The sequence below is a fragment of the Phoca vitulina genome, unplaced genomic scaffold, assembly GCF_004348235.1.
Source record: "Phoca vitulina isolate PV1807 unplaced genomic scaffold, GSC_HSeal_1.0 scaffold13, whole genome shotgun sequence".
Classification (NCBI taxonomy): domain Eukaryota; kingdom Metazoa; phylum Chordata; class Mammalia; order Carnivora; family Phocidae; genus Phoca; species Phoca vitulina.
In genome coordinates, this window is record NW_022589716.1 from 29,423,846 (window position 1) to 29,568,024 (window position 144,179).

The window sequence follows — 144,179 nt, forward strand, 5'->3', positions numbered from 1 at the left end:
AGTAACTCAAGCTGTGCCATTTGATCAGAGCACATTCAGCCTCAGCTATCAGATATGTGAATTTTAGCCAGCTCATCATTTCCTCTGATTAGTGCCAGAGAGAAATTGTTATGTCTATTAAGCCCCGGGCAAACTGGCTGTGACGCTGTTAGAATGGGGCTCGACAATATGTGGACTCAGGCTGCCATTATCCCATGTCTCACCCATGGCAGACATCACTAATCGATTATGGCACTCTTTCCCACTAAGTCCACGAGGCCTCAGAAGCTTGTCAAAGTGAGGCGCCATGTAGTCAGTCCATCGGTGTTGGAATTGTCATCATGTGAAAATCTACTGGGGCTACCTCCGGGTGACACAAATGTGTCCTGTGTTTTTGACAGCTTTCCATCATCAACAAATATTCCTCCTATTTGTACCCTCATGTAATTCCCTCCCCTTGAGTGTGGGCCAAACCTAGCAATTCACTCTAGTGAACAGAATATGGCAAAAGTGATGATGGGATGTCTCATGGGAGACCAGGTGACAAAAGACTGTGACTTTCATCTTGCTGGCAGTCTGCTCTTTCCCTCTCACTCTGAGGAAACCAGATGCCATATTGTGAGTAGCTTCATGGAGGGGCCCAAATGACAAGGAACCAAAGGAGGCCTCTAGTCAATAGCTCACAATAGGGGAACTAAGACCCTCAGTCCAAAAGACAGTAAGTGACTGAATTTTGCAAAAAAACATGTGAGTAATCTTGAAGTAGACGTCTCCCTGGCAGAGCTTTGACATGACTGGAGCCTTGGTAGACACTTTCAATGCTGTCAGAGGACCCAGATTTCTCACTTACGGCAATTATGAGATAATAAATGCGGTTGCTTTCAGGCTGCTCAGTACTGGGTTGATTTGTTACACAGCAAGAGATAGCTAATGCAGCAAGATTTTAGCAGACGCCATGAAAGGAAGGAGGTAGGGATCAAGGGGACTTGTTTGAATAAGGAAACTAAGACTCTGAAAGGAAATTCAAATTTTTCTGGGATGGAAAATACTTAAAAACACATCATACTTCTGTGTTGAGCTACTTGGCTTCGGGATGATTCTGTCATTCTTATCAAACATTTCCTGCATGTTTAGCCCAAGTATGTTCCCCCATGGGAACTTGGAGATATACAGAAGCAAGCCTATTCTCCATCCTTAGATATTTCAGGGTTAGGACAGAGGTGCTAGAAGATAAGGATGTGAGGTGAAATCAGTGTAGTGGACACGGACTGTTTTCATCTGCTCAGCAACCATCCTTGTTCCTTTAGTTTCAAGAGACTAACTTTTCCTGAGGAAACCACCCCAACCTCTCCTAGGCCATTTGATCTGGGTGGACCTGACCCCATCTAACGTGAGATCTGACAGTGAGGTTGCTAACTTGGTAGAATAGAAGCTTAGGGATGTTGATGACCATCTTTACCCCTACTTAGGGAATATCAGTCTGAATCACACCAAACAGAGAAAAGCAAAGGTGATAGAAGGAATGAAGTGCACCCCTGACAAAATCCTTCCAGTACCTTTCTCCAACTGCTCTTGTACTGAGACTTTCAATTCTACTAACCAATAAATCCCCACCCCCTTTTTGCTTCCTTAACCTTATGCCTGTTTGAATTGGGTTTCTGTAACTTGCAACTGAAATAATTCATAATAATGCAATATGAAAGATGTAAAAACATAGACATTTTAAAGAGCTAATCCTGGGGATGCCTGGATGGCTCAGTCAGTTAAGCATCTGCTTTCAGCTCAGGTCATGAAACCAGGGTCCTGGGATCAAGTCCCATATCGGGCTCCTTGCTCAGTGGGGAGCCTACTTCTCCCTCTGCCTTACACTCCTCCTGCTTGTTCTCTCTCTCTGACAAATAAATAAAATATTTTAAAAAAATAAAAATAAAGAGCTAATCCTGTAAAGGTGGCTTTGAGATGGGCCTGAACCAGCAGGAGGACAGGGTCATAAGTAGGTTTCTAGGTTGCTAAGTCCTTTGGAGACAACTCAGATATTAAAAAACAACAACAACAAAAACAACACATGACTCCTAATATGAGTTCTATGAATGACTTGTGGTCCACCTAGACTCACAGAGAAAATGAGCCAGGATTATTAATAATGTTCATTCATTCAGCAAATATTTATTAAGTATTGACTATATGCCAGGAACTATTGGGGCACTGGGGACACAGTGACAAAACAAAGTGCCTGTGCTTGTGGAGTATGTGTATGTGAGAGTCGAGTCAGTTTGGGAAAGTAGATGATAAATAAATCTATCAGTGTATGATGAGGCTGGTGGTGACAAGTACCAGGAGAGACCAAGCAAATAAGGGCTAGATAGGGATGATGGGGGCTAAGGAGTGTGGGTGACACTGTAGATACAGTGACCAAAAGGACTTATGGTAGCATGAGCAAGTGAGCAGACCCATGAATGAAATGTGGGATGATCCGTGCAGATATCTGGAGGAAGGTATTGTAGGCATAGGGAAGGGTAAATACAAAGATCCTGGGTTGGGATAGAATATTTGGTATGCTTGGGGACAGCTCAAGGGCCAGTGCATCAGGGAGATGTGGGAAAGGAAGAGGGGGAAATAAGATGAGGTTGGGAGAGGCCCGGTCACATAGGATCTGCAGGCCATCATGAGGATGTCAGCTTTTACACTGAAAGCAAGAGGCAACCAGAGGAGCACCACGCTCTGAATTACTAGGTTCTCTCTGGCTGCTCTATTGATAAAGGACTGTCAGGTGACAGAGGTGGAAACAGAAGACCAATATAGAAACTATTGCAACAATCTTGGCAAGAACTGATGGTGATTAATAGTGGGGTTGGAGTCTAAATATATTTTGAAGGTAGAACCCATAAGATTTGCTGCACATAAGAAGAACTGTGTCGTGTAGGAAGAATAAAGGGAAGGGTAGAGATGCTTTAAGTAAGACAGAGAAGACTGGAAGAGAAGAGTTTGGCTTGATCTACTCAGTATATGGTACCTGTTGGACGCTTGAATGATGGATCAGGTGGTGGGAGGATATGTTAGTCCAGAGTGCAAGGGGAGGTCTGGGGTGGAGATATGTACTTGGGAGACACAGTGGACGGAGGTATTTAAAAGTGAGACTGGATGAAACCACCTAGGGAGTAAATACAGACAGAGGACTGGAGAGGTTCAATGGGCTTCTAAGATACTCCATCATTTAGAGGTTGGGAAGAAGAGGAAGTTGCTAGAAAAAAAAAAGTGAGACAGAAAGTTTAAGCCATGGGGCTGTGTAACCAGCTACAAAACAAAAGCACTAATCTTTCTGCTTCTGTTTTACCTAATATCACTTCCCTTTCACTTAGTACAGTCTTTCTCATTAAATAGTAGGAAAGTCAGTAAGCACATAGAATCACTATAGCAGTTTTCTTACTCAGAGATAAATTTTAATCAAGGCAGAGGAGACTGGAAGAAGATACAGAGTTTCTATTGCAATGAATTGTGAATGCAGCTTGAAGGGCAGGTGCTGAGGAAACTGAAGCAAGTTTCAAGGAATCATATGAGGAGTCAAAACCACGAAGGCAAGCAAACCTGAAATCAGGAGGCCCCCAGAGATGGGTCAGGGAAACAATGGGCAAGAAGTATATTAGATAAGCATCTTGCCGTTCCAAGACCCTGAAATAGAAGGTGGAAAGTCCAAATCCAGGTACCCATCAAATACCTAGAACATGAGCAGAGATGCCAGTTGAACAGATGTGATGATCAAGTAACATCAAATAATTCATTAAATTGCTTCTGGTATTTATGGGGTCTCATCTTGCCTTATTCAGGTGACTTTCTTATCTTTCATTTGGAGAGAGAAACCAATTACTAAAGCAGAACAAGTCTGAGGGTTTGTAGGTGGGGGTACTTGGAAGTCCTTGGGTAGAGGGAAAACTGACGGGAGAGAAAAGTATCCCTTGACACTGACATCTGGTCAACCAAGCAGGGCACTGCTGTTGTCATTCACAGCTCTCTGCTACATACAGGATTCACTGATACCTGGACCCCTGAAAGCGCCTCTAAGGCAGCACCTTTTCTGTACCTTCCTCAGTGCTTAGCAGGGTGTTGCTGTGCAAAGATCATGGGCTTCCAATTTTTATTGGCTCAGACACCTTTTATTCTGCATTTTGGGGCCTCCTTTTCCTCCATGAAACTGGCAAACTTAAAAGATTGGCTTCATCACTCATTCATCTAGAATGCCAATTTCCTCACCTACGAACAATGTAAATAACACCACCACCAACACAACAGCTAACATGGCAAAGTGCCTTCCATGCGACAGGCGCTGGGCTAACGCCTCATTTTATACTCATTGTCTCCCTGTTTTACAGATGGAGAAATTGAGACTTAGCAGACTCCAGTGATATGCCTAGGTTCCCACAGCTAGTGAGTCAGAAAGCTTCAGTTCAACCTAGAGCTTAGGCTGGCATCCTGACTGTCCGAGGCACATGGGGTGGGGCATAGGTAAGGGCTGGGTGAAGTGGGGCTTGAAGGAGAGACTGCTTGGCCATGGGGACTGAAGGAGGTATTGAGCAAACTGATGGCAGTGCTCATTTGGACACATCTCATGAATGTGTACCAAGGTCTTCCATCTTGGGGTAAAACATGCGCCCAGTAAAAGAAATGTCCTGATGACTTAGGTGGGTCGGGGGAATTAGGATATGGTGTTCTTTCTGGTCTCAGGGTCTGTGATCAACAGCCTTAGTCCCCTAGAGAAGGAAGGTGGTAAACACCCTTTACTGAGCATATATTAAGCTAAGTGGCCACTGAGCAAGGTACTTTCCATGTGTGATTTTTAGTATCTTCCTAGAGTAATGCAGTAGTGTAGGTATTAGTCCCCCTATGTTACAGATGAAGAAACTTAGACTCAGCTGAGAGAACAGGCTTGTCCAGTGTGGAAAGGGATGACGCCAGTTTGTTCCAGACTGTGCCTGATTCCAAAGCTCGTGCTCTTTCTCATATTCCTCGGGAAAAGGTATTCTTTTTCCTGTCTCTAAAACCAGTCCAAAACCAGATGTGTGTTTTCTTGCCACTTTATCTCTTCTGTAATAGTTTCCCTTTTCCTCCCCAATCCTCCCAAACAGTTCTGGGGAACGTACGTGCAGGCCAGTAGTTCTTTCTTTCCCTCTCTTCTCTGAGTCTTTTAAGCACATTTGAAACTTCTCCTTATTCCCTTCCCCCAAAGTGAAAGTTGCTGTCTTTTGGTTAACTCAGAACTGCAGGGGTAAATTCTTGGAAAAGTCATGTGCTTTTTATTATTATGTTGTTTATTCATGTACTTGAAACACATTTATATTGTTAGGCTATTCATGGAATAAAACATTCGGATGAAAAAACAAACCAGCAAATTTGGAAGTCATCTTGAGGAAACAAAGAGAAGTCTCCCAGAGAGGGGCACATTTAACTCTTCTTGTCTCATTTCCTAATTCAGGAACCCCGTTGACCACTGCTACGGGATGAAAGGACTCCCCATTTCTCCCTGCGAACGTCATCATGGAGGAGACTTTGAGTTTCTTGTCAGCATTACAAAGGAAAGTAGGAGCTCAAAACTTACTGGAATTACATGCAAAGCAAACAATATCAGTACCTATAGGACCTCCAACTTTCCATCTCAAAGTCCTCGTTGGGAGTGTATGTTTCTATGGAAGGTGGGAGTGGGGAACTGGTGTCTTTTAAGTACCATGATCAAGCACACTACAGCCTTGCTACTCAAAGTGTGGTTCTGGGACTGGTAGCATTGGCATATTCAGGAACTTGTTAGAAATGCATAATCTCAGATCCCACCACAATCCTACTTAATCTGCATTTTCATAAGATTCCTGGGAAAAATTTCATGCATATTAAAGTTTGAGAAACACTGCTCTGCTAGGCATCTATTGAGACACTGCTCACCTTTAAGGACCAGGAATTCATGTCAGTGTTACTTAAATGAGAAAACAAAAACTCAGGGTGGGTATCTAACTTGGCCAAATCCTTGCTAGTTAGTGTCAGGGCCATCTTTGAACCCTGTTTTGTCTGACTTCAAAGCTTGTCTATTTTCTGCTCTCTCGTATTACCTTCATTTTGTCCTAAAGCTTAGGTTGCAGTGTGCTGCTTTCATTTCAATGAGAAGAAACATGAGACCTGAATTTCCACAAGGGGAGACTCAGTGAAGCAAGAATAGGAGGCCCCAATAACGGGGGACCAGGGGAACCAACAGGCAAGTCAAATGAAGATAGGCTCTCACAGGTGAGGGTGACAAGGGTGTGACCTTGAAGATATGGACTGCTCTCTGTGGGTACTCAGGCCAGAGTAGTGTGCCCTGGAAATATGTCTGTGCTTGCTGGAACCTCACAGCCTTGCCTGACCTTTTCCTTCCTCCCCTGCCTTTGAATAAGTACTAGAAAAGTTACATTTTCCCCCCTTCTCTCTAAATTAAAGAATATAAACAGTTACCTTGAGGGCTTAATTCAGCCCACAGATGGGCATTATTTGGACTATATGATGTTGGCCCAAGTAATGTTTTACAATTCTTCTAAAAATTGAACTACCTGCCAACACATTTAAAACCTTTTCATTAAAGTATAACATACACAGAAAAGTACATATGTAAGTGCCCAGCTCTATGAATTTTCATAAAGACCATACCTATGTCATTAGCACCAAGATCAACAAACAGAACATTACCAGCATCCCCAAGTTCTACTTATACTTTTTACATAAGGGAACCCAATATCCTGACTTCTAATTACATTGAATAGAAGTTCACTGGGGAGGGTATGTGCTATGGTGAGCGCTGCGAATTGTGTAAGACTGTTGAATCACAGACCTGTACCTCTGAAACAAATAATACATTATATGTTAAAAAAAAAAAAAGAAGAAGAAGAAGAAGATAGCAGGAAGGGAAGAATGAAGGGGGGGAAATCGGAGGGGGAGATGAACCATGAGAGACTATGGACTCTGAGAAACAAACAGGGTTCTAGAGGGGAGGGGGTGGGGGGATGGGTTAGCCTGGTGATGGGTATTAAAGAGGGTACGTATTGCATGGAGCACTGGGTGTTATATGCAAACAATGAATCATGGAACACTACATCAAAAACTAATGATGTAATGTATGGTGATTAACATAACATAATAATAATTAAAAAAAAGTTCACTCGCCAACATTCAAAAATTAGAAGATTTAACATAAAAATCTGAGACTTCTGGCTTCTCTAGAAAAACTGAAGCATCCAGCAACATTGGGTTTCTGTTTTCACAGGTCAACCAACAGTCAGCTGGAGATGGAGAGGGACTGCTCTCTTTAATAATGCATGCCCTCTTCAGTTTTCCACAGTCCCCATCACTCCCTACTATTTAACACTTAGAGCTAGTGGCAATGGTCTTTAATCAATACACTTGCAGTCAAAAGTAGAATTAAGAATGAAAACAGAATTATGTAAAATCATTTCTTATATTCTCTTGCTTTCCTCATTTATATTATATGCTGGATTTGAATTTGAGATCCCTGCTCTAAGCCTGAGGATTCCCCATATAATTGTCAACCTCAGAGGACAGCTCAAATGTTTCTTAAGAATGGAAGTTACGACAATCCTTTTTGTTTAAAGACTTTATTTATTTATTTGAGAGAGAGTGAGAGAGAGAGAAAGCACAAGATGGGGGAGGGTCAGAGGGAAAAGCAGACTCCCCACTGAGCAGGGAGCCTGATGCGGGGCTCAATCCTGGGACTCTGGGATCATGACCTGAGCCAAAGGCAGATACTTAACCAACTGAGCCCCACCCAAGTGCCCTGAAATTGTAAGAATCCTTTGTTATCCTCCCAATTTGGCTTTCAAGGTGCTAAGTAAGTGGTTAAATATTCTTGTTAAATTTAGTGCAAAGGGAAGAAGATTCAGTTTAACAGATTTTTTTTTTTTTTCTTTTCCTCTTTTTGGCATAGCTAGGTATTGTTGTAGGGGGCTGGGGCATGGTACAACCAAAGGGGAAGGAAGCTGAGCACATAGCCTGGGCTAGGTTTGCAGGAATGGCCACAGCCAGACCTGAGTTCTGAGGGCTGCTCTCCTGCTCTGCTGAAACAGTCATCTCCTCCTGTGTAATTTCCCCCCAATTTGTAAGTTAGAGAAAAAAATGTTCTCACAGAATAGGTGTTGCTCTGGACAAGGCCAAGAGAAGGGAAAGTGAACAAGGAACTGGGGAGGAGCCTTCCATATAAGGAAAGAATATAAACACCAATAACAACTGTATCATTTCCAAGTTGGAACGGTGGGCTGTGAGGACACAGAGCCAATGCCAGGGTGACCATGCAACCCCTTTCTCAAGGCCTTACCTCTGTCCTCTGTGGAGGAGAGTCCATTCCCAACTTAAGACAACCACTCTGACTCCAATGGAGGAGAGTGCTATATTCCCTGCCAGATAACACAGGTATGAAATGAACCCATGAGGTGATAATAGGTTGAAAAATAAGTTTAAGTAGAATTTTGATGAATGATTCTAGGCTAATAAGGGGAAGTTACAGGCCAAAGTTGTCAGCCTTGAAGTTGTCACTGAGGAGAGACTTTCCCTCCCTTGAAGTCCCCAGGAACTGAGAGCTTAAATTTGAAGCTGGATACCTTCATCAAATGGTAATGGAAAAACCAGATATCCATATGCAAAATAAGGAAATTGGACCCTTATCTAACATGATAGACAAAAATCAACTCATAAAGGATTAAAGATTTAAACATAAGACTTGAAACTGTAAAACTACTAGAAGAAAACATAGGGGAAAAACTTCATGGCATTGACCTTGGCAATGGTTTTTCAGATATGACACCAAAAGCAAAGGCAACAAAAGAAAAAACAGACAACTGGGAATAGATCAAACTGAAAAGCTTGATGGAAACAAGTATTTTTTACAAAGTGAAAAAGCAACCTATAGAATGGAGAAAATATTTGCAAACAATATATCTAATAAGGGGTGAATGTCCAAAATATATATACTTAACTCATTACCAAAAAACAAATAAGCTGATTAAAAAATGGGCAAAAGAATTAAACAGACATTTCTACAAAGAAGACATACAGATGGCTGACAAACAAAAGGAAAGGTGCTTAATATCACTAATTATTAGGGAATGCAAAGCAAAGCCACAATGAGATATCACCTTGTACCTGCTGGGAAGGCTATTATTAAAAAAAGAAAAAAAAATATATAGGTATATATATATATATACACACACACACACACATATCATATATACATATATAATAAGTGAGCATACGGAGAAATTGGAACTTTAGTACACTGTTGGTAGGAATGTAAAATCCTGTAGCCAGTATGGAAAACAGTATGGAGGTTCCTCAAACTATTGAAAATAGAACTACCATACAATCCAGTAATCCCACTTCTGGATATTGACCCCAAAGAATTGAAATTGACATCTTGAAGAGATATTTGCACTCCCAAATTCACTGCAGCATAATCCACAATAGCCAAGATATGGAAACAACCTAAATGTCCACTGGTAGATAAATGGATAAAGAAAATGTGATACACACACACACACACACACACACACACACACACACAAACATTGGGATATTATTTAGTCTTCAAAAAGGATCTTCTTCCATATGCAGCAGCATGGCTGAACTTTGAGGACATTATGCTAAGTGAAATAAGCAAATCAGGAAAATACTGCATGATGCCAGTTTTTAAAAAGATTTTATTTATTTGAGAGAGAGAGAGAAAGAGAGCAGAAGTGGTGGGGAGGAGCAGGAGAGGGAGAAGCAGACACCGCCCGACCCCCACCCCCGAGCAGGGAGCCCGATGTAGGGCTCGATGCAGGGCTCTATCCTAGGACCCCAAGACCATGACCAGAGCAGAAGACAGATGCCTAACCGACTGAGCCACCCAGGTGCCCCTGCATGATGCCATTTATATGAGAAATACAAAGTAGTTGAGTGTAGAGAGTAGAATGGTGATTTCCAAGGGCCAGGGGGAGGGGAAATGGAGAGTTGCTATGCAACTGTTTTAAAGTTTCAATTATGTAAGATGATTAAGTTCTAGAGACCTGCACCATGCCAATTAACAATACTGTATTGTACACTTTAAGACCTGTGAAGAAGGTAGATCTCATGTTAAGTGATCTTGGCACAATTAAAAAAAAATGGGGGCTGGATACGTCATTTGTTCTTAAGGAAACTGAAAATAAATTCCTTGATGAGAGGAGAGCAACTATCCCTTTAGGCTCTGCAATATGCTAATCAGTCTGTGCGTGACATCATCATGACAGAAACCACAGCTCACATAATTTCAAAATAGACACTATGAGATCAACATTACGAGATTTCAGATGTTATGGATGAAGAAATTGAGAAAAGTCACGAGTCCAAGTTGCTCAACTAGTGTTCTATAGCATGGTGGCTAATGCTAAAACCCTCTGCTTTTAAAAACCATGCCTATTGCCTCCTCACCATGAAAACAAGGTTTTAGAGGTGATCCCTGGTGCCAGCTCCCCTCCCCCAACTTCCTAATTGGGCTGATAAACAGACAGAGATTGAATGTCAAGTGGGTGAGCATGTATCTGCTTTGGGTTCTCCTTTGTCAAATGCCATCACATGAAAAGTATGAGGTGTTGTCACAGGAATGATTGGCCACCCAGAGGAAGAAGAAAACCTCTTGTTTCTAAGAGTCCGGGATAGGCTCTTCTGGATTCTCTTGGAAACTATTTAGCAGGAAGTGTCTTTGGCACATTTTCTTATTCCAGAAAGATTGCTGCTAAAATTATCTGCGTTAGGAATGTGACAGAGCTCTGGCCCCCGAGAATTTGGTATGGAAATAAACAGCAGAGCTGATTATCTCTATTCAAACTTAAATAAAACCGTATGAAGAGCTCAGCCAATCCTTCCCCCACCAGCCCCACCTCATCTCTGTGAGTTTTGGAACTTCCATTACAACGGGGCTTTTTCTTTTCCTCTTCTGTCTCCTCCTCCCCCAGATCATGGCCCTTCCCTCCCAGCTGTGGGCTGCAAATCAGCATAAACCCCCAAGTCTTTCCCAAATGTCTAGAGGCTAGAGAAACCCCAAACCTATTTCCACCAAACCTCCTCCTTCTGAAATTCTAAAAGTATGTACAAATTCAGAAATGTCATCAGGATGATTAGGATTCATCTCTGCTTTTCTCGTTCAAGTTCTATGTTGCAAGAGCCATCTGATGTCAAGTAGAATTTTTTAGTCTTCTCTTCCCCCCTCCCACCCCAAGTCTTTTATCTTAAAACCAGGAAGTCACATTTTGCCAGCCGACTATGAACTGTAACCACAAAAAGTTGGAGATTGGTTCAAAGCTCAGGACTCCTGAGAGGCCTGAATATGTTTTAACCTTGGCAGTAGGCATTCCAACGTCACTTGGGGGGAATGCACGTCCATGGGCGCTGATGGGGGCAGCGGTGTTACTGGTGACATGGTTGGCGGGTTGTTCTCACAGTCTGAGGAATATGTGAGCAAAGCAGCCTCGTTCTGGGAGGTGCTGTACAGGACTGGAAGCGGAGTTAGTTTCATTTTCCACTCGGATGCAGCTGTAGAAAGAATCAGTCAGGAACCTCTCCTTTCTTTGCTGCCTCTCCCTGAGCTCAGATGTAGAAACAAGGGCGGTAGTTCTTTCTCTTACACGGGGGGAGAGAAACCCAAGCCATACGAAGTGTTCACTGTAAACGCTCGAAACTGAGTGGGGAAGGCTCCCTTCTTAGTGTCATCTCCTCCTATCTCACTTTCTTTGCCCCCTCAGTCTTTATCTTTCCACAACACAGAATAGCTTGAATTCCCGGGGCATACTTGTGGCTTTTTTGTCTTCCTTAGAGCCTTTGTACATGATCTGCCTTTTCGTGGACCTTTCCTCCTCCCCTCAAGTCTTCCTGAAAGCACCTTGATACTCCTCCAACTACTCCTGCGGCATCATCTTTTGTGTAAAGACTTACATGAAAAAGATATCTATCTTGATCTCCATCCCTCTCTCTCTCCATCTTCTTTGACCCCATTGGAAAGAGGTCTTCGCTCCCCAGTTTCACCTCCCTGTTTTGTATATTGATCTCTGATAGTGCTGTTCAAAATGATTATCAACTTCTTTGAATTTTCTTAGCCTTCCAGACTGCTGTTGTCCAAAAGAACTTTCTACAGCGATGGAAATGTTCTACACCTGCCTTATCCAGTATGGTAACTACTAGTCACATATGGCTGAATTTTTTATTTTACTTATTAAATGTAAATAGCTGCACATGGTTAGTGGATACTGTATTGGACAGCACACTGTAGACGGTGATCTTCTTGATGATAAAAACAATGTATTACTTAGTCCCTGTGCCTGGCACACAGTAAGAGCTCAGTCACCATTTGCTAAATTCAATTATTGTGTATACTTATGACAATAATCCTGCCAGGCAGATATTACTAACTCTAGTAATTTCATCTTTATACACAGAAACAAAACAAAACAACAGCAAAATGTGGTTCAGTGAGGTTAAGCAATGTAGCCAGGATCGGAACCACAATGTGTTTAAAATCAACCCCCCATTCTTTCTGATTCCACTGGCAGGGCTTTGGTACTTGGTGAATAAATTTGTAAGTGGTTGTATATACAAGATAGGAGGAGGCAACATTTTATAGGACAGTTAATTGTCTCCATACAATTAGACATGCAAAGACTTGCTTCTAGAAAAGGCCATAAAGAAAGAAAGAAAGAAAAAGAAAGAAAGAAAGAAAGAAAGAAAGAAAGAAAGAAAGAAAGAAAGAAAGAAAGAAAAAGAAAGAAAGAAAGAAAGAAAGAAAGAAAAAAAAACGAGTTGGTGCACTGCTAATGCATCTTTAGTACAGTGCACACATTTAAAGAAAAGATTGGCTAAATAGATCTCTTTTAAAAGAGGAGTGCATCCTAAAAGAAAGGTTACAACAGCCAACAAATTGGGCAGCTGGTGTGCAGTTTGTGATCGTTAACTTTCGAATGTTGATAGCCTCTGAGTTTGGCAGATGAACATCAAAATGGTGGAGGTAATGCTGCCATCTACTGGTGATCATGAGCAGTTAGCTGGTATTTCAAAATGTGAACAAATATCCCAGATGCTGTGGGTCATCACAGTTACCTATTTTTTTAAATTTATTACTTAGCCTTATACATGAAAAACAGCTTCAAAAATTATTCTAAACTTGAAGAAAAAATTACTGTCCTTCAAATTTTTTTTGTGTTTGTTTGCAAATAACTATAGCCCCCTGGACTTTCTCAGCTCCTCATTTAGCTGAATTGCCTGCTGATACAATCTAATAGTTTGAGTTGGCTTTTCTCTGATTCACGTTTTCTCTCCTGAAGAATGATTGTATCAGGCTGCATTCTGATGGGACTACACATCATCACGGACCATAGTCAGGTCTTACAGAATTTTTTCCTCCCTGCATCAAATCTGTTTTTAGTTCAGTGTTGAAGGCTACACCTGAAGATACACAGTTAGGACAAACTTCGGGATTTGGTGATAGCACTGAGTCAGGTACTCCCAACCTAAAAAAATCTTGAAGAAAATTCAAGGTATAACCAACTGGGAGAGATTAACCAATACTCTTTGCCAGAAACCAGAACTCATGCTGCCATTTTGATCTGCCATAAATGCCCAAAAGAAAATATGGAACATGGGATTTTGATATTCTGTGAGTTGGATTCTCTGCAGAGGGATCTAGACTCTATCTGATGATTTTATATTAAGAATTACACTGTCCCTACATGTTTAGGCAGTTGGAGGGGAAGTGATATGAGCCTGGAGAAATAGATGAAAAAGGGAAAGGAAGCATTTATATTGTCTTTGTTTCACAGATTATACACACACATATGAGTTTAAATGGGCTTGTAGTGACTGATGGTAAGAAGACCATCATCTGATCTCTGCCCTCCAGGACCTAGCTGTTTCACTGGGTCATTGTTCAGACTTTGAGCACCTAATCAGTCTTTGTTCTAAGCAGTAACTTGGATGTACCCTACCAGAGATGAATTGCATTGACACAGATTCATGAATTCATTGACTTATTCATTCAACAAATGTTGAACACGTACTATATGATACGTTAATAGGGACACAAAACAGAATAAGAAATGGTCCCTATCTTCAAAGGATCCATTGCTTTATCTTACATATCTTGCATATATTGTATGCTACATACTATGTTAAACATTTTATAACTATTACATTAGTTATTCATTTGTTCAGCAATGTCTACTCGGGGTCTACTCTGTGTTGGGCATTGTGCTGAGTGCAAAGATGAAATGATATACAAGGTGGATATGGTTCCTGGCCTCACAGATATTTTGGGGAAGTCAGAAAAGTAAACAAAGAAACACAGTGTGTTTAACTTCTGCAATTCATTTCGGCCTCTAAGCATTTGACTTGCTTTCTATATGGAGAAATGCCTTATCGGTCTGGAAGGAGTAAAGATCCCCTCTAACTATAAAAGCTAAAAATGCTGGGTATTTTTTTTCCCAGCACCACTTGCGGATATGTTACAGGCGTGCGACCCAAGTTTTGCCAATCAGATAACACCTTGCTAGATTTTGAGTAGGTTCTGCCTCAAGGAAGAGCCACGGCACATTATTTCTCTGATGGTGGCGGTGATGGGGTTAACATTGTCCGCATCAAAATCTCTCAGAAACATTGTTTTAGCTACTTTTATTTATTTCATTTTTTGCTGCTTTCTTTATGCCAAATTCACCAGCCTTTCCAGTGATGCCAGAGCCTCTTATTAGTCTTTTAATAATTCCTTTTGGTTTTGGTCAGTGTAAATCACCACCTGTTGTGTGGACCCAGGTACTCCGGCCAAACCCGCTGGGATGTGGAAAGGACAGGCGTTGTCAATGGGATCATCCATGCATAGCAATCACCACCCTCCTAAAGCAAATGACAACACTTGTATCTTAAAGACAAGTAGGAATTATCTGGGGTAAAGGTGTTGGAGGAAGGGCCCCCAAAAATGGTAACAGGCAGAGGAAACAGCACATTTGAAAGCCCAAGGCAATTCTCTGAGGTAGGAATTCTTAGGTCTATTTTTTACATTTGAGGAAAGTGAGGCTAGCGAGCAGCAAATCTGGAGCTGATTGTACGGTTCAACCATTATGCCTCTCTTCCAACTGAAGGCTGGAAGTATATTTATTCCAGTGCTTTCCAGTACTATCTTTTTAAGACTTTCTTTAAATGATTCATTTATTTATTTGAGACAGTGGATGGGGGGTGGGGGGCAGAGGGAGAGAGGGAATCCCCAGCAGACTCCCCACTGAGCGCAGAGCTGGAGGCGGGGCTCGATCTCACAACCCTGACATCATGACCTGGGCTGAAATCAAGAGTCAGTCACTTAAGCAACTGAGCCACCTAGGTGCCCCTAGAACTTTTATTTTGAAGTGTCTGTATACAGAAAAGTGTCCAACCCATAAATGTACATCTTAGTAAGTTATCACAGGGCATTCATTTAACTCCCACTCATCAAGGACTTAGAACACTGGATAGCCCAGAAGATTCCCCTCCAGCTCTTTCCAATCAATATTCTTCCTTCCTCCCCAGAGGTAACTGCCACCCTGACTTCTAACACCACAGTGCTCATACCTGGTTTTCAACTTTGTATAAATGGAATAATCTTATACACATTCTTTTGTCTGGGCTCCTTAACTCAGTAGTAGGATCCTAAGATTCATGTATGTCATTTGTAGCCTGTTCATTTGCATTGCTGGATAGTTTCAATTGCATAGATTTATTTATCTTTTAGAGTTAATGGGCATTTGATTATTTTCAGGTCATGTTATGTCAATTACAAATCATATTGCTAAAGACATTCTCATTCATGTTTCTTCTTGTGTGAATAAATTTGTTGAAAATATACCGAAGAGTCAAATTGCAGGTCATAGAGTCTGTTATATATTGAACATTAGTGAATAATGCCAACAGTTTTCCAAAACTGTTAAGGCAATTTAAGTTTGCACCTGCAGTTTATGAAAGTTCCAGTTCCTCCATGTTCTGCAATGCGTGGTATGGTTAGTCTTTTTAACTTTAGCCATTCTGGTGGGTGTAGTGCTATCCCACTGTGATTTTAATTTGCATTTCTCTGAAGACTAATGAGGTTGAGTAACTTTTCATGTTTATTGGCCAGATCCCCAGTGCTATTTATCAGATGGCCACTTCCTGGCATATATTTTAGGGTAAAGAGCCTTAAGGATGAATGCATATGATTTCCAAAGATAGTGCAGTCTTTTTTTCCAATTCCCCAAGGTCATGGTTTTCATTATTTCTCTTAAGATAGACACCTTCTAGATTTGTGGGGCTCTGTTCTTTCTCAGGAAGTGACTCCCTTGGAGCTAACTTTCTATATGTAGAGTTGGTTCTATAAATGTAGAAAATCAAGGACCAACTGAGGGAAAAGCCACTGAGGCCCTTGCCTGGGTCACTAATGGTCTCTCAGATGTTGTTTGGCAAACACTGGCCTCGACAATATTTGTATTTTCCCACACGTTCACTGGGTAAAAGTCTCAATGGACATGTTACTGTGAATTTATGATGCTCTTTGAGGGGTTTGGGTTAGTTCTGTAATAAAAATTCTGGCATATGGAGACATACGTCTGGTTCCCACACATTTAAGGCTAGAGAGAACACAGCTACATTTTCTTAAGGTCAGCTTACTGATGTCTCCAAAGATAAAAGGCACCTTCTGATTGAAGGCTTGCTCTGAAAGTATTTTTGGCAAAGGATTTCTAAGTTCCATTCTCCTGGGATGATCAAATTGAGTTCTGTTTTGTCTGTTGTTTTGACAAACTTACTTTGGCAGGGAAAAGGGTTTATTGCAGGCCTCTCTGCTTTGATTTCAAGATTTTATAATTAGAGGCAACAAGACGACAATTGTAATCAATGAAAACCGTTCACTCAGAAGACAGAGTTGGGTCCAAATATACAACAGAAACCAATAACAGAAATTACAGCTTTGCTCTTGGGTTTTGCCAAAGGTTCCTTCCATTTAGAGGTTTTTAGTCAGGTTAAGTCCATAACCTCTACTATTTTTAGCTTAAAATCATAATCTACTGATAAGATTCTAGCCCATTGTACCAATGTCGTGATGTCCCCAGTCTTGCAAATATATGGACATTAACCATCCACAACCCTTTGAACAAAGCCCTTTTCCATTAGTCAGGATTTTGTTTGCAAGCAACAGGCCCTGACTATAGTTACCTTAATAAAGGGGGGAACTTATCTAAGGAATACCAGAGGCTGACAGACTTAGCAGGAAGCTGGGGCCTAGACTTGGAACATGGACCAGGGTCTAGAAAGCTGCAGAGAGCTGAGTATCAAAGATCACAGCAATGGTCATACAAAAGGAAGGTCAGCTCATCGTGATGCTGGGCCCACTGAAGTCTCTCTCCTGGAAAGTGCATCACAAGTAGAGACACATGAAAGATGGGTCTTGGAGTTGATTCATCTCATTGCAGCACCTGTATGAATAAACACTCTTTGATTTCTACTGTCCAAAAGCTAGAACTGTCCTAATTCCTATCTTTCCCCGTGCATCGTTGTTCATCTCTTTCACAGATATGGTGCATTACCCAGTATTCTTCCAATCAATGATGTCAATGGCTGTTGGCCAGAGTTTTCTCCTACTTGGCAACCAAAAACTCTAACAGAGACACTGATGATGGAAGATGTGGCCCAGGCTTGCATTTTGCTATAAGAAGGATGAGGGAAGGGATAGCCTTCTACTTTTAGTAAAGGCAGAAGTCTCATGCTGTCTAAAGAGACGTCCTGCAATTGGCCTCCTTTATAACTCCATCGTGTGAATCACTCCTTGTTTCACACAGGAAGGCCCTGCAGACCCAAGCGCTTTGGGATGGGGGGCCCTCAAAAGATATCTGTTGAATTAGGCAATGCATGAAATCACTGGTTTTGAAACTGGCATCTCAGCAATCCTAGGGATTCCCTGGAATTATTCAAATGGCCAGTGGGACATCATGACAAAGGGGTTTCCTCTGCCATCACTTTTATTCAGAGTCCTTCTGCTATTATCATTTTATATATAGGGATTCTGTTTAAGATTTGTTCTTTAATAAGTCCTCTGCATTTCAAAAGCACTGCACTGAATTGTCCTTGTCCCTTAACACTTCATTTTAATTCATGTATTAGTTTACTGAGAGAAGAGAAAGTTGTATTTACTGGGTTCCTACTGAACTGCAGGCACTGGACCATTTTTCTAACCTGTGTGATTCTGTGTCATTCCTTACAATCACGAAGGTCAGCTCCCCTGTTGGCCGATCATTCATTCATCACATTGATTAAGAGTCTCTTCTCTTATAGGTTTGCCATTTTATTAGCTTCTCATGGGGCCTGAGTTAGACTGGGTTGATCCTCGTTAGTCTTTGTTTTTAAAAGAATTTCCTTAAATTTTGCTCTTATATACATTTTTTCCTTCCAGATGCTTTTCTCTGTTATCCTTTCCTTCCCCCCAGCTTTTTGAGGTGAACACAGCTCATTGGCCTTTCATTTTTATTTTCTTTATGTTTTCAGGTGATACATTTTCCTCCAAGTAGAGCCTTTATTATAGATATGATATTTTTGGTCTTTTATTTCTAAATAATTTTCTTTTGCTCTCTTCTTTTACTAAGTGCTAACAGAAGAATGTTTTACAATTTCTAAATGTATGTATTTGGGGATGTGATGGTCCTGGGTTTTTGTTTTTTTTTTTAATCCTGTTTTCTTAAGTTCTAATTTTATTGTACTCGTCAGAGAACACAGTCTGTATGATCTATATTTGATCCTTTGATATCTGTATGACTTAGATTCTGTAATATTTGTGGTCTCATATGCATTGAATTTTTAAAAATCTATGTTGCACATACTTTCGAAGAGAAACAAAAGTAATATTGTCGGGTGGAGTGCTAAATAGGCATTACATCAAACTTGTTAATTATGCTCATAGCATTTATATCCTTATTAATTTTCAGCTCTTGATAGAGTGCTTTCTCCCTGATTGTGGACTGGATAATTTTTCTTTTTAGTTCTATTAATTTTTGACTTACATTCTGAAATTCTGTTAGGCATGTATAGGCTAAGAATAGTTCCATCTTCCTTTTTGCCATTACATAACATCCTTGTTTACTTATTCTTTTATTCTTGTCTATATAATGGGATATTCATATTTTCTACAAGAGCTGCTTTTGATTAATGTTGGTTTTCTATGTATTTGTATATTGCTTTAGTTTCAAATATTCTGTTTTACATGTACCTCTTGTAAGCTATGAATTTTATTTTTATCTACATCTAAGAACTTGTGCAAGGCAACTGGCAGATTGTACTCCTCTTTTTAAATGTGACTACTAATATATTTGGATTTATTGTTACAGCCTTTGAGCTTTCTCTCTGCCATGATTTTTTTTTTCTTTCCTAGCTTCTATCATACTGGTTGAGAGTATATAGGTTTATAGCAGGGATGGGATTTCTACTTTATGTTGCTGAAACTAGAGGTCCCCTAACTTGAGTGAGTGCCAGGCCAGATGGCAGGGGCAGGCATAAGTTCTTCTCTAGTGGCTCTCGTACTTCTCCACACAACCCTTTCAATCTGCCACGGAAGGATTATTTTGTTCAGTTGTTTCTTCATTCATTCATTCAACTAATATTGACCGAGGGCCTGCTAGGTACTAGGTTTTGTACTAAGTGCTAGATGGCATGTTGAATAAAATACATGTGGTTTCTACAGTCTAGTAGGGGAGCCACTCCATATATGTACACGGACATAAGTACACATTTTATTATGAGCTATAAAGGAAATCACTTGTGTGCAGTGAGAGAAGACAATGGAATGGGGTTTACTCCAACCCAGTGGCCAGGCTTTTTGAGAAGGAAACGTTTAAGTGAAAGAATATGTAGAGTGGGAGATGCGGTGGGGTCTGAAAATTACTCCCAGTATGTGTTCCTCCCTTCTTCCTTGCAATACAATCCCAAAGTGTGGGTGGGCAGAGAGACCACTCAGAATAAACCTGACAGCCTTCCTTGTAGTTGGGTGTGATCATGTGAGGAAGGTTCTGGCTGAGGGGTGCATAGGGAAGTGGTGTGCATGACTTCTGGGAAGTATCTTTAAGGGGAAGGTCATGACCTTTTCCTTTCTCTCCTTCCAGATGCCTAGAATGAAACAATGACAGCTGGAACCAGAGGAGATCTCTTGAATCATGATGTGAACTTGAGGACAGAGGCCAGGAATGGTGAAGCAACAAGAAAGATAGTAGGAATATGAGTAGTTGGTACAGTAGGATCTTGTTCCAGCCCCATTTTACCTATGAAGATTTTTCCATAAAAAAGAAATACATTTCTACATTTTCAACCTTTGCTATTTTGGTTTTTGGTAAACTTGCCCCTGAAAGCACAGAGTATTTCAGGCCCAGGGAACAGAAATCTTTAGAGTAGTGACTCTCGGACTTTAGGACTCAAAAAAAAAAAAAAAAAAAAATCACATGGAGAGCTTGTTAGAACACAAATATCTGGATTCCACCCCCCCACCCCCCGCCAAATCCTGATTTGTTAGGTCAACAGTAGAACCTGAGGATTTGCGTTTCCTATAACCTCCCAGATGATGCAGAAGACCCTTGTCCCACACACTGTTCTAGGGCTCGGAGTCAGAAAAGAGTTCAGTACATTTAAGGAACTGAATCCAGGCTAGTTTTAGAGAATATTGGGAGGCGTGGAATAGGCTGGAAAGGTAGGCAGAGAGCCAGATCACACAGAGCTTTGTAGTCCAGAAAGAGGAATGATTTTCTTCTAAGTGCGGGAGGAAACCACTGAATAATATTGAGCAGGGAAGTGATCACATCTAAGGTTGTAGGGTCATTATCTCCTACCCGGAGAATGGATTGCAAAGGACTAGGATGTTATACCAGTCATCAAGGCCAGAAATGCTAGTGGCTTGCCCCAGCGTTGTATCAGTAGAGATGCAGTCAAGATATTTTGGAAGTAAGAATGACAAATACTTTGCTGAAGATGCAGTGTGTGGACTAAAGGAGGAGGAGGAATTGAGAAAGTAGAATGATTCTCAGGTTTTCATCTTGAGCACATGGGTGGAACCTGCATAAGATACGCTAAGCAGATTCCTATGCAACTGACCACAAGCCAGAATTTCCAGGGGTGGTAGTCTACCACTCCCATTTGGGAGATGCCAACCTTTCAGATTATCCTTCCACTCCAAGCTATTCACTGCAATTGCCCAATAAGCCTCTGGGTGGGTTGGCCCCACCCACCTGACATCTCTTCATGAGCGTTTGTGCCTTAGATGTGGTTTGGAATTATTTTGTCTGTTTTCCAGAGACAATCTCCAGAGTTTTGTTTTTGTGTGTTTGTGTATGTTTGTCTTCCCTTTGGCAGGATACACTGCGATTCTTCAATCACAGGGCACAAAGAGTTCTCAGAATTCTGTAGTTCTGGAGGTGTTTGGATGTCTTGGCCAGTGTGTCCAAATGGCCTGTTTTCTAGCACATTTCAACTGTAATTCACCTCACTATGGGATGACACTCACAAGAAAAGTCATTACATTTTCTTTGGTCTTATTTCCCGTAACTTCTTGTTGCTCATAGAATAATTGTTCTAAATGTTCAACAAGGCCCTGTATGATCGGACTCCTACCTACTCCGCCTGGCTCGTCTTGGCTACTTTTCCCCCAGTTTCTTTCCACTGTAGCTATACTGAACTTCTCTCAGTTTATAAATTCAACCTGTTTTCTCCCGCCTCAGGGCCCTTGTATGAGGTATTTGCTATTTGTAGAAAACCTTTCCCTGTTGGTAACCTAGCCAATTCCCAATCATTCAGCTGAAACTTGAATAAATGACACTTACTTCTGTGGCTCTCCCATACTTTTTCCCATCCCCCTAGACTGGATAGATTTCCTTATTAAATGCTGAGACTACCCGAACTGTTATTTTTCTAATTTACCCTAATTCAGTTCATTTTCTGTAGGTACCGGTCTGTCTTTACTACTTGTCTTCTCTAGTTGACTATAAATGCTATGAGGTCAGGGACTGCAGCCATTTGCCTTGCCTTTGTATATCCCCAGTGCCTGGCCTACAGCAGGTTCTTACTAAATACTTTGTTGGTTCACTGATTGATTTCAACAACTGAGATATGTTTATTCTTTAACTCTAGAAAGAACCATCAGAGACTTCTAGCCCCTCAGATTATTTTCAGCTCTGAGATCATGCACTGATCTTATTTGTATTCCAGTGCATCTGGTGGGCAAGGTAATACAGCTTCCCACATTTTCATCTTGCTGTTTTTTCTTTTATTTCCAACAATTTCAAACCGATGTTTACTTTCAAAATTTTTTTTTGCAGGCAAATTATTTCTCTGTTTTGTTCTTCTACCAGTTTCAATACAGGGTTCTTTTCTATTCAAAATTTCATCCCCTCATTCCTGTTTCTTTTTCCCTTTACTGGGAGTACTTTCTGGACTTTATTTTGAATATTCCTCTACAGTCAAACATTGTCAATTCTTAAATACTCTGCCCCCACTTCAAAAGAACAAGTAGGAACATTCTCTACAAGATACTCACCCGTTCTGTGTGTTTTTTTCTTTTTCCAGCTCCCTAGATTAAACTTAACTGCCTCTATCTGCAGATTGTAAAATTTCTCTAGCTGGGAGGTTTTCTGCTCAGTGTACTTTTATGACATTTGTGAGCATTAATGATATGCTGCAGCATTTTGTAGAGTACTATGACAGAGAATTACATATTAGAGAAAAATTAAGACCATCAAGTCTGTCGTCAGGCCTTAGGAGAACTGCTGAATATTTCAAATGCGTTTAGGATTTCTATAAAATCTGGCTGGGCATTTATATGGGGTTCCAAATAGTTTTTATTGCTCTCATCTTAATGATTACCCCATTTCATGTGCTCTGGTTTTCCATTTTGCAGGAGAAATCAGCAAAAAAAAATGTATAGATTGGGTCAGAACTGGTAAAGCCAAAATTAGACTTTTTGCTTTCTCAGTTTACGAAGTGAAGAGAAAAGGGGCGCCTGGGTGACTCAGTCTGATAAGTGTCTGCCTTCGGCTCAGCTCATGATCCCAGAGTTCTGGGATTGAGCTCTGGCATGGGGCTCCCTGCTCAGTGGGGAGTCTGCTTCTCCCTCTCCCTCTGTCCCTCCCCCACTCCCCCCACTTGTTCTCTCCCTCTCATTCAGATAAATAAATAAAATCTTTTTAAAAAAAAGAAGTGAAGAGAAAAACCTTTAGCTGCCCAATCTTCCCAAATGGTTGAGATGATTAAATTGTAAATATCAACTAATATCTCTAACAGAAAACAAAAAACTAAAAGATGTTAATTTGCTGAAAGGCTAGAAACTGAAAACTCCTCTGGCCCTTTTGGAATATTTATCCAGTGCACACAACATTTCTGAAGAAGAGAAATTACCTCTATGTGGAAGGTAAACAAAACAAAACAAAACAAAACAAAACAAACAAAAAAGTTGCAGTAAATTAGGTAAATTGCCCCAGGTCTTCTGGTTAGAGAACTATATGATATAAATCTATATAGATTATAGATTGTTTCTATAGAAACACATAGAATGTTTCATCATTTGTGCTCTTACTAAGACATGAATAATTATAATTCAGACCAGCTGTCTGCCTTCAAGGAGCTTATATTCTGGTGGGGGATGGAGAAGTAAACCAATAATACTTCAAGAAGATGACCTGAGAGATCTAGGTGCTGGGAAAAACTTCAAATGGGACAAAGCAAAGAAGAGCAAGCTGGTGTAGGTAGTGGGGCTGAGGGGCGAGTACTTGATATTCATTTAAAAATTATTTTTAGATTTTTGTTATGGAAAAATTCAAACATACAAAGTAGAGAGAATAGGAAAATGAACCTCCATGTAACCGTAGCCTCCTTCAACCCTGCCGACTCATGGTCAATCTTATTTCCTCTCTGTCTCCACCAATTCTGCCTGATTATTTCACTTATAAATATTTCGTGATGTATTTCCAAAAGAAATAACCATTTTTTTTCTTTTTATACAAACCACACCACCATTATCATATCTGAACAGAACTTAATATTTATGATATGATTTTAGAATTTACATTTGAGGGAAGGTCTATTGGAGGAGATACAATCTGACGAGATCAGAGTGAAAAAAGGAGCCAGCCTTGAGAAGATACGGGGATGGTACCAAACTTTAATTTTTTGGTTTTTGTTTTTTACACAAATTCAAAAGTTTATTAGCTACAGGAAAAAAGTGATTGCTCCAAATCAATTTCTGTTGTTCCTTGCCAAACATGAAGCTCACAGAACATTTTCTATGAAGGAACAGAAGATCTATGTTTTTGGTACAAGGTATGCTGGTTGACAGATGGATGTAGCTCAATCAATGAAGGACTATACTTGCCTGAAATGTGCAACAAAAATATAGAAGCCCCATGAACAGAAGATTCAAGACCAGTACTGGAATAGAACCAACTCTGAGCCCTGGTTAACCTGTGTAGAAGACTACATCCGAATGACCAACAAAATCTTTCAGCTGCTTCCTTGTTCCAAAGCTGGCCAGACTAGAGATCTGGCTTTTTCATTATTTCTCTTTTGAAGCTCTCCTTAACCACACCTTTCTGGAACCAAGAGACAAAAAATACTCTTTAAAAACCACTGGATTACTTGCTACCACTTTGAGAAACGTCTTTGTGCTTACTTGTTCTTTCTCTGGATGAAGATCAGCCAGACACAGAAGCAGCATTAATGTTCCTTTGCTGGCAGTTCCGTCCGACTTCCCAGGGGAAGGCATTTTGCCAAGCCCTCCTCTGCCCATTTGAAATTCAAATCCCTCAGTGCCACCTTTGTCCAGAAACCTCAAAAGCCCCAGTCCATGTCGATCTGCCTTGAAATTATAAAGGGACATATTACTGCATAGGAAGATAAATCGTGTTGAAATAACATCCAGGGTGGTTGTTAAATAAATTCAGGAAAACCAGGACATTCACTGTGGAGCCGAGACTCTGTCCTCAACTCACCTCCCAGGCAAGAGGTGGGCAGACAAGCCACACGCTGGGGGCGGACACTCTTGAACTAATGACTTCAGTGGCTGTTTGACTTCGAAACAACTAACCTCCCCAACTTCTAGCAGACTCTGAGCTCTTGTTCCAGGCATCTCCAGAGATGGGATTAAAGCTTGAGCTTAAGAAAATTTTGGTAAAGTTGGGAGAATCCCATGTCCATTTTCTAGCTCAGGGATTTTGTTGCTGTGTGGCCTTGGCCATCCTGAACTTTGTTTTCCATATCCACAAAATGGGACCATTCAGGTTGGATTATACAGTTGTTTTGAGGATAAACTAAGCATGGGAAGATGCTTTGAGAAGTAAAAGGCCCAATGTAATGTAAGCTTTGAAGATCAGAAATGTGCTAGGAGGCCATGCAGCTGTACATTCTGATGGCTGAGGGCTATGCTTGGCCCATTTGATTTCAAAGGAATTGACCAGGCGCCTACTCTGCACTTAGCATGTTTTCCCTGGTACCAAAAAGTGTGTGGGTGTGAGGGGTGGTGGTGGGGGAGACAATAAACACACAAAATGATTAAACAGCAATATACTGCACCATGAATCCTTGAGCAAGGTTAATTTCTCCAAGCCTGAGTTTCCTTATTAATTAAATGCGGACAATAATAAGACCTACCTCATACAATGCTTGTGAAGATTAAAAGACAGAGAATAAGCAAAGCATTTAGCATAGTGTCTGGCACAGAAAGCTCCATAATTCTATCTACTTTTAAAAAGACTTTTAAATATTTGTTCCTCAATAAAGACAGTAAAATTCTGATTTTTTTTCTCCCCTCTATCAACTTTAAGAAGAGTGGATTTTTTTTTTTTTCCTGTCAGTAATAGGAGCTATGAAAGTTGCTGAAAAGGAGTTGCTGTGCAAGAATAACTGAGCAGAAGTCTCGGCAGGTGGGGGGAGGGCATGGAATGAGGTAGGGGAATAGTTAGGCCTATTAAGACATTATTTTAATGATTCCCAAGACAGAGGCATGGGAAATGTGATTGAGAAGGATGATAAATGATGGAGTCAGGTCTCAGAGGAAAGAAGGGCCAGGACCAAGAATGTAGGACTTGGTGGCATACATGAACCACCCTCTCTGTCCCTCTCCTTTCTGTGGTCAAGGGTGGTTGGCACCACCCAGTCATGACGGCCTTTCTCACCGAGCAAACGCAGCAGAGGTGATTGCCTCTGGCTCACACTTGGCACGTGTCATGTGCTCTCTTTAGAGATGGAGGAGTTACTCTCAGGAGGGAAGAGCATGACTTTTCCAGAAGCAAGAGCTAAGGGAGACAGGGGGTGAATTCAGTGAGCAATCTCAAGGTGCAAGCAGCTGGTTAGTTTCACCTGCCTGTTCCATATGGGAATCTGGCTTTTGATTTGAGCTCACAGGGGAGCAATGAGGTGGGGGCAGCAGGGGGTGAGGAACAGAGAGATGGTTTAGGTCAGTCTACAGAATAACAAGGACACAGATGCTTCGAGCAATTATTATGACTAGGCACTCCATTAGGTGCTTTGCATGTCTTTTCTCCTTTAATCTTTCCAGTGATTTGATGAAATTAGTCATGTTATTACCTCCAGTGTGTAGATAAGGAAACTGAGGTTAAGTAGCCAAAATTATTTAGCTGGTCAGTAGCAAAACTCATGTTTGAAGCCAGGCTGTAGGATCCTGGAGCCCAAGCACTGAGCTCAGCTGAGGATTTTGAATATATTAAGGAAACAAGAAGTGGATAAAACCCAATGAAGGAGAAAATGCAGTGGATTTTGCACTTATGCCCAGGGCTTCATATTTATTTATTTAGTCTCGAAAATATGTTTTTATGGTAAACAAAACTAAGGAAGAGGGAAACCGCTTCTTTGACATAAACTATGACAAAAAGCTTTACAACTGATTGTGTTTGATAAGGAAGAATATTTCTGTGTGTGTCTAAAGGAGAATTGATTATAAATGCTACAATGACAATTTGTCTTTTCAATGATATCCTCCTTCAAGTTACCTGTTGATGGTTGATAAATGGTAATGGAGAGTACAATAGAGCCCATTTGTTCACGTGTCTGTGGAAACCTACCTGTCTGTGTTACGCTGTCTAGTCATCCTGCTAAAAACAGCTAGACATTACACGGAGAATTATCTAACCACAAAGCAGCTAAGTGATTACTTGGAGTGGTTTGGTTGTCATATCATATTCCTTTGATTCATTCTTATTTTTTGCTTTCAAGTTTCATTCCATTGAACCATTTAGTGGTTCTTCATAGTGAAGCTTATTTATTCCTCATAAAATAGGAAGACTTTATCACCAGATGTGATATTGTAACGTTATAAATGTGTCAGACGTGCAAAAGAAACACAGTACTGGTGCAATATCACTCTGCACCCATATCTCTATTAAATAAGACCATCTTCTGCTAGATGGCAGCTTTCAAACACATTCCCTTTCTCACTCAACAGCGCAGAGCATCCATGCAGTCAGATGTTTATTTATTATGCAATTCATGCCTCTGAGGATTTACTTTTTGTTTCATGTTTCTTATCAGTGTCAATTGTAATCAATTACTTGTATAAAACGATGGAACACCTAATTTATGACATGATGACACACAGTAGATACAGTGTTTCTATCTAGAATTCAACTGAACCCCTGCGTTAGTTTTCTGCCAGAGCAAAGAGAGGGCTCTGGGGATTAGAACCAAGATGAATAAAGCATATTTTCTTTTTCTTAGTCCCCTTTCCTAACTAGTTCAACTTTTAGAAATAACATTGGCTAGCCAATGAAAACACTCCTTTGATAAAGGCTAAGAATTTAAGATAAAAAACAGCTGGGCAGGTTTTTTTTATACAAAAGGAAACAACTTTGAACTACATAGACAATGTCGTTTAAACCCAAACAGATGTGGTTTAATCTTGTTTTTGATCCTCTCGTAGATTTTTCTCAAAATGCCTGCATATGCATAGAAATGATGACTTTCAGATGTTTGAACATAATTTGTCTCTGTTAGAATATCACCTTGGTACATAGATCATGTACACCAAATACTCCCAGTCTTTGAACACGGACAGCAGGGTACCAGGGAGGATTTATGTTGGTCTTTTGGTTTTGCCCACCAATTTTGTAAGAAACTGAAAGGGGAGAAGAAAAGCAATGGTATCCACATACTGTCATTTTCAAAACAAGAGTCACATGTGTTCTCCATGACTTCAGTAAATCATGGTGATAGTTTTAGATCCTAACACTTAGAAATGCTTTTAAGATGAATCCTATCACGTGAATGCTCTAAAAATAACACACTGTTGATTTGTGCACCATTTCGTGTTCCCACTGATTATTATCCACTTACTATACGATATCCTCACGTATTAAGGTTTTCCCATGCCATTGCTAGGAGAAGAAACCACTGGAGCAAAACTATGTTAAAATATAAAATGTCATCAGCCAGGCTGTAAAGGCAGCCACTAAAATACACTCAAACCCACTTGCAACTTCAAAGGCTATTAGAGTTGTTACTGCAGGCATTAGCCCAAAGATTGAAGGAAGGGTTGTACAGATAGAAATTTTATACAATTTTTTTCCTTCTCTTTTCCCTCCCTCTCCCCACTTGAATGACTATAACCGTGAAGCGTGGGGAGGGTCTGTGAAACATGTGGAGAAACTTAAGATCACGAGTAGGAATCAAAAGCAAAGAGAACTCTGGGGGCAGAAAGCACTGGGTAGTTAACAGCCAGCTCCACCAAATGACCTTGGGCAAGTACAAGGACAGCACTGCTCCAATTTAAACTTGCCTTCAAGGCGTCTCCGCCTTGGTTTCTAAAATTTTCTCCACAGTCACAGCCCTTGAGAGTGTAAAAGAGCACAGCTGGACGAAGAGGAAATGAGATGCACATATTTATTTGCAAAATTCCTAAAGAAGCATGGAGTGCGCGCGCGTGCGTGCACGTGTATGTGGGGGGAGGGGCATGTGAAGGGAGTGAACAAAGGTATAGACTGAGATGAGGTGCGGTAATGGCAATGGTGGCTTTGTGCTCGATCATTGGGAAACCAGCCCATAGCTCCCATCAGGGTCCAACTTTTAAGTGGTCAGTTTCTAGAACTCTGCTGGTTCTCTGGCAGCAAACTTGCTCTGTGTAATGTCTCACCCCTTCAAAACCTGCCTCAGGGCATAAGTGCAACGTGAGGTCATTCGGAGCCACGATCTAATCTACAAGAATCATCTGGCATCATATGCGAATGCTTATTATTTAAAAAATGCAGTTCTGTTTATATTGTTGGAGTCTCTAAGTCCTCTTCATTATCCATTCATGCTGTCTGTCTGAATGTGCTTTTCTGATCTTTGGGTGAGGAAGTTGCCTCTGCTCAGTGTGACTCAGAAAGAAAGTATTAGGCTCTGATGCCCTATGTTGTCATGATTCCCATGCCAGGGGCTTCATGAATGATGTTTCCCACCAAGACTTAGAGTAGCTGCCAAGCGATGGAGGAGGCGGGCACTAGCCCAATTACAGAGCAGCGAGTGAGAGCTCCAGAGGCTTCGCGGAAATCCAACGGACTCCTGGGGCAGTGAGGAAGGAGCAAGGGACTGGAGGAGGCATGGGGGAAGAAGCATGCCCCCGGCATCAAGGATCCTGAGCCAGGAGAGGAGGGAAGTCAAGGGGGCTGCAACCCCTCTGGTGAACAGTTGTAGGAATGGGACATGGAGAAGGGTTACATGCGACACACTAGGGGGCAGACAAACAAGATGGAGAAAAGTCTCTGGACCAGGGGGCCACAGAACCGGGTTCTAGTACCACAACTTATTCACTGCGTGATTTTAGACAAATTATTTCCGCTTTTCTTGTATACCTTGTATAAAAGCAAAAAAACTGGATGTCTTCTAAATATCCTTCCAACTAGAAAATGTTCTGAGCATAACAGTCTTTTGTCACTACTTGTGATTTGGTAAACACATACCCCTAACTCATACTATTTCATCTATATACATGGCAGAAAGGAAAAGGGGGAGGGGGACAGACAAGGAGAGGGAGACAAGGGCCAAGATGGAAGAAACACAGAAATGAAACAGTGATGATAATTTTGGCCCACCTTCCAGTCTGTAAGGGCATGTGTGGTGTAGCTTCGAAAAAATGGAGTCTTGATCTACATTTGGTCTCAGACCCCAGGAGCCTCCCATGCCATGAGAATCTCACCTTGCTGAGTAACATCCTGCTGTTTAAAGAGACTAGTGTTAAACATTATCATGGTTTAAATTTTTATTATTGTTTTTGGTACAACATAGGCTCCAATACAAGCCAAATACTCCATCTGATACTCAACCAAAGACTCGTTACTCTGGTGTGATGCTGGAGGCAAACCTGGCTGGGCTGGGCTTGCAGAGAAGGTCTTCCTAATGAATCTTCGAGGGTAATTCAAACTGTATGTGATTTTTCACTCCACGTGCTGACTTGAGCAAAACTGGAATGCTCTCCCTACTGTGTGCCTGTGCCTCTCGGTGTTGTGGCGGTCCCTGCTGTAACTTGGGGAACAGATTAAAGAGATCCAGCAAGAAGGGAAGAAGGGGGTGAAATCACGCAGTCAGTCTTCATCTTAGAGTCTCTGTGAGGTGAGGATAGTCAGATAACTAATTTGTATCGAGGTCCTTCTGTGTGCCAGGTACCATGTGGAACATTTTACACATATTCTTTTCTTTTTCACAACAATCTCATGATTCATTCAACAACTAACTAATTTACTGCCCACCTACTAAATGCCAAAAACTCTCCTGGACTCCGGGGGGAGAGCAGCAAACAAAACAAAACAACGATTCTGCTCTCCTGAGGTTGAATTCTGGTAGTGGGGAGAGATGAGAAACAAATAAATACACGTGATGTCAGGTAGTGAGAAGCACTGTGGAGAAAAAGAAGGCAGAGTAAGGGAATAGAGAATGCCAGAAGGACAGGTGGGTGGTCAGAGAGGCCTCTCTGGTGAAGTCAGAGAAGCAAGGGGGTGAGACTGGTTCCTGAGCAGAGAAAGCAGTCACATTCCCTCTTCTACAGATGGGGAAACCGAGCTTCCCACGGTCCCTCATTTAATAAGCTGTGATGATCCCACTAGATCCCAACACAACATCTGCTTCACATTTTAAAAGGATGGAAGTCAGAGGAGGGCTCAGAGTACAAGTGAGGCTGGCACTAAAAACTGCATGACTCTGTTAACAACACACACCACTGCTTTGTCCGCATAATGCGTGAACTGGCCACGTTCTTCTACTCTACTGAACGAAGAGAATTGGCAGATAGCGCTGGTATTATATAGAAAAGGCACACATTTTCCTGGATGTCTTTCCCTTATTTCTTCCACTCTTGAACCTCAGGCTATGAACAAAGATCAGTGAAGCATGTTTTTCACACAGTATTCACAAAGGGACAGCGGGCTCCTCAAAGAGGCTTCAAGGACTTCTGTGAGACATGACAGGGAGGGTCAGTAGCTCGAGCTCACGGCCACTGACTCCTGCTTCACCCAGAGCAGCAGTGAGTTTATTGCTTTAATGCACTGGGGCTATGAAATGAAATTTCTGGTACTAGTACAAAATTTGAAAAATACATGAAAGCTATGGCTCCTTGTGAATAATAGAGATGTTTCTTGAGCCGTCTTAAAAATGTGGCTTTAAATGCAAAGTTTCTTAAAAAGTTCCTGGTGGAATGATCACCCTAGGGGGTAGCCTTAAAGTTGTGAGAAATAAATGGCATATGCCAATCTCCTACTGGATGAGAAAGCCAGATGATCCAAGCAACTGTAAGCAACTCTGATCAAAGATTTGGAGAACTCATGGGAAGAGATCACTGTGTGACTATACTTTTCTCTGACTTCTTCCCTAATGGATGTGGTATACACTACACTACACACACACACACACACACACACACACAGACACACACACACACACGGCATGTGTTTTTTTTTTAAGAAAGGTTTTTTAAAAAATAGATAAAAATCAGGTGAGGAGGGACTTCTTCCACTCTAAACATTTTAGAAAATGTATAATTTCTGCGCTGGTAGAATTAGAAGTCTTAGCCATCAGGTGAATAAATAGGAAGAACTGGGAAGAGGTTTTGAAAGCCAAAATTTGGTGTTTAATCCACAGTTGATAGGAAAATCATTTCCTCATTTCTGTTTGTTGCTGTTTGGTTCAAAAAAATGAGGAATATCCAGAGCCTACAGACAGATGTCTCTGGCGGTGGTGGTGGTGGTGGTGGTGGGTTTGCATGTGTATGAGCGTGGTCTCTGAGAAGAAAGAGCTTTCTGATTTCTAGTTTTTTCTGAAAGGCCTCTCAGAGCAGAGAGTAGGTTCTCACTGAGAGAGTGACAGCAGCAGTGGGTGGGCCTTCTGAGACACTTCCTTAAATGCAGTGTGTTTCCTCTGAATTTTCTTTTCCCCCATCCCATGAGCTAGATCTTGGATGTGGAGTGTGAGCCACCTTTAATCAGGTGGATGAGAAATCACACGAGAGGATGACAGAGACACCTTTCTCTCAAAGAAAAAGAAAACTAGGTACTTGGATGATTTCTTGGAGAGGAGCTACCTATATCCTATGACTGCCTCTGTAATATTTCAAGAAAGAGAAACCTGTTTTGTTTGAGCTACTATATTTATGTGGTTGTTCCTGCTTTGTTTCTCTGTTTTAGCAATTTATCTTCTACCCCAACCAATAACCACCTGTTGGGTATAAGAAAAGATTAAAAGTTCATTTGGCTCCAGATTACTAGATTTTCAAATCCTCTCCTCAACTGGCTACCTACTACCCTTTTAGACACACAGGGAATTACATATGTAGATGAGGATTTGGCCTCAAACTTGAGTCCTCTACTGAGCTTGGCTGGATCATACAGAAAAGATGTTATACACTCAGTCACTAATAGAGGTTGGGCAGATAAATGCAAAAAAGCAAAGCTTACTGGATAGTGTTGGGATCAGTGAGAATGTGTGACCCATTTAAAGCACTGTCATTTAGAAACATGGGTTATTTCTTGATATTTTTATCCATTTAAAAGAAAATGGACATCTAGATTTTTTTAAAAAAGTGAAATCCATACATTTTAATTAATAGGCTAATTAAAAAATTATTTTAAGAGAAAATACTATGTGCACCAAAGAAAGTATTTCTTGGGTGCCTGGGTGGCTCAGTCTGTTAAGCATCTGCCTTCGGCTCAGGTTAGGATCCCAGGGTCCTGGGATCGAGCCCTACATCGGGCTCCCTACTCAGCAGGGAGCCTGCTTCTCCCTCTGCCTGCCTCTCCCCGTTTGTGCTCTCTCTCTCTCTGTCAAATAAATAAATAAAATCTTAAAAAAAAAAAAAGAAAGAAAGAAAATATTTCTTTAGGACAGGCCTCTTAGGCCTAGGAGAAATTTCCTGTTGCCTGGGCTAAAAGTTACTCTTAGATCCAGAACCAAAGATATGTGGTTTGTTGGATGTTTTTTGACTCATTCTCTTAAGTCTCACACCCAAACCCTGGAAATCTAATCAGATAACTACTGGTAAGTTGAGCCTATTCCAGTTGAGCAATTCCTATTTTGTTGTAGGCAACACAAAGATGCAAGCCCCAAAGTAAGAGAGGTAGCCCCATGTCTTAAATGGACACAGTGTAGGCCATTTGATCAAACACTCTGTCCCAAGCAAATAGTTCTGGAGCCTGTTTTATTTGCCAGCTGAATCAGTGTTCTCAGTCCCAAGCAAAGGAATTATTGGTACACCAAGGAAAATTAATAACTTATTGGAATGTCACAATTAAATGACTGGGAGGTTGAGAAGAGTAGAGGCAGTGAAACTCCTGTAATCTTGTTTTTTTTCCAATGAGTAGACACAACATCAACTATCTTTTGATTCTGTCTTTATCATTTTAGCAGAGCTCCATGCCCACAAATAAGAACTGCTAAATGGCTCTGAATAAGGGACCAGTTAATTATACCATGTACACCTAGTCAATGAGCAGCCTGCAGCCATTAGAGAGAACATGGTAGATCTCTTGCTACCAGGGGAAATGGGGCACCAAGGTTGATGGCCACAGAATAGAGGTGGGGGTGCTACTTCCATAAGAGTGGAAAAAATATTCCTAGTTATGCCAAAACAATAGATAGCTATTATAATAACAGTTCCCATGAGGAGATTTCTTCCTGGCATTTCTTGGAAAAAAATATTTTTTTCCCGAATCTCACATCCTGAGAAAAATGAATTTTAGAAGTCAGGAGAATAGAAAAAAAGTATCTTAAGTCAATGAGAATAAAAAATTGACATCACTTAGAAACCTTACTCTTCAAAGGAATCCAGTGATGTCAAGAAGAAGAAAGCAAAAGCAGGAAAAGTTCATTCCGAGTTAAAGTTCAAAGTCAATGTTTCCAGTAACTGGGATGGGGCGAGGAGGAGAAAAGCAGTCACAATCTTACTGGTTTTGCTTGTAGCTGGGCCATGTTATAAATACATGTTCATGACACTGTCTGCTGCCAATGGTGCATTCTTTTGATAAGTAAAGTGAATACTAAGATTATTCACATGATATCCTGTTGTAAACCTGTGAGCGGTATTCAAAGAAATAAGTTTGGGAAGAAAAATGTCTTTAAATTGTCAATTTCTACACACACTTCAATGTAGAGCTGTTCATCTTACCAGATGAGTAGAGTGTTCACATTTAAAACTCCCCAATAATGTCCCCAGACGTTTTCTAGCATTTGGGTATCCAATCAAGTCTATGGTTTGTTGTGACTACTACTAAATTTAGGGGCACCTGGGTGGCTCAGTTGTTAAGCATCGGCCTTCAGCTCAGGTCATGATCCCAGGGTCCTGGGATCAAGCCCAGCATCGGGCTCCCTGCTTCATGGGAAGCCTGCTTCTCCCTCTCCCACTCCCCCATGCTTGTGTTCCCTCTCTTGCTGTGTCTCTCTCTGTCAAATAAATAATAAAATCTTTAAAAAAAATACACTAAATTTATATATCTTTGTTATTAAACAATTTTCTTGATATTCCTAATAATGAATTATGTGTATGAAGAATGTTGGATGTATTTATTAACAATTTATGATTTGAGGTATTCCAAATAATTCTGATTTTTACCCCAGTCTCTAACATTAATATCTGTCTAGAGTTCAGAAACTAATTACACTTGCCACAGGGAAGAGGGATTGCCCAAAGAGAAAGCCAAGGAGAGAAGCAAAGAGAAGGAATGCTGGCCAAGTCGTCCCAGGAGGGAGAGCTGAGACCGGTCTATACTATCACAGCCCTGAGAAGAAAGGAGAGACCTCAGGAGGGAAGACCAAAGGAGAAGCAGATCAGGCTCCTCCTTTAGGGAGGACTATGGGAGGGACAGGGTCTAAATGTGTATGTGTGAATCAGGAGAGGGTAGGAGGAAGAAAGAGAGCAGAAATTTCGACCCCTCTCTTAAGGGGCCAAAGAATCCACTAGAATTCCAACTTTTTCTTTATTTTTTTATTCACTTTTTTTAGATTGGAGAATTTTCCATATGTGGATCTGGGAGCTCAATCTGGGCTGACCAGACAAGAACCAGCTGGATTTGATGGTTCCCCATCGCCCATTGGGAGTGGGTGCACCTGCACACGATTTCTCATGGGGGTGTGGATCTCTTCTGTCAGGGAAAGGCCGTAGCTGCTCAATGGCCCCAAGGTCTCTAGGAGCCACACAGTTGGTTTTCCCAGACAACTGCTATAATCAGAGTATGTTGTGGAAATTATCCCCCCAAATTCATTGGAGACAAAAAAAAAAAAAAAGAAAGTCCACCTGGTGGGTGAAAGAGCAGCTGTATGAACCTTAGGAAGAGGTCTGCTTTATTATGGACTTGGGCAACCATTCAGAAGATATACTTCATGAATCTGTGAGTGGCATGAGACAAGGTTTACAGCGAGTATTCGGTGGTAAAACTGGAATGCAGATGGAATTCGACAGGCTTCAACAGTGAACAAAATCTACCAATGTTGAACCTCTTAAGAATAAGTGTGTCATGTCCTGGCCTTGGGTCCAAACCCTAACCATCCAAGTACAAGAAGCGAAGAGATTTCAGAATTTAAATAGACAGAAAATGGAGTTTGAATGAAGAGTGGACTGGGCACTCAAAAACTTAATATTACATGTGATGAATGAACAATAGTATCTCTTGTGAATATTCTGCATGCAGTGCCAGAAATATACTAAGTGCTCAATAAATGTGAGTTGCTATTGGTGCTCTGGCCACTGTTTGCCCTTGTTGACAAGAGGGTGAAAAGAGGGGAGAATGTTGAATACTTGGAGGTTTCTGGATTTGCTTTCATCATCCTGTTTCCTCTCGTCTTTTCTCCCATGTTCCCTCTTAAATGTACTTTGGTGTTCCTGGGATTGATCAAAGTGGAGTTAGGAACTGGGTAGGGAGAGGGGCTCTGATCAGGAGCCAACCTTAAATCCTTCTTACTGTCTAGGGCCATGTCAGAAGCTTTACATGGATTATGTGTTTGAAGCCTCTCAACAACCCCAATGTTAGCAGTGATAGTTTCCCCGTTTACAAACCAAAAGTTTGTACTTCTCCATAACAAACCAAGGCTCAGAAAGTGACTTCCCTGATATTACAGAGCTAGGAGGGGGCAGAACTGGGCTTTAAACCTGATCTTTGCATAATCTTCTACATGGCTTTCTTTAGGGGACTATGTCCTCACTAGCAGCCCACCTACTCGAGGTCTGCAGCAGGGATGGTGGGGGTCGGGGTGGAAATGGGGGTTGTGGATGGGTTCTGGAGGGTTCTGGGTAGGGAGAAAAGAAGGGGATTAAACAAACCATTTATGTGGCTACATCATTCCAAACAATTAAAAATGTTTGTTCCCCTCAGAGAGGCTCAACAATAGTATCTTTGCATTTAGTTCCAGAGAAGTGGTTGGGTTTTGGGCTTCTCAACTTTTCCACACTCTCTGATGGGTCCGATGAAATACTTCCAATTTTAAGTGACCCTTGAAGGAAAATTGAGCTGTGAGATCAATTGGTAAGTTTTTATTTTCCTTTCGCTTCAACCCAGAGAAAGCTATCATATCCTCAATTTAGGATAAAAAGAACAAGTTTACAGGAAGAAAAAAATGTTCTTCCTTTGGAGATAAAAATAGCATCTGCTTTTCTGAGAGCCAGTTAGCAGCTGGAAGGAATTATTTATATCTTATCTCTGACCCTTTCCTAAGTTTGCTGGTCACCTTTCTGTTTAATTACTTTTGCCATTAAGATTTAAAAGGACCACAGTTTCAACATCCATCATTTCACTAGTACCTGGATGTTCAGATTTTTTGCTCAGCTTTCAAGTTTAGCCAAGTTACACCACACGGCAATTTTAGGAGCTCGTCACCCTGTTCTAAACGCTTTACTCTGAAAACAATAGCTATCATTTTAGAAGAAAAAGTTCCCCAAGAGTCAATGACTTCGCTTATATTGCAAAATTTCAACAAATTCTCTGGGTTTGAATAAAGCCACCAGTTCCCAAAACCATGTAGGAAAAACAATCAAGTCTAGGGGGCTGTCTTTGTTTTCTCTTCAAATATGATATTTTAAAGTAAATTGTATTTTGGGGGGCGTGGGGAGGAACACATATTTAAAATGGGATCTTTATTTCATTTACAGAAAAGTTTTCTGTACCCACTGGACTCAGGGTAGGCAGAAACCTTATTATTAACTAAAATTTGAGAACTCTGTAGCATGGTCACTTTGAAGGGGCTCTTTGTTGTGGTTTGAATTCTAGGATGGGAGAAAAAGCTGGTGGCAACCTTGGGGAATTATTTAACTTTTCCTGTATTTGTTCCTCAGCGATATAAGAAATTGCTCTCTTCAGCATAGGGAGTAGCGAAGCATACTTTAAAAATAAGGACAGGACAGTTTTTCTTTTCTCTTGAATTCTCTTATCCTTGGGAAAAAGGAATGAGCTTCTCAACAAAATGTTGTCTCTCTATCCTTGGTGATTGAAAAGTATTGATGCCAGAGAGATAACAGGGAAGGGGGGATGACAAACAACAGAGAGGGGAATTGGGAAAAGTCTACTTCCCACCGTCAGCACTTGGATCAGGAGACTGACAATTACTTAGGTGGCCAGGTGGTGAATTACGAACCAGGGATTGGGTTTTATTCGTGCTATGTTATGGCAGTGAAGACTTGCTTCTTGCACTACAGTAAGAGTGAACATTTAACAGAACTCTACTAAAGTATTTTTGTCAGTGTGTTTATCATTTAGAATTTGAGAAGAGCATTGTCTTCATGCAATGATGGCTGTCACTTGCAGCCTGGAGGAAGCCAGAGAGGTCGAGCTGACCTGGATCAGCGCTCACATGGGGCAGAAAGGGTGGGGGTCTGCTTAGCAGGCCTGGCTGCCCTGTGAGGATCTCTTTGTTAGGGACACATCAGAACAGAGCAGCTTCTCACCTTTCTGGGCTGTTTAAGTTCAAACTGCCTTTGGGGGCCTTGGAAGCCAGTCTTTCGGACTGAAGATTAGAATCATTCAGACAGAATGAGTCTCACAAGGTCGACTTGGCCAGTCTCCTGCCTTTGGAAAGGATGTACACAAAGGACAGAGGAATACGAATGTTCTAGGGCAGACACTTCTCCCTTGAAAGGGCAATCTGTAAACGTAATGAAATAACAGTCTGGGGCTGAACCTCTATTTAAATTGACAAATGTAATTTTCAATTTCTCAGTGACGTTGTCTAATTTTTGAGTTAAAATTAAACAAAAAGAATCTTGTGATCCCAAACTTTCAGTTTATAAAGTAAAAACTAAAAATTACAAAATTCTGAGTTATATTTTACCCTTCAGATATAAAGTTCAGTGATACAGCTCCACAAGACACATTTGAAAATTGTGTTTCTTTCCTTCTCAATTGACCATCTAAGAGCAAAAATTATCCTCCTGAAGCTTAAATGTAGTCCACATTTGGCACGCACAGTAAGTTCTTTCAACCTTGTGGTTTTAGTTAATTTTCAAAATCCTCAATCATCAGAATCACAACTCTTGATTTCCATTTTGCAGCCACTTAAAAATAAAAGCTTAATATCTAAGTTCAATAATGCATTTAAAGTATGCCATAAGCTCTAGTTTTTAGGCAAGGTTGGTGATACTATCGTCCAATGAGCCAAAAGGCAGAACAAGCAGAATATTTTGAAACATTTGTTCAGTAAGCATATCAAAGTATATCTCTGGCTCTTGAGTGCTTTAACGTTATCAAGGTGTGACTGGGCTGTCCAATGTCTGGGGACCACTTGCATGCCATAACACCGTGTATTTATAAAACAGCTTTGCTTTTTTGAAACGTTTCAGATAGACTCTTATAAAAGTACTCTATTTCTCTGAGAATACACATTTGAAAGAACATGCATCTAGCAAAGGACAAAATGAGATGAGTGAACTGGCTTTGATAACTGCAATGTGGCATCAGAAGCTGGGGTTTGAGTTTCTGTTTTAAATGTGGAGAACATTAATTTTCTTTTCAATGCAAGGCTTGTCCAATTCAGGCAGCAGAATCTTAATCTCCAACTTTCTATTTTTTTGCCCCCTTATGAAGTACTTAGTAATCTGGTGACAACTCTTAGATTAAAAAGTACTTTGAAGATAGTTTCCTCTCTTTTTAAATTTCACATACAACAATTCAATACGCTCAACACAATAGAGAAAGCATTGGACTCTGATGAATGTGCTGTATAACGCTTATGAATGGGGACTCTGAAGTTGGGGAGGCCTGAACTGGCACCCTAGATTGGACACTATCTGTGAGACAATGGACGAGAAAAAAAAAATTTGTGCCTCAGTTTATTCATCCATAAAATGGGTGATCGCAGGGCTTGCTCACAGTTGTTCGGTGAATTAAACAACAGGATGCATGTAAACCTTCTGGAACAGGACCCGACTCAGAAAATATGCTAATATTTTGTTGAATTCATTTTTTTAATAATAGTCAATCACTGTGATTTCTCCCTCATCAGTCATTCTTCTACTTATCCACCATATGTCTTTATTTTATATATGCCTTGACTATTTTAAGAGTAATTTCAGTCAGTTTAAAACAAAACAACTAGGAGCGCCTGGGTGGTTCAGTCTGTTAAGCGGTTGCATTCAGCTCAGGTCATGATCCCAGGGTGCTGGGATCGAGCCCCGTGTTTGGCTCCCTGCTCAGGGGGTAGTCTGCTTCATTCTCTCCCTCTGCCCTTCCCCCTGCTCATGCTCACTCTCTCTCTCAAATAAATAAAATCTTAAAAAAAAAATGAAACTGATATAATACAATTAATCAATTAACAAAAAAGACAAAACCTGAGAGAGAGATGGACAAATTCTAATGAGAAATCCTGGTCTAAGGAAAACATAGTAACACACACAAAACTTAGCTCTGAGATTCCTGGCAGCCAGAGGAGAGAAGGAAACACAATGCACTAAACCATGGATTATACTGCAGACAAGAATATGTTCTGGTTTGTTTCCATTACCAATAGCTGCATAATGAGCTGACCTAACACTTGTGGCTGAAATCATGATGACTCTTCAGTTTTCAGATTTCTGTGCATTGGTTGAGTGACTCTGCTAATCTTGCTTAGGGTCACACATGTGGGTCACACACTGGAGGCTGGGATTGGCTGGGGTCGTTCATTGGAAGTCTTGGTTTATGTCCCCATGGCCAACCTGAGCTTCCTCACAGCATGGCGGTCTCAAGGTAGCATTCCAATAGGACAAGCCCCAGTATGCAAGGCTCTGCTCAATCATGCTGGCTAATGCCCACTGATGAAATCAAGTCATAAAACCAAGCCCAGAGTAACATGAGGTGGGAACGCCAGGAGGCATGGTTCATGGAGTCCATAATCTACCAGTTTCTTAGGACAGGCCAAGTTAGAAATGTGGGACTCATTGGCACCTCTGTTTTTTGTTTGTTTTTAAACAGCTATCTTCATGTTTCATATCCTTTTTACTATTAAATCTTGCTTCCATGGGTTACATCTGTTTTTTCCCCTCTAGTGAAACCACCAGTCCAGGCCTTATAACATCCTATCAGCTAGGACCATAACGATTTTGTTAGCCTTCTGCCTCTGGGGTCCCTGGAATAATTTTCTCTGCTTTTTTGTTGATGACTCCCCAGACCTCTCTTGCAGAAACAGAAGTTTTCCAGTGGTCCTGCACATGCCATCCATGGATTCAAGTGTTTCAGCAGATCTCCTGTAAGCTGTGATGAATTACTCGCAAAATTTTTGCAGTTTTAAGGTGTGCATCAACTGTGGGAGCATCCAAAATGCAGACTCCTGGGCCTATTAAAACTTAATCTACAGAGTGCTAAGAACATATGAGGCATTTTATGAGCATAAAGAAAGACTGCCCTCTGAATTATATTCTCCTACCCTTCTTTTTCTTCTGACACTTACTTTTCTTTCAGTATTTTACTTATCCTTGGCCTATTCTACCTTCAAGTAGGAGAAGGGGTAAGAAAGTGGGAACTTTAGCCAGACAGCCTTGGGCTTAATTTTCTCCATCTCTTTTGGTAACTGGGCAATTTTGGATAAGTCACTACACCTGTGTGAGTCCCTCTTTCTTCATGGGTTAAATGGAGATAGTTCCCTACCTCTTGGCATCATTATAAAGACTAAAGGAGACAAAATAGGTAAAGTACAGTGCCTGAAACATAGTAAGAAGTCCTCTACTAGTACTCGTACTACTACTACTACTTTCTGTGGAGCTTTAGATTGTGCTTAAGAAGAAAGCCAATGCACAGGAAAACAGAGTTGACAGATGGGAGGGCCACTCAATCTCTGATGACTTTGCTTGAGCACTTGGATCCAGCTGTGCCTGAAGCCATCACTCTTGTTGGACTTTTTATTTACTAGAGTGGACACGTTCCCTCTTTGCTTTAATCCAGCTGGAACTAGATGTTCATCATTTGCAACAGAGAGGTCCTGACTTATGTAGGACCCAGACCTGCTCTGTATCAGTTTCATCTGATGAATATGGATAAAATATAGTCTCTTGCTTTGGCTCCTGGGGATTCTGATTTTGTTGCCTTGGGATAGGGGTGGGGCACATGTATTTTGGAGCACCCTAAATGAGTCAGACCTCACTAGCCTATTCATCACCTTTAGGAAACTGCTTCCTTCAATTTTGAGTTCCTTATTTGGCAATCCCTACAGGACCTTGTAAGTTATCTTGTACATGGAAGGCCCACTAGTCCATTAAATATTTGTTGAAATGAACACACATTCCAAGAACATGAGTAAGGAGAAAGGACAGATTGTCTCAATAGGCTGATTATATAAAGTTGGGAGGATAGTTAAAAAGAAACAGATTACTTCCAGAAATTTCTAGCATCTCAGGGTAGCTACCTCACTTGACTTAATTTCAGACAAATTAAAAATTCTATTCATTTTTCTCCTTCAAGCTTTAACTTTTGGGTTGTGACCAATTTATCACATGGCCTTGGGCCTGTTTCCTGACAATTTAATATTGCATTTTGAGCTTTTTTATTTGTTTCAAATTAAGACCTCTTCGCTACATATAAAGATTTCATGTTAGGGTTGCCCTTTATGATAAAATTTATTTCAACTGAATTATTGTCTAATGGAAGTTTCAGTCTCATTCCAACCACATCAAGGGCTTTCAGAGAAAAATAGTTTCATACATTCAGTATCCTGATAAATGGGGCGGGAATCCTCCTTTACTAAAGACAGGCAGTAAAAGGTGCTACTGATGGAAGCATTACCCACACACACTATCCAAGTGGGAGAGACAGCAGAGCCCACCAGGAACAAAAGTTTCTTCCATTTATTTAATGCACACATTGGCAATTTCTTGCTCCTGGCCCCACAAATATTACAATGGCTCTTTTGGAAAAAATGCATCTGAAGACCTGTCTGGATGGATTTTTAAGACTTATAGGCTGGAGTCGACAATGTGACCACAGGAAAAGATTTACTACAAAGACTTTCAGTGGGAACCACCCATCATCGGCACTGGAAGAGAGTCTGAGAGATCATTTTTAAAAGCAGCATTGCCTTGATGGTTTGGATTATAAAGCTAAAGGAGGCCAAAGGTAATTAAATTCAAACCACTGGAATTAAATTAGAACCTGGAAATTCACAAGCCAGAAAAAATATGCATGCAATCACATATCAGGGGTTCCTCTGATCAGATACACTATAATGTATCAGGGTGAGAGAAATCATCCCATTTTTAACATCACAACAAGATCTGTAACCCCCTGGAGACATCCTTCTGTGGGATCACTGTCAACTACAACATCAAAGTTTAGGGGAAAGGGGCGCCTGGTGGCTCAGTTGTTAAGCGTCTGCCTTCCGCTCAGGCTGTGGTCCCAGGGTCCTGGGATCGAGCCCCACATCGGGCTCTCTGCTCGGTGGGAAGCCTGCCTCTCCCTCTCCCCATGCTTGTGTTCCCTCTCTCGCTGTGTCTCTGTCAAATAAATAAAATCTTAAAAAAAAAAAAAAAAAGCTTAGGGGAAAAAGAGATGCTGAGGATCTCCAGTAGGGAGAAAATACCCCATTCCTCCTGCTAAAGTGACCCTTCTTTTTAGATGGAAGAAAATTTTGGCATCACATAGCCCAGAGATCCTTCATCTTGATTTTATGGATTTGCTGTGTGAAGGGGGGTCAGTGGTTAAAGCTTACAGCATCACTGGAAACTGAAACATGTAAGTTACATTTTGCATCTGAGTGTGTATGAGATTTTGTTAGGCAGAAGCATTGAGAAAGATCAAGAGTTAACAATTTTCTCTCACTTAACCCATTTTATAGAGGGGAGTGCTAAGGACTACATGGATATGCCCAACATCACCCAGCAAGTAACTTGCAGAACTGTCTTGGGGTTATGGGTGACAAATGGGAACCTGTTTGCGAACGTGAGGCTGTGGGGATGGGAAACTGTACAGCGAACTTAGCCCACAGCTCTGCGTATTTCACCTGCAGTGTTTTCTCCATTATGAAAAATCACGAACATCCCTCTGGCTTCTCAGAAACTGCAAGCTATGGGGTAAGACGGAGTCCACATTTCACTGGCGTGTGCCCACCAGTTTGACCCAGTCCCTCCCACTTTCTACCATCATATGCTCAGCTGCTTCACTTATTTACCCTGCCCTGCCTGGTCGCAGGTTGAGTTCATGGTTTTGGATGCCAAGAGTTCTGGCACCTGCTGAGTCCCTTGGAAGGTTTACAAAACTCCTTTGGATCTGGTTCCGTGTCAGTCAGGATGGCTGTGGGGTTCTTTTTTTTTTTTTCACTTTTAAAAATAGCCCAAACACAACAGCTTAGAATAACAAATGTTTAATGCTTGCTCATGTTCCTTGTCCATCAGTGTTGGGACAGGAGCTCTGCCATTAGTCATTCGGGGAGCCAAACTGACAAACAGCTACCAACTCAAACATTCCGAGCAAGACAGAGCTCTAGGTGGTCCCACACTGACAAATGCTTTGGCCTGAAAGAGACACCAGTGCTCACAGCTCATTGGTCAGCACGAGTCACATGGCCCCACCCAACCGCAAGGGGCAGGGAGGTGTCCCCCTACAGTGCGTGCGGAAGGCAGAGGCTGAGGAATATTGAGTGAGCCCCACTGGTTCCTTCTGTTAGCTTAGTTGTGAAAACCTACCCTGGGTCGTGAGCCGTGGCTAGACTGCTGTGGGATTCCTGTGACAGCCTTTCTAGAGTGACAAAGCGCTCTGTGCGTGAGGAACACATAAGGCGCAAAGTGCTATGCGAGGTTCAGGGTGTCCCTATCGAGATAGTTGTCAAGAGCTTGTCCTGGATTCAGTTCCTGGGATTTTTTACTGGGCACCGCTAGGGAAGTGTGCTGTCTCCGTTTCCTCAGCTTAAAGAAAGAATAGCCTCCTACACGTTTGTGAAGATGATTACATTCAATGGACTTAGTATGTGTCCAGTCCAATGTCCCCATCAATGGTAGCTGCAATTTTTGGAGGTGGTACCTTAGTAGTTATAGGAGAATGGGCTTACAAGTAGCTGTGTGACTTTGCTAGTCACCAACCCTGAGACTCAATTTCCTCACCTTAAAAATGGGAACTCACTGTGCTGTGTATGAAAAGCCCCTGGTGCAAATTAAGCACTCAAGAAATACGGTATTTCAGGGGCGCCTGGGTGGCTCAGTCGTTAAGCGTCTGCCTTCGGCTCAGGTCATGATCCCAGGGTCCTGGGATTGAGCCCCGCATCGGGACTCCCTGCTCTGTGGGAAATCTGCTTCTCCCTCTCCCGCTCCCCCTGCTTGTGTTCCCTCTCTCACTGTCTCTCTCTGTCAAATAAATAAAATCTTAAAAAAAAAATACAGTATTTCAGTATTTAAAAAGTATTCTTACATGGATTAACATGCGGATGCCCCAATTCTTTCATTTCTTAAAAAACAAAACAAAACAAAAGCCCCGCTAACCATAATTCTTGCCCTGCTGACTAATATCACTATCACTTGATTTGAGCTTGTTTTTGGCATAAAATGTTCTTATGTTTCGACCTTCTTGGATATAAACCACTCCCTGGCTGGGGCTCCAGGCCTCCTTGGTGTTTCCTGATGAGGCTGAACTCCATTCCAAGCACTTGGCAGCCATGCTGATCTTGGATCCGCGTGGTACATTCGTGCAGCCATCAGGAACTGACAGTGCGGGCCAGGGAGCTGCCGCCACTTCCCGATGCTGTTAAGCAGCTCAGGAAGCATTAAGGGAACACTTAGTCTTATCTACCTCAAGTCTCCTCTAAGAACCAGAGAACAAATTGACTTCAGGAAATCACGCAGGTACTTTTTCTCTCTCTCTTTCTCTTTCTCTCTCTCTTTTTGGCCACAGATCTTGTGACTCTCCTGGACAAGCATAGGGAGAATATAAGATACTTGACATAGGCAAAGAAAAAAAAAAATCACGAAATCCAAAGAGGGTTATCTGTGCCCCAAATCTGAAACCCAGTTCCCTAAATGTCTGTTTCCAGGAAAGACACTGAAGGACAAGAAAGCAAGCCTTTTGGGAGACGATTAAGTGCTTTATTATTTTATTTAATCCTCCAGACACTGTCCTGTGAGGTGGTTCTACTTGTGTTTCTCTGTGGCTCAGAGAAGTTGTATAACTGTCCAAGGTCACACAGGACATAAGGCAGATCTCAAATTTAAACCACACCCAAAACTAGCTCTACCCTAGCATGCCATTTCTCCTGCCAGCAAAAAGTTACGTGCAAAACGTTAGTTTTAGAGTTAACGTCAAAATGTGGCCTAGAGAGGTTAAGAAGTTTCCCAAGAGATGACATAATTTGCTGAAGATCTCACAGCTGCTTAATGGAGAGAATGGGCTCGAAATCTTGTGTTCTTTCCTGGATTCTATACAGCTTCCTGAACCAGGCTGATGCTTGGTTCTAATGCCAACTCCCTGGGCTCCTTCAGATTTCCCCAATCATCAGGAATCTAAGGGACTCACTCAGGAATCTCCCCAACTTGCTTTGGCACTAAAAGACTTACTTCATACAAACACCAAGCCTGGCCAGTTTCTGCTGGTTTCGGAGTAAGGAGCTGGGGTGGAGATCTGCGCTACCACCTCTCCGTGGGGACCCCATCACACTGCTCCAACGCTGCCAAGTGGACCCACATATTGAACCCCTCTGCCAGCCAAAAATCACTTGAATTTTTCGTCTGCCTTTTACTAGCACTGTTCCACTCCCGAGCTCTGGCTGATACTAGGTAGGACATCAGCCCTGCCCAGGCAAGCCTCTTCAAGCCAACTGGAAGTGAGCAACCCTGGCTTCTGGGCCAGGGGGAGAGAGATGAGGTCAGCACGCCAGATTTCAGCACCCAGATTTCTTTACAGAGAAAGGAAGGGTGAACTTTTTAAAGGGACACTCTCAAGGGTCCCCCAAAGACCCCGGCTCTCCCCCTGCCTTGAGCATGTCAGAGTCCTTCTGCACCAAGCTGGCTGAGGCGCTGAGGGTTTTTACGAAGGGACAGAGCCATTTGCCTACATGATAGGGAATTTGGTTTGGACATGTCATGGGATCCAAAGCACACCTGACATTTTAAACCCCAGATGGTTTTCAACTAAAGTTCTTGTGGGTGGGAGTGAGGCAGACACATAAACCAGTAGCTCTTGGTGTAAATGCACAGCTGGTAGAATATAAGATTCCACAGGGCCCTGGATATGTCTTGGGTCAAGCCTCCTTAAGTTTTCCAAGACTCCAAATGGAATCCTCCAGAACTTTAATTTCATAGACTGAACTTTTAAGTTAGCAAGTGTAGACAGCATAATTCCATCATTAAAAAAAGAGATGGTGGGGGTGAGGAGAGGAGGGTGCTGGGAGGTGACAGGATTCTCCTTGACTCTCAATAGTTCCTTCCTGTGCAGGACGTGTAGTTGGCAGAAAAAGTTCTGGCCCCTCTGCTGCTTGACTGACTTTACTCCGGAGAGGTGGAGGGACTTATCTGATTGGCAAGTTGGGGAAGGAAAAACTAGATCTTCCTTTTTGTGTTTTAAGGTGTGAACCGGTCAGGAGAAATGTGAGTTCTTCCTAGCCCCCCCCCCCCCCCCCCCCGCCACTGTACATCTCAGCTGGTAGCACCACATGGGCTGTTTGTGTTCATCTACTTGGCAGAGGGTGGCAGGGTAGGAGTGCCTAATTCCATTGCATGAACCCCATCCTAGCCTTTGCCTGTCATTGAAGTTACAGTTGGATTTTCCAACCTGCAACTCTTTTGTCTTATTTCTTTATTTGTTCAGAATTTGGGTGGGGAAGGGGGTGACATTTATTAGGTCCCTATGATGGTTAATTTTAATGTGCCAACTTGGCTAGGCTAGGTTACTCAGTTGTTTTGTTTTGTTTTCCCAACAACCGTCTACAGGTTGCTGTAAAAAATTTTTTAGAAGCGATTAACATTTAAATCAGTTGACTTTAAGTAAAGCAGAGTAGCCTCCATAATGTGGGTGGGCCTCATCTAATCAGTTGCAGTCCATAAGAGCAAAGGCTAAATTTCCCAGATGAAGCAATTTTGCCTCAAGACAACAACATGGAAACCTGTCCAAAGTTTCCAGCCTTCAGGCTCAAGACTACATCAAATCTTAATCTCCAGCCTGCTAGCTTGCCCTATGGATTTAATGCTTGTTAGTACCCACAAATGTGTGACCCAAGTCCTTAAAATAATTATCTCTCTTTTTTTTTTTTTTTTAAGATTTTATTTATTTGACAGAGAGAGACACAGCAGCGGGAGAGGGAACACAAGCAGGGGAGTGGGAGAGGGAGAAGCAGGCTCCCCGCTGAGCAGAGAGCCCAATGCGGGACTCGATCCTAGGACCCTGGGATCATGACCTGAGCCGAAGGCAGATGCTTAACAACTGAGCTACCCAGCTGCCCCTCTCTCTATTCTTGATTTCTGTGTGTCTATGCTTCTCTCTCTCTCTATTATGCCTGATTATTCTGTTTCTCTGGAGAACTTTAATACAGTCCCCCTAAAACCTCAGCAAATAATCACAGTGGCTGACGTCACTAAGCCTCAATCTCACAATTACTTGCAAGGTAGGCAACTGCATTTTTCCCATTAAAAAAATTGGGGAAACTGAGGCTTGAGGCAGTTAAGTAATTTGCCCAAGGCCATGCAACTAGAAAGTGGAAGAGATGCAGTATTTGAATTCACATTTCCCCGAAACAAGTAGCTGGTATTCTTAACCATTATACCACACCAGGCAAGAAAGGCATACTCCACGTTATGATACGGTACAGAATTAAGGTGAAATTGGGTATACTCATTTGATCACGGCCAAGTGAGACAAATCTGTGTCCATTAATCCTCTTGTAGTGAGTGCTTCTATTTCGAGGCTCTTTGCTTCAGTGCTGGATGAACGAATCCCATGTTAAGGTGATACTAAGAGCCCAGCAGCTGTTCCTCTGGCCAGACTCCTTGGTGTTTTGCAGGGCCTGGGTTGGCATGTGATGTGTGGTTCTGAATGTTCCTGCTCTATTTGTTCCTCTGATATTCACCATAATGAATAACTCTCAAGGCTGGCTATGGAGGCCACACATACTCTTTTTTTTTTTTTTTCTAGTTATATCTAAAACTGGCTATTATAAAAACTTCCAATATTAGCAACAAAAACAGCATGAAAAAATAAAAGCATCTTCATAGATAAAATTCACCTTTGAGGATATATTCCTATGTTCATCTACTCATGCATTTATGTAATAGTCATCTGGAAAGATATACCGTGAATTTATCTGTGCATGTATTTTATTTCATTCATTCATTTATTCAAGGTTAATTATGGAATTCTGACTACATGCTCTTTTTAAGAGGTGCTCTCCCAAATTTCTCCCTTTTTTTTCCTACATAAACTAGTGGCCTCACAACATGGCCACAATGACAATAAAGGACATCCCCTCTACTCAGACTTTTCCATATCCACCTCGTGAGAATGATCTAACTTAGTTCTCCTCTCTCAGAGCCTTGCTCTCTACTTTCCATGATGATACTTAGTTTGATAAACTAATACAGAGAAATAGATGACTGGATACTGAATGGCATATCAGTTATTTGGTCTAGCTAACATATATTTTAAAAGAAAGATCTTTTGGAAGCACACCGTCTCCATTCAGAAGGAGTGGCTTTCATGGCAGACATTTCAGGTCGTACCTTAGGGTGGTTTTGGTCAGAGGAGCTTTGTCATGTCCTGTCAAATCTCATGACCTGTGTTGAGGACAAAACCACCATTTTATAAGAAGCCGGCAAAATGTCATCTTGTGTGACATCATTTGACTTGTAACTGGGATGATTTTATCACAAAAATAAAAAAGAACCAAGTAACTACAGGCATTAAGAAAATCATTTGTTAAATATTTATAGAAGATCTAAGATCATGGTTAAAAGACACCAACAGGTTTCTTCAAAGGATCTCCTCTCCAGTTTCATGAAAATTTTACTTGACAGACTGAAGCTACCTAATCAATATCGACTCTCTTTGTATTTTTTAGTGGCTGAACCACCATTTTTGGTTAGGGGGACAAAAAGACCGGATTCTCATCTTGTCAGTAGTGTGTTTAACCAGTTAACCAGTAACATGTTTCTCTTAGGACGTTTCTTCAAGGACAGAGGACCCAACTGGGAGGTGTTCATCTTTTGCTTTCCCCTCTTCCTCATGCCTGGGAAGCAAATATAAAGGCTGGAGCACCAAGAGCCATTTCTGAACATGGAGTAACACTGGGAAATGAACCCACATAATAGCACTGCAGAGCATAAAAATAGGAGAAACTTGGTGAGTAGGGAGTTATCCTGTCAATATTGGACTATCTACTTCTACAATTCTTTGATGTAATATATAAATTCCCACCTCATTTCAACTACTCTCCATGTGTTTGTGTTCTGTATAGCTTTAACTGTAACTAAAACACCCCTCGGGTTTATTATTAGAATCTGTTAATGGTAGGTGGATGGGGGAAAGATGGCGGAGGAGTAGGGGACCCTATTTCAACTGGTCCCCGGAATTGAGCTGGATATCTACCAGACCACTCTGAGCACCCACGAAACCAGCCTGAGATGTAAGAAGATCTGGATCTCTACAAACAGAATATTGCAGGCAGTTGGTTTTGAGGTAGGAAGCGGAGAGCCGTGATCCTGCGGGCAGATATCGGAGGATAAACGGCGGCGGGAGGGTGCCTGGCCGTGGGGATCCTACACCGCCGGTGAGTGACAGCCTTGCGTGCTGCGGACGGGCACAGACTTGCAGACCTGTAGCGTCGGGAAAGAACTTTAGGGCAGCCCCCGGGGTGGAAAACCAGACCGGCGGGGTCGCGCGCACACGAACCGCAGCCCCCTGGACAGAAACCGGAGCAACTGTCGCACGCACGCGAACTGCAGCCTCCGAGGCGAAACCCGGTGCGCCGGGATCCCCGCCAGTGAACTGCAACCCCTGGGATGGAAACCCCCAGCGGCGGAGTCGCGCGCACGTGAGCTGGGAGCGGCTGGTGGTTTTAGAAGCACAAAGGGCAGAGACGTGCCCCCACCTGGAGGCAGGACTGGGAGCGCTGCGGAGGGGCGCACAACCCAGGACGCTGCAGTTTATAGCAGCACGGACAGAAACGGAGACGGTGTGGCTTGGAGAGCTCACTGAAGAACAGACTGCGGTCTCTCTGCTCTGAGGCAGAGGGTGGGAAATGGTCTTTTCTGCTCTGACTCATGGAAGAGACGCGGAAAGCCGCCAGGGAAAGGCGCCAGAGAACAAAAGCCCCAAAGACTGATTCCCGCTGAGCCCATCCCCCGCCACAGGGGCGCAGGGCAACTCCGCCCAAACAGGGCTGCCTGAGTAACAGCGCGGCAGGCCCCTCCCGCAGAAGACAGGCTGGGAGAACAAGAGGTCAGCAACCCTAAGGTCCCGAGAAAACAGGTGCATCTTGCTTGGGTTCTGGTCAATAATTTGGACTCTATACATTCCCTCAAACACCCATCAACAGAATGACTAGGAGGAGGAGCCCCCAAAACAGAAAAGACTCAGAGATTATGACTTATGCTGCAGATTTACAAATGGATGCAGATATAACCAAGATGTCGGAGATGGAATTCAGGCTAGCAATTGTGAAGACAGTGGCTAGAATGGACAAATCAATTAATGGCAACATAGAGTCTCTAAGGGCAGAAATAAAAGGTGAATTGGCAGAACTTAAAAATGCTATCAATGAGATCCAATCCAATCTAGATAATCTAATAGCTAGGGTAACTGAGACAGAAGAGGAATAAGCGATCTGGAAGACAGTATAATAGATAAAAAGGGAAAAGAGGAGGCCAGGGAAAAACAACTCAGAATCCATGAAAATAGAATCAGAGAAATAAGTGACACCATGAGGCGGTCCAATGTTAGAATAATTGGAATCCCGGAGGGATTGGAGAGACAGAGAGGGCTAGAAGATGTATTTGAGCAAATCGTAGCTGAGAACTTCCCTAATCTGGGGAATGAAACAAACATCCGCATCCTAGAGGCAGAGAGGACCCCTCCCAAGATCAAGGAAAACAGGCCAACACCCCGGCATGTAATAGTAAAACTTGCAAATCTTAGAACCAAGGAAGCCATCTTAAGGGCAGTTAGGGGGAAGAGATTCCTTACGTACAGAGGGAGGAACATCAGAATAATGTCAGACCTATCCACAGAGACCTGGCAAGCCAGAAAGGCCTGGCAAGACATATTCAGGGTACTAAATGAGAAGAACATGCAGCCAAGAATACTTTATCTGGCAAGGCTGTCATTTAGAATGGATGGAGAGATGCAGAGCTTCCAAGACCGGCAGAAGTTGAAAGAATATGTGACCACTAAGCCGGCCCTGCAAGAAATATTAAGGGGGGGTTCTATAAAAGGAGAAAGACCCCAAGAGTGATCTACAACAGAAATTTACAGGGACAACCTATAAAAACAACGTCTTCACAGGCAACATGATGACAATTAATTCATATCTTTCAATAATCACTCTCAACGTGAATGGCCTAAATGCTCCCATAAAACGGCACAGGGTTGCAGGTTGGATAAAAAGACAGGACCCATCCATATGCTGTCTACAAGAGACTCATTTTGAACCTAAAGATACATCCAGACTGAAAGTGAAGGGATGGAGATCTATCTTCCATGCCAGCAGACCTCAAAAGAAAGCTGGGGTAGCAATTCTTATATCAGACAAATTAGATTTTAAACTAAAGTCTATAATAAGAGACACAGAAGGACACTATATCATTCTTAAAGGGTCTATCCAACAAGAAGATCTAACAATTGTAAATATCTATGCCCCCAACATGGGAGCAGCCATCTACATAAGCCAACTGTTAACCAAAATAAAGAGTCATATTGATAACAATACGTTAATTGTAGGAGACCTCAATACTCCACTCTCAGCAATGGACAGATCATCTAAGCAGAAAATCAACAAGGAAACAAGAGCTTTGAATGATACATTGGACCAGATGGACCTCATAGATATTTACAGAACATTCCACCCTAAAACAACAGAATACTCATTCTTCTCGAGCGCACGTGGAACTTTCTCCAGAATAGACCATATACTGGGTCACAAATCAGGTCTCAACCGATACCAAAAGATTGAGATTATTCCCTGCATATTCTCAGACCACAATGCTCTAAAACTGGAACTCAATCACAAGAAAAACTTTGGCAGAAATTCAAACACCTGGAAGCTAAAGACCACTCTGCTCAAGAATGTTTGGGTCAACCAAGAAATCAAAGAAGAACTTAAACAATTCATGGAAATCAATGAGAACGAAAACACATTGGTCCAAAACCTATGGGATACTGCAAAGGCGGTCCTAAGGGGGAAATACATAGCCATCCAAGCCTCACTCAAAAAAATAGAAAAATCCCGAATTCACCAGCTAACTCTACACCTTAAAGAACTAGAGAAAAAGCAACAAACGACACCTAAGCCACGCATTAGAAGAGAAATAATTAAAATTAGAGCAGAAATCAATGAATTAGAAACCAGAAACACAGTAGATCAGATCAATGAAACTAGAAGTTGGTTCTTTCAAAGAATTAATAAGATTGATAAACCACTGGGCAGACTCATCCAAAAGAAGAGAGAAAGGACCTAAATTAATAAAATTATGAATGAAAGGGGAGAGATCACGACTAACACCAAGGAAATAGAAACAATTATTAGAAATTATTATCAACAGGGGCGCCTGGGTGGCTCAGTCGTTAAGTGTCTGCCTTTGGCTCGGGTCATGACCCCAGGGTCCTGGGATCAAGCCCCACATCGGGCTCCCCGCTCGGCGGGAGGCTTGCTTCTTCCTCTCCCACTCCCCGTGCTTGTGTTCCTGCTCTCGCTGTGTCTCTCTCTGTCAAATAAATAAAAAAAAAATCTTAAAAAAAAAAGAAATTATTATCAACAACTATATGCCAATAAACTGAGCAATCTGGATGAAATGGAGGCCTTCCTGGAAACCTATAAGCTGCCAAGACTGAAACAGGAAGAAACTGACAACCTGAGTAGGCCAATAACCAGTAACGAGATTGAAGCAGCGATCAAAAACCTCCCAAAAAACAAGAGTCCAGGGCCTGATGGATTCCCTGGGGAATTCTACCAAACATTCAAAGAAGAAATAATACCTATTCTACTGAAGCTGTTTCAAAAAATAGAAACAGAAGGAAAACTTCCAAACTTATTCTATGAGGCCAGCATTACCTTAATCCCCAAACCAGGCAAAGACCCCATCAAAAAGGAGAATTTCAGACCGATATCCCTGATGAATATGGATTCCAAAATCCTCAACAAAATCCTAGCTAATAGGATCCAACAATACATTAAAAGGATCATCCACCACGACCAAGTGGGATTTATCCCCGGGATGCAAGGGTGGTTCAATGTTCGCAAATCAATCAATGTGATAGAACACATTAATAAGAGGAGGGAGAAGAACCATATGGTCCTCTCAATTGATGCAGAAAAAGCATTTGACAAAATACAACATCCTTTCCTGATTAAAACTCTCCAGAGCATAGGGATAGAGGGAACATTCCTCAAGCTCATAAAATCCATCTATGAAAAACCCACAGCGAATATCATCCTCAATGGGGAAAAGCTGAGAGCCTTTCCCTTAAGATCAGGAACACGTCAAGGGTGCCCACTCTCACCACTGTTGTTCAACATAGTACTAGAAGTCCTAGCAACAGCAATCAGACAACAAAAAGAAATAAAAGGTATTCAAATTGGCAAAGAAGAAGTCAAACTCTCCCTTTTTGCAGACGACATGATACTTTATGTGGAAAACCCAAAAGACTCCACCCCCAAATTACTAGAACTCATCCAGCAATTCAGTAATGTGGCAGGATACAAAATCAATGCACAAATATCAGTTGCTTTCTTATACACTAACAACGCAACTGTAGAAAGAGAAATTAGAGAAACGATTCCATTTACAATAGCACCAAAAACCATAAGATACCTCAGAATAAACCTAACCAAAGAGGTAAAGGATCTATACTCTAGGAACTACAAAACACTCATGAAAGAAATTGAAGAAGACACAAAAAGTTGGAAAAATATTCCATGCTCATGGATTGGAAGAATAAACATTAAAATGTCTATGCTACCCAGAGCAATCTATACCTTCAATGCCATCCCGATCAAAATTCCAATGACATTTTTCAAAGTGCTGGAACAAACAATCCTAAAATTTGTATGGAATCAGAAAAGACCCCGAATCACCAAGGAGATGTTGAAAAAGAAAAACAAAGCTGGGGGCATCACGTTGCCCGATCTCAAGCTATATTACAAATCAGTGATCACCAAGACAGCATGGTACTGGCACAAAAACAGACATACAGACCAATGGAACAGAATAGAGAACCCAGATATGGACCCTCAACTCTATGGTCAAATAATCTTTGACAAAGCAGGAAAAAACATGCAATGGAAAAAAGACAGTCTCTTCAATAAATGGTGCTGGGAAAATTGGACAGCCACATGCAGAAGAATGAAACTCGACCATTCTCTAACACCATTCACAAAGATAAACTCAAAGTGGATGAAAGATCTCAATGTGAGACAGGAATCCATCAAAATCCTAGAGGAGAACATAGGCAGTAACCTCTTTGACATCGCCCACAGCAACTTCTTTCAAGATACATCTCCAAAAGCTAGTGAAACAAAAGCAAAGATGAACTTTTGGGACTTCATCAAGATAAAAAGCTTCTGCACAGCAAAGGAAACAGTCAACAAAACAAAGAGGCAACCCACAGAATGGGAGAAGATATTTGCAAATGACACTACAGATAAAGGGCTGGTATCCAAAATCGATAAAGAACTTCTCAAACTCAACACCCAAAAAACACATAATCAAGTCAAAAAGTGGGCAGAAGAGATGAACAGACACTTCTCTGAAGAAGACATACAAATGGCTAACAGACACATGAAAAAATGTTCATCATCATTAGCCATCAGGGAAATCCAAATCAAAACCACACTGAGATACCACCTTACACCAGTTAGAATGGCCAAAATGGGCAGGGAAAGAAACAACAAATGTTGGAGAGGTTGTGGAGAAAGGGGAACCCTTTTACACTGTTGGTGGGAATGCAAGTTGGTACAGCCACTTTGGAAAACAGTGTGGAGGTTCCTCAAAAATTTAAAAATAGAGCTACCCTATGACCCAGCAATTGCACTACTGGGTATTTACCCCAAAGACACAGATGTAGTGAAAAGAAGGGCCATATGCACCCCAATGTTCATAGCAGCAATGTCCGCAATAGCCAAACTGTGGAAAGAGCCGAGATGCCCTTCAACCAATGAATGGATAAAGAAGATGTGGTCCATATATACAATGGAATATTACTCAGCCATCAGAAAGGATGAATACCCAACTTTTACATCAACATGGATAGGACTAGAGGAGATTATGCTAAGTGAAATAAGTCAAGCAGAGAAAGTCAATTATCATATAGTTTCACTTATTTGTGGAACATAAGGAATAACATGGAGGACATTAGGAGAAGGAAGGGAAAAATGGGCGGGGGGAATTGGAGGGAGAGATGAACCATGAGAGACTATGGACCTGAGAAACAAACAGGGTTTTAGAGGGGAGGGGGGAGGCAGGATTGGTTAGCCTGGTGATGGGTATTAAGGAGGGCACGTACTGCATGGAGCACTGGGTGTTATACGAAAACAATGGATCATGGATCACTACATCAAAAACTAATGATGTATTGTATGGTGACTAACATAACATAATAAAATTAAAAAAAAAAAAGAATCTGTTAACGGTATTATTCCAATGTTTCATTAATGGAAACAACCTGGGGTCTTGAGTTTATTCACAGCTGACTGTTCCAGTCAGTTAGTGTGAGCAGCAATGGAGTTCTTTGAACTTTCGGGTCCTGGGTCTGTTCTTTTGTTTTGAACATAGATCCTCAATTTTCATTGCTGTAAGACCGTTGCTATTCATGGATCGTCCAACACATTTTTAAAGAAGTCATTGTCCAGAGAATGTAACTTTCATTTTAAGTGAAAAGCCACTTCCTCCCCCGCCTTCCTCCTTCTTTGTCTCCCCTCTGAGTTCGAGTACAATTATGCCTGGTGTAATTTATTGAAATCCACACCCCCCCCCCCCCCCCCATTTTCTAAACCATATCTGTCTCGGAGAGTTTAACACCTGTAAAACGTTTGTTACTCTCACTTGTCCTAATCAGGAACTGAACAAGAAGACATTTTGACATCTTGGAAAGAATGAGGGTTTCTGAACTTAAGCTGATCTGTTAAACCAGTTAGTTGAGCAAGGCCGGATGAGCCCTCAGGAAGAATCATGAAAACTAAATTAAGCTGAACACAAAAAGCAATTTGCCAGCAACAAACCTAATTCACAATTTGCCTCCTCCAGAGAAGAGTATTCTGCCTTGGCCACATGCCAACGAGAGCTCTGTGTGATAATCTATAGGATTGCACAATTCCTGTTAGGACAGTTATGAAAGGAAAAATAACATTTGTTCTGCCAAAGTATGTGGACTTGCTGACATTTGCCGAAATACAGATATCATCTAGGCGAAAAGTGAACAGGATGTTACCCTTAAGGTGCTTCAGAGAGCAGGTATGTTACAGATCTTTTCCACACATACATAAGGCAGCTTGAATTTCTGGTAATTGTGAGGGCTTGACTCTTGCAACTATTTCCAACAGACCCCTGGTGACTTTTGGGCTTTGTGAAGATCATTCCTGTGATATACTCAACCTGGTGAGAAATTGTTCTTTGTGATTTTCAGTAATGTTTGTGTGTTTCTCCTCCGGTTGGAATGGTGACTTAAGGGGGATTGAATCTGGAGTTGTTGGTGCGGAGAGGAGTCAGCACACTTTAAGTCAAGTGTACCTGTCATATGAATTGCCTGACTCTAGACTGAACAGAAGAAACATGCTGGGAAAGGATGGCGGAAAAGGTGTTATATACTTTCTAATCATCAAGAGAAAATGGGGGAGGGGGGAGATTTTTAAATAATGGATATTACCACCAATTCATATAGGACACTTTCATGGAAAAAGCCTCCAGGCATGGATTTGTGGAGGGCAAAACAGAAGAAATCTGACAGCTAATGGCAAATCTAGATAGTCCTGCTTAGATGCTGTGCTGTATTTTAGCTATTCCTAGGCATTTCACTGTTAAAAGATTCAAATCCAAAGTAGGCTTGGAGGTATGAAAAGGAGCTGGTTTCAGGCTAACCATACAGTAGAAATTGAGTATAATCCAAGTTAAGCATAGATGAAAAGTACTATGCATAGGGTAAAAGCATTTCAAGATGAAATATGGTGAGTAGCTCAGAAGCAGAAAATATAAGCAGTAATGGACAAATTGTTCAGTAACAGAGTCAAAAAGAACTTGGCCAACAGTCATCAAAATATTAGAGGATCAGAAAACAATCCATAGAACTAGGAGATGTGTTTCAGGAATATCTATCCATATGTATATGGAAACTTGTTAAGTCTACAACTGCAGAAGATTTCATGTTGACACAGATTGGATGTGATAGCTTCAGATTCACTTTTAAAATTATCTTATACACTAGTAAATAAAAACTCAGACTGATTTGCAATGTCGCAAGGAAACCATCAGCCATCTCTGATACAGCAACTAGGGCTTGAAGATCGTCTAAAGCTGCGAGCAGGGTCAGGTGAAAGCTAAGAAACTAATAGGAAGTTAGTAAGTGAAAATGTCAAGTTAGAAAGGGCCTTTGATATTGCACTGTTGTAAAATGTTACAGTTCAACTGGAATGTTGAATTTATACAGCACAGTTTGGTTAGGTGGCGTGCTTAATGAAAGATACAGTTATCATTGACTCAAATCCAATTTAATTCCCATCAATAAATACAAAGACGGTGCTCACTGTATGCTAGGTACTGTACTGGTTGCCATGAAGCCCAAGATGAATAAGTTAAAGCATCTGCCTCTAAAAATTTATGGTTCACTGAAAGACACAGGGAGACAGAAGACAGAAGCAAGAAGCAGGAAACTGATGTGATAGAATGTATGTAATGAGACATATACAATTCCACGACATGTACAAGATACAGAAAAAATATTATAAGGGAAGAAGGAACATTGTTCAGTGGGCATGGCTTTTTCTCAGGGCGATACAAGGTGAGAAAAATGCCAAGTTTTAGGAAGAAATTTCCACCTTAGCTTTGTGAAGATGAAGAGCAGCAAGTCAGAGACATTTAAAGATGGAGAACAAGAAAATAATTTGGAACCATTGATGTAAATAAATGTTTGCTCTTTTCAAAGAAGGGAGTGAGAGCGAGATCATCCATTAGTATCTCGCCCAGACCCAGTATCCAAATCTATAATTTTATCGCTCTGATTAAAGTTTTGAGTTTGCATAATCATCTCATTCGCTTTTTTTTTTTTTTTTTTTTTTTGACAGAGACTGACACAGCAAGAGAGGGAACACAAGCAGGGGGAGTGGGAGAGGGAGAAGCAGGCTTCCCGCCAAGCAGGGAGCCCGATGCGGGGCTCGATCCCAGGACTCTGGGATCATGACCTGAGCCGAAGGCAGACGTGCAATGACTGAGCCACCCAGGCACCCCTCACTCACTTTTTTAAAATCATTTTTTTGATAGAACTGAACCGACAAATTCATCTCATGCTTAAAGTTTGAAGGAGCTGGTGAGATCATTTTTGATTTCCCCTTATCATTAATTTATTCAATTCAACACATACTTACTGGGAAACTATGTACCAGGCTGCCAGGCACTATTTTAAGTACTCATAATACATCAATAAATAAGAGGTTAATATCCTTGCCCCCATGAAGCATAGGTTCTAAGAGGAAGACAAAGACAATAACTCATACACAAAATAAATATGTAAATATCATAGTCTGTCGAAAGTCAATGGATGCTAAGGGGGAAATATCAGAGCACATTAGGTGTGGGTGGGTCTATATCTCTGCCCCAGGCAGGCTCACTTTATTCCTTAATTATCCTCAGCAACTCCTTTAACTCCAAAAATGTCCCAGCTTGGGGCAGACACTATGGAAACGAGTACCATAGTTAGAGGGAATCAGAACGTGTGTCTATGTGCTGCTATGTATGCGCGTGCGCATGTGTGTACGTGTGTGCGCATGTGTGTACGTGTGCGCACACAGGTGCAGGGCCACATTACAATATTTAACATGGTAATCCAGGTAAGCTTCATTGGAACGGGGACTTCTGAGCAAATGCCAGATGGAAGTGAGCCACTCCGATATCTCACTGAGGACTGTCCAGGCAGAGAAACAATCTAGGCAAAAGCCCTAAGATTTCAAGGAATGCAAGTGGGGCAGTGCGGCTGAAGTGGAAGGAATGGAGGAGAGAGAAACAGGAGATGGGGCCAGGGGTAAAAAGGAGCAGGAACGAGGCTGAGTAGAGCTTAAGGCCATCATAAAGGAGTTGAGTTTTCCTCTGAGTCCAGTGGGAAGCCATGGGGTTCCTATATAGAAAGGACATAATCTGACTTCTGTTTTAAAATCGTCACTTGGCCAGTTCTGTGTGGAATCTATACTTTGTGGGGAACACTCTAGGAAGCACAAGTAAAGGGAGTTTACCTGGGTAGGAAGCTTCTACTCTTAAAGGAGTGAGAAACGGTCATGGCTTACAACAGGATAATAGCAGTAGACGTGGTGAGAAGTGTTCTGATTCTGGATATGTTATAAACCAGCAGGATTTCCTGATGGACAGGAGATGAAGGGATGAGTCTCTCCTATCTTGCAGCAGTAACAAAACAAGTCCTTACAGAACTAGTTCAACAACTTTTGAGTTTTGGTTCTAACTGACTTCTTCAAAAAAAGAATCACTTCTCCCATTTTGCTTCAAAGCCTTCCCTTCCCTTTCAGAGCATTTGCGACATGGTGAGTCCCATGGATGACTAGCTGCAAATGTAGCAGCTTCTGTCTGGTAAATATTAAGGATCATTGCAATATGTAGTTCTGATGAACTGTAGTGTAGGGCATGCACCACACTGAAAGAATTTTGTCAAAAATGGAGCCTTCCCAACAGTAGCCAATAGGTAATCAGTATGTTGAGTGGAAAGCTTATGTTTTGAAATGGTGGAAAGTGGGGACGTAGCACATCTAAATGGTGAATTATTATTGTGGGCAGTAGAGCAGAAAGTCGGGAGCTCTACCCATGTCCCTATCTGTGACTGTTGCCACATCCCTTAACCCCTCTCAGATGAATGCCCTTGGTTGTAAATGGAATATTTTACTGTGATTACAGCTCTGCTCTGGTGTTCACTGTATTTTCAGCTCTGGTATTTTGTGACTCTGCAAATAGAGAACAAGGCTGCACACAACTGGGATTCTGAGCTCTCTTGGCACTCATTATTATCATTACTGTTATCCTTAGTCCTCTGTTTTGCACATACGTAAGCTGGAGGTCAGGGACTGGTATCTTCTCTAACAATGTATTATTTCCATAGGCCATAAATCAGAGAGGTCCTTATCATAATGATTAAGAACACAGATGTGGTTTTAAAGCAGATTAAGTGGTAACTATATTTTAGGCGTGCTGTGTTATTATAGAAAAATAAGATACATTGATAATAACAATTTATTATAACTACTGTTGACTGAAAGTTTAGTACTATGAGTACTATGTTAAACGTTTTACAAGAAATTTTTTAATTCAAAACAAAAACAAACAAGGGTCTGTACTCTCCGAGTACATCTTATTTTCATACCCATTTTAGAGAGGGAAGTGGAGTGACAGAGAATGGAATACCTTGTCCAAAATTATAGGAACTCAGGCAGTTGGCCTCCAGAACCCATACCATCTTAACCACCACACTCCATTCTCATCTCAAAGCATAGAGAGGGTTAGCACAGCATCTGGCAATAATGTAAAGTCAATAAATGCAAGCTATGATGATGACAGTTATTATAGCAGTGGGAATTCAGTACCTGCTGGGTAACTGAATGAATCCATGAGTCATCTACACTGAGGCATTGAGGTGATAATTGAAATCAGGAAGAAATGAGCTCATCCAGGGGGAGAGGACAGAGAAGGGCTGAGGACTGAAATTTGGAAGCTGGATAACCACATGCCCTAATGCACACTTGGGTGGTGTTCAACCTGGAAGTGACTATTCTCATAACCTGCAGCAGAAAGAGAAATATATCCTCTAGAACCGGTCCAGTGGCTCTGGGATTTGGGTTCTAACTCCTTAAAATGGTTTCTCCCACCTTGCCTCATCTTGTCTTCCCTTTCTTTTTTTTTTTTTTTCTGAGATTTTATTTATTTATTACAGAGAGAGAGATAGTGAGAGAGAGAGAGCACAAGCAAGGGGAGCGGCAGGCAGAGGGAGAAGCAGGCTCCCCGCCAAGCTGGGAGCCCGATGCGGGGCTCGATCCCAGGACCCTGGGATCATGACCTGAGCCAAAGGCAGACGCTTAACCGACTGAGCCACCCAGGGGCCCCTTGTCTTCCCTTTCAAAAACATTTGTAAACTGGTAAATCCCACCTCTAAAGAGTCCACTGAAGTTTAGTTGCAAACACAACTGCTTCTGTCTGGTAAAGATTAATGATGTTTCTGATACGGATATTTCTGATTCATTGCTGTTGAAACTCCCGAGCTCAATGTCGAAGTTGGGAAATGAACTCTTACAGACTCAAAAGACAAGAGGCCATGTGTCCTTGAACATATTCCAATCAAAGAGATTGCAAAGGAAAACACAAGAGACAGTATTAAATTCATGGTGACATGAAAAATCCCTATTGACTTTGGGAGGAAACCACCAGGTCATCATTCTCTAAGAGACTGTCCTTTGATATGGACCTGACTGAAATGAAGAAAGAAAAGAAAAGAAAAAAGAAAAAAGAGAAAGGAAAAGAGAAAAGAAAAAAGAAAAAAGAGAAAAGAAAAAAGAGAAAAGAGAAAAGAAAAAAGAAAAAAGAAAAAGAAAAGAAAGGGAAAAAAAAAGTCTTTCTAAAACACAACTCTTGACTTCACTGGTTAAACATTTATCAGTCCTCCAAAAATTCTACTTTGCAAGTCTTGATGTTCAAAGTGGTATTAGAAGAACTAAATAAAAAGAAAATCCAGTCTATAAAATACAAGCACTCAATTGGCTATAGTGCGCATTGGTAGATATGGGAAATAATATTTGGTAACATCCATCAGCAAAGTGTCATCCTTTTGAGGCTGGGAGTTAAATATTATTAAAGTTGTTCTAAATGGATGACAGGGTCCCATCCCTGGACACTGCCCTATGACTATTATTAGATAGTAAGATCATGCTCAGGCACAATCAAATCAGTTATTAATAAAGCTCGAATGGGATTAAGCTGAATGGTGTTATGAGCCATATTACTTTTTGAAAATATACCAATGCTGTTTGTTCTCTCATAACTACTATGCCAGTGAAAGTTACCAGTGATAGCACTACAAGGAGTAGGTTAAGTTTTTTCTCATTAGGCCAGTGATGAATATTCAATTTTAAATGCTGCCCACAGATTTCTCCTGTCCCCTCACACCGTGCTCCAATGTCAGGGGGAAAAATGGGTTCATCCTACACCAGAATCACCTGGGAATCTAGTGAAAAATGTAAATTTCTGGGCACCACTCCAGAAATATTAAATTAGAATTTCCGGAAGGTAGGTAGAAGAATGTGCATTTTTAACAAAATCCTCTATTGATTCTCAGGCATACAAAGTTTGAAAATCACTGGGCAGGGCACAGAGACATGTGGTCAAGTTTGATCTCTGCCTCTAAATTGCTGTGTGAACTTGGGCAAGTGACTTAATGTTTCAAAGTCTGCTTTTACTCATGTCTACACTGAGGATAACACCAGTCCTGCTTACAACAAGGTGGTGTGCAAGTTGAAATGAGGTGACCTATGGGAAACTGCTTTGTAAACTACAAAGCAAGGCATATGTAGAAGATCCTATTATTGTTGCCTAGTCATTTCCCTCCTCCTCATTCATTCACTTGGATTTTGATGCCATGGGTGGCCATTATATGGGAAACATGGGCAGAGAATTGCAGAGGTGTTTGATATCTTCATTCTCCTTCTCTTGAAGTCTGTTTTAACCTCCTAATGGTAAATTACTAAAAGGGATGCATCTATCTTCAACCCTTTCAGTAAGCATTGGCTTGTAAAATTTTTCTCTATGATGTAGTTCATGTATTTCTTCATCTACTATGTGGAAAATAAAAAATTTCAGATGAGAACTTCTATGCTCTCACCCAGCCATGATGAGTTACGACCAGTAGCAATAGCTCTTGTGAAAATAGGAAAATAGGTCTGTTTCAGTATACATGGCTTAGAAGTGATAAAATGGATTATTTTTCGATTTTAAAATAATATTGATTGATAGACACATTTGTTCAATAACATCTTTTAGGGAAAACTATATACACAGCAAACCATATGTATTTATATGTATTTATATAGATGTATCTTAATTTTACCGATGAGGAGGAAATGAGATGTAGTATATATAAGCAGATTATAATATTAAAACAGGGGATAGAAAATTGTGTCCAATTAGTCTCAGTCTTAGAGAAAAAGCAATTCAATCAGATAAACCCATATGACGTGACATGATCTCCAAATAATGGTTAGATGATGTTAAAACAAAAATATAATGGTTAGGAAGTAGGATGTATGTGCTAGATTGTAGTACTTGTTTAAATATTTACTGTTCTTCCTTTTAGACCCATTCCTCTGAAAGCACTCCCAATGGCCTGTCCCTCCTAGAGGAGATGCATGACCCAAGGTTGGTATCAACTTTGGCCATGAGATTTGCTTTGGCCAAAGAAATGTAAGCAGAAGTGACCTGTGCTACTGTGGAGCAGAAGCTCTGAGTTATTGGCTAGTTCTGCAATCGCTGTCACGGTACTGCTCTAAGAAGGAAACTGCCTCAGATAAGGGGTGCTCCTTCAGCTGGGATCACAAATGAAGAAAACATGGAGGAGAGCTGATGTGGACTGCCATTGTCATGTCACTTGAGTGAGAAATAAGTCTTCATTTTTCTGCACCATAAGATGTGGGGGGCTATTTGTTACTGCAGCATAATCTAATGGGAACTAATTCATGCAGTGTGTTCATGTTATTCCACCCTCTCTTATTTGTCATCAACACTTTTCAATAAACACTGACAGGAAAGTTTGGTTATGCTAGTTATGCTAGTCTTGACCTCTGGCCATGAAATGTATAAATTAGTAGCTGGGAAAGAGGAACACTTTTTCACACATTCAGCATAAAAAAAATTTATTTACTAGGCTGAAATGAATGCAGCTCATCAGATGGATGGTGGATTAGGGGCTGCAGTGACATACTTTGATAGACTGGAATAATATTTTACATTAGCTATGGTGGGCTTTGTTGTCCATCTGTGGTTTGATTCTGTTAGCTTTGTTTTTTGATATACTGAATTTTTTTTTTATTCTTCTATCAGCTTTCAATTATGCATTCTTTTATAATTCTTTTACTGGTTTTGAGTATGCATCCTTGACTTGTAACAATTTGCTTTAAATTAGTACTTGTGTCATTTCCCAAATGATGCAAGAAATTTAAGAGCATTTAATTCCTTTTATCCTCCTTGTGACCTTTGTGCTATAGATGCCATTTTCTTTTACATGCCATGGTTTCTGTTGAAAACTCAGTTCTCAGACTTGTTACTTCTTTGAAATTAGTGAGTCTTCTTTGTCTGGGTGCCTTCATGATTTTTTGTTTTGTTTTGTTTTCAAAAGTTTGACACTGAACTATACGTCCCAGTGTAATTTTTTTTATCCTGCATGGGAATCACTGAGCTTATGGAATCTATGAATTGATTTTAGTATAAAGTCAGTATAAGCACTTTATAATTGTATCTGAGACTAATGCTCCCATGAAAACCATATGACTAACTCAAACATTGATAATTATAAAAGAAAAAAGATAAAGTGAGATTTAATCAAGAGTTGAAAACTTCTACTCTTCAAAGGACATCTTGAAAACATGAAAAGGGAAACCACAGGCTGGGATAAAATATTCACTATATATATATATCTGACAAAAGATTCTTATCTAGGATATATAAAGAATTCCTACAACTCCACGGTAAGATGACAAAGAACCCAACTTAAAAAAACAAGGAGAGATTTTGAGTATATAAATGAACAATAAGCACATTAAAAAGTACTCTACATCATTATTCATCATTGGAAATCCAACGGAAAACCCAAGGAGATACTACAACTTGTTCTTCAGAATGGCTGAAATTAAAAGTCTATCATCAAATATTGCCTATGATATGGAGCCACTTAGCCTTTCATATGTAGTTGGTGGGAGTGTAGAGTACTACCCCCACCTTGCAAACAGGTTTGGTAGTTTCCTATAGATGTAAATTTAGTGCTTGAGGAGATTATGTGATTAATGATAAAGGGGCATCAAAAATCAAATGTAATTCTTTTAACATGGTGTCTCCCATTTACTTATTCACCTGTACATGGATGTCTGTGTTGCTTCCTTTTTGGAATCATTATGTATAAAGCTGCTATGAACATGCATTTACAAGGTGTGAATCAACATATGATGAGGATGTTGGGAAATGGAAACCTCATAGATTGTAGGTGGGAGTATAATTGGATAATCATATTGATGAGCAATATTTCTAAAAATTAAACAAGTGAAAAAATTGTGGGAATACCGAAAACACTGACTAATGTTCTGTTCTTAAAGGCTGAGGTTTGAGGTAACCTTGGAGAAAAACCCAGAATGCAGCTTTTCCCTTCTAGAGAGATACTCAAGATACTTAACAACTGGTGTGGCCCAGGCACTAGCCAGTCAGAACTGATGCCTGGCCTGGAGGCCCTCTACTGTACCTGGTATTAACTCTGAGATTGCTGGACTAGAAAGGGGTTCAAGCACTCCAAGAGATCCTGAGAAAGGGGCCAATGGTGGTAGTTCAACTAACCAACGAGAAAGTAATTTTGTATTTAAACAAGTAATACAGTATAACAATATAAGTCGCATATAACAAGTGGTACCAGCACTCTCTAGCTTAGTATCAGCTCTGGCCACCTCCTTCTAGTATACTTGGGGCGTATGAGAAGCAACATTCATCCAAGGTTTATCCTGAGGTTTACTCTGAATTCTTCCTGGGCCTCTGTGTTTTTCATTCTCATTGGGTACTACTGATTCAAGACTGTGTTTCTAGCAAATAGGACCTTCCATCATTTATAGCTACCAAATAATCTAAAAACTGACCATTAGATATTTCTATCTTTTAAGGGGCTTCACCAACCATCATGGCCTCCATTGCATGCTCACACTAGCTGCCATGTTGCCCATCCACCATCTTTATCCATTACCTAGGCACCATGCCCTAAATGCTCTTCTGTTTGTATTAACTCCCAAATTCTTGCTTTTTTGAATAGAGAAGTCTAATTCTCTCTCTTTTTTTTTTTTAAAGATTTATTTATTTGACAGAGAGAGACAGCGAGAGCAGGAACACAAGCAGGGGGAGTGGGAGAGGGAGAAACAGGCCTCCCGCCGAGCAGGGAGCCCGATGCGGGGCTCGATCCCAGGACCCTGGGACCATGACCTGAGCTGAAGGCAGACGCTTAACAACTGAGCCACCCAGGTGCCCCGAAAAGTCTAATTCTCTTTGTTTCACCATTTCACTTTCCCATCCATGCTTGTCAATCATTAATACATTTATTCACTCAAGACATAGTTGAGTTTCTTCTATAAACTTGGCACTGTGGAAAAATAAACAAAACTGTACTAGATCCCTACTTTGATGAAGTTTATAGACTTATTAGGGAAACACATGTTTAAGAGACAATTACACTAGAAATGCCAAATTGAAACTATGCAAAGTAAGGAAGAAAGAGAGGAAGAAGAGCACATAATAGGGGGATGAGAACTGCTAGGGGTGGGGAAGGGCAGCGTGGCTACCTGGAGGAAGTGATCATTCTGCTGAGATCTGAAGAATGAGTTCCCAGTCATTCTGGTGGTCTTAGCTGGAACCTAAGCTTACTGCCACTCTCTTACAAAGCACACAAGGAGGCTGCTGATGGAGGGAGTTGAAATCTCTCTTTGCACATATAGATAAGATACCTTAATATATGAAACCAGTATCTAAGGCAAGCTGGTCTTATTTTGGACTCTATACTGTAGTGAGGGACTCCTGGATTGATGATTATTGCTATTTCTGGTTTCATTGTTTCCCTGTTGGCATTAAAGACTTATTGATGAGACAAAGATGCTCATCAATGAGCAACACAATCTAGCTCTATAGCCCAGGGACATTATTGTCAAAAGACACTTAAAAAAAAGTTTAAGAACAATTCTCTTCCATATTCCATTGATGATTGGTGCTCCATTCTCCCTACTCCCCAACCAGCCCTATCACCCAACACTTGGAAACAACTTAGTTCCTTAGGGCTTCAATTTTTTTTTTTTTTAAATAGAGGCTATTATTTAAGGAAAAGGAGTTAAAAATCCCTTAGTAGGCTAAAAATAATCCATTAAATATGTAGGCCTATCTTTGCATTATTTTTTAAAAGGTAATGTATGGGGCGCCTGGGTGGCTCAGTTGGTTAAGCGACTGCCTTCGGCTCAGGTCATGATCCCGGAGTCCTGGGATCGAGTCCCACATCGGGCTCCCGGCTCAGCGGGGAGCCTGCTTTCCCTCTGACCCTATCCCCTCTCATGCTGTTTCTCTCTCTCTGTCAAATAAATAAATAAACAAAATCTTTAAAAAAAAAAAAAAATAAAAATAAAAAAATAAAAATAAAAGGTAATGTATGTATAGGTCAGAGAAAAATAGTCCAAAAAATGTTGCTGAAAGTTTGGGAATACCTAACACATTTGGGGTTTCTGGATAGTACGAAAACAGAGGAAATGAGCTGACCATTTGTGATGAGGTCAGTAGGTCAGTCGTTCATCTATGTAATTAATTTTAAGGTGATACTTCTAATTACCTTACAGATCAACCAGGTCATCCTCTCAGAGCTGACCTGGACTGATAGGAAGCTGTCATTCACTTTTAGAAGTTCTTAAAGTTTTAATTGCTTCCACTCAGGTACCCTGGGCCTTGACTTATTTCTCACTGTGCCGTGTTTTACTTTGGGTGCTTTTGAGATGCCAGCGATGAGGCCTCTGTGGTACCCCACAGCAAGACTGGCCATGATGCATGATAACCATACAGCAATAGCCTCATATGTAAGCAGATTTCATAAGATAAAATTGAAAACAGATCTTGCACTTAAGTAGTGTGGAAATAAACAAAGACCACCCAAATGAGAACAAGCAGAGGTTATTTATTCAGAGCTGGCTATAGCAAGAGAGTCAGCTGCCATTGCTGTGTTTTGGCAGACGCAAAGGCAGGCAGAGGTGTAAGTAGGAAAGCTTCATAATGGAAAAAAGGGAAAGCTTTAAGTATGTGCTGGCCGGAGGCTGGCTAGACAGTATGACTAGAAGTGGGGCGTCCCAGGTTATTGGTTAGGGATGCATGTTGGCTTTTTCTGATTGATTCTAACTTATAAGCAGGGAAACTTGTAAGTTAGGGAGATTGCCAGTAATAACAAAGAATAATGATAATTAAGTCCTGACCACTTTGGGCCAATGCTAAGGGGGTTTTGCTTGGCTTTCTGGGTTGTTCCTAGAGACAGCGGTCTGATTACTCCAAGTCTGACTTTATGTGGCCAGCTAATTTCCTGGGCTGGTTGCTGCAGATTGTGCGTGAGAATAATAATAAATAAATAATAATAATAAATAACATTATTATTACATATGGCCTAGCCATTTTATGTTTGTATGTTCAGTCTCTCAGTGTATTTATGAGGCATGCGTCTTAGACACTTTAAATGTCTGTTTTCTTTATACTGGGGTTTGTTATACTTCCAGCTTTTGCAAGTTTCCCAAGTTCCTTCTTATCACACGATTTAGGCTATGTTAAGAGGTTGGAGAAGAATGTTTGCAGTACAAAACTTTGTTTATCCTATCTGCGCAGAGGCAGGCAGAGCCCATTAAACTATAGTAGGATACAATACAATGGGAAAGACTGGAACCCGGAAACTCAGCTGGGCACTGCATAGACCAGGCATTTCCAGAGAGCCAAGGGATGAGAAGGAAGAGAAAGAAGGTTCAAGAATCCAACTTTGATAAAGATCTGGGATGAAGTCCAGTCTTAGAAGCAGAAAAAAAAAAAAATCAATGGTTACATTTATTTACTATCATTAAATACGCTTTCACTTCATGCTAAGGGTTATGTTAAACATCTTTCTTCACTATTTTGTATATTCCTCATTAAAATCCTGTAAAGTCTTTCCCTTTCTACAGATGGGAAAAATTATCCCTTTCTACAGATGGGAAAATTAAGGCTTAGAAAAATTAAGTGTTTTGCCCAAGGTGCTCAGTAGTGAAGAGTTCAGCTGGTACCAGAGACCAGCATGCTGGTCTGATTCTCGAGTCAGATTCAGGTTTGAACCCTTTTCCCTGCCTCCTGAGCTCCTACTCCAGGTGGCCCAGCCTACACCCTCAGGCTGCACTAGTCTCTTGGCCAGCAGGCAGCCCTCTTGGGTGACTTACCAGCCAAGTGGCTTAAATTGTGAGGATTAAATGATAATGCCATCGTCCCCCAAATTTCTTCTCCCTTGAGCAGAAAGAACAAAGAAATTCCAAGTCCATTGCCTAAGCCAAGCAAGAAATTCCAGTCTCTCCCTCATTCCATCCATTTCTTCTCTCTATGAGAGGATGTTTCAAGGTCTTCTTTCTCATTTGCTTGGGGAGGGGATGTGAAGAAGTTCCTAGGGAGAAGAACACAAGAGGGGATCGGGCTGTTGGAGAAGGTCTTTGGCATCTGAATTGGACTTTCTCTGCTCCCCCTTCTGTTAGGACTTTGTTAAATTATTATTTGCTAAGTGGAACACAGGTTGCCAGATGGTGAGCCAGCGTTCCCCAACAGAACACAAGAGAAATTCAAATAGAGAAGTTTACCCTCACAATGAGAAGGAAATACACAGTACTTCTGGAGAAAGCGCATGGCACGCCTTGAGGTGCTGCATGGGGGAGGTCAAGACAGAGAGGGTAGAGAGTAGAGAGTGATGGGGGAGGGGGAGAGAGAGACAGAAAGATAAGGAGAGTGTAAGGAGGGGATAAGGAGGCCTAAGGAGGAATCCGGCATATGCCTTTCTTAGGATTCACCGGTAGAATGCTTTGGGGTTCCCAGACTAGCAGTGGATTGGTCAATTCAAATAATAAGAAAAGGCTTTTGGTAAAGCCCATGGGGGTCTTATCTAAGGGCTGCATAAAGCATACAGGTGCTGCCAAGTAGGGAAGACTGTTGATCACAAGGGTGATTATATCAGGGAGGAACTTCCATTTGCTTGTCACTCTGTAGGCTGCTAGCTAGGACATGTACTTGCATGAGGGGTCTAGTGAAAGTTTGAAGGTCTCTGCAGGCCACTTGGATGGATGCCAAGGCAACAATACCATGGAGTAGTTTAGCTAAACTTGACACTCCCCCTCTTTAGTCATGGGAAATAGTAGGTGGAGTTGATTGATGGTGGTAAGGACTTTTTAGGCAACTCCTGGAAAGCCTGGGATACAAGTTGTTGGCCCCAATAGTTGATAGCTCTCTTTAGACTTAGTGCCAGTTTCAATAGCTATAATGAAGTTGAGCCAATAGAGGTATATAGAGGTGGGCAGGGAGGAATGGTACCCTCTTTAATTTGAAAGCCTTAGTAATGATGTGATACATGGACCAAGTCTTTTTTTTTTTTTTTTTTAAAGAGAGAGACAGAGAGAGAGAGGGAACACAAGCAGAGGGAGCGGGAGAGGGAGAAGCAGGCTTCTCACTGAGCAGGGAGCCCGATGCGGGGCTCGATCCCAGGACCTGGGATCACGACCTGAGCTGAAGGCAGCCGCTTAACCACTGAGCCACCCAGGTACCCCTGGACCAAGTCTTATGAAGTGTGCTTAAACAGCAAAGCAGCTTGGAGAAAAGTATGTGCAGTGTAAAGAAAGGAATGCAAAGATATGGAGGGCTGCATAAGCAGAGGGACTGCCCAGGTGGGAGGACTATAGGCAGATTGGTGTGAATAGAGTCAAAAACACACCATGGGTGGCAATATTAGACTAGAGGTCCTTAAACCTTCCCTACTTCAATTCAGGATTATTTGTAAGGAAGAGGGATGTTGAGTGCGCAGAGAAAGTCAAATGGTCCCAAGCGTTGTCAAATGAAGCTGCAGGGAGATTAGCACCAAAACTTCAAGCTTCTCAGTGGCCATCAGCTCTCCACCTAAACTAGCAAATGTTTTAAGGGACCAGAAGACTAGGGTAAATACTTTGTAACTATCTCTGACACCTGCAATCCTCCACCTTGAAAACCACAAGTTCATCTCAAAATTAGAGAATTACAAAAGAAAAACTAGGTAAACTTCCTAAGTAGAAGGCAAGCCTTAAATAAACTTATTTTACATGCTTCGTCAAAATCAATGATCATTATCTTCCTTGCTGTTTAAGAGACTCACAAACAGATTTGACACAGTGTCTTTGAAAACTCAGATTTTTTTTTTTTTTCTGTGATTTGACTATAAGTGAAGACAATAAACGTGCCTGGTCTGTTCACCATTGCCTATCCAACCAGTACCAAAGACAATGCTTGGAGTATTGGCAGTTTGGGGAAAAATAAATATATGAAATATGTATGTTATATATAGATATAAAATATATGTTTATAAATAAAGTTTTAAAATGTCAGCATAGTTTGTAATGTTTGTCAATATAAAATTTTCAGTGAAACATGGGGCACCTGGGTGGCTCAGTCAGTTATGCATCTGCCTTCAGCTCAGGTCATGATCCCAGGGTGCTGGGATCGAGCCCTGCATCGGGCTCCCTGCTCAGCGGAGAGCCTGCTTCTCCCTCTCCCTCTGCTGCTCCCCCTGCTTGTGCTCTCTCTCTCTCTCTCTCTCTGTGTCAGATAAATAAATACAATCTTTAAAAAAATAAAATCTTTAGTGAAACTGTAAAAACAGGAATTCATCGGGGAGGGCTCAATTCTATCTTGTTTAATTCTTTAAAGTAATGAAGAGATGAAATAACTTGATAATGTTGACTGGGGGAACACTGACAGTCTTTTTCATTTTATTTATTCATACCTCTATGTTTGAACTCTCACTCTAACATCATTTAAACATAATTAAGAAACTTTAGAACTTAAAATTAAACATGGAATGTTTCCAGAGATTTTTTAAATTTTTGATGTTGGAAGGGAATGGTAGGACTTAGGGCATTTCTAGTCATTTTCAATGCCATCGTACACTCAGACCACTACCTGTTCAGTAGAGCTATCCATACAAGTGAAGTTGGCTGCAAAACTGAAAAGTAGTATTTCTGTTTCTACTTGATCTAAAAAGGAAACAAAACTTTTGAAATACTCAGCTGAAAAAAAAATCTACCCAAAGAAACCCCTTGAAAACTTAGGGGTTGTTTATTTATGTATTTGTTTATTTATTTATTTATTTATTTATGTCTGTCTGTGTGCGCGCACGTGTGTATAATTCCTGAATCTAGTTGCTTTGTCCTTTGGGATCTTTGTTATGAAAGGAGATTTCTTAGTACTTAGCGGGTGACATTTCTGCACAGCTTATCTGTCTATAGCCAATGCCTTCTTTGCTCAGAAATGTTTAGGTATTACAAGCTAAGAAGGCTGCTTACTGGGTGTCATAAAACCCATTTTCAGATGTGCTGTTTCCAGATGCTTTAGCTTAACCTGACTGCACGGGATTGTTCAGCATGATGGATGGCACTCCGTAACATCTGCAGGCTGCAATCTTAAGTTACAGTCAAAGCCAAACTCCATACCAAAAATGAGTAGCTTGTATTCATGAAAGTGGTTTTATTTCTTGCACAAATGGCCAACAAGCTGTTATGTTAAAGGTTTTTGTGTATAAACTCATCAAGGGGAAAAGGTCACTTAAAAAAAACCCCCACCAACTTAGAAATAAAAGTATGAGGGAGAAGCAAGAACTGAAATATACTATAAATCAGCAGCTTTTGAATTTACATTCCATGCTAATGGGTTCTACACTGCTCCTTGTATCAATAGGGTTTCCAAAATTTAAATTTTTACCTATCAAAGTTTTAAGTAAAAGGTAGCTAGATTACCTGTTTTAAATGAGCAGAGAGAAATTTTATCATTCATTTGTGATCTCTCAGTGATTGAGATTTAAGATTTTATGATTTAAACAAGGAAATCAGATTAGATTATACTGTGTTTATCATACCTCTCAACAAAAATAGACCTTTTCTTGCCTCATCTTTTTTTCTGCCTAGGAAGAAAATTTTATAGTGAAAATTTATGGGTGAAGACATAAAGCTGCAACCTAAGCAGATGGCATGGTAGTTTGACCTTGACTTTTCATTTTAAATCAAGCTCAGATCACTTGGATTCCAAAACATAGCAAATTGCATTTTTTTTTCTGCTCTTTACACTGAGTCACACATACATTTCTCAATGCTATCATTTCCTTGGGACACAAGGACAAGTATATATGTATTGCTATTTCCTTCCTGACTCGAGAACAAAATGGACAACATTCTTAGTATGGAAAGACCAACACAAAATGTCACCAGAAATCCATTGGAGAGGTACTTTCTACCTCATTGGGCCAGTCAAGCACTTCTTCCCATTAACAAATAACCAGTTGATCAATAAACACCAGGAAGAGAACCAGTGGACTTCATCAAACCAAAGGTATACAGTATCAAAACAACAATGGGACCTTAATTGATACCTTCAGTTGATGATACCACATGAGGCAGAGATGAAGGACAATGACCCTCCTCAATCACTGTAGAAAGATAGAAAATTACAAATAAGAAATTTGCTACAGGTCCTTGAAAGATGCCTAGAACTTGAGAAGTCCTAGAATTTAATCTTCACATCCACTTCTTAAAAGCCTTACAATGTGATCCAGCGACCTAATTTTTTTTGAGTAGGCTCTATGCCCATGAGGAGCCCAATGTGGGGCCTGAAATCACAACCCTGGGATCAAGACCTGAGCTGAGATTAAGAGTCTGACACTTAACTCACTGAGCCACCCAGGCACTCCCCAGCAACCTAATTCTTGATGGTATTAACAGGTAACTGTTTTAATAAATGTGCAAAGCTATCCATTCAAAGATCACATTCACAGCATTGATTATGATACTGAAAGATGTGGACCAACCTGAATATCTACTAACAGAAGATAGGTCAAATAAGTTATTGCACAGCCATCCAATAGAATATCATAGTTATAAAAAATAATGCAGAATTTTATTTTTAAAAGGTTCATTATAAACTAAGTGCATAAAAACTAGGTCACCAAATAAAAAAGCATGAAAATAAGAAAACTGTGAATCCATTTTTAGAAATATTTATCCTCTATGCAAAATCATGGGGAGAATGGATTTTGACTTGAATAGTTCAGAGGAAAAACAGTCTAAGTACCTATAACAAAATCTGTGTAGGATTAGATATCCATGTAGAATAGAAGGAATTGTGGCTAGCCCTTCACACCAAACACAAAAATCAATCCTAGATTGATTGTGGGTCTAAATGCAAAAGATAAAACAATTAAGCTTTTAGAAAAATAAAATAGGATAGGCCTGGGGTAGATAAAGATTTCTTGGACAAAACACACGAAGCACTTTTATAAAAGAAACAAAGTAATTTGCATTACACTTAAAGAACTTTATCCAAAGTATTTATCAAAAAAATACCATTGAGAGGGTGAAAATGCAACCCACAAAGTGGAGGGAGATATTCACAGAATGTCAGTAAGAGAAAGGACGAGGAACCAGAACACACAAAGGCACTCAATAGATCAGTAAGGGAAAAAGCAGATTACCTAATAGAAAATCAGGCGAAACACTTGAATAGTCAGTTGGAAAAAAAAAAAAAAAAAGAGAAAGAGAGAGAGAGAGATCAAAACATAAAAGGAACTCAGCTTCAACAGTTATCAAGGAAATTTAATTAATCCCTAATGAGATATTATTTCACACCACCAGAATGGCTAGACTAAAAAAAGATAATACTAAATATTAGTAAGGATAGGGAACAACTGGAACTTTCATGGACTGCTGGAAGGTACTTTCAAAACCGTCAGTATTTACTAACACTAAATATAGCCTATCTTATGATGCAGTGATGCACTTCTGGGTGTGCAACCAAAAGAAATGCGTAAACTTGTGCATCAGAAGGCTTGTGCTCTCCCTCTTTCTCCCCTCTCGTGCTCTCTCTCACTCTCTAATAAATAAGTAAAATCTTTAAAAAAAAAAAAAAAAAAAAGGTTTGTGCTCAATGTTTACAGTGGCACTATTCACAGTCCCAAACCGGAAGTGATCCAAATGTCCATTCATAGGACAATGGATAAATACTGCCATAGCTATACAACAAACCCAAGAAAGCAATGAAAATAAATAAATGTAATGACATAGGAAAAGTCTCAATATGATGTTGAGCAAAAAAGCAAGGCACAGAAGAACACAAATTGTAGAAGTCTGTTGAAGAAGAGTTCAGGAACAGGTGGAAAATATCTGGTGTTAAAAGTCACTGGTTGCGGGGGTGGAGCAAGATGGCAGAGGAGTAGGAAACCTGGATTTTGTCTGGTCTCAGGAATTCAGCTGGATAGGGATCAAACCATTCTGAACACCTACAAACTCAACAGGAGATCGAAGAAAAGAATAACAGCAACTCTCTGAACAGAAAAGCGACCACTTTCTGGAAGGTAGGACATGCAGAGAAGTGAATCCGAGGCGATATTCGGGAGGATAGACGGCAGGGGAGGGGCCTCCGTCAGTCGCTTCTGGCAAGTGATAGAGCTGCGGAGCACAAAATCAGAACTTTTAGAAGTCTGCTCCGCTGAGGGACATCACTCCAGTGGCTAAGCAGGGGTGGAACCCTCGTGGGACAGTGTGGTCTCAGGACCCTCGGGGTCACAGAAAGAACCGGGGTGCCTGAGTGCAGCAGAGCTCCCAGGTATCGGAGCGGGGAAGCCAGCTGCAGAGACAGAGCCGAGGAGTGGGCTCTCAGCTCGGGGTTGTCATAAACCCTGATCCACGGCACACTCGGGCCACTGCTCCTCCAGCAGGGACCCAACAAGCAGCAGATCCGGGGAGACTCCCCTTCCTCCCCTAGGAGGAGCGGTGCAGGAGCGCACTGCAGGGATCTGCTGGGTTTGGAGACTCCACGTGGGGTCGTGAGCCAGAGATAGAAACGCTCGGTCACAGGGCGGGTGAACAGGGAGTGCGGCCGGAGACCGGGGAGACGGGAGTGATTGACTGCTTTTCTCTGGGGGCTCACTGAGGAGCGGAGTCCAGAGTTCTCGGCTCCTCTGGGGCGGAGACTGGGAGGCTGCCATTTTCACTCTCGGCCTCCAAAGCTGTACGGAAAGCTTGCAGGGAACAAAAGCTCCCGAGAGCAAACCCAAGCAGATTACTTAGTCCAGACCGGGCAAGGGCGGGGCAATTCCGCCTCCGGCAAAGACATTTGGGAACCATGGCAACAGGCCCCTCCCCCAGAAGATCAGTGAGAACAGCCAGCCAAGACCAAGTTTACCGATCAATGAGAACGGCAGAACTCCAGCGCTAGGGGAATAATGCACATAGAATCCATGGCTTTTTTACCATGATTCTTTAGTCTTCCAAAGTTAATTTTTTTTAACTGTTTTTTTTTTTTTAATTTTTCTTTTTCCCTTTTTCAACCAACATCTTATCAATCCCTTTTTTAAAAAACATTTTTATTTTTCATTTTTAGAGTCATATTCTATCCCTTCATAGTAGTTACCCTTATTTTTGGCATATATACATAAGTTGTTCTCTCTTTAAAATTTTGAGATAGTTTCTTCTAACAGATCAAAATATACCCTAAATCTCTAGTGTATGGTTTTGTTCTACTCTCCTGCCTGATCACATTCTCTCCCTTTTCTTTTTTTTAAATCCTCTTTTCTTTTTTCAAACAAATTCTTATCAATTCCTTTTATAAATTTTTTTATAATTTTCATCTTTACACTCATATTCCATCCCTTCATCATATCAACCCTTATTTTTGTACATATATAAGTTTTTTTTTCTTTAAAATTTTGGGAGGCACTTTCTTCTAGGACCAAAATACACCCAAAATCCAGTGTGTGGCACTGATCTATGCACCAGCCTGATCATATTTGATCATATTCTGTTTTTTTGGTTTGTTTTGTTCTGTTTTTTTGTTTGTTTTTATCTTTTTTTTTTTTTTTTTGCTTTTTCTTTTTTCTTTCTTTCCCTTTCTTTTCCCCTTGGCTTCAGGTCTTTTCTGATTTGTTTAGAGCATATTTTCTGGGGACATTTTTACCCTGTTAGCATTTTGTTCTCTCATTAATCTATTCTCCTCTGCACAAAATGACAAGATGGAAAAAATCACCTCAACAAAAAGAACAAGAGGTAGTACTGACTGCCAGGGACCTACTCAATACGGACATTAGTACAATGTCGGATCCAAGTTCAGAATCATCACTTTAAAGATACTAGCTGGGCTTGAAAAAAGCATGGAAGTTATTAGAGAAACCCTTTCTGGAGAAATAAAAGAACTAAAATCTAACCAAGTCGAAATCAAAAAGGCTATTAATGAGGTGCAATAAAAAATGGGGGTGCTAACTGCTAGGATAAATGAGGCAGAAGAGAGAATCAGTGATATAGAAGACCAAATGATGGAAAATAAAGAAGCTGAGAAAAAGAGAGATAAACAACTACTGGATCACGAGGGCAGAATTCGAGAGCTAAGCGATACCATAAGACGAAACAACATTAGAATAATTGGGATCCCAGAAGAAGAAGAAAGAGAGAGAGGGGCAGAAGGTATAGTGGAGCAAATTATAGCAGAGAACTTCCCTAATTTGGGGAAGGAAACAGGCATCAAAATCCAGGAGGCACAGAGAACCCCCCTCAAAATCAATAAAAATAGGTCAACACCCCGACATCTAATAGTAAAACTTACAAGTCTCAGAGACAAAGAGAAAATCCTGAAAGCAGCTTGGGAGAAGAGATATGTAACCTACAATGTTAGAAACATTAGATGGGCAACAGACCTATCCACAGAGACCTGGCAGGCCAGAAAGGACTGGCATGATATATTCAGAGCACTAAACAAGAAAAATATGCAGCCAAAAATACTATATCCAGCTAGGCTGTCACTGAAAATAGCAGAGATAAAAAGCTTCCAGGACAAACAAAAACTAAAGGAATTTGCAAACACGAAACCAGCCCTACAACAAATATTGAAAGGGGTCCTCTAAGCAAAGAGAGAGCCTAAAAGCAACATAGACCAGAAAGGAACACAGACAATATACAGTAACAGTCACCTTACAGGCAATACAATGGCACTAAATTCATATCTTTCAATAGTTACCCTGAAAGTAAATGGGCTAAATGCCCCAATCAAAAGACACAGGCTATCAGATTGGATTAAAAAACAAGACCCATCGATATGCCGTCTGCAAGAGACTCATTTTAGACCCAAAAAGACACCCCCAGATTGAAAGTGAGGGGGTGGAAAACCATTTCCCATGCTAATGGACACCAAAAGAAAGCTGGGGTGGCAATCCTTCTATCAGACAAATTAGATTTTAAACCAAAGACTGTAATAAGAGATGAGGAAGGACACTATATCCTACTTAAAGAGTCTATCCAACAAGAAGATCTAACAATTGTAAATATCTATGCCCCTAACATGGGAGCAGCCAATTATATAAGGCAATTAATAACAAAAGCAAAGAAACCATTGACAACAATACAATAATAGTGGGGGACTTTAACACCCCCCTCACTGAAATGGACAGATCATCTAAGCAAAATATCAACAAGGAAATAAAGACTTTAAATGACACACTAGACCAAATGGACTTCGCAGACATATTCAGAACATTCGATCCCAAAGCAACGGAATACACATTCTTCTCTAGTGCCCATGGAACATTCTCCAGAATTGATCACATCCTAGGTCATAAATCAGGTCTCAACCAGTACCAAAAGATTGGGATCACTCCCTGCCTATTTTCAGACCACAATGCTTTGAAACTAGAACTCAGTCACAAGAGGAAAGTCAGAAAGAACTCAAATACATGGAGGCTAAAGAGCACACTACTAAGGAATGAATGGATCAACCAGGAAATTAAAGAAGAATTAAAAAAATTCATGGAAACCAATGAAAATGAAAACACAACTGTTCAAAACCTTTGGGATGCAGCAAAAGCAGTCCTAAGAGGAAAGTATATAGCAATACAAGCCTTTCTCAAGAAACAACAAAGGTCTCAAGGACACAACCTAACCCTACACCTAAAGGAGCTGGAGAAAGAACAGCAAATCAAGCCTAAACCCAGCAGGAGAAGAGAAATAATAAAGATCAGAGCAGAAATCAATGAAATAGAAACGAAAAGAACAGTAGAACACATCAACGAAACTAGGAGCTGGTACTTTGAAAGAATTACCAAGATTGATAAACCCCTGGCCAGACTTATCAAAAAGAAAAGAGAAATGACCCAAATCAACAAAATCATGAATGAAAGAGGAGAGATCACAACCAACACCAAAGAAATACAAACAATTATAAGAACATATTATGAGCAACTCTATGCCAGCAAAATAGATAACCTGGAAGAAATGGATGCATTCCTAGAGAGGTATCAACTACCAAAACTGAACCAGGAAGAAATAGAAAACCTGAACAGACCTATAACCACTAAGGAAATGGAAGCAGCAATCAAAAATCTCCCAACAAACAAAAGCCCAGGGCCAGATGGCTTCCCAGGGGAATTCTACCAAACATTTAAAGAAGAATTAATACCCATTCTTCTGAAACTGTTCCAAAAAATAGAAATGGAAGGAAAACTTCCAAAGTCATTTTATGAGGCCAGCATTACCTTGATCCCCAAACCAGACAAAGACCCCATCAAAAAGGAGAATTACAGACTAATATCCTTGATGAACATGGATGCAAAAATTCTCACCAAAATACTAGCCAATGGGATCCAACAGTACATTAAAAGGATTATTCACCACGACCAAGTGGGATTTAACCCTGGGCTGCAAGGTTGGTTCAACATCTGCAAATCAATCAATGTGATACAATACATTAACAAAAGAAAGAACAAGAATCATATGACCCTCTCAATAGATGCAGAAAAAGCATCTGACAAAGTACAGCATCCTTTCTTGATCAAAATTCTTCAGAGTATAGGGATTGAGGGTACATACCTCAATATCATAAAAACCAACTATGAAGAACCTACAGTGAATATCATTCTCAATGGGGAAAAACTGAGAGCTTTCCCCCTAAGGTCAGGAACGCAGCAGGGATGTCCACTATCACCACTGCTATTCAACATAGTATTAGAAGTCCTAGCCACAGCAATCAGACAACCAAAAAAAAAATAAAAGGCATCCAAATCAGCAAAGAAGAAGTCAAACTCTCACTCTTTGCAGATGATATGATACTTTATGTGGAAAACCCAAAAGACTCCACCCCAAAACTGCTAGAACTCATACAGGAATTCAGTCAAGTGGCAGGATATAAAATCAATGCACAGACATTAGTGGCATTCCTATACACCAACAACAAGACAGAAGAAAGAGAAATTAAGGAGTCGATCCCATTTACAATTGCACCGAAAACCATAAGATACCTGGGAATAAATCTAACCAAAGAGGCAAAGGATCTGTACTCAGAAAACTATAAAATACTCATGAAAGAAATTGAGGAAGACACAAAGAAATGGAAAAACGTTCCATGCTCATGGATTGGAAGAACAAATATTGTGAAGATGTCAATGCTACCTAGAGCAATCTACACATTCAATGCAATCCCCATCAAAATACCATCCACTTTTTTCAAAGAAATGGAACAATTAATCCTAACATTTGTATGGAACCAGAAAAGACCCTGAATAGCCAGAGGAATGTTGAAAAAGAAAGCAAAGCTGGCGGCATCACAATTCCGGACTTCCAGCTCTAATACAAAGCTGTCATCATCAAGACAGTATGGTACTGGCATAAAAACAGACACATAGATCAATGGAACAGAATAGAGAGCCCAGAAATGGACCCTCAACTCTATGGTCAACTAATCTTTGACAAAGCAGGAAAGAATGTCCAATGGAAAAAAGACAGTCTCTTCAACAAATGGTGTTGGCAAAATTGGACAGCCACATGCAGAAGAATGAAACTGGACCATTTCCTTACACCACACACAAAAATAGACTCCAAATGGTTGAAAGACCTCAATGTGAGACAGGAGTCCATCAAAATCCTAAAAGAACACAGGCAGCAACCTCTTCGACCTCAGCCGCAGCAACTTCTTCCTAGAAACATCGCCAAAGGCAAGGGAAGCAAGGGCAAAAATGAACTATTGGGACTTCATCAAGATAAAAAGCTTTTGCACAGCAAAAGAAACAGTCAACAAAACCAAAAGACAACTGACAGAATGGGAGAAGATATTTGCAAATGACATATCAGATAAAGGGCTAGTATCCAAAATCTATAAAGAACTTATCAAACTCAACACCCAAAGAACAAAGAATCCAATCAAGAAATGGGCAGAAGACATGAACAGACATTTTTCCAAAGAAGATGTCCAAATGGCCAACAGACACATGAAAAAGTGCTCAACATCGCTCGGCGTCAGGGAAATCCAAATCAAAACCTCAATGAGATACCACCTCACACCAGTCAGAAGGGCTAAAATTAACAAGTCAGGAAAGGACAGATGTTGGCAGGGATGCGGAGAAAGGGGAACCCTCCTACACTGTTGGTGGGAATGCAAGCTGATGCAGCCACTCTGGAAAACAGTATGGAGGTTCTCAAAAAGTTGAAGATAGAGCTACCATATGATCCAGCAATTGCACTACTGGGTATTTACCCCAAAGATACAAATGTAGGGATCTAAAGGGGTACACGCACCCTGATGTTTATAGCAGCAATGTCCACAATAGCCAAACTGTGGAAAGAGCCAAGATGTCCATCGACAGATGAATGGATAAGGAAGATGTGGTATATATATATATATATATATATATATATATATATATATACACACACACACATACACAATGGAATATTATGCAGCCATCAAAAGGAATGAGATCTTGCCATTTGCAATGACGTGGATGGAACTGGAAGGTGTTATGCTGAGCAAAATAAGTCAATCAGAGAAAGACATGTATCATATGACCTCACTGATATGAGGAATTCTTAATCTCAGGAAACAAACTGAGGGTTGCTGGAGTGGGGGTTGGGGTGGGAGGGATGGGATGGCTGGGTGATTGACACTGGGGAGGGTATGTGCTGTGGTGAGTGCTGTGAATTGTGCAAGACTGTTGAATCACAGATCTGTACCTCTGAAACAAATAATACATTAAATGTTAAGAAAAAAAAAAAAGAAGATAGCAGGAGGGGAAGAATGAAGGGGGGGAAATCGGAGGCAGAGATGAACCATGAGAGACGATGGACTCTGAAAAACAAACTGAGGGTTCTAGAGGGGAGGGGGGTGGGATGATGGGTTAGCCTGGTGATGGGTATTAAAGAGGGCACGTTCTGCATGTAGCACTGGGTGTTATGCACAAACAATGAATCATGGAACACTACATCTAAAACTAATGATGTAATGTATGGTGATTAACGTAACAATAAAAAATTAAAAAAAATAAAGAACAATAGTGAACACACACCCACACACACAAAAAGTCACTGGTTACCTGTTGAAGGACAGTATTTTCTTGAATAACCTTGAGCAGGCATTCCAGTGCTGATAAGATCTTATTTTTTGATCTGAATGCTGGTTACATGGATATATCCACTTTGTTAAAAAACAAAACTGAACCCTATACTTAGGCCGTGTGCACTTTTCTGGTATGTAACCTGTACTCCTATAAAATGTTTAAAAAGTATGTGTAAAGCATTAAAATGTTGCATTGAAATACTGCTTAAGTATGGTTAATACTCAAGTATTAACCTAAGTACTATTAAGTATTACTAGTCCTGAAATGGCAGAGAATATAGCTTACATGTTAGGATACATTAATTTAAAGAAAGCAAATGCAGCTCTTAAAAAAAAAATGTTTTTCATATTGAGGAGCAGGTCTACAATGAGATCTAATATATGTTCTCATTCTTGCCTTTTGTCTATTGGAAGCTTATTTGAATATTTTTCAGCTTTCCACTTTGTTTTTTTTTCCCCATAGATTTTTCTCTTTTCAAGGAAATATTTGACATTTAAGATGATTTCATAAGTTGGGAAATATCAGATGACAAAGCATTACCAAAGTAATATAAAGAGATTAATGTCTCTCACCACATCCTGGATTTCTTACATTTCTAGGTTTCTTTGCAGTTTTTAAGGGTGATGTCCCATATCCCATAGGCAGTGCCTGAAATCAGATACTCTGCTCAGTGATTAGCTGCATTAATTATTGGCTTGTGTCAGTATTCCAATCGGCATCAGAGGAGGCTTTATGGTTTATCACATCAGGGGGCCAAATACTGAGGCACTCTGAGAATGCAATTTTGCAAGAGATAATCCCAGCCAGTTGAGAGGGCCAATGACTTCGATTATGACATTTAAGAACAAAACTGCAGACAGGGATCTGCGGTTTGCCAAAATGAATAAATAATATTATATTTCCAAAAGTGGCCAGTCAAATTTAGCCTTGTGGAGAAAATGATGGTGCTGATGGAGAGACATTTCAAGTCCTCTCTTCTTCTTTTGGGAAGATTTTCAGCTGTGAGCAATCAGGAAAGAAGGTGGTCATTCAAACTTTCTTCACTTGGCCAGCATCTCATGTTCCTCGGATACAAAGGATTGTAACATACACAGTGACATGTAACATACACATCTTCAGAGTCTTCACAGTCTAGATATGTGGCCATGCTGTGAGGTTAATTACAATAGCTATTTTTAAAATCATCTACTATGGTCCAGGTTCTTCATTTCTTTTTAAAGATTTTATTTGACAGAGAGAGCATGCATGCACAAGCAGAGAAGCCGCAGAGGGAGAGGGAGAAGCAAGCAGGCTCCCCGCTGAGCAGGGAGCCAGATGGGGGGCTCCATCCCAGAACCCTGGGATCATGACCTGAGCCGAAGGCAGAGGTTTTACCGACTGAGCCACCCAGGTGCCCCGGTCCAGTTTCTTTATATACAGATTTCATTTAATTCTCAAACAACCCAGAAACTAATGATAGTAACAGGAACAGCTTTAAAATGATTGCTCCCCATTACTGAGCGCTTATGCTATGCCAGGAACTGCACTGAAGATATAATTTAATACACTCTGACATTGTGATATCTATTTTCAAGAGGAGAATGTATTGGAATCCCATCATTAACGTGTTTAACTGCCATGAATTAAACTACAGTTCCTTGGCAAAATGAGAGAGGAAGAAAGAGAAGCCAAGAGAAGGATGAGGGGGAAGACGACTCTCCCAAGGTGGGTCACTTGGCTCTGCATTGACAGGAGGATCTCGTGTCCAGGAGCTGGTGTAAGGAGGAAGATGGAGACTTGCCATTTCTTCCCCCAGTCTGTTACTTTGTTCTCAGTGACCGAGAATCACACTGGGGTCAAGATAAGTACGTAGAGATTCATTTTTTTTCCCCCTCACACACATGACCACTGAAAGCAAAAATTCTTAATTTACAACTGAAGAAGCAGAAATCTTTCAATGCCCGGCAATTGAAACAATTTTCATTTCAAGAATAATTTTAAATACCATTGAATTTTGCTATTTCTTACTTTAGAACTTCCCTATTAATCACTATTCCACTTCCAACCCACCCCTACCTCCTAGCATGAAGATGCTACCCCACTCACTGTACTAGTTTTAGGGCCCAAGTATAGAAAGTTACCAAGTGGTGGCATTTAGACTCTCACGGAGGTCCGACTTCAAACCCTGCGTGTCCCACACACTGCATCTCTAATAGGCGGTCCTGCTCTTAATGGTACCATCCCTGAGGGCAACATGAGGGCAGTGGTTCTCCAAGTAAGGCACACCCTCAGTCCTTGCTAGAGAGCATGGGCCTCATCTCATCACGTGTGTGACAGGGGGAGGGGGCTTCCTAAGGAGCGCTCAGGTGAAGCTCGTGCATGGGATAAAATGATGGCATTGTGAGGAACATGGAATTGATGACACCAGAATAAAGTTTATTGAACTAAGAAAAGGGTCTCATCGCCTAAGAAATGCAAACATGTAACTGTGACTATGCCCCTTTCCAACTATCACTGCGGAGCACTCCGCAGAAATCCTCATTTTCCCTCCACACCTCTAGGGGGCGATGTCTGAGCAGAATCTGTTATGCAGTCTGCTTTTCCGAATATAACTAAAACAAAATTTCTTTCTATTCATTTAGTGATATAAGTTTATGTCACTGTCATTAAGCCAATGGTGCCAAGGAAAAAATCCTTCTGAATTTGTTAAACCTTTCTTCGTCAGAAAAGTGTGAACCGAGGCATTAAGGGAAGGAGACAGGTCTCCGCTTTTCACCTGCCGTGTGTCATCATACACTGAGAGGTCGTTAAAGGTGGTGGACAGATTGCAGTTTGGAGTCAGCAGCCTGGGCTGGAGTTTCTGTACAGCTCTCTGGTAGCTGTGTGACCTGGGGAAGTTACTGAACCTCTCTCTGCCCCTTTTGGCCCCATCATTCCAACCTCTGCCTTGGTCTTAAATGCCTCTCCGTGTATCTAAGTAAGCATATTTGCCACTGGGGCCTGCTGGAAGACTCTAGAATGATCGCATCTTGAGACCTTACTTTAATTTTATCTGCAAAGATAAATTTTTTTTTTTTTTCCCCAAGTAAGGTCACATACACAGGTTCTGGATATTAGGACATGAACGTATATTTTAGGGGGCCAGCTTTCAATTCACTATGCAGCTCCTGTTTGTAATAGGGCCTTAAAAAGTTTCATATGCGTTGTTAATTTAAAATTTTAATCACGAGGAATAGGAGTACATGAATACCAGTCATCCAATAAAGAATAGGACAGAGGAGAGGAGGGAGATACGGAGGGAGAATTTGCTTCATCTATGGAGACATGGAAAGCTTCAGAGAACAAATAAAAGCCTACATAGAACTTGAAGGGTGGAATTTTGAACCTTTGATTTCTTCTCTATAATAATTCACATTATAGGCTTGCTCTGAGCATTTAGAGACGGAATCCATCTAAAGCAATTAATACATAGCCTCTTATAAAGTTAACATTTAATACCCATTTATAATAATTATTAAATGCTGTTGCTTTTTCAAGACCTGCCAAATAAATCATCCAAATTGCTAATAACATTCCTTTGGCTGTGCTGAATGTTGAACCCAATAGACTTAAAATGTTTTCCTCTATTTTTCTTTCACACACAGATTTTGATGGTTCCTTCTGAAAGGTGTCAATCATTTCACAAGATAAACACAGAAGATAACATTTATGCTAGAATATTCTGCCACCTGCGGGTGATCAAGGGCTGCTACAGTTTTCACAAAGACTAGCTGCATCTGCTAATATTAATTAAATGGCTTTTGACGCAGGGGCCCTTGTTCCGAATCTAGGAGGCCGCCATAAATACTTGTTTTCTTGTTAATAAATTATTGTCAGTGGCTGCTAGTCAAAAACACTCCTTTAAATAAGACATTAAAAATATTTATGCTTTACTCCCATGCTAATTTTTGAATTTCAGAAAAGGCACAAACTCAGCTCATAATAGACTGATCCTCTCTAAGTTGGTGGTTTTCAAAGTATTATTTCTGGATCAGCAGCAGTACCTGGGGCCTGGTTAGAAATGCACCACCCCAGCCTTGTGAATCAGAAATTCTGGGGATGGGGTTCAGAAATCTGTTTTGACAGGCTTGCCAGCTGGTTCTGATGCACGAAGTTCTAGAACCAGGCATCTGCATGTGTCAAAGTGGAGTTTCTATAGAGAGGGTGGAATGAGGGATAAAGGGAAGCCAGGGAGCCTATAGAAGGGAAGGGAGGAGGCAGTTAAGAAAAGCCTGACGCCGCTGCATGGCTTCATAAATGGGCAAATGGAAAATACTTGTTTCTGATAAAAATAGATCTCATGTATTAGCAACATTAGGATTTGCATACTTTTTTGTCTAGCTAAAATTTTATTTTTCCTATCAAGACTTTAAAGGAAATGTTGGCTTATATTGTGTTCTATTTTCTCTGACGTTAAACTCATTTATGAGATTACACTAAATCTCTTCAATAACTGAAATTTCATTCACACACATAGCTAAAACCCAATCTGCAAACCCTTCAGAGTTAAAAAGACGGATTCCACCTTGCCTCATTTAAAGTCAGTAAAAAAAAATAAACTTAAGTAAATCACTATTATCAAATACAGGCAAGTACCCAAGAACGGGAGACTCTTCTTATTTGCAAATGTGGATTTGAAGTTAGGTCAGGTCCTCTTACCTTGGGAGGAGGTAGAGGAGCCTCTCAAACGCGGGCTGGAACCAACACTGGTTCTCAAACTTGGCTGAGCGCTGGAATCGCCTGAGGGTCTTTAAAGGTTATTGCAGGGAGGGGTCACAAGGAAAGTGCTTAGCATAACGCTTGCCCTATTAGAGGAGTGTGCTCCCCATTGGCCAGTACTATTGCCGTGGGTAAGATACTCTTCTCCTCAGTGGCTGCAAGCCAACCTGCACATTAACATCACCTGCAAAACATCGGCACCCATCCCGGCTTGAGGCATTCTAATGTACTCGGTTTGGAGCAGGACCTGAACATTTTCTCAAGCTCTCTAGTGTGGAGCCAAGGTGGAGAATAGAACAGCTGTGCTATTTATTGGAAGGTAAGTAAATTTAGAATCTTCTTCATAATGCATCCACAGTCTCATCAGGAAGACAGACAAAACCAGAATGGACTATGATAATGGTAGCCTAAGCATTGAATGCTGAACCTTGTGCTGGATATCTTATCTTTTTATGACATCATATTTATTTAAAGATTTTTATTTTATTTATTTGAGAGAGAATGAAAGCGAGAGAGATCACAGAGGGAGAGGGAGAAGCAGGCTTACGGCTGAGCGGAGAGCGTGGGGCTGATCCCAGGACCCAGAGATCATGACCTGAGCCGAAGGCAGACGCTTAGCCAACTAAGCCACCCAGGTATCCTCCCCACTTTTTTTTTTTTTAATGGGCATCCCATGAAAATACTGAAGTGAAGGTCTACCTTTTTGCCTTGTATTGCTAATTTACCTAATTAACAACCCAGGTAAATATATTGTATTATCATACTTTAGATGTTACATCTCTATGATGTCATGTTCTAGATAATCACAGCTCTTTTTGATAACGCCATAAGGTGGGTACTATTACTATCGCTGATACAAAAAAAAAAATACTTTCTAAGATGTCAACGAATCCCTTGTTTCATAGAAATGGGAGATAAGTCCGAACTGTTTGGATGGATGCAGGAATCACAGAGAGAGGAAGCATCTCTGCATAACTGAGGCTGAGGCATATGGTGTGCCGGTGCAGATGGAGAGAAGAAACCGGAAGTGGACTTTGAAGAGCTGAGGCGGGGCGGGGGGGGCGTCGTCAGCTTCAGCAAGGGGGGAGCAAGTTTTTAGAAGATACACATACAATCTCAAGTGAAATAGGTGTTCAATAAAAAGTATAAACTTATAAAATGCATGGTGTCATTTCTCGTAGAAACCAGTTGGTGACCTACTCGATGTGGAGCTTAGTGAACCTCCATGGACGAGGTGGCACTGGCCGTGGGTGACAGACTGTCTGGAGAGGTGTGGCAGCTGAGCTTGAGCAGGTTCAACTCACTGCCCAGTGCTAAGTGCTGGTGCATGGTGGGACTGATTTCCAGGACTGAACTCTTACCACTTCACTCCATCAGGTAGATGATGGGGGTACTGTGTTCAAATGTTGTGGATAAACATCTGCTCCTGGAACAATCAGGCAAAATTGAAAAAGAAGGCATTTGAGGGAGGACAATGACTGACCCGGGCACAAGATAGGGTAAGGGGAGAACAGTCTGCTTGGAGATCGTAATTGGACAAAGATGCAGGCCCGAGAAGTACAAGGCAAGAGGCAATAGAAAGCAATCGCGTGCAGCTGAAAGCTAGAACTTATGTCAGAGAATGCTGAGAAATCAGGGGGGAAAAGGGCGGTTTGAGTCTAATTTTAGAGTTCCGCATTTTTTGCAGCTTGGACTTAATTTGCAGAACAGTGGGGAGCCACTATGTTTCTGAGTAAGGAAATGAGTGCATTTTAAGAATGTGTCTAGCAGGGGCACCTGGGCAGCTCAGGAAGTGAAGTGTCTCGCCTTTGGCTCAGGTCATGATTCCAAGGTCCTGGGATCCAGAGGGTCCTTGGATCAAACCCCACATTGGGATCCTTGCTCAGCAGGGAGCCTGCTTCTCCCTCTCTCTCTGCCTGCTGTCCTCCCTGCTTGTGCTCTCTCTGCCAAATAAATAAATAAATAAAAATCTTTAAAAGAAAAGAATGTGTCTAGCAGCAGTGAGTTTTCTTATGAAGAATGCAATCATAGAATTTTTAAACTGAAAGAGGCTTTAGAGTTTATTTGTCCATTAGTTTCAAGCTAGTGGTCTGGGGGCCAGACAGGAGTCCAAAGGTATATTTTGTTTGGTTTGGTCCCCACCTTTTCTTTTCTTTTAGCTTTGAGCTGGAACATGCAGTCTCTGATTTGTAACTTTTTCTCCTGGTATGTCAGTTAAACTCTGTAAAATGGTCAGGTGGAGCTCAGAGACAAGAAGAACCCTTTGGTAAATAAACTTCAAACAAAGTTCCGACCAAAAAAGAAGTGTTACTAGGTATGTCTTATCCTATCCCAAGTTATATTTAGTTTTTTTTTTTTTCTTTTTAACAGCCGCGAGCCTTGTATAACTGTGGTCAGTGAGAACTCCTACTCTAAATAATGTGCATGCCAACTGAGAACCAACCATCTTAAAAACCCGAGGATTTGAGCCTTGGCAATTGGCAATGTGTTGTCTGAGCCAGATTTCTGCCATATTTAACCCTCCATCCTTTGTCCGAGATGCACTTTTAACAGTAAATGCAGAGATTCCCCACGCCACTTTGTAATTATGCTAATTGATTAATACTGGCAAGTTCTCATGTCCCCCAGAAAGGGCTGCCTTTTCCACAAGAATTTCTTAAGTTTTCAAAGACGTAAAGCCTAGAAGATGTGGCATAAATATGATGAAATACAATTTTTTTGGGCTGCCTTCTTTCTTGAGCCTTTGCCACACCTTGTCCTCTTCCCGTTCATGAGTAAGCCACAGACTAATGGGCCAAAATTTACATACAACCCTTCATTTCAGAGCACGAAGTACTTTGAAGGGGGAAAAATAATCATCCACATTTTTTAAATTGAAAGCACTTTCTTAATGATTTTTCCATGGTCAGGGGTTGAAAACCCACAACTTATTCATGTGGAGCAAAGTAAAAAAAAAAAAAAATAAATAAATAAAGGTTTTTTTTTTTTAAGATTTTATTTATTTGAGAGAGAGAGCAGGAGCACAAGCTGGGGGGAGGAAGGGGGGAGGGATAGGCAGACCCCCTGCTGAACAGGGACCCTTAAGGAGGGGTGGAGGGGTCTGATCCCAGGACCAGAGACCTGAGCCCTAGGCAGAAGCTTAACTACTCGTCACCGGGCTATGGGTATTAAGGAGGGCACGTACTGCATGGAGCACTGGGTGTTATACGAAAACAATGGATCGTGGATCACCACATCAAAAACCAATGATGTATTGTATGGTGACTAACATAACATAATAAAATTTAAAAATAAATTAATTAATTAATAAAAAGAAGCTTAACTACTGAGCCACCCAGGTGCCCCTAAATTTCTCAACCTGGGCGCTGTTGTCTTTTGGGGCCAGATAATGCCATTGTTGGGACTGTCCTGTGCCTTATAGGACATATAGCAGCATAATGCTCTTTACTCCCTGGATGCCAGGAGCACCAACACCCCCAATCCTGACAACCAGAAGTATCTGGTCATTGCCAAATGTGCCCGGGGTGGCAAAATCTCCCCCCATTGAGAACCACTGCTAGATATCAATCTTAATTTTGCTTTCCTGTTTGTCACCCCACACTCTCTAGGAAGCACAGTTGATAGAAGTATAAAATTTGGTGATAGGTGAATTAAAGCAATTAAATGAAACACATTTTAATCTTTTTAAACTAAAAGTTTAAAAACACTAAAATGAGCTTTCCAAAAGTTGTGACTTGATGAGAAAATTTATTAAACTTATATTCATCCTAAATATTCACAGGAGCTGAAAGGAAAAAGTAAGTGTAAAGAAAATATTTTGAAACTTGGAAATTATGTCTCTAAAGGAATTAATGGTTATTTTTAATGTTACTGTGGTATTAATATAGCATGGGGCGTGTGAGTAACAACACATCCTTTCTGGCTTGCCTAGAGTAATTACAATAGAACGTCTAAACATTAAATCTAGAAAAGGTTTCTAAGCATGACACAGGAACTGGTAACTAATAAGATGCAAAAAGGGAACATAAAAGTGACAAAGACTATGTATATTTTTTCTTTTACAATGCAAATTAATGAGTGGTCCCATTCTAAGAAAACGGGCGGGGCAGGGGTGGAATGCGTTAGACTGGAGACTCTATACTCTGTCTAAAAACATTCTTTTGCACAGTTGTAGCCATCTGGAAATGCTGTCCTGATTTTTATTAGAAACAGACATCTAGGTATTTTAGAGAAATGTCTCCAACTTATTGGAATACCATAAAGGGGCCAAACGAAACATATCTGGGGGCTTCCAGTTTGCAACTCTAAATCCAGTCCACTTTATTTACTTCACCAATGAAGAAGCTGAGAATCAGAAATTACACAGGTGCTCATGCTGATGGAATTCGTGGCCGAGCCTGACTCCAGTTGCAGTGTTTGGTTTTTCCAGTGATCCCACATTGCTATGCTACAGCTGTTCATGATAATGAGGACATTTATTAAGCGCCTACAGTGTGCCAGGCACTGTGCTAAGTGAAACCCACATACATCTTTTTAAAACCTCTTAGGGAACTTATGGAATAAAGATTAATAGTATCCTCATTTTACAGAGGAAGGAAGCAAGGCTGAGAGACATTGACCGTAGAGGTCAAGGAGAGCCCAGTGCTGCATTCAAGTTCACCTGACTGCGAAGCTTCCTCTTAACTCTTTGCACCCTGTTTTCCAGAAAGTTTCTTCCCACGTTCTGAAAGGAGTCTCTCTCTCTTTTTTTTTTTTAAGATTTTTATTTATTTATTTGACAGAGATTGAGAGTACAAGTAGGCAGAGAGGCAGGCAGAGGGAGAGGGAGAAGCAGGCTCTCTGCAGAACAGGGAGCCCAATGCAGGGCTCCATCCCAGGACCCTGGGATCATGACCTGAGCCGAAGGCAGCCACTTAACCGACTGAGCTACCCAGGCTCCCCTGAAAGGAGTCTCTCTTGATTGCATTTGCAAGATAAGCACCCAGCCCTGGTCATTGGGGCATACATCAAGGTCCCTCCCCGTAGTGCTCTTCCTGTGCTGTACCCATCTTTCGTGTTTATTATTAAAGTTGACCCTGCTTGAGGCCTGAGGTCAGCTTTTCACCGGGTCTGCTGGAAGCCTAGGAAAAATGACAGCCCATTGAAATGCACTCAGAGTGAGACCTCGTCAGGCTTGCTGTGGTTATGCACGACTTGCCTGTTTTAGAAGAAATGGAATAAATTGAACATTGGCCCCCTGTCCCTCCCTGGACTGTCAGCCAGACTGTGTACAAAGACAAGGGCTTCCACTGAAAGGCACTATAAGGACAGACCTGCTTTGCAATGGGAAAAAAATCTGTTTAAGAAGAACGTAGAAGAAAAATGAAAATGGTTTACCATTGAAAGCCAGTCAGAATCAATGAGCATATTTGCATTACTGACTCAACGTTTACTTCCCTCTCTCTTCTTTCTGACCTCAATCCAACATTAGTCCAAAGACTGGCAGTACCAAAGTGTACAAATATCCTTCAGATTTTCTCCAAATTTGAGATGAGGACTAAAATATTCATCCTCCTCACTTCTAGGTATGAGAATTCAAATTATAAGCAGAAACTGAGAGTTCATTCATTTAGTATCTTGTCCCTGCTTTACAGAGCCCAGTGCTCAGTGCTAAGGAGCTGACACTTTAGGGCACGACATGATCTGACCTCAGGGAACATAGGGTGACTTGGCAGTATATATATTGAGTGGTAAGGCAATAGTAGTCACAGTTATTGCTGTGAGTTCAGAATTGCTATCTTAAGTTTTAAATTGTTTTTATTTCACCAGAAATACAGTTTGGTTATAGAAAAACAAACCCCAAAATAGAGATAGAAAGCTCAGAAAGTCTCCACTATTTCTCCATTCCAGAAATACCCACTGTTATCAGTCTCTATTCCAGAAATACCCACTGTTATATGACATATTTGTTCATATATATATATATATATATATGTAGGTTTCCTTTTTAATGCCAGTAGGGTCATAGAGTGAACAGGGTTTCATAACTTGCCTTGTTCTCCATTATGATAGTATAGAGAACTGTGAAGGGGGGAGCAGAGGAGCAAGCATCTTCCTTGCCTGTGGCTAATTCACGAGAAAGATGAATTAGTAGCCATTTTGTTTGGGTTGGGGCTGAATGTACTCAAACCACGCATGTGCGTGCAGACCACTGCAGAGCCAGGATTGCAGGGAATGTGTGTTCTGGAGACAATACAGAAGACAGCGGTAACTTATCATGTCATCCCCTTCTTCCTTCAATGAAGATGTGGGAAGTTTAGACTAAATTTACCATGTATTTTAGATGATTAATTTCAGTTAAATCAATAACTGACTGGCATCTCAATTGATAGACAGTGGCCACTTTGGTGGTTGTTATTTACCTTCACTTTATCTTGGACTCCTCTTGGGTAAACAAGTATGCAGAGCCTTCCCTCACTGATTTCATTATTTATAGATCCATCAGCCAATGGGTCCATCCCTTTGTCCATGTACACCCACATGCAACAGGCACTTACTGAGTATTGACACTAAACCAGCCACTGGTGAGATTAAAGAAAACGAGAGATGATCTGTGGCTTCAAGAAACCTGTATGGTTCAGTACAGGAGAAAGTTAAGGCAGCAATTATTATAGAGAATGATTGGAATTATCCTAAGAGAAGAAACTGGATGCTATGGGAAAACAAAAGAGGGAAGATAAAACAGTTAGGCACTCAGGAGGGACATCATTTTAGTTCAGCTGTCTATAAGATACTTTGAAAGGAACACTAGTGTAGTGGTTAAAAGCAAAGCTTTGTAATCGGATGTGAATTCGGATCACACGTCTAAATAGTTGAACCCTCACGTTGCTACTAGATCATGCTTCTAAGCTCATTTTGCAATTTGTGATAGGACTGCCTTATCCTCCTTCTCCACCTTCCTGAGGTGTATATTCCATGTACATTTCCCTTTGGTTCCATCCTCCTGTCATTTTTCCATCATACCCAATATTATTTCCACTCTCTGGTCCCAGGATGCCTACTGTGCTTCTAGACACTACTTCCTAACTTGTTTCTCTTGAATAAAAACATTCCAATAATGAAGGTCTCAGTGAACTTGCAGTAACTCCTTTCCAATACTATAGTGCATGAGATGCTATAGTTACTAAATAAGTAAATATTTATTGACTACATGGACAGATAGTTGAAAAGTAAGGATATCCTATGTGAGTCTCTTGAGCTGAATAGTTTTATAGATACATTTCCCCTTCAAAAATGATTCCTTGAAATTTCAGCTTTACCATTCATTATTGCTTCACCATTCATGAAATGGCATCTCCCCAGTGGCAGACTCTTCGTATTTTCTAGCCTGTTCCTGGAGAAATTACATTATGTAAACTTGTACTAGTGAAAAGCCTCTGAATATCTTAACAGACCATGGAAATATTTGCTTCTTAACATCCTTACAATTTTGTAATTTTCAGTCACGGAAGAGGTTCATATTCAAGGCATCAGGTCACTGGTCCTAAAATTCTCTTTCTTGACTACTTTGTGGATATGTCCCTGAAGCAATCATCTCTGATTAAAACAGGAGTGCCGAGTTACAGAACAAAAAGAAAAAGAGGGGGGACAAAAGGACCTAGTAATGTCATTAATGTGTCTTATAGAGAAAAGCTAAGGATGTAAAATTATAGGAGTTTTTTTGTTTTTTGAAAGCCAGTTTAGAGTTCAGACTGGTGTGTATTAGAAACATTTTGGGAGCCAATGGGAGCGAAATCTTGGCCTACTACAATGGTGGGTACCACTGGAATGGTCTCAAATTCTCTGCTTCTGAGGGAATTCTAGCATATGTAATACTCTGACTCTTGTAATACTTTGATAAGGAATTAGAGGAAGGAAGTGGGAATTTTACATGCAGGTAGTCTGACTCCAGAGTTTGCACTCTCAATATGAGTTGATTGAATGGATTGATGTGCTAAGTATTTGAAATACATTTTTTATTTATTATTGATAAGGTAGTAGTATTTTAAGATTTACAGATGAGAAAGCTAAAGCTTAAAGGGATTAATTACCCAAGAACATAAGGCTAGTAAGAGAAAGAACTAGGTATCAACTGTAAATCTGAATTTATATCTTATTTCATTTTTCATCTGAGAGCTTTCAGATATGGTTTGTAGAAATAAAATATTGTGGTTCAGCTTTAATTAATAATAATAATAAACTAATCCTCACCACTGCACAACTTTTCATTTCCCATTTTAAAGTTAAGGAAACTGACGGTTGGGGACATTGAGATGCCAAAGGTCTCACAGGCAGCAAAGGGGAGAGACAAATACAGATCCAGAGAGGTCTGACCTTGGTATCAAGATGGGCCCAAGCTCTTAATCCACACATTTTTTGCTGCTTTCCTTCTTTTGTGTTCTGTCTGCTTCTCCACTGAGCTTGGGGCTTATACTCTAATTCCTAAGTATCAGGGAGACAGCTGTTGCACCAAGAAAGTTAATAAAAGGTAAAACTCAGCTGCCACTGCTTACAAGCATCTCTAGAATATAAATTAGGAGAGAGTCTTTCAAAAACTTCAACAGATCTGGTCCTTTTTCTTTTAAGCTTTTCATCTGGGTACTCCTTTGATAAATGCAACTTTGGGGGGAGATATTTGCCAAGAGTCTTAGTTGGGAATAAGAGAGGTTAAGGTTCTTGAAAGGGGAACAGTGAAGCCTGGAAACAGAATTTTTACGAGATGTATACAACAGATACCCCAGAGAAGCTGAAATATGCCAATCCACATCAACCGAAATAATGGCATCTTTACTATTAAGACCTGATAGATCTTCAGGATGGACTGTTGGTTGAGCAAAGCTATATGTGTATTAGACCCACTGCTATAAGGGAAATGTCACCATGCCACAGTCTAGTAGTGTTTCAGGATGGGGAAGGGAAGGGTAAGGAAGAGTATTTATAAGGGGCCCAGGCTAGATGCTTTCAGGTGGGTCTTGCAAGGTGGGGAATGGCTGGAATTAAACATATTCTATTAAACATATTCTATGACATATTCACTGTCACTGGTAGGCACTGAGAGGAGAAGGTCTTAAATTAAGGCTTCATAAGTTAATTCTTTTTTTTTTTTTAAGATTTTATTTATTTATTTGACAGAGAGAGACACAGCGAGAGAGGGAACACAAACAGGGGGAGCGGGAGAGGGAGAAGCAGGCTTCCCACGGAGCAGGGAGCCTGATGCGGGGCTCGATCCCGGGACCCTGGGATCATGACCTGAGCCGAAGGCAGACGCTTAATGACTGAGCCACCCAGGCACCCCTTCATAAGTTAATTCTTAATAAATAATCTATTTTATGTGATAGGCAGTCCTATCTTCCATGAGGACTTATTTCCTTCCAGGAACAGGTAGGTATTTATTTTTGCTTGTTCTCAGTATTGTTTAACATATGCTTGGGAAAATATGCCCAATCCCAGAATTGTTTCATCAGGGACAGGAAATTAGGCTAGTTTCAGTTCTCAGACAAAAAAAAGAAATATCAGCAATGTTCAGAAGTAGGCCAAGGCTACATTAACCTGTATTAGCCACAGTCCTCCTTGCAGAGTCAACATAAGCAAGAATCCTTCCTTTAATAAGTACCTGATGATTAGACAGGTCCCAATATGCATTTTCTTTTCCCAAGAGCTCTGATCAGATATACTGTTCCTCTAGCTGTTCAGCAGTCCTTTTCCCTCTCTTACAATATAAGCACTTCTAAGCTAAAAGAGATAGCAAAGCTGAAAGGGATCCTCTTCCCCTCCCATAAACACTTATTCTCAAACTTTGGTCTGCATGACAATCAGTCAGGGAACCTCTTTAACATGAAAATCCTGGATCCCACCAAGATACAATTGCGGAATAGGGCTGAAAACTCCAAATTTTAAGACTCCTCCCCTGCCCCCAAATATCTCTACCACCATCATCAAATGAGCTTGTGTAGAGATCCCAGGACCACACTTTGAGAAACACTGGAAACTTTGAGTTTTTCTAGGTGGTATAGCATCTGCAATTGCCACCTGCAATTGGTAGGTGATCTCTGTTGAACCTGGAGTTTCCTGTTGGTGCACTGACATCGCTGAGTATTTCAACATGGCCATGTGATAAGGAATTAATTGGGTTTACCTTAGTTCTCTGGTAGATTATATAAAAAAATCTGTGTTCCAGAATCTACATGATTTGTTTGAAAGGCAATTCATTCTTTTCATTCCACTAATTATCTTACCCCTTGTCAACTCACTTCTGATGTTTCAGTGGAAGATTATCACAACGAGGGTGATATTTAACAGGATTTTTAAAATTTGCATATTTGAGGGAATACAGTCTCCCTTCTTTGTCTAAATAGATGTATTTATAGATTATTTTTTAAAAATGATATTACAGGAGTGCCTGGGTGGCTCAGTCGTTAAGCGTCTGCCTTCAGCTCAGGTCATGGTTCCAGGGTCCTGGGATTGAGCCCCACATCGGGCTCCCTGCTCGGCGGGAAGCCTGCTTCTCCCTCTCCCATTCCCCCTACTTGTGTTCCCTCTCTTGCTGTGTCTCTGTCAAATAAATAAAATCTTTTAAAAAAAAGGATACTACAGAGAAATATAAAGAATCATATAAAAATGCCTAAAATTCCACCTTTTAGTTATCCTAACATTTGTGTCTAAGACTTTGGAACTTTTTATCTTTAAACACAAAATTTTTGTAAAACTTGGATTATACTAGAATACCTATTTTTTTTGCTTCTTTAAAAAACTTACTATGCCATGAACATTGTTTATATTGATAAGTTTAGTTGAATACTTAGAAAGTTTTCACTTTTTATTATGAGGAATATGCTCCAAGGAACATATCCTTGTACACATTCTTGTACACTTATTTTGGCATAATTGTCTTAATAATTGCTTATGTTAAATTACTACAAGTAGAATTAGTGGGCCACACTTAAGATTTAAACACATGCTATCCAATTGTCCTCAGGGAAAGCTTACAATTGTCTGTTTTATACAGTCTCAAATATTGCCTACTCAGAGAATCCTTCCATGATGACATCATCTTAAGTAAAAGTGTCTCTTCCATCCCAATGCTCTTGATCCTATTACATTGTTCATTGCATTGATCACTACTTGACATATTGTATATTTCTTTGTTTGTATTATGTTCTCTCTTCCCCAGTAGACTATATGCTCCACCAGTGGAGGAACTTTACTTCTCTTCACTGTTGTATCTCCAGCTCTCAGAACCGTGTCTAGCAGATAGCAGGTGCTCTATAAATAAATGTTGACTGAATTCATGATCTGTTTCTAACATGAGATATTATCTTTTTTACCCTCCTTTGTAAAGAGCCATATTCCAGGTGAACAGATATGTAAAGTACAGTTACATGAAGGCAGCTTAGCCAATTAGTGTGTTTGTTTTTTTTTTTTAAAGATTTTATTTATTTATTTGACAGAGAGATAGCGAGAGCAGGAACACAAGCAGGGGGAGTGGGAGAGGGAGAAGCAGGCTTCCCACGGAGCAGGGAGCCCGATGTGGGACTCGATCCCAGGACTCTGGGATCATGACCTGAGCCGAAGGCAGACGCTTAACGACTGAGCCACCCAGGCGCCCCGCCAATTAGTGTGTTTTGTTATTTGTGCAGCCCATCTGCTCAGCCAGCTCTTCTTCAGAAGTCCCCGATTTGCTTCCTTCAACTATGAAAACATGACTGTTGTCAAAATGACAACATTTTTATCCTACCCACGGACATACCTTTAGATCTGGGGTTGACAAACTTTTTCTGTGAAGAGGCAGATAATAAATGTTTTACACTTTGTCAGACATGTGATCTTTGTCATAAGATTCAACTCTGTGGTTGTATCATGAGAAGAGCCAGAGACTATAGGTAAATGAGTGTGACTGCGTTCTTACAAAACTTGATTTACAAAAACAGGTGTCAGACCAGGTTGGGCTCACAGGCCCACGCTTAATCAGTTTGCATTGATTCAGTGTTACATAGAATCTAGAACAGCTCTGTCCAATAAGAATGACATGTGAGCCAAAGAGGCAATTTAAATTTCCAGTAGGCACATTACAAAAAGCAAAAAGTAACAGGTGAAATTAGTCTTAACAATACATTTTATGTAACCAAAAATATTCAAAATATTGTTTTAACATGTAAATATTACTAATGAGATGTTTTGCATTTTTATATGAGATTCAGGTGTGTAGTTTACCCTTACAGCACATCTCAGTTGAGTCTGGTCGCACTCCAAGAGCTCAGTAGCCATCTGTGCCTGGTGGCCACTGTATCAGGCAGTACAGATCTGGAGCGGCTTCTCTTAACCTTGGCACGACTGACTTGTTGTACAGGAACATACGTGGTTGCGGGAGACTGCAATAGTTCATAACAGGATGTTCAGCAGATATCCTTTGCCTCTACCCACTAGGTTACAGTGGTGCCTTCTCAATTGTGACAATAAAAACTACCTCCAGACATTGCTGAATGTCCTCTCAAGGGCAAAAGTGCCCCAGTTGAAAACCACTGATCTAGAGCTAGGTCAGTGAATTCCCTGGAACTGAACAAGATAGTACCTATGTGCCTACATTTGGGTGGGGGGTGGGGGATGAAGGGAGGAAGGAGAGAGTTTCTTTCTTTCTATAGCTTCCCAAAGGTGTCCCTGATCCAAAATAAATTAAAAAATCACTGATCTAGTGGGAAGAGTTGTTAAATTATGCAATTAGGTGCATACCACCAATGAATTCACAGCACAAATCCAAACTTTTGCCTGTGCCTTTTTAAAGTGAAATCAATTCCCATGATGAACCTAAACACTTCAGTCTTCTTAAACTATACTGTTGTTTTGCCATCTTGATCCTTTAGCGTTGGGATACTGATTTTGAACAATTCATTTCGAGTATTACTTAGCAAGAAAATCCATGAAGGAGCAGATTCTGGTCGAAATATTACAGCAATGGAGAGGGATTATATGTACCATTTTAGCAACAGAGAATCATTATTATTGAAACTTCAAGTTAGTAAAATGGGCAGGACATGAGATTGAGAGTTAAATTTACATGCTGTAAACAGCTATGTGACTTTAGCCTGAGGGGGACTTGCCTGCATGCTTTCTCAGATTGTACAGGAATAAAAGGAGAGGGTATTAAGGTTATTGTCTCCCCCTGGAGGGGAGGTGGATGGGGGGATGGGGTAACTGGGTGATGGGCATTGAGGAGGGCACTGGAAGGAATGAGTATTAGGTATTATCTGCAACTGATGAATGACTAAATTCTACCTCTGAAACTGATAATAGGCTATAGGTTAATTAAATTCAATTAAAAAAAATTTTTAAAAAGAGTAAAAGAGTAGTTCTCCTTAAAAGAGTAGTTCTGATTTATACTCAAAACTCTGCTTGACTGCTTTATATCTCTCTGCAAACACAGACTGGGGGTGGGGGTGGGTTTCACTATGATGACAAGGGTTATGAGGGAAAAGTATAATTAGCTTCTCCTGTTTCCTCTAGATGCTATAAAATACTGGAAAGAGTTGATAAAATTATTAGAATATGAACTATCTCTAGTGGATGTGGGCATCCACACAGGAGATCCTCAACCATCGGCTTCCATTCGGAGGTGATTATTCTCTCTGTAATGTACACCTCTTCCCCAAGTCTGTGGTGCAGGGGGAGGGGAGCTCACATGTTTTTCATGCAGTTAAAATTCATATGCTTCACATCTGAACTGACTGAGGATTTTGTGGGTGTTGTTACTAAGAGACTGTCTAACTCCCTCCCCTAATTGCAATACTTTCCTCAATTCTGACTTGCTTTTATGCCTGAACTTACTTCCATGTTTATTTCATAGCAACACTACTCTCTCTCAGAGAAGGCCGAGTGGTCATTTGGTCCACGTGTCACAATCGGGGCTGAGACTTGTGATGTTATATAATTTTAGACTTTTGATGCTATCATATTATCCTTCAATGAATTTATACTTATTGTTAGAGAGATGTATTGACAGGACTTACAGAGCAAGGTGTTCTTCATACATCTTTACATTTGTGAGTATGTCCTAGATCTCTTTTCATAGTTTGCTTGGAGTCAAACTTTTTGAAGTATCACCTGTAATCAGCTTACAAATAATACGCTTATATTGCATTTGTGTTAAAATTATTAACAGGAAAATAGATTCCAATTTTGGAAACATTAACTTATGCCACAAATCTGCTAAATCTCTCTAGGCATTTCTTTATGTTTTAATATACCAAGATACTCAAGAGTATAGGTGCCTTAGGCCTCTCTTGATGTCCGAGAGGCTTTTCCCTTGCTCAGACCCAGCGGGAAGTGAAGACACTGATACTTGCTGAAAAGGAAGACTCTGGAGGAAGGTGGAAGAAGCCTACAGGAGATCAGTAAGAAAACAGACAGGACCTAGGGACATCCTGAGGAAGTCGAGGCAAAGACATTAAAATAAGACAGAAAATGAATGACCTAGAGCTTGGCGAGGAGACCCAAGTTAGACACTTTGTCCCATGAATGCGTGGCCATCAGCTTCCTCTAAAACACCCACTTCAGCAGGTAGGATTGTTGACATCTCCAGAAAGAAGCAAATGGTTTGTATCCCCATGCGAGGACCTGCTCCTTCCTGGAAGGGTGACTCCTTCAAGCCAAAGGGGGTGTCATACAGGAATATGAGAAAGGGAAGCATTCAACCTGGGGATTCTAAAATGCCTTCCCAATCTCTTCCTGCTAAGTCAATTGAAATTGAAATTGAGCACCTGTGTCTCTCAGCCTTTTGCAAGCATGTGAAACAACTTCATATTAAAGGCAAGCCAACCACCTCCATCGCTGGCATCTCAGAACTGTTCAACGTAAAATGAAGTCCGGTCTAAAGCCTTTTTGGTTTGATTCGTAACTATGAGGCTGTCAAAAGGTTTGGGCTCATTTGTTCTAAATGCTTGAGACTTGGCAATACATAACATAATAAAATTAAAAAAAAAAAAAAAAAGAAGATGCTTTGAATTTTACTTAACTAAAACCACCCTCAAGTTTTGCCACTGGAGGGCACCAGTCGACAATATTACTCTCCCACCATTTTCCTTGTCTTATTTTTTTCCTCCCTAACTTGAGCAAGAACTCTAAATAAAAGTCCTGTTTCACAGATTAAATTGGAGCCGCTTTAGCCTTCCATAATTCAGAATTTCAAAGAGCAATTTCTTAGAATAATTGGAAATCACGACATTTCATACTCATTTCTGGAATCAGTATTTTTAGCCCAGTTCACATTAACCTAGGAAGGTTGCTCTCAGAAGAAATGACAGGGAAATATTTACTTACAATCAGTCAGCACTTATTGTTTATCCTATGGCTAGCTCTGCATGATCTAACCGCTGAAAATGTTCAGATTATTAACATTTAAAGAAAGACCAAATCCGATATAAATATTTAAGTTCACTTGAAAAGTGTTATTTTCAATTTGTTCCAAAAATACTTTGGGAGTATTTAGCTCTTGAGCTCCATATTTGAATAGATCTCTCCCCCCACTCCCGAATTTTAGCACCTTAGTTGTATCATTCATGTGCAGTAATATTCTTATAGGAATAATCAACAATCAATACTCTGTCTCTACAGTGGATCCCATGGTTTTCTCTTACCACCAGGTGCTACTGAGGCTAAAGGGTCTGAACCAAGGAAAAAGGACTTTTGTGGGGAAAGCTGGCTTTCAGAAACCTACTTCAAACCAGAAGAATCTGTTCTCTTGAGACTGTCTCCTGAAGAGAAGGTAGGCTGAACAACTGAATTTGAAGGCAAGTTATAAATATTTGGTTTTTTCCCTTATTTTATTTTGCACCCCACCCCATTTACTCAGACACCTTTCTCTTTGCTCTGCTTATTATTTCTGCTTACCAGTCTTTTAGCTATTGCTAGTTGTCACTACTCACCCCCCTCTAAACTCGTATAAAACTTGGACAGACTAAAATTGCACACTGGGATCATTTTAGTCTTATGAATTTGCCAAAATTTGGGTATTAACCAGCAAAGATGACTGAAGACAGGGATTTGGGTATTATTGGCAGAGGCTGTTTGCAAAGCTTCTGTTGATAGCACTGGCTCTTCTATAACTCAGTTTCCTCTTACGTGAGAAATTTCTCTGGCTCTACACTCAAGAATTTTGTCTTCAAAGGAAAAAAACATTCTATCATCTCTTAAATACCTCACAGGGATGTTTTGACATTAAATGAATTATGTTAAATAATCAATCCTAGCATAGTGCCAGGCACAGAGATGCTCAGTCAATAGGAGTATCTTCTCTACCTTCCTACTTCTGTTTCCTTTTGCTCTTAGAGCCTAGAGCCAGATTTTATATCAATCAGAGCAACTGTGTTGACCAGTTTGGTAAATTATTTGCTTTCTTCAGGCTTGCTATTTTACTAGATATTTCTTTATCAATGCATTTTTTTTTTTTAAGATGTGAGCCTAAATTAAAAAAAAAAATCATCTAAATGATTTGGGACAGAAATGAGTATCTGAAGGAGTATAGGTAGTTCCTCCCGGGAAGTTATATTCCTGGATAACCTCCAACATTAGAGATGTTTAAAATCAGAGATTGGGTTACCCCTTATTAATATTCTTTTAGGGGGGTCTATGTTTTTAAGCTAGGGTAGGGACAGCATGTTGTCCTTGAAAACATAGAAGTTCATAGTAGCACAGACCTGAGTTCAAATACTTGCTCTGGCATTTACAAGTTAGGTAAATTTGGGTAGGAGAGAATTAAGAATTTTCTCTCAGTTATAAAATAGGGATTAATAATTCTTTTTTTTTTTTTAAAGATTTTATTTATTTATCTGAGAGAGAGAATGGGAGACAGAGAGCATGAGAGGGGAAGGGTCAGAGGGAGAAGCAGACCCCCCGCTGAGCAGGGAGCCCGATGTGGGACTCGATCCCGGGACTCCAGAATCATGACCTGAGCCGAAGGCAGTTGCTTAACCAACTGAGCCACCCAGGTGCCCGGGATTAATAATTCTTAACCAGTGGTATTGGTATGATGATTGAATAAGATAACAAAAATAAATGTGTTCAATATCATTATATTTGTTGCTGTTGTTACTCAACAAGATGGTTTCCTAAGGCCCCTTCTGATCTGGAGATTTTATAACTTAGATTGCATGAGATAATAGGTTTCTGCCTGTGATGACTTACACGGTTCCTCTGCTTCCCCCAACCACTCATCTCCCTGGCCATCTACATACTCTATACTTTCTTACACCAGTACTTTAGTTCACACCATTCCTGTGCATTGGAATCTACTCCACCATTTACCCACCTCTTACCTATCCTTCGTCCAACTCATATCATGTTTCTATGAAGTATCCTTGGAACAGAGCAAGAGGACCTGATCTCCCCCTCCTCCAAATACTTATTCTTAACTATTTCCTTCTCAGCTTCCTTGGTTCCCTAGAAGCCAGCTTGGTTATTTCACCAGCTATCGTACATGACTCCAGTAAGCACTTATCACAAGACTGACCTCCTTAAAGATAGAGTTTCTGTGTATCAAAAGTCCAACTTGATGCTTAGCACTGAGTAGCCACTCAATAAATACTGCCCAAATGAGTTAGGGAACCACTTATTTAGTATTGATACTATATTTTTGTATATTGTGTGTACTGATAAGGACTTAAAGGTTCTTTGAAGTCAAGAACCTACACAGAACATTGATGTTAAAAAACAAATCTGGGGAAGAGAAAGAAAGTAGACATTACGTGCTTGCACGTGGACGAATACACTACCACTTCTGAAGTCGATTTGTTAAAAGAATTGATCCTGAATCTGATCAAGGCTTTAGATCCAACCACAATTTATAGAAAATGCAAAGAATAGAGGAACATGTTAACGACACCATGAGGTTGCATTCAGCAAAATCCAGATTGTGAGGTGTTCTAAAGTAGTAATCTGCAAACTACAGCCTGTCCCTTGCCTGTTTTTGTATGCCCTCAAGCTTAGGATGATTTTACATTTTTTAAAGCTTAAAAAAAAATTAAACAAAGAAGAAAATGTGACACAGACGCCTCCTCTAGGGGACTATTGACCCAGTTTTTTTCCAAAAATAAATTGCAAAAAGAAAACCAAGAGAGATTAACAGAGACTGAAGTCATAGATGAACTCACAATGAATTGATTTCTGATTTAAACAAACTACAAAACAGCAAAAGAAACATTCATAGCGATTATGATAAAATTGATATTTAATGATTTAATATTTTATTGACAATATTTTAAGGTGTGATAATTTAAAAAAAACATTCTTATCTTTTTGATATACATCCTAAAATATTGATGGATGATGCTGTGTGGGGATTTGTAATATAGTAACAAGTAGGGAGGAAGTGAGTGGAGTTGTGAATATAGGGAGATTGTCCATGAGTTGGTAATTGCTGTAACTGGATGACTGATTCATGAGGGTTATTATACTCTTCTACTTTTAAATATATTTGAAATTTTTTATAGTAAAAAGTTAAAAAAAAAAAAACAACTTTGGATTTCTAACAGGGGCTGATTCCAGTCAAAAGAACTCTCTCAAAGTGCTTAGATTTTTTTAAATTTTTCTGATTGCAGTTTCCTTATCTGTAAAATGGAAATTAAAATGATGCCTACTCCATAGGGTTATGGTGACCAGTATATGAGCTACTGAATACACAGAGCTTAATGACTGCCTTACATATAACGGAGCTTTCAGTCATTGCTGGAGAGTGTCACTGCTACTGCTGTTGTTATTTTCTCATTATGTGCCGATATTGGTGGGCTTTTGTTGATGAGATGGCCGAGGACAGCATGACAATGGACGACTGTATTGGATATAGGGAACGATGGGCACGGAGAAGAGCTGCAGCAGAGGAGGATGGTGGGGACTGCAGAGTCCCCAGTAACCTGTATGTTGCAATGGCTACTCTGGACCGAGCTGTGTTAGACCTTGGAATTAGCGTGATGTGGGACAGGCTGTGTGGCTGGGCCCCGAGCTTTTCACGTGGGAATATGATCTTAGAACTTGAAGGTCCGGGAGTGAGCAGTACAATCCAACACTTAAACCCAACCTTCAAGCCATTTCTGAAACTCTGCTTTACAGTAATTTTCTGTCACTGATGAGAGGTGTTTTGCCAGAATAAACACTGCCTAATACAGGCTTAAGAGGAAAAACAACTTTAAAAGTATTGATCTATTAAATCCTCATTGAATATCACCATGTCATGGAGGCAATACACCGGTGATTTATGGCAACCAGATCCATAATGCTGATCTTTGAAGAGATAAAGAGCTTGACACAGAATGAAAATCCACACATTGCTGCTTTCATTGAAAAAGTCTTGCTATTGAAAAAAAAAAAATTCAAAGTAAACAATATGCTTAGTGACAGTTAATTAGCATTCTGGCACAAGTTTTGTATGTTTGCAGTCTGGTAACTAGTGCACGCTTCCCATTTCAGAGTCACACTCGTTTAGGGTAGTGGTACTTATGGGGGGGGGGTTGCCTCCAGGGGTCACTTGGCAATGTCCAGAGACATTTTTGGTTGTCATACCTGAATGCGAGGGGTGCTCCTGGCATTTCGTGGGTAGAAACCAGGGATTCTACTAAATATCCTTCAGTGTACAGAACAGCCCCCACAACATAGCATTATCTGGACCAAAAATGACAAAAGTGCCACAGCTGAGAAACTCTTTTAAGAGCATGACTTCAGAATCAGACAGAGGTGGGAATCAAACTCCTGCTTTGCCACTTACTCTAAGTGTGACACAGGATTTTGTCTCTGTAAGCACCTGTTTCTTCTACAAAGCATTGAGTTGGCAGTGCTGTTGTGCACATGAAGTGAGCAAATGCAGATAGACTCTTTACGACAGGCTCAGAGAAAATCAAATGCTCCTGTAGAACAGTTATTATTATTAGACTTTTTAGATACAGCTGTTACACTGGTGACTCATGAATTATCCAAGGATTCACTAAATTAAGAGCTGAGATACCATTTTTGTTTTGTTTTGTTTTCTTTCTCCCTCTCTCCCTTCCCCCCTTCCTTCTTTCCTTTCTTTTTTGGATAACAAATTGCAGTAAGTTCTTTGCAATCTTTTAGGTTGAGGACCTATATAATGTAAATGCATTTCATTTCTTGTTGAAGATGAATGCAAAACAAAATAAAACAAAACCCTGTGTTTGATTCCTTAAAAGATAAACTTTATTGTCAGAAAGAGCCACTCCAGAGACAGAGCTGGGAAATTCGTTTGAAATTCCTCTTTTGTCCCTTAGGATGAAGTATGATGCATGCCTGGGAGCTTAATGGTTTACAAGTTGGGACTCCCACTGTGTCTTTTTTTGCTGGTGATTTTATGATTCTCCTACACACAACATGATGGATTCTTGAGTATCCAGAGCTTTGAATCTGTACTTTTTTTTTCTTTTCCAGCTTGAATGAAACCCTTCAGGCAGAGCTGTGAAGATGTGGTTCTTAAATAAAATATTTTTCTACTGTGCTAATAATTCACACATTCTCCACATTTCTCTTCTATACTCAGGGTCAGTGGGATACATCCATTTTTCTTAATTCTATCTGGCCTGTTTTTCTCTGGCTTCCAACAGCTTTTTATGAAAGCACAGCATGGCTTATTCCAGGTGTTGGGATGTGGGGAGGGGGCAGAATTATGGAGGGGGGAGGGGACACTTTCTTATTCTTTTCCCATTACCCCATTAACAATGGCCTTTTAATGATCTGAAAACTCTTTGTAAGGGACCTAATATGAAATGTGGCATTGCACATCCACATAGGAGACATAATTCAAACAATAGAAGCAATAGCACACTTTCAACCTGCTTCTAAATTTTAATGAAATGTACTTTACTGAGAGCCAGGGTATTTTTCTTCCCCACCAGAGAAGCCATTTGCTTCCTGGACTGCTAAATCTACAGAGTTGACATTCTTCTTTTAAACAACCGGATATTTGGATTTCTGGGTCAGGCAGAAAGACTGCAGTGTCAGAAGTAAAAATAGTACAAACTTCGACTGTGAGTATGTGATTTCACTTATGTACATACACCACCATGGTCTACTGGTACCAGCTGGGCAGTCAGGTAGGCAACAACAGTGATGCCTATTTAAACCTTCTGCTTTCCATAAGATCTTTGGACAATATGATGTAGCCCACCTAATATTATGCGTTAAAGCACAAAAATTGTATCTGAGTAAATGAGTAACTAAACAGTGCAAAATTGACATATTTTAAAAAATGTACTTTGGAGACTCCAGTCATACAAGACTCTCCAAACATGATCTAATGCCTATTTTTCTTAGCATATCTGTTGTTTCTTAAAAATATGACATTAAAACCACAGGAAGTTGGAAGAATTGGGTACTCTTCCGTCTATATTCTGATCTACTATGGTTAAGTGATTTCATTTAGTTTTTATGGCCAATGCTTCTGAGTCTTTTGTAGGGAGGACCCTTCACCTTTCCTTCTTACGTTTCTTTCTGGTTCCCTCAAACAGGAAATAGTTCTTTCTCTTCCTTGTTCCTGTCTTGTTTTGTTGGTGAGTCTGGATGAAGGTCACTGCTCATGTCTTGACTGGAGTTTGATTCATTCTGTCTCAAGACGTCCCAAGTATTGCATGCTCTCCACTCCACTCTGGCCACTGTGTTGGATCCTCACCAGGCAAAGGGTCACCCCCACTTCCAGCTGCCATGTCTGTGACCGGTTGGGCCAGTCTATTCCAGAGGCCTATTGTAGGAATGCGCATTTTGGCCTTGAATCCAAGTTACCTTTTCCAGTCCCGTTTTATCATTCGTAAAAATAATCACATAAGCTCCATTTCTGGGTCAGTTTCCCAACTGAGTCAGAATTTGGAAGGGAGTAGCGATGAGTGGTTAGGTTTCTTAACATCAAAATATCTTTTTAAAGATCTTAGTACAGTTTATCTCTTGGGCCATAGATGGCCAAGTCTTGTCATACAGTTAAAAATGAAGGAATACTTGTCATTCATCATCATTCATTATAATTACCTATAAGGACTTATGAAGGCCTGGGCAATATGTTAAATTACTGAGGATAACATATATGAGTCGTGGATCAAGCTATCAAAAAGCTTCAGTCTCCTAAGGGATTTAAAATATATAGGTCGATAAAAAGAACGCAAAATTTTAAAAAGAGTAAGTTAAGAGAGGCATACATAAAATGCCATGGGGACATAAAAAAAGGGGCCCTAACTTCCATCTGGGAAGGGCAAGAAGTTATTTATTTATTTATTTATTTATTTAAAGATTTCTTTCTTTACTTGAGAGAAAGAGAGAGAGGGAGCATGCACAAGAGGAGGGAGTGGCAGAGGGAGAGGCAAGAGGGAGGGAGACAGTCTCAAGCAGACTCCCTGCTGAGCATGGAGCCTGATATGGGGCTTAATCTTAGGACTCAAGGTCATAACCTGAGCCAAAATCAAGAGTCTGACGCTTAACCAACTGAGTCACCCAAGCACCCCTTTTTAAAAAAAATATTTATTTTAGAGAGAGAGAGAAAGGGAGGGAACAAGAAGTCTTTTAGAGAGAGATGGGATTTATTTATGTTGGGCTCTGAATGATGGGTAAAATTTACAAGTGCAGAGAAAGGAATGATTTAAAAGGAAAAAAGGGCTTTCTGGGTAGAGGGAACAGTGAGCATGCATGTGTGAAAGAAGGAAACATGGCTTATTAGGGGAATATTCATCTAGTGTAACTTGAGGAGATATAGTGGGAAGGGTCAACAAAGCGGGGAGCAGGAGGTATAAGCTGATAAGCAGCTCTATTCCAGGATGCAGAGTAGTGGGTGGAATAGTTCTGGAAGCTAGAGAACAGAAATGAGATTCCTTCAGTGTTTGGTCTTTTAGCAAGTTCCAAGTATCAGTGCCATTTCTCACTAAAGAGAAACTCCCAGGATTTTACTAATTTGTCCATTAAAAAATTTTGCAGCACCTCATCAAAAAAATAACTCAAGGGTGGGAAGGAAGTTTAGATAATTTTCTGGGCACACAGAATTTCCCCTTGACTCTAGTTATCAAGCCCTAACAGTCAGAATAGGGCGGGTTTTGCCACAGTAATACCAACTCCCAAATCTCAGTGGCTTAGGAAAACAAAGGTTTACTTCTTACTCACACCTGATGTCCACTGAAGTTAACAGAGAGGTTCTGCTTAGCAGGAGAATCTCAGAGAAGTGAGTATTGGCAATTAAGTGTTTCCATGTAGAAGTAAGAGGTCATCTTGGCTCACATTTCATTGGCCAAAGAAAACTTCTGGATGTGCTTAACTTGAAGAAGGCAGGAAAATGCAATCCCTTCCTGAGCTGAAACAATGGAGAATGGCTCCAATGTCTGCCACAGTCTCTTTGTGTGGTTACCACAAGATTACATCCTCATTGTAGTACTATTATACATAACCCTCTAAAATATTCCCCAAGATTATTTTGCTTATTGAGTGTTTACTCTGTGCTTGGTACTGCGCTGGCCTTTGTATATGAACTTTCTAGTTGAATTCCTACAAAAATTCTCTGATGTTGGTTCTAGCGTCTTACTGGCTGTGCCATTCCTGGCATTTGTGTTCTTCCTCCCCGGATGCAAAAGGCTGCCTCTGGGTGGCTGGTCATTAGACGCTGTTTCAGGAGATTCTGAAAGGTTACTGGATGAGCCGGGGAGGATGGACACTGGACCTCCAGCTGCTGTTACTGCTACCACCATGGCCAGCATCTGCAGACTCATGAATCCTCATGTTTACTGAACACTCTCTACATGCCAGACAGGGTACTCTGCACGTGTGAGGCAGGGACTGTTATTTTGCCTATTTTACAAATGAGATACTGAGGTTCAGGGAGATTGCATTTCGGCCCAAGTTCACACAGCTAGTAAGTGGCAGAGGTGGGGATTCAACCTGAGTCCAGCTTACACCAGAACTGGTATTCCTAATAACCATGCTATACTACTATAGGGGCTAGATGGGAAGAAAAAACAGATGAGAATTTGGGTTATAATCATGAGGTTTAGGCTGAATGGAAATAAATGTGGAAAACACTAGAGAAATGAATGCCAATCTAGAATATGAGAATTGAGAATGGGAAAAAAGAGATTTAAAATGTTTTATAGGCATGAAATTAATAGAGTGTAAGAGAAAGAGCAGACATGAAAATGAGAATGGGTGTGACACATATAGCTGGGGAAAAAAATGAAAGGAAGATCTGGCCTGTGGGTACAGGTGGGGAAATACATTCAGTGGTTGGGTTTATTGAACTTTGTACATGAATGGGATATTTGTGTAAAAATAGCCATTCATTCAGGATGTGAAAAACACAGATCTATGGCAGGTATTCTAGATATATAATAAATAAACCCAGTTTCATATATGTTTAGAAATGTATGGATCTAAAAGATACAGATTTGGGCTTCATTGATTTATTCATTAAAATATGTATTTAGGGGCACCTGGGTGGCTCAGTCATTAAGCGTCTGCCTTCGGCTCAGGTCATGATCCCGGGGTCCTGGGATCGAGCCCTGCATCGGGCTTCCTGCTCCGCGGGAAGCTTGCTTATCCCTCTCCCACTCCCCCTGCTTGTGTTCCCTCTCTCACTGTGTCTCTCCCTGTCAAGTAAATAAATAAAATCTTTAAAAAAAAAAAGGTATTTAGGACCTTCCAAAGCATGTGATAGGTAAAGTAGAGGGGGTACAAGAATTCAGAAAAATAAACATGATCATCAAAGGAATAGTAAAAGAGAAGGTAAAAAGACCAGATCTGAGGGCATGCCAATATTAAGGGATATAGAACTGAGGAAGAGAAATTTGAAAAGGAGTGGTTGTCAAGGAGGGAAGGAACTAGAACAACACAAAGTCCCAAAATTTGATGCATGAGAAAGATTTTAGGAAGAAAATCACGAGTGCTTCGTAGGGTCAAACACCACAGAGATGTCAAGAATGTATTCACAGATGTGTTTGGGAAGAATGAGAGATGGGCGAATGTAGAGAAAGTATATAGGTATATTCTTTTAAGAAGCATGGCAGGAGGGAGAAAGCAAGAAGATGGTCCTTAAGAGGTCATGGAGACACAAGAGGATTTTTAGGGTAAGTTTACCAAAAGGGGCTAGTGAAGAGAGAGAGAATCTAGAAGTAAGGGGTGGGGTTGGGGGAGGTGGGTATTTTACTGGATTGTGTTAGGTGGGAAAAAATGGGGTGAAGGCCAAGGACAGTGCCTTGTGTGACTTTTTCCAGCAAGCTTTTCAGCTTAAGAGAACCAGCAGCAAATATTGGGAAGGACTCAGAATTAAAGATGAATTATCATGACTTATTAGGGGAACAAGGTAGTGAGGGACTCCAGAGATAGTGTATTTGTTTCCTAAGGCTGCCTTTACAAAGTCCCAGGAACAAGTGTGGTAAAACAATATAAATTTATTCTCTCTCAGTGCTGGGTGGGGGTTGAAGTATGAAATCAAGGTGTTAGCAGAGCCATGCTCTCTCTGAAGACTTTAGGTGAGGCTCCTTCCTTGCCTTTATCTTCTGGTGGTTGCCAGCAATCCTTAGCATTTCTTGCTTTGTGGCAACAAGACTAAAATCTCTGCCTCCGTGTTCACATGGCTTTCTTCCCTGTATGTCTGTTGGTACCTCTGTATTTCTCTCTTCTTATAAGGACACCGGTCCTTGGATTTATGTTCAACCCTCATCCAACATGGCCTCATTTTAACTTGATTACATCTGCAAAGACCCTATTTCACAATCTGTAAGGTCACAATCTGAGACTTCATGTTCACATGAATTTTGGAGGAACATGATTCAACCCAGTACAGGTAATAAGAGCATCCTTAAAATGATGATTGTAGAATACAGACTGACGGGTGAAGATGTTACAAAGGTAATGATGAATAATAATAACCAAGTGGGGTTAAAGGACCCACAAGGAGTCTGGGGTTAAAGGACCAACAAGGAGTCTGAGGTTAAGAGTAAGAGAAGCAGGAGGATGAGGGTTTTACCTACTGAAAGAAGTTTCAGGATTAGAGACTCTGGAGGTTAGGCACTTAGTCAAAGGTAGAGAGAGGAAGGACGTAAGTTCTTCATGGATTCCTATAGTCTCCTTATCTCCTACTCAATAGAAAGATAATATGCAAAGACCAAAGCCTCACGAAGAAGAAAACAGATCAGAATGTTCACTTTTGTGCTAACCACCACACTCTTATAGCACATACCCATTTATTCATTCATTCCACAAACATTTATGGGTGCTTACCATTCATCATAAATTATTCTAGGTTCTGGGGTTACAGCAGTGACACAAACAAACAAACAAACAATTAAAAACAAATACCTTTATTCCCGTGCTTATAAAGATTGCATCCTGTGGGGAAAAAGACAATAAGCAAATGTATAAATATAGAGAGAATATGTCTCCTGTTCTTTCAAAGAGGAAATACACCTCAGCCCTAAAGCTTAGCAACTGCCTTAATCTTGTGTATGTGAATAAGCTCTTGTCTTTGTAAAGCAGATTTTTTTTTTTTGCCATTTAAATTTTTTTATTATGTTAATCCCCATACATTACATCATTAGTTTTAGATATAGTGTTCCATGATTCATTGTTTGTGCATAACACCCAGTGCTCCATGCAGAACGTGCCCTCCCCTCTAGAACCCTCAGTTTGTTTTTCAGAGTCCATCGTCTCTCATGGTTCTTGTAAAGCAGTAGATTTTGAGAAATCTTTGTGCAATTCTCTTCTGTATCTAGAGAGAGTTAAAATATGGCTGGTGCCACAATGAATAAATAAACTGGTCAAGAAATCCTTCAGAAATACACATACATGGAGAGGTGGGAGAGTAAGAGAAAGCAGGACAAAATCTTAGTAATTTTCTTAGTAACATATGGTATGGTATACTTTCATCCTTTGCATCTTAAGTCCACTTTCTTTCCATGGAATCAGAGCATTAAGTTGGCATTGGCCAGCTGACCCTCCCTGTGTTTGTTGAGAAGCTTTCCTTCTGTGAATACTTGGGGACAGCAGCTACTGACTCACCCCACAGACACTGGGCACCCCCTTGCAGAGAAGACACTGGCATGTGATGTAGCCTCAGATAGAAGCAACCAGGCATGGTTTGATGGTTTTTTCAGGATCAAGTTCTGAGAGCAGAAGTCGCAATGATACAAACACACTGTTCTAGTCCGTGGTGGTACCGTTTCTCGCCTCTGATCCGTCTCCAGTGTGGATCTGGGTGTTGCCCTGGTTGCTTGATCTCAAGTCTAGTTCTGTCATGCTCTCAATAATTTTCTGACTTCCTGTGTGTTAACCTTTTAGAATAAATTTTTTTCTGCTTTAATCTGTTCACTATCAGCTTCATTTGCTTATATCTAAGAAAAGTAACTGACATATTACGTTTCTAGGGATATTTTTCACTTGTTTTGTATTTAGTGTCTCTTGTTCAGATACTTATTGAGCACTTACTATCTGCTAGGTACTTTGATGAAAATTTGGGATGTAATGGTAAATAAGGCATATCTTGTGCCAGCTCTTGGAAAATTCATAGTTTAAGGTAGAAAGCAGACAAGTAAGGGGGCAATTTCAGTAAGAGGGAGGGGAGCTCATTTAGATGCTTGGAGTTAGAGAAAGCAGGGTCCATATCCTGAAGAAAAGAAATTTTAAGAACTAGGTGGTGGGGGGAGTGTCTTAACCTAACAAAGAAATGAAGTGGACTATGAGCCATCCTGGAAACCCATGCAAACCCCACCTCACATGGAGTCCAGACCAGCAGACATCAGAATGTCGACTAATTCCAGATCCCTTTTCTGGTGGGGCAGAAGCTCCTAATATCGTGTCAGAAGGGGGTCTTATTAATGCTGGGACTCGGTCTGCTGGTAGTCTGTTTTCACCCTAACATTTATGTTTATCAGATACTGCTACTACTATTAGTAATGTGGGTTTACATGGATTGAACATTGACCACGTGCCAGGGAGAAATATGTGTGACTTCACTTAATCATCTGAGGAGTTTGAGATAGGTTCTATTAGACTTCTAAAACTTCCCACCTTCATCTATCTTTTATATTCCTGGGCCCCTGCAAGATGACATTTCCCAGCCTCCATTGCAGTTAAGTGCAGTCATATGACTATGTCCAGGCTAATGGAATCTGAGAGGAAGTAATATGAGCTGTCATGCCCATAGCTGTAAGGCCATGGGCAAGCTTCCTTGATGGTCTGTATCCCTGTCAACAAACCATAACCCATGGAAGCCCAGCCTATGCTCTGCAGGTAAAATCAAAGTTCTAGGGAATAGCAGAGCAACATGAATGGCGTCGTTGGAGTGACTGTATTGAATAGGGCCACCCACCCATCTGGAATGTTTCCTTCAGACTCTGATATATAGAAGATGTAAACTTCTATAGCAGTTAAGTAAGCCACTGGGTTAATGCCAGGTCTTTGTGATAGTAGCCTCAACTCAGGCTGCATTCATATCCTGCCCGCATTCTGGTTCTGACAGGTGTCGCCACTGCTCTGATGTAAATGAGCACCCTGGGCTCACAGAGAGATGGACTCACCCTCCTCAGTTCCCACACATAACAAACACATGAGTCCGGTCTGCTCGGCTGCAGATTTCCCGCTCTCCAACACTCTGCTCTCCTTGCGTTAGGACTGGCCAGCTCACCCAGACTAAGTGTTACAGCATTTGCGATTGTGCAAAATCCCAAGGAGGCCAGAGACAAACGTTCTCTACAATATTGCTCACCTGGAGACTACCTGTAGTTAGGAAGTTAGGCTTTAGCCAACAGGCTAAGTGAAAGGAAAAGACGATTGAAAGCGTTCCTGTGAGAAATGGAAGAGGGCTTATTAATAAGAACATGCGCCGTTTGTTGAGCAGTACCAACAGATTTTTGGCAGAGATTTACTTCAGAGAAGAAGGGAAGTGCCTGCGGTGGTGGGATGGGGGGCAGACTGCTGACACACAGATGTGAGAACAAGATGCCCGCACCAGCTGTGTACTAAAGAAAGTTATCGCAACTATCAATTTTCTATTTTTGTTTTAGTAATTTATCAGTTAGAATTATCACACTGCGAGAGCCTCATAATAGAGACTGCAGTTTTGAAGATGCAAGAACCAGTTTTAGCAAATGTTCTTAATACACACACAGGCTCACACTCAATATGTGAAGAGAAACCACACAAAGGACACAAGTCAACTCTGTGTGTTTTGTGCATCTGTGGGCCCCCATTACTTGGGCTTCGAATTAGTCCTGTTCATGAAGAACAGGTGTTTGAAATAAAATCAAGGGGAAAACCACTATGAATTCAGCCCCTCTGAAGACATTGCAAGAATTTCTAAAATTACTCTTCTTAGACAAATTGTTCCCACAAGCCCAGACGATTTTTTATCTTGAGGGTGCACGGGGGATACTAAATCTTCCTGCCCACATAAACTCGTTTTCAGATGGGCCGGAGATTCCATTTATCATACATGCAGGGCTTGGGATGCTCACGCCACATTAAAGGTTAAAGCTGAGAAAGTCAGGGAGACACTGTCCTGGCCTAGTGTAGGGAGGCTGTGTCCAAAGACACTGGGGGTGCTTTTCTACTTAGCAATGCACAAAGATGAGTCAGCTTGTTATTGGCTTAAATAAAAAAGCCTAGAATTCAAGTGAAAACGTTTAAACTCATTTGCGTAAACGGAGCCTTTCAAGATGAAGAGATTACAGGATTTAAGTGTTAGTGAGCTCCAAGGGTGTGTGTGTGTATGTGTGTGTATGTTTAAATTTATTTTTATATATATGTGTATTTTTTATAGGTAGGGTTTTTGTTAGACATGTACAAGTGATTTAGATGATTTTAAATTTGCAGAAATATTTTTCACTGGCTTCTGATCCAAAATATAATTTAATAAATATATTTCTCAGTGCCGGATGCCAGCGGCTGGCACCTGCTCAGGCTGATAGCAAGTTGACTTTGTGGAATGGAGTTTTCTTTGGAGCTGAGGGAATTCTCTCTGCAAGAAAATCTTTCCCAGTTCTTCATAAATATGCCAAGAGAGTTTTCTCCTGGACCAAGGAAATCAGAGTGAGTCAGACCTCAAGGAAGAAAGCCAAGTTCATTCATTAGCAACTTCATAAACACTTTAAATGGCAAATTTATAGCTGATGTTTTGTCACAAAAGATCTTGGAAATGTGTTCTTTTCCCACAATTAGAGCCGGTGTCATTGGTCTTAGCCTTCAGCTGATCAGATGAGAGAATGTAATCAACTCCTCAAACCTGGTGTTAGTCAAATCTCGACAACATAAATTATGGGATAAAGACATCATTGTAGATTACTTTTCAAAAATTGACAATCAAGACAGGGAAGATTAGAATTTTATCTCCCAAATTAGTTGCATTCATCTCTTGAACTGAGGCTGCCAGTGTGTCAGAAATCAAACTGATCACAGACAAGAGATTGAAAGAAGTAAAACCTGAGAGGGAATGAAAATGCGTTTTCATTTAGCTAAAGGAAGTAAATACAAATAATAATGGAAACAGACATCTTTTAGTTAATTTCTAGTAGGGAATTGCTTCTTTGCCAGGGTGCTAGGTACGTGCACATTTGTGTCAAGTCTGAACAGCTTAGAGATTCTGAATTCAGGGCTACTAAATGCTCAGTGCTTTTGGTGTGGACAAAATGGAATTTTAGTGTGGGGTCAGAATCTTTAAGCGATGGTGCCTTTCTTACTTCCACTCAAGGAAGGCACTGGAGATGGTTGCAATTTTTATCCTTACATCAAGAGGTACACAGGAAAGACATTTAGAACTCAAGAAAATGGATGAGAGAATGGTTTACCACTGACTCTTACAATCAAGCCAGCCAAATCCAGGAGAATGCAAACTATCCTTCAATATTTTAAAGGTTTATTTATTTATCTGAGAGAGAAAGAGAGAGAGAGAGAGAGAGAGCAAGCAGGGAGAGGGGCAGAAAAAGAGAGGGAGAGAAAGAATCCTCAAGCAGACTCCCTGCTCGGTGGGGAGCCTGACAAGGGGCTCCATCCCAGGACCCTGAGATTATGACCTGAGCTGAAACCAAGAGTCAGCTGCTTAACTGACTGAGCCACCCAGGTTCTATCTCATAAACTTTTTATCCTTCAATTTTTAACTTTAGTTCTTATACAAGAAGCTAATTTTAAAAAGAAAGAGGTACTATATCACTGTAAGTTATTAAGTGTATCATGATAAAATTATGGTAAAGTTTTGCTTATTTCTACTCACAGGGACCAACGAGTTGCATTCCCTTTATTGTCCCTCTTGCCCAAACTGGAGCCACTTCACTGGCTAGAGATAGGGAGAGCCTGGCTACAAACTGTAACGATTGTGGTGAATTCTACTAGCCACACTTCTGGGTGCACTAGAGCAAGGTTCTGGTTACTCTAGCCCGTTTCCTAGAGGATGCTCATGGACATGGCAAAGAGAAAGTGTGGGGAGCTCAAGGAAAGCAAGTGACTTGATAAAAGAATGAGCCTATAGGTGAATACATGGGAAATAAACCAATTTTATTGACTTGTTATATTAGTGTGCTAATACATTAGTGTGCATTCATCTCTTGAACTGAGGCTGCCAGTGTGTCAGAAATCAAACTGATCACAGCCAAGAGACTGAAAGAAGTAAAACCGGAGAGGGAATAAAAATGCGTTCAGCTAAAGGAAGTAAATACCAATAATTTTGTACCAAGTACCATTGATAGGATGGCTTAAACAACAGAAATTTATTGTCTCATAGTTCTGGAGTCTAGAAGTCCAAGGTCAAGGTGCTGTCAGGATTTTTTCCTTCTAAGGTCCCTGAGGGAAGATCTGTTCCAGGTCTCTCTCCTGGTTTGTAGATGGCCATGTTCTCCCTTCATCTTAGCATTGTTTCCCCTTATGTGAATCTCTGTGTCCAAATGTCCTGTTTTTATGAGAATATCAGTTATATTGGATTAGTGCTCTTTCCCCCATTGATCCCATGCTGAATTGATTACCTCTATAAAAATTCAATCTCCAAGTAAGCTCACTGTCTGAGGTGTTGGGGTTGGGACTTCCACATACGAATTTTGAGGGGATGAAATTCACCTCATAAACTTATTATATACATATCTAGTTGTTTGGATTTTTTTCCCCTCCTACACAACCTCAAGTCGTCAGAACAATTCTGCAAAGCTGATATCATCGCTCCATTTTGTCTTCATTGAAGGCTCAGAGAAAAAAAGGAAATTCCTCTGAGTCACCAAGCTAATGAGTGAAGGAGGAAGAATTTGAAGCCAAGTCTTAATGATTCTAAGACCCTAGCCTTTCCACTCAATGATATTGTTCAAGCAGTGTTCCATGAGCACCACCAAATGTCAGATGCTACAACGTGCACCAAGGAATTCAGAGATCATAAAAATCCCTCTTACCTTTGAGGACCACATATTCACAGCAGGAAACATTTTATTCCGTGAAGGCCCAAGGACTAATCCAGTTCTTCCATAAAGTATGTAATTGAAAAGCATGCATGTAACGAACACAGGGCATTTTGGTGGGCCAAGATGTTTGATGTTTGTTGTATCTTCTCCATTGCTAAGAAGTAGTTAAAAAGAGTAGAACCCCACTGGAACATGTACACATTCTGGTGCAGATTATGCAATTGGCAAAAATGACAGGCACATGCTTATGAGACCTCTAAAATGGGAATGCCAGGGCAAAGATAAACATGTAGTTTGATGAGCTTATCCAAAATTTTATGATAAAAAAAAGTCTAGAATTAATCTATTTTTAATTTCAGTAGATAGGAATGTTTTGTGTTTATGGTGTAGTATTTTTAAATATATTGCTTTAGTGTTTATGGCCTCAAACACTCAGTCAAAAACTCTGGGGAACTCTTTCTCTCCTTCCATTTTTATTTCCAACTGCCAAAGTCGTGGAGGTTGAGTGAGGATTGTTTTTATGAATAGATGCAATGAATTAGAAACAATGACTTGAGAACAATGACTTATATCTAGTGACTTTTTCATCCTTTCCTTTCATGAAATAAACCACTGTGTATAGTATCATACTTATGCTTTCATGTTATTAAATTTCTTGTCAAAATCTTCCTTAAACCACAGAGACGAAGATGAATTCTCCCTCTGAGGCTGAGCAGTTAAATTTACTTCTCTGACACACTGCAAGTCGATTTAGAGCTAATCTGCCTGCTTTTTATTGGCTCCGTGTAAAACATTGCTTTTCTTGGTTTCTTTTCTTTCACTCTTCATTGTCTTGTAGAAATATGTAACTGCAATTGATACCATAAGAAATTAGTCTCTCTGAGAAAAATCCAGGAAGACTTTTATAACAAAAGAGAAACACGCATTACTAATATGCTTTTGGATTTCCCCCATGTAACACAGGCTGGAAATGATGACAATCTGAGGAGAAAGAGGGGCAATAATCAATACTTGGATAGTAACTCTAATGAAAAGGAAGAACCATGATCCAAACTGCACCAGGACAACCTTCTCCATCTACTATTTATCTGTGGTAAAATGTGGCCTTCCATTCCATCAAAGGTACAAATATTCAACTTAGATTCATGATACCACATTTGATTCCTCTATTGCTTTTATTAATGAGCAGATATGATGTAGATGTTTAGGTATAAAATGAAAGAAAATCATCAGTAATCTTGGAAAACCAGTTTGGGTTTATTAAAAACCAGTCGCAGAAATGAATTTCATTTTCTGATATTTGCTGTGGTTGTGATGTGGGCAAATGATAGACTGTTTCAGTGAAAGATCAGTCTTAGGCTTCCAGATCTCCTTTTGAAGACATTTGGATTGGGTGATAGTCCAGTTAGGTGGGTTATCACTACTTTGGAAAATTATACTTAAAGTTGATTCATTTCCCTGACGCCACAATGAGATACCACCTCACAGCAGTCAGAATGGTTAAAATTAACAAGTCAGGAAATGACATGTTGGTGAGAATGCACAAAAAGTGGAACCCTCTCACGTTGCGGGTGGGAATGCAAGCTGGTATAGCCACTCTGGAAAACAGTATGGAGGTTCCTCAAAAAGTTGAAAGTAGAGCTACCCTACGACCCAGCAACTGCACTCCTAGGTGTTTACCACAAAGATACAAATGTAGTGATCCAAAAGGGCACCTGCACCCCAATGTTTATAGCAGCAATGTCCACAATAGCCAAACTATGGAAAGAGCCCAGATGTCCATCAACAGATGAATGGATAATGAAGATGTGGTATAGATAGATAGATAGATAATGTGTGTATATATATATATATATATATAATGGAATATTAATTATCCATCAAAAAATGAAATCTTATCTTTTGCAATGACACGGATAGAACTAGAGGGGATAGATAGATAGATAGATAGATAGATAGATAGATAGATATGTGTATATATATATATATATAAAATGGAATATTAATTGTCCATCAAAAAATGAAATCTTATCTTTTGCAATGACATGGATAGAACTAGAGGGTATTATGCTAAGCAAAATCAGAGAAAGACAATTATCATATGATTTCACTCATGTGGAATTTAAGAAACAAACCAGATGAACATAGGGTAAGGTAGGAAAAATAAAATAAGATGAAATCAGAGAGGGAGACAAACCACAAGAGACTCTTAACTATAGGAAACAAACTGGGTTGCTGCAGGGGAGGTGGGTGGGGGGATTGGGTAACTAGGTGATGGGCATTAAGGAGGGCACTTGATGTAATGAGTACTGGGTGTTATATGCAACTGATGAATCACTAAACTCTACCTCTGGAACTAATAATACACTATATGTTAATTAATTTAATTTAAATAAAAAATAGAGTTGATTCATTAATTAATGTCAATTTATAAGAATCACAGAATCTGAAAGTAGATTTTTTTTAATTTAACATTTTAATTCAATAAGTATTTATTGACAGCCTATTATGTGGCAGGTACCTGGGCTGAGCATTGGTGATATCAGAGAGAGCAAGACAATTTAGCAGGGAAATCCAAGGAAAAAGAAAGCACTAACCACAGGGAGAGATACATTCCACGCTCCACCTGCTCTGCTCTAGGAACATTCTGTATGACGGGATTAAGGATCTATATGATGCTGTAAGGGCACCAAAGAGAGACAGAGTATGTATGCAATAGAAGCTTAGGGAAGATATTACAGAAAAAAATGACATTTTGAGTGAGAGCTAAAAGATAACTAAAACTGAACCAGAAATTATGCAAGGGTGAGCGTGGGAAAACATACTCAGGGAAAGATATTCCAGGGAGAAGGAAAAGCATATACAAAAATCTTGAGTCTCATCAATGACTTGGATAAAAATTGAAGAGGCCAGTATAGAGGAAGCTGGTATTGTCTTCCTAATATTCTTTGTAAACCAACGACACTACAGAAGACTACGGGGTTTGTACAATGACCACATTTCTAGGAGTTAGACTCGATTAATTAAATCAATCCTAGTCATCCCATATTATTCGCCAATGATTGGTTTGGAGTCTAGGCTTACGTCATTCAGTTCATGACACCTCTCTAATTGAGGGTTTGAGAGGAGGTGGGCCAGTGGGGTACAATGGAACACTTTCTGGGGACTTCTGGAAAATTGTCACTGGAACAGAAGGTATATCCTATCTTATATGTGACTGTGGGAGCATGTAGCCTCAATTGCTCTGACAAGCATCTTATGACCATAAAGAGGAGCAGTCTTAGGATGAATTGCTGAGCAAGAGTGGAGAGCCCCTGAGTCCTTGATGACATAACACGATGGAACATTCAGCTCCAAAGCAATCTCTACCTCTGCACTTGTTATGAGCCAACATAATAACAAACAAACAAATTTATTGTTTAAACAAGTTTGACATGACTCATGTTTCTTGCAGCTGAAACGTCATTAAAATTGATAATCATATTGACAGATAATTGAAAATTAGGAAAGATAAGAAATAAACTTGGATCAAAATGATAAGATTCAAAGGGATTTTAATGGGGGGGAGGTAATAGACTTGAACAAATAAGCAGAGATTTAATAGGGATAAGTATAAGGCTTTTTATATTATATATATATTTTTTAAATAATAAAAAATGGCATAGAGGAAGCTCAGGTGTTATCTACAGTTTGTATGAAGAAGACTCAGGGATTTAGCATCAATACAAGTGTCATACAAATTAATTATATGACATGGATACCAAAATATGCAACCAAGGTTGAATACTGCACAAATCAAAACACCTCAAGTATTTTGAAACAAATCAGGCTTTAAATAGAAATTCTTTAAAACATGTAATTCAAAAGTGACAGTGATGTATTTTGGGCTTTTAGGGTCTTCATGATTAATGATATTAAAACTATGAATAATGATGTACTTTTACACTTTTGCAAATAATTTCTAAAGAGATGTTCAAGTTCCAAATTTTTATTCATGGTCAAGTTCCATTCATTAAGGATCTATTTACATGAGTCTTCTGTAAAGGACATTTACATTGACCAGGCAATTTTATTCCCTATTTATGTTATGAATGAATCTATAAATGGTTAGTTCCACTTGTGGTTTCCTCTAAAATCTTGAATCCTCTCAATAATGTTCAGAGGGACTTCTCTGAACCTCGGCTGCACTTTAAAATCACTCAGAAAATTTTAAATATAGATGTTTAAGCCTTACCCCTAGAAGTTCTGATTTAACTGGCTATTGATATTTTTGAAAAGCCCTCTAAGTGATTTTAGTGTATAGCCCAGTATTAAATAGTGGTCCATAGGATCAGATTTGAATCCCCTTAGCACAGTATTCCTCAGTTATCAAAATAGGTTCAAACTCATCAAGCTTCAGAACCCACCACACTTATCCTGTATATCTTATGCTCAGTTAATATCTTTTAAAACTTTCTTTGTCATAACAGTATCTTGAGTAAGCTCTCAGGTTTCCTTTTCGATCCTGAAGTAGGAACAAACTGAAAAAATGCAGATCAATTACTATAAAGTCACCCACAGTCCTATTCATCTTTGTTTGCTGTTAGCATACAGACCAGCACATGAAATTATTCAATTTCCTGACTCTGATGGGGTTTTGAGTGCGCCATGTTATATCGTTTTTGCTAACGAGGCAAATCTTCTGGGAAGATTTCTTTCTAGGAATAAAGGCAAAATCTCTCTGAGATGTAAGAATAACTTGTCTCTTTGCACTTCCTCATGCTTGGAATACAAACATGAAGCCTACTAATACAGCAGCCATCTTGTGATCATGAGGTAAAACAACATGAAGATGAAAGCCTACAGATTAAAGTGGGAAAGACAGAAGAGCCTGTGTACCTGTTGATATCACTGAACTGCTATGTCAGTTCTGAACCACAAACCCACTATCATACCAAAATATATTTTTAAGCCATTACAGTAGGTTTTTTTATGATTTGCAGCAAAATGTATTCCTAAATAAAATTACTATGATATATTTTGAACTCTTTGATTCGTGACATTGAAAATAAACCCAATCACTTTTAAATAGGGGCTATCCAAGACAATTTTGGTGTTAGAATTGAAGAAAAACAATGCACTATACGCAATGATTATTTTATAATGAGCAGAAATTCTACTTATCAGCTGGGTAGGAGGAACACTGGGATCACAATTTGGGGATGTCCAGAAAAATGGCTTTAGAAACATGCTTTTTTCTCTAGTGTCTGTATTTTTTACATTTTGCCACAACTCTATCAACCTTTTTACTCATTCATTCTTTTAGGGGATCAATGTGGCACCTTAGTTCTATAAAATGACCGGTGGTGGTATCTAAATAATTCATTCAGGATTAATAAGCCTTTTAAATGAACATGATTTTGGTTATTCATGGGTTGCATAAATTCATAAATGGGTACAAGATCTTTCTTGCGAAGGATGTACACTGTATTTGTCATTCAGGAATATTCCTTTGATGAATTCAATTAAAATTTACTCAGTTTCCAGGGCTTATTGAGTAATGAGAAAATTGAGCCCAGAAAATTTAGATATTTGGTGTGGAATAATGTATATTTAAAATGTATCTTTATTATGCATATCCACTTTAAAATCAAATGGCTGGATTCTATAATCTCATGGATTTGGGAGCCCAAGTATGCTTTTTTTTTTTTTTTAAGTAATGAAAATGGGTCTATAAAGCATTTATGACAAAGTTCAAAATCTATGGTTAATGCAAAAGGGTTTGAAAGCAATCACCAGGTAAGTAGAAATTTAGTGTGGGAAATGAAAGGCAAAGATGGGGAAATAAAACGAAGAGGAGCAGTGGCAGAAAGGGATTTGAAAGGAACATTAATACTTCGCATAATGAAAAAGAATATAGGTAGATGATAGTGAATATGGTAATGGTGAAGAATAACTGATGGAGTTACTTCAGTCTACACTAGAGGAAATTGATAATAAATAAAAGTCAGTTGGCAGATCTGTGGGTGTTCTGGACTTTTAAAAGACCAATAAATCAAGTGCTTGTAATGTAAGTTTCAGGATGAGAAACGCACGTGGGGCCTGCATCTAATTTCCCAGTCTTCAGGAAAATGCATGTCATGTCTATTGCAAAACAAAAACAAATCCAGGAGAGCTATTTAACATACACCAGTGAAAATAAAGATCAACAGAAATTGCCTTCTAAAAATATTTTTAGAGGAATTTAAAAGTGACGAGGCCCTCATTATTTCCATTTCTCTAGAGATTGCCAATGTGCCTCTATTATTTTGTGCTCTTTTCCTTTCAGTAAATGCTAATGCGAAAACGATATGCATATGCAGAATCTGGGCAGAGCTACATATGCGAGATGATGCTCTATGCATTAATTTGCCAGCTTCGTTTCTGTCAGCCTCACATATTTGAAGAGCTGGAAGAAAGTTCTGAAGGAGGAGATTTTACCCAGTCACCGTGAGAACTCAAGAAGTCAGGTCATTTTTCAGGATAATTACTAGCACAAAATGATGGAACTGGCCAGAACTCTGAAAACCTGTTCATTCTTCTCTTACTAATCATGCCACTCTCAAAGACCAACATTGTTTTTGGTCGGGTCTTCGTATGACAGCTGGATTACATGTTCTCCTATCATTATCTCTAAGAATTTTGCCTGTTCATTGCACACAAATAAACATTCTGAGTCACAATTTCCAATGTATGGATGTGACAAAATCCATGCCAGAGAGAAGAAAGAAGTACCTGAGACTCCCCTGATCAAGCAGTTTTGGTGAACAAATCTGCCATAGTTCTATGAGATATAACACCAAATGTAATTGAATTTCAGTTTTGAAGAGCTACCCAGTATTGATAAAATTCAATATCAACTAATTTCTCAAATCCCCTGCATGTGTCATTTTTCCAAGTAGTTACATTTCTTGGACAACCTGGGTTCAAATCCCAGGTTTCCCACGTACTAGACACATGACCTTGGGCAAAAGAATTAATGAAGAGTTTTCTCTTCTGCGAAATGAAGGTAATAATAATACCTAGAGTTGCTACAAGATTTGAATGAGATAATGAGTGTATAGCACTTACACTCTGATGTTTTCCCAGTATAACAAATCATTTGCTTTTAGTTCATGAAACACAGATGAGTGACTAGTGATGACAGATAGAGCCTGTACCTGTAAATGATGGGACAGAGTTTACTGAGTTGTTTTTTCTTTATAATATTTAGCTACATGGACTTATGTAAGATTGGAATCAGGTCTGCATGGAGTTATCCCTTATCACATATGGCTGGTAGTAACTACTTCATGAGGAGAGAATCTATGAGATCCTGAAGGGGGAAAAGTACAGGACTGTAGGGGCTAAGGGTAGGACCTGAGACCATGGGCACCCAAAGGTATTTGATTTTTTAGGTAGTTTCAATTTTAACGGCTCGCTTGTTTTTACTACACTTCCAGGGTATTGAGAATGATAAAGACGGTAAAGTTTTAGAGTTTGTGGCAAGGCTTTGCATAATTCACAAACAACTGTACCAATAGATGTGTCTTCCTATCACTTGATCGGTAAGTTGGAATGTCCCAGATGGGAACACAATTAGTGTGAGAACTTCACTGACCTCAGCTCTAAGAGGGCACTGAGGAAATTTAGGCAAAGTTTTAGAAAAATCAATCTAGAATCCTATAGGTTCTGCTCTAGTTATTTTTGCCAAAGTGTGAAGAGTCTTTTGCCTTTCCAGAGTTTCTGGAACCACAGCTAATACTACAGGTGTTTTTTGAATCATATTCAATGGAAGCATATTACTACCCACAATAGCAGTAATTTCATCGTGTGTAGGAGACTTTTCTGCAACTTCTAAACATAATCCTTCTGTAGTATGTTTTATCTCACAGTTCCATTTGCTAAGTAGATTAATACCTATTAAATTTGCAGAAGCTCTGTCACAGAAGAGAAAGGAGGGTTTTTCTAATAATAGTCCCAAAGTAACAATTTTAAGCTGGGACAGTGAAAAGGACTTAGGATCCCCCTATTTGAGTGGTTTTAGTGCTCTGAGGGATTTGATCTGCTATGGCAGGGGGATTGAAGATATATAGAGTGACTGTATCGATAAGACAAGTGTACTATTGTTTATTTGTATTTGTAAACAATTCACGGACTTTAAAGAAAGGACAGGAAGTACTGGGTTCTAATATTTCCCTTGGAGCAGCATCATTAAATCGATTGGAATAGCTGTCCTTTTGTTTTGCAACCAAGAAGTGATATTGGCTCTTCCAAGGACTCTTTCATTTGCAATATCTACAAGTATCTTTATTTATAGTTTGTTGGTTCTTGGAGAATAGAGGACCCTTTGTTCTTACTTGTATTTGCGGGGGCGGGGGGGGGGTGCAGTTGTTTTATCTGTAGAGCCAGATGTTTGTTTTGATTTCTAGCTTGTTTACATTCTAGGACTTTTTGAAAATATTTAGCCACATGTTGGAGATTTTCTAAATTGGTAATTTCCCACTCCAATTATTTTTCTGACTATGGCCCCATTTCAGGCCCTCATTCTGAATCCATTATGTAAGAGAGAACAAGGCTCCTTTGACTTCTACTGTTGAATCTACCCCAGAATAATGGTTGAAAGTTACCAAAAGTCTATTTTGAAAGGCCCCTCTTTACTCCTCTTTATTTTTATTTATAATTTTGGCATTTATCTATATTTATTTTTATTTATAATTTTGGATCTTTGATGAATCTACTCTTATGGGAAAGGCTTTTGGACTTTATGTAATGGATTCTCTAATTTTATGCTATTTTAAGGCCAATTTTCAAATTGTACACAGTTGGAATATTCAAATATTCTCCCAGTCTTTCCTCTCTTTTCAACCATTTCCCGTGTCTTGGAAGTTTGCAATTTAGTGAACTAGTTAATTCAAATATAGTCAGAATATCCCATATCTTACAAAATCTGGAATTCTATACCAATATTTTTGGTGTATCTTCTTGAGGGGTAGTAACTGTAGCCCTTAACTCTGAACTGGGGTTCATTCAACCTATATAGATACCCCTTCTTGTTTGGCAATTTTAAGGGAATATTGGCAATGTGACTGTTTTTAAAGTCCAGAGTCGTCTTCTATCATGTGTTATTGATATTTCTTTTAGAGTTCTCAGTAGAATTTGTTCACAATCTTGCCTTGGTGTCTAGGCTGTGAGGAACAGTGATGCTTTCCCCAAAGTATACTCTTATTTCTTCCAGCAGTCATAAGTTTCCTATGTCTTGGCAAATTTGAATTACCTCAAATTCTGTCAGTTTGGGGAAGATAAAATGACCCATTAATGAACTGAATTAGCTTTTCTAATTTAACAATTTTTCACCCAATCACCATCCTTTATTCAAGAGGCACTCTCTATTTCTGTTCTTGGAGCAAAACAGTCTAAGAGGTTGAGGGCAAATCAATTTTCTTCCCTGTTTATCTCAACCGATGATCTCTTTCCTGAAGAGATTTCCAGTCTAATACTGAGGACCAGCAATGGAAGTAGGGAAAAAAAATTCCCTTAAAAAAATCTATAAACTGTAAATCTTTGTAAAAATCAATAAAATTAATCTAAAGTATATGTCAAGGTCCTAAATAATTGTTAAAGTATACAATCATAAATGTGGTCAAATCTGCTGGTCACTCTCTTCTCCAGACCTCTTGATACCTTCTACTGAGAGGCAGAAAGGAAAACAGTTGACTCAAGCTAAATCACAAGTTTGAAAGCACCTGACTTATGATTGTAGGGCTCTAATTCTCTGTAAGAGTTTTTAGGAAAATGGGTTTTAGCCATAGGTCCTAAGGATTGCTGACTCCTGAAATCTGCATTAGGGTTGTATACCATTTTTAGCTTCCCTTTTTCCTATGATAGAGCCATTCAGAATCTGACATTTTTAAGACACACTTCCTTCCCTCTATGACTTCAAATGTGCTCTTCCCTGTTTGGGAACATTTCCCTTCCACTCCCCCTCATCTTTCACCCCATTGGTCTAGTTAATGCAATTCAAGTGTCAGATCTCATCTTAAACAGACTTTCCTTTCTTATTAAAACTCTAAGAACCTCACTGGGCCTGTTCTCTGCTACCTCTGCAGTGATACCCCAACATCTTGGGCATAATGAATGCTCAAAAATATGTGTTGAATAAATAACGAATACTATATGTAATGATTGTTAAGGTAGACAAAATTTGGAAATTTAAGTATGCCACATGAAAGTTTTTTGTCAATTGCAAAATATCACTCAACTAGCTTTAAAAGGATAAATGTCACCCAATATTATCACCAAATTTAATAGTGTATTACAAAATAGATTCTAATATGGAACCTGTGTATACAAGGTAATGAGTTGGTAGTATATAGGTTAGAGGATGTCTATAGGAACTTTAAGGAGTTTCTACATATTTAAAATAGGAGAGGGATAATTTTAAAATTTACCTGTAATTATTTATGGAACACAGTTTATTTATATAATACCATAGAATGAACTAGAATAACTACAGAAATATCTTAAAATATTTGAGTGCTCACTATATGCCAGTCATTACATAAGAACTGGAGACAGATTGGTAAATGGATGAATGCAATGAGTAATCCAGCAGCTGATTATTATGAAAACATTTTAAACACTACCACCCACCAATTGCTGGACAGCAAATACAAGTCACAGACCACAAAGTGAGAAATGTAAGAATTGGGAATATTTTCGCTTCTGGAACTTGAGTGCTTTAGGACTTAATGTCTATAACAAGATTCTATTTTTTCAGAGGAAAAATTATTTTCAATAAACTTAAGAACCCCTTATTCCCTTCCTTTCTCTCTGGGTTTGTGCCTACATTCCAGTGGGTTGATGTAATGGCAGGGCACATTAGTTTAGGGTGGAGGTAGGCACAAGGTTGTTTGGGTCAATAGTCTATCAACATTGGCATTTGCTGATAAATTTTCATTCCTATCTGGACTTTGGTGATCAGTCCAGGTGTCTATTGAGAGTCTCCCTTGTTTTCAACTGCCAGACGTTTTCAAATCCTTCCTGCACTATGCTGAGTGGTGGGAATCTCTACTCCCATGTTCCCTGGCCCTCCCAAACTCTGCTGTAGCCGCCATGGAGGCTATCCAAGGAATCTCAGTCTAATTTGCTTCTTTATATCTTACAGAAATTTTGTCTATACCCACACCATGCTGAGTGGGGAAAACCAATATTTGGCCATGTTTGGGCTTTACCTAGTATAATAGGATAGAGTTGAGCTCTTTTCTCAGACATCAAAATAATGTCACTTGAACAAGATAGAAGTTCATTTCTCCTTCACGCAAAAATAGGAAGATGGTGCTGTGCTGGTGTCATGGTTGAAGGCTGATACAATGCTGTCAATGTATCATTATTTAGGCTTCTCTGTCTTGCTCTGTTATCCTCAACCTGTGACTTTTATATTGTGGTCCAGTTTTTGCCATTTTTTTTTTTTTTAATTGCAGGCAAGGAGAAGGGGAAGGGCTATACTTAACGCACATGATCAAATTTTGTTTTATAGAAGGAAAAAATAGTCTCTTACCTATAAGACCATGTGGTAATTAAAACTTGCCATTTCTGTTACTAAAGAAAAGGTATATGTATAGCGGGTAACCAGGAGAATCTGCTCTACCAGGCCTGGGGGTCTCATCACTCTCTTCTAGGTTTATTTGTACGCCCACCTTGGGACTCCACCTCAGGGTTCAGGGCTGCTGCTGCTTCTTCTTTTTCTTCTTCTGCTTCTTCTTTTAAAAAGACTTATTTATTTATTGGGGTGGGGAGGGAGAATGTGGGGAAAGGGGCAGAGGCAGAGGGAGAGAATCTGAGGCAGACTCCCAGCTGAGCGCACAGCCCCAGGCAGGGCTCTATCCCAGGACCCTGAGGTCATGACCTGAGCTGAAATCAAGAGTCAGATGCTCAACTGACTGAGCCACCCAGGCACCCCCAGGGCTCCTTCTTGAAGCCCACGCCTATCCAAGTTTTTTTTTTTTTTTTTTTTTACCACCCAGCTCTCCTCTCATTTCAGCAACCCATGGTATTGTTATTGTGACAGTAGTTAGGGAGAGGGAGGGAGGGATCAGGAAGCCTTCTCTCATGGAGCAGTCGCCTTTTGCCATAACAATGATTATGTGTCTTCAGAGTCAAAAGCCAAAAATTAATTGTTGCGTGTTATGCTGAGTCATCCCTTTCTGAGGTCCTCAGCATAAAATACTTAAGCTAGAGCCTTACTTAATAGGAGATGAAGTAACAATAAATACTAGGAACTAAAAACATATTGGTCAAGACAACAAAACAAAAAAAACCCCATGATCTGATTGCAAATGAATGACCCAGACTCTAATTTTTAATAAGCTGAATTCTAAATTCTGGACCTGTTACTCTCAATTAACTTTAACAACTTTCTGAGTTTTCAGTATTTTCTTAGACAATTGTTCATATAAGCAGGGGACACGGGGACTATTAAAAAATGATGCTCTATGGGAGCAAAACAAACAACTACCAGAGCAGTTTAACTACTTGTAAAGAGTTTAACTGGGGGAGATATTTTCCCCCATAGACTGACAACCTTTCCTTCAAAGTATAGGCAATACTTAAATCTGGATTAAAATGTAAACTTTCATAATAGGAATATAATTTGAAACACTTCTATTATCTATCAGTATGTCCCAGGGATTTTTTGTTGTTACATACATTTTAGCAAATATCTAATTAGAGTAGCAGAATATGTGTAACCAAAGTATGTCTTCACTATGTCGTCAGGATGGGCCTGGTAGGGTTAAGTTCCCAGTGCTTGTAGAGAATGATCAGAAATCATACTTTATTATTACATTCCTCTTGTATTTATTGTAATGGAAATTCAAATGTGCCCAATAAGGGCTTCGAATGTATAAAACTCTTATAAATAGTTATTTTTCCAACATGTCCTCAAATTAAATCCTTGGCCATAAGTGGTAGCTGGTTTTTTAATCAAAAATGATTACAAGGGCTAATCTTATAGACAACAGGCTTTTGACTCAAGGGTAATTTAATAAAGGTATTTCTCTATTTGCTGATTGTGCAGTGCATTGAGCCTGAGATGTTAGTCCTATCTTTTTACTTAAGAATTGCTGTCAAGGGACAACTCATAAAAATAGAATCTCGTTAGCATTAATCGTAACAATTCACCCAGCGAGCTCACATGCCCAATTCTGTCTGACTATTCTCCACGTCACAAAAATGGCTTCCTAGCTCTGATTTTTATAACGAAGCTGTAACCAAATCATCTCCCAGTTAGATTATTCTGCATACAAAGTGAGATTTAATGTATTTCAAGTGAGAATAATATTACTGGAAGGGGCATTAGTGATCAAAAAGTCCTACCGGCTGGTTTTACAGATGACAAAACAGAATTTATATGACTAGTTCAAGGTTATGCAGCTATGTTATGTGTGTTTCAAATTCAATTACAATGAAAATGAGAAGGTATGTGTCAATAAGTACAACTGTTCAAAGCTTATATTTAAAATAATGTCATAAATATGATGGAGTTGCATCTCCCTTGGGTGTTATAATATAAAAACATTAAGATGAAAATCACACACGGTCATTTACCATTACCTTGCACCTGACTTCTCAACATTGTACTCAATGGAGTGCTTGGTGCCATGGCTTGATAATTTCTGTTCTGTATATTCTTGGTAGCATGACGCAAGATTTACTTTGGCTTATGTACCACATTGGAAACTGATAAGGGAATTCTCAACAAGTCCAATATGGCCAGTTTTCTTCCAACACTGAAATAGACTTTGATTTCTTCAGATGAGCACCAGATGGTGGAGCCGACTCATGCTGAGGGGCCATAGTGTATGAACGATGCATATAATGAGTCCTCAAGTTCACACTCAGCATGGTGTAATTACTATGCTGTGAGTTCCCATAGGGACTAAAACATACTTAGGGCACAGCGGTCTTACATACCTCTCTCATGACCATTCACTTTAAGGCATGTGCTTCTTGGATGAAATTGTCTGCATTATTTAAGTTATTTCTCTTTTGCATCATTTAATTTTTTTCTCTCTTTTGCTCCTATAGAAGTAAAAATATTTAAGTTGATAAAATTAAATGAGATGTTGCAAATCCAGTATATATCTGTATAATCATAGTATTACTTGGCCATGTTGTATTCAGTTCAATAAACATTTATTAGGGGCATACCATATGTTTGCAGACATGCATCATTTATGTAAAATCTTAGGACCAATCAGGGAAAGACTCATGGGAAGGTACAGCATCAGATATAAGCCCTCATTTTTCTGCCTCTGATTCTCGTATCTAATTCTTCTGTCCTTTATATTACATAAGAGAGTAATGTATTGTTTGAAGGACAGTGATGGTGACTGTAAAGGCAGAAAAGTAGAGCTCCCCTTGGTGAAAGTATAGAAGAAGACCAAAGGGATTTACAGTCTGCCTTGCATGCTTTATACTTGATTATATTCAGTCATTTGTATTTTTTTGTTGTTGCAGTATAGAACCTTTTCTTGGTCATTTTTAATTTTTTGAATGAGACAGTACTGGGACTCTGACCCCACAAGCACTGAGAGGTGTGTTACCTCCATTTGAACATATCCATGGGAAAATAAAGCTTGGATATTGCTGCCTAGAGTTCATGGGGCTGCGCAACATTACAGAGGAGCAGAAAGACCTTCTGGAGTGAGAGATGACCAAGTCTCTTTTGAGACTTCACACTAAAGGATCAGATCCACTGGGATGGTGCTGGCCATGGCTAAATAGTAGAAAAAGCACAAAGAGGCTCATAAAAAATAATTCACTGTTATGGTAGAAGGAGATAGGATTAGTGGATTCACTTTTCCCAAAACTATCCAATATGGAAGTGAAATCTTGGTGCTTGATCAGAGAGATTATTTCCTAACCCTGTCATCCTACAGAAAAGGCTATGTCAATGATTCTAAAAGTTTTATCATTGGGAGTGATAACAATTGGCAATGAGTATTCTTCACTGAGTATCATTTCACCTATGTCTGACATCAAGAGGTGATGAAGCAGTAACAGTAGCAAAAGCATCCAGTTTCAGGGATTATGAGCATCAACAGTGATTGTCTTTTGGCCCCAAGGGGTCATATCTTAGCAATACAATAATAGCAGGGGACTTGGATACCCTACTTTCAACAATGGATATATCATCCTGACAGAAAATCAGTAAGGAAACACTGGACTTAAACAACACTAGAGACAAAATGGATCAAACAGACTAATACAAAACATTCCATCCAACAGCAGCAGAATATACATTCTTTACAAGCACATATAAAATATTCTCCAGGACAAATTATAAGTTAGGGCATAAAACACATCTGAACAAATTTAAGAAAACTGAAAAAATACCAAATATCTTTTCTGACCACAATGGTATGAAATGAGCAATTAATAGCAGGAGGAAAATTAGAAAAGTCACAAATATGGAAATTAAACAAAACACTCCTGAACAACCAATGGGTAAAAGAAAAAATCAAAAGGGAAATAAAAAAATATCTTGACACAAATGAAAATAGAAACACAATATACCCAAACTTAAGGGATACAGCAAAATCAGTCCTAATTGAGAAGTTTGTAGTGATAAATACCCACATTAAGAAATAAGAAATATCTCCAATACACAACCTAATGCTATACCTCCCCGGAACTAGGAAAAGAACAAACCAAGCCCAAAGTTAGCAGAGGGAAAGAAATGATAAAGAGTAGAGCAGAACTAAATGAAATAAAAACTAGAAAAACAGCAGAAAAGATTAATGAAACTAGGAGTTGGTTTGCTGAAAAGATCAACAAAATTGAGAAATCTTTATCCAGACTAAGAAAAGAAGAGCAGACTCAAATAAATTACCAATGTAGCTGATATCATAGAAAAACGAGGTTCATAAGAAACTACTATAAACAATTATACACCAACAAATTGGATTCTGTAGAAGAAATAAATAAATTCTGAGAAACATATAACTCACCATAACTGAATCATGAAGAAAGAGAAAATCTGAATAGACTAAGTACTAGCGAAAAGATTGAATTAATAATAAAAACCTCCCGACAAACAAAAGCTCAGGACCTGATGGCTTCACTGGTTAATTCCACCAACATTCAAAGATAAATTAATACCAATCCATGTCAAATTCATGACCAAATGGAATAAAAGGATGGCTTATCATTGAAAACTAATTGATATAACACAACATATTAATAGAAGGACAAAAAAACCCCATATAATCCTCATAATACACAGAAAAGGCAATGGATACAATTCAACACCTAATAGTGATTGAAAACTCTCAATAAATTTTGAATAGAAGTGAACTTCCTCAAATTGATATAGGGCATCTATGAAATATGTACATTTGACATCATACATATTAAAAAAATAAAGAAAGTAGGATACCAGCACAAAAAAAGACAAACAGACCAATGAAACAGAGTAGAGAGCATATGAATCCAAGTATTTACTGCCATTCGATCCTCTACAAAAGAGCCAAGAACACACAATGGGGAAAGGAGACTCTCTTCAATAAATGGTGCTGGGAAAACTGGATATCCAGTTGATGAAGAATGAAATTGGACCCTTAACTCACAGCATATACAAATACCAATTCAAAATATATTAAAAGCATAAGACTTGAAACTGTAAAACTACTAGAAGACACCATAGAAAAAAATCTTCTTGACATTGGTTAGGGCAATGATTTTTTTTTTTAGCTACAACTCCCAAAGTACAGGCAATGAAAGAAAAAGTAGACAAATGGAATTACATCAAACCATAAAGCTTTTGCAAAAGAAAGCAGAAGAAACCATTGACAGATTGAAGAAGCAACCTATGGAATGAGATAAAATATTTGCAAATCATAATCTGATGAGGGGTTAATATCTAAAATATATAAGGAACTCAGGGCACCTGGATGGCTCAGGTGGTTAAGCATCTGACTCTTGATTTCGGCTCAGGTCATGATCTCAGGGTTGTGAGATGAAGCCCCGCATTTGGCTCCATGCTGAGCATGGAGCTTGCTTAAGATTCTCCCCGTCCTTCTCCCTCTGCCCCTCCCCCTTCCCTCTCTTAAAAAAAAAATATATATACATATATTTTAGATTCCACAAATAAGTGAAATCATGCAATGTTTGTCTTTCTGTGCCTTGATTATTTTACTTAGTCCCCCAAGTTGATCCATATTGTCATAAATGACAAGATTTCCTTCTTTTTCAAGGCTGAATAACATCCCATTATCTACATATTTCCCACATTTTCTTTATGCATTCATTGAACAGGCCCTTGGGCTGTTCAAACAACTCAATAGCAAAGAAAGAAATAATTTGATTAAAAATGCACAAAGGACTTGAATAGACATTTCTCCAAAGATGACATACAGATGGTCAACATGTATATGAAAATATGCTCACCATTACTAATCATCAGAGAAATTTAAACCAAAGCCACAGTGAGCTATCACTTCACACCTGCTAGAATGACTATTATCAAAAAGACAAAAGATAGCAAATGTTGACAAGAAAGTGGAGAAAAAAGGATCCTTGTACATTGGTGGTGGGAATGTAAATTGGTATAGGGATTATGGGAAATAATATGGAGTTTCCTCAAATAATTAAGAATAAAACTATGGTATGATCTAACAATCTCACTTCTGGATATACAGCCAAAAGAAATGAAACCCGAATCTTGAAGAGATAGCTGCACTACCACGTTCATTGCAGTATTATGCACAATAGCTAAGATATGGAAACAATCCAAGTGCCTGTTCAATGAATGCATAAAGAACATGTGGAAAATATGTATATAATGGAATGTTATACAGCCTTGAAAAACAAGGAAGTCTTGTCATTTATGACAATATGGATCAACTTGGAGGAGTAAGTAAAATAATCAAGGCACAGAAAGACAAACACTGCATGATTTCACTTATTTGTGGAATCTAAAAAAGTTAAAACTGTAGAGCAGAGAGTAGAAAGGTGATTGTCAGGAGCCTGGGTGGGTGTTGGGAGAGATAGGGAGATGTTGGTCAAAGGATACAAAGTTTCTGTTATGCAGGATGATTAAGCTCTGAAGATCTAATGTACAGCATGGTGATTAACTGTACTGTATTACATTCCAGAAATTTGCTAAGAGAGTAAATCTTAAATGTTCTTGCTACACACAAAAATGGGTAACCATACGCAATCCCTATCAAAATACCATCAACTTTTTTCACAGAACTGGAACAAATAATCCTGAAATTTGTATGGAACCAGAAAAGACCCCGAATAGCCAAAGGATGTTGAAAAAGAAAACCAAAGCTGGTGGCATCATAACTCCTGACTTTAAGCTCTATTACAAAGCTGTAATCATCAAGACAGTATGGTATTGGCACAAAAACAGACACATAGATCAATGGAACAGAATAGAGAACCCAGAAATGGACCCTCAACTCTATGGTCAACTAAACTTCGACAAAGCAGGAAAGAATATCCAATGGAAAAAGGACAGTCTCTTTAACAAATGGTGTTGGGAAAATTGGACAGCCACATGCAGAAGAATGAAACTGGACCATTTCCTTACACCACACACAAAAATAGACTCAAAATGGATGAAAGACCTAAATGTGAGATGGGAATCCATCAAAATCCTAAAGGAGAACACAGGCAGCAACCTCTTTGACCTTGGCCGCAGCAACTTCTTGCTAGACACATCTCCAAAGCAAGGGGAACTAAGGCAAAAATGAACTATTGGGACTTCATCAAGATAAAAAGCTTTTGCACAGCAAAGGAAGCAGTCAACAAAATCAAAATATAACTGACAGAATGGGAGAAGATATTTGCAAATGATATATCACATAAAGGGCTAGTATCCAAAATCTATAAAGAACCTATCAACCTCAACACCCAAAGAACAAATAATCCAATCAAGACATGGGCAGAAGACATGAACAGACATTTCTGCAAAGAAGACATCCAAATGGCCAACAGACACATGAAAAAGTGCTCAACATCACTCGGCATCAGGGACATACAAATCAAAACCTCAACGAGATACCACCTCACACCAGTCAGAATGGCTACAATGAGCAAGTCAGGAAACGACAGATGTTGGCGAGGATGAGGAGAAAGGGGAACCCTTGGGGGCACCTCGGTGACTCAGTCATTGGGCATCTGCCTCCGGCTTGGATCATGGTACTGGAATCGAGCCCCGCATTGGGCTCCCTGCTCTCTGGGAGGCCTGCTTCTCCCTCTCCCACTCCCCTTGGCTTGTGTTCCCTCTCTTGCTGTGTCTCTCTCTGTCAAATAAATAAAATCTTAAAAAAAAAAAAAAGAAAAGAAAGGAGAACCCTCCTACACTGTTGGTGGGAATGCAAGCTGGTGCAGCCACTCTGGAAAACAGTATGGAGGTTCCTCAAAAAGTTGAAAATAGAGCTACCCTATGACCCAGCAATTATACTACTGGGTATTTACACTAAAGATACAAATGTAGTGATCCGAAGGGGCACCTGCACCCCAATGTTTATAGCAACAAAGTCCACAATAACCAAACTATGGAAAGAGCCCAGATGCCCATCGACAGATGAATGGCTAAAGAAAATGTGGTATATATACACAATGGAATATTACACAGCCATCAAAAAATGAAATCTTGCCATTTGCAACGATGTGGATGGAACTAGAGGGTATTATGCTAAGCGAAATAAGTCAATCAGAGAAAGACAATTATCATATGATCTCACTGATGACAGCAGAATTTAAGAAACAAGGCAGAAGATCATAGGGGAAGAGAGGAAAAAATGAAACAAGACAAAACCAGAGAGGGAGACAAACCCTAACAGACTCTTAATCTCAGGAAACAGAGAGTTGCTGGAGGAGAGGGGGTTCGGGGGATGGGGTGGCTGGGTGATGGACATTACAGAGGGTGTGTGTTGTGATGAGCGCTGCGTGTTGTGTAAGACTGATGAATCACAGACCTGTACCTCTGAAACAAATAATACATTATATGTTAATTTAACAAATAAATTTAAAAAAAATAGCTACTATGCGGGTAAACCTTGAAAATATTAGGCTAATGAAGGTAGCCTGTCACAAAAGACACCATTTCATATAAATGTCCAGAATAGGCAAACCCATAGACACAGAAAGAGTAGTAGTTGCCAAGGACGGGAGGGGGGAGATGAAAAATCGGGAGGTGACAGCTAAAGGCTATGGGGTTTCTTGTTGGGGTGATGACAATGCCCCAAAAGTTGACTGTGGGGATGGTTTCACAATTCTGTTAATATACGAAAAACCAGTGAGTTGTACAATTTAAGTTGGTGAATTATATGGAACTTTATTGAGTTATATCTCAATAAAGCTGTTTGTTTTTTTTTTTTAATAGGTAACCATGCAAAGTGATGGAAATGTTATAAGCTTGATTGTGGTAATCATTTTACAATGTATATCAAAACGTCATATCATATGCCTTAAATAAATATAATTTTTATTTGTTTAATATATCTCAATAAAGCTGGAAAATAGTGCCCTCAAAGAGGTTGTGTCTTAATTTCTGATTTACTCAGTGAGAGTACATAGCAGCTAAGACTGATCTTTGAAGAGGACTGAGCCACACTTATATCCTTTGACAGACCCTGGGAAAGAAAGTAACAGAAAAAGAATGGATTCCTGTTCATTTGTTAATATGGAGGATGTCAATATGGATATCCCAAGTTGCTGGAATGGAATACGTTGGCTATGTTTTTTATTGAGAAGATATGGTGCTTGTCCATCTCCTTAGACTAAAAGCTATGTGAGGGTAGGTTTTGTGTCTTTCTAATTCCCCAGCATTCATTCTATTTCCTAGTAGATAGTACATAGGCATTCAACAATCTTTTGATAAATGCATAAATGACCGAATGACTGTATACTTGATCCTACACTTAGACTATGAAGTCTTAAATTCAGAAACTAACAGCTGATGCTTCTGTTCTGTGATGTGTTATTTCCTTTAGCAAATAATGTTTTTTCTTCTACTATAGTAGAATAATACAAATATTTTAAAATATATATATTTGATATGTATGATATTATATATATATCATATTATATATATTTAATTTTTTTCCCTGAGCTGACCACCAAATACTTTTGGCCTATCTCTCGCCTTCTCCTCCCTTAGTTGCTCTCAGAAAACACCCAATCTTCTAGTTCCATTAGTAACCTAATGAGCCAGACCACTTCCTACTCTACCCCACAAGGCAAGTAGTGGATTCACACACCTTTTGTTTGGAAAGAGAAGCAACTTATACAAAGCAATGTTCAAATGTAATGTTTTTCTATTGTTAAAGCATCCTATTACAACCCCAGCTTCACAATTCCTTAGCAACAACATAAGGTCTGAAAAAAGGTGATAATTTTATAGCAAAAGGGATAGTTCATCTCTCAAGAGAATAAAACTGTCATTGATCTTCATGACAAATTGAATCTCGGGGTCTGAAAATATAGCCCTTGTTTTCCTTCTTTTATTTTATTTTTTTATTATAAGGATGACCTTGCCTCTATTGTAAATCAAAAGTAACTAGTGCTTTGTGGCTTTTATAAAGTTACAAGGAAGGAAAAGGGTCCATGACACTGGTCCATTACTATGTACCTCATCTAGGGAGACTTCACAAGTATGTTCTTTAGTTTCTGTGTGTTGACATTTGCTCTTCAGCCTCCTGGTTAAAGAGAGGGAACATACAAACGGAATTTCTCCCTTATGAGGGACCAATTTTTTTCAGGAAAATTTCACAGCGGTGAAAGACAAAGACAAAAAGCAGTAGTAGTAGCTCAAACAAATGTTCATTTTTTGTTTTATTGTAATGCAATAAGGATTTCAAAAGAAAAAGTAAAAATACCAGATTTAATTTCCATTTGCAAATTTAAACAAGCAAGGTGAGTAATGTATTAAAAATTGTTTTCTAACATTTAACTATATTTTCCATTTTAAGGGTAGAGATTAAAGGTGCAATGAATGGATATGCATTCAGTTTTACTCAAGAGGTATTTATAAGGCAGTGTACTTTTAAGAAACTTAGAAAACAAATCCATCTGTAGATCAAATTACGGATGTGGCAAGAAAAACAGTGCTATTAGACTATGGTAGAGGGGGAGCTTAATTTTAATCTTAAAAAATCACAGAAAATCTAATAGAGGGGATGGCATCCAAAAGACGAAGGTTTTTGAACACAGATAAAAGTGGGAATGACATTAAAAGTGAGGAATTAGCACAAGCAAAACATCGAAAGATCATGGAATGTATAGTTCTCTGTTTTGGGAATATTGTAGAAGATACAGCTGGGAAGATAGCATCAAATCCTCCCATGGAAAGTACGGAATGATGGATTACGAAGCATGATATTACTGCATGGGGGTTCTGAAATCTGGCAAAGTTGAGTTCAACACCTGGGGTCAACATTTAGTAGCTGGGTGGCCTTAAGTAGTTTACTAGGTCTCTCTGAGAGCCTTTGGTAATGTGGGTCTGATAATAGTTCTTACCTCATTCGAATGCTGAGAAGGGCGAATGACCCAACACATGTAAACATTTAGCACTGCACCAGAACTAAATCTGTGTGGGACAAGTGTTAGCAATTACTATTACAGACAATGGAGAACCATCAAAAGTCTTTAAATTGGAGGATATTGTCATATGTCTTGGGTAAGAAGAGAGTTGAAGGCAATGGGAAGTATGGGTTTGGTGTATGTTAACTTTCAAGACGGGAAGATCATTTTATTTTTTATCTATTTATTTTTAAAGATTTTATTTATTTGAAGAGAGAGAGAGCAAGCACAGCAGGGGGAGCAGCAGAGGGAGAGGAAGAAGTGGGCTTCCCGCGGAGCAGGGAGCCCGATGAGGGACTCAATCTCAGGACCCTGGGATCATGACCTCAGCCAAAGGCAGACACTTAACCAACTGAGCCCTACCCGGCGCCCCAGGAAGATCATTTTAGAGATGAGTGCAAGATACTATGAAAAGCTAGAGCAATAGGGAGCAAGATCAGTTGCTGGAGACAATGGCTGGAGGAGGATTATGAGTTTGAATAGGCTTGAGATGAACTGGAAGCTTTCAGCTTTTCACAGTGAGGATATGCAAAAAGCCATCAACCAAGAATACACAAAATTATATGCTAATGACCCCAAAATATTTACCCTTTTAAAAACTAGTATGGTAAACTTACACTGCAACTATTCTAGAGATGAAATTAAGGATCGTATTCTAGAATGTTGCAATTGAAATAGTGTTTAGTTACATTAGACTGATTTTGTACCATGCCCAAGAAAA